This window comes from Coffea eugenioides, chromosome 8 (assembly GCF_003713205.1).
Source record: "Coffea eugenioides isolate CCC68of chromosome 8, Ceug_1.0, whole genome shotgun sequence".
Lineage (NCBI taxonomy): Eukaryota > Viridiplantae > Streptophyta > Magnoliopsida > Gentianales > Rubiaceae > Coffea > Coffea eugenioides.
The window spans coordinates 407,578-547,687 of record NC_040042.1 but is presented as its reverse complement, the minus strand read 5'-3'; the positions used below and the strand labels follow the sequence as shown (position 1 = coordinate 547,687).

The 140,110-nt window shown below is 36.4% G+C and overlaps 15 protein-coding genes across 18 annotated transcripts; 8 read left to right on the top strand and 7 right to left on the bottom strand.

The window, feature by feature from the left end:
* The first annotated feature begins 8,488 nt into the window (after positions 1-8,488).
* On the top strand, positions 8,489-13,046 carry LOC113779911 (adenine phosphoribosyltransferase 5-like). Its single transcript, XM_027325695.1, has 7 exons — positions 8,489-9,165; positions 9,295-9,405; positions 10,435-10,527; positions 10,948-11,097; positions 11,202-11,260; positions 12,572-12,647; positions 12,787-13,046. The coding sequence occupies exons 1-6, from the start codon at positions 9,075-9,077 to the stop codon at positions 12,644-12,646; spliced, it is 579 nt and encodes a 192-aa protein (XP_027181496.1). The 5' UTR covers positions 8,489-9,074; the 3' UTR covers position 12,647; positions 12,787-13,046.
* A 13,225-nt stretch (positions 13,047-26,271) lies between these two features.
* LOC113781168 (PX domain-containing protein EREL1-like) lies at positions 26,272-35,289 on the bottom strand. Of its 2 annotated transcripts, XM_027327039.1 has the most exons (10): positions 34,985-35,289; positions 33,917-34,027; positions 32,168-32,266; positions 31,113-31,199; positions 30,599-30,707; positions 29,706-30,439; positions 28,589-28,753; positions 28,262-28,498; positions 27,645-27,863; positions 26,272-26,707 (listed from the first exon to the last, which is right to left on the bottom strand). In XM_027327039.1, exons 1-10 carry the CDS (start codon positions 35,075-35,077, stop codon positions 26,453-26,455), a joined length of 2,109 nt encoding a protein of 702 aa, XP_027182840.1. In that variant the 5' UTR covers positions 35,078-35,289; the 3' UTR covers positions 26,272-26,452. The 2 variants fall into 2 exon arrangements, with proteins under 2 accessions (XP_027182840.1, XP_027182841.1); XM_027327040.1 differs by lacking the exon at positions 26,272-26,707 and having other exon boundaries at positions 27,651-27,863; positions 28,242-28,498.
* A 2,155-nt stretch (positions 35,290-37,444) lies between these two features.
* LOC113779293 (14 kDa proline-rich protein DC2.15-like) lies at positions 37,445-38,177 on the bottom strand. Its single transcript, XM_027324842.1, has one exon. It carries the CDS (start codon positions 38,069-38,071, stop codon positions 37,682-37,684), a length of 390 nt encoding a protein of 129 aa, XP_027180643.1. The 5' UTR covers positions 38,072-38,177; the 3' UTR covers positions 37,445-37,681.
* A 3,766-nt stretch (positions 38,178-41,943) lies between these two features.
* Positions 41,944-46,221, top strand: LOC113779326 (vesicle-associated membrane protein 711). Its single transcript, XM_027324879.1, has 4 exons — positions 41,944-42,450; positions 43,409-43,599; positions 44,636-44,799; positions 45,688-46,221. Exons 1-4 carry the CDS (start codon positions 42,234-42,236, stop codon positions 45,776-45,778), a joined length of 663 nt encoding a protein of 220 aa, XP_027180680.1. The 5' UTR covers positions 41,944-42,233; the 3' UTR covers positions 45,779-46,221.
* A 1,082-nt stretch (positions 46,222-47,303) lies between these two features.
* Positions 47,304-50,388, bottom strand: LOC113780972 (protein FAR1-RELATED SEQUENCE 6-like). Of its 2 annotated transcripts, XM_027326771.1 has the most exons (3): positions 50,084-50,388; positions 49,867-49,951; positions 47,304-49,537 (listed from the first exon to the last, which is right to left on the bottom strand). In XM_027326771.1, the coding sequence occupies exon 3, from the start codon at positions 49,535-49,537 to the stop codon at positions 47,519-47,521; it is 2,019 nt and encodes a 672-aa protein (XP_027182572.1). In that variant the 5' UTR covers positions 49,867-49,951; positions 50,084-50,388; the 3' UTR covers positions 47,304-47,518. The 2 variants fall into 2 exon arrangements, with proteins under 2 accessions (XP_027182572.1, XP_027182571.1); XM_027326770.1 differs by lacking the exon at positions 49,867-49,951.
* Positions 50,389-53,341: 2,953 nt separating this feature from the next.
* LOC113779408 lies at positions 53,342-63,864 on the top strand. The gene is made up of 10 exons (XM_027324979.1): positions 53,342-54,970; positions 56,524-56,997; positions 57,120-57,421; positions 58,448-59,173; positions 59,262-59,540; positions 59,648-59,809; positions 59,907-60,839; positions 60,928-61,143; positions 61,933-62,193; positions 62,949-63,864. The coding sequence occupies exons 1-10, from the start codon at positions 53,530-53,532 to the stop codon at positions 63,291-63,293; spliced, it is 5,139 nt and encodes a 1,712-aa protein (XP_027180780.1). The 5' UTR covers positions 53,342-53,529; the 3' UTR covers positions 63,294-63,864.
* A 4,940-nt stretch (positions 63,865-68,804) lies between these two features.
* On the top strand, positions 68,805-71,442 carry LOC113779363 (ACT domain-containing protein ACR2). Its single transcript, XM_027324930.1, has 7 exons — positions 68,805-68,875; positions 69,126-69,177; positions 69,301-69,415; positions 69,594-69,661; positions 69,999-70,724; positions 70,860-70,964; positions 71,077-71,442. Exons 1-7 carry the CDS (start codon positions 68,805-68,807, stop codon positions 71,440-71,442), a joined length of 1,503 nt encoding a protein of 500 aa, XP_027180731.1.
* Positions 71,443-71,809: 367 nt separating this feature from the next.
* On the bottom strand, positions 71,810-75,952 carry LOC113779362 (probable glycosyltransferase At5g25310). Its single transcript, XM_027324929.1, has 4 exons — positions 75,497-75,952; positions 75,168-75,301; positions 72,585-72,936; positions 71,810-72,484 (listed from the first exon to the last, which is right to left on the bottom strand). The coding sequence occupies exons 1-4, from the start codon at positions 75,950-75,952 to the stop codon at positions 71,810-71,812; spliced, it is 1,617 nt and encodes a 538-aa protein (XP_027180730.1).
* A 2,664-nt stretch (positions 75,953-78,616) lies between these two features.
* Positions 78,617-84,767, bottom strand: LOC113781367 (probable sucrose-phosphate synthase 1). Its single transcript, XM_027327286.1, has 13 exons — positions 84,573-84,767; positions 84,300-84,389; positions 83,691-83,932; positions 83,137-83,200; positions 81,932-82,636; positions 81,651-81,770; positions 81,374-81,505; positions 81,059-81,235; positions 80,422-80,475; positions 80,274-80,336; positions 79,228-80,148; positions 78,998-79,125; positions 78,617-78,902 (listed from the first exon to the last, which is right to left on the bottom strand). Exons 1-13 carry the CDS (start codon positions 84,765-84,767, stop codon positions 78,629-78,631), a joined length of 3,165 nt encoding a protein of 1,054 aa, XP_027183087.1. The 3' UTR covers positions 78,617-78,628.
* A 4,352-nt stretch (positions 84,768-89,119) lies between these two features.
* Positions 89,120-99,435, top strand: LOC113779086 (synaptotagmin-5-like). Of its 2 annotated transcripts, XM_027324530.1 has the most exons (14): positions 89,120-89,418; positions 89,592-89,696; positions 89,862-89,912; positions 90,067-90,187; positions 91,346-91,467; positions 92,774-92,875; positions 93,069-93,143; positions 94,888-94,967; positions 95,980-96,130; positions 96,215-96,445; positions 97,248-97,535; positions 98,167-98,280; positions 98,963-99,149; positions 99,248-99,435. In XM_027324530.1, exons 1-13 carry the CDS (start codon positions 89,314-89,316, stop codon positions 99,104-99,106), a joined length of 1,689 nt encoding a protein of 562 aa, XP_027180331.1. In that variant the 5' UTR covers positions 89,120-89,313; the 3' UTR covers positions 99,107-99,149; positions 99,248-99,435. The 2 variants fall into 2 exon arrangements, with proteins under 2 accessions (XP_027180331.1, XP_027180330.1); XM_027324529.1 differs by having other exon boundaries at positions 98,963-99,435.
* Positions 99,436-99,796: 361 nt separating this feature from the next.
* LOC113779850 (uncharacterized vacuolar membrane protein YML018C) lies at positions 99,797-105,122 on the bottom strand. Its single transcript, XM_027325596.1, has 8 exons — positions 104,557-105,122; positions 103,277-103,678; positions 102,820-103,037; positions 102,292-102,362; positions 102,098-102,199; positions 100,982-101,099; positions 100,767-100,902; positions 99,797-100,151 (listed from the first exon to the last, which is right to left on the bottom strand). The coding sequence occupies exons 1-8, from the start codon at positions 104,635-104,637 to the stop codon at positions 100,089-100,091; spliced, it is 1,191 nt and encodes a 396-aa protein (XP_027181397.1). The 5' UTR covers positions 104,638-105,122; the 3' UTR covers positions 99,797-100,088.
* Positions 105,123-107,301: 2,179 nt separating this feature from the next.
* On the top strand, positions 107,302-110,825 carry LOC113779665 (ER membrane protein complex subunit 7 homolog). Its single transcript, XM_027325341.1, has 7 exons — positions 107,302-107,537; positions 107,744-107,787; positions 108,650-108,758; positions 109,299-109,362; positions 109,456-109,572; positions 109,676-109,784; positions 110,467-110,825. The coding sequence occupies exons 1-7, from the start codon at positions 107,392-107,394 to the stop codon at positions 110,559-110,561; spliced, it is 684 nt and encodes a 227-aa protein (XP_027181142.1). The 5' UTR covers positions 107,302-107,391; the 3' UTR covers positions 110,562-110,825.
* A 1,922-nt stretch (positions 110,826-112,747) lies between these two features.
* On the top strand, positions 112,748-118,206 carry LOC113779942 (hydroxyproline O-galactosyltransferase HPGT3-like). Its single transcript, XM_027325736.1, has 12 exons — positions 112,748-113,082; positions 113,230-113,293; positions 113,813-113,862; positions 113,970-114,160; positions 114,508-114,568; positions 114,719-114,791; positions 115,321-115,444; positions 115,684-115,771; positions 116,474-116,524; positions 116,790-116,861; positions 117,415-117,527; positions 117,838-118,206. The coding sequence occupies exons 1-12, from the start codon at positions 112,952-112,954 to the stop codon at positions 117,858-117,860; spliced, it is 1,041 nt and encodes a 346-aa protein (XP_027181537.1). The 5' UTR covers positions 112,748-112,951; the 3' UTR covers positions 117,861-118,206.
* Positions 118,207-119,765: 1,559 nt separating this feature from the next.
* LOC113781597 (cysteine--tRNA ligase, chloroplastic/mitochondrial-like) lies at positions 119,766-126,409 on the top strand. The gene is given in 9 exon segments (XM_027327559.1): positions 119,766-120,252; positions 120,901-120,964; positions 121,654-121,815; positions 122,783-122,953; positions 123,422-123,703; positions 123,830-123,955; positions 124,189-124,393; positions 125,298-125,394; positions 125,701-126,409. Coding segments are annotated over 9 exon segments (1,752 nt in total). The 5' UTR covers positions 119,766-119,851; the 3' UTR covers positions 125,945-126,409.
* A 171-nt stretch (positions 126,410-126,580) lies between these two features.
* On the bottom strand, positions 126,581-130,251 carry LOC113781596 (heparanase-like protein 3). The gene is made up of 9 exons (XM_027327558.1): positions 129,693-130,251; positions 129,008-129,044; positions 128,726-128,906; positions 128,427-128,575; positions 127,974-128,204; positions 127,647-127,836; positions 127,425-127,550; positions 127,183-127,282; positions 126,581-127,021 (listed from the first exon to the last, which is right to left on the bottom strand). The coding sequence occupies exons 1-9, from the start codon at positions 129,978-129,980 to the stop codon at positions 126,653-126,655; spliced, it is 1,671 nt and encodes a 556-aa protein (XP_027183359.1). The 5' UTR covers positions 129,981-130,251; the 3' UTR covers positions 126,581-126,652.
* Positions 130,252-140,110: the final 9,859 nt, after the last annotated feature.

The window sequence follows — 140,110 nt, the reverse complement described above, 5'->3', positions numbered from 1 at the left end:
TTCAAACCATGTCTTAACTTTTGCATACCACCGTGGACCAAAATCAGTAGGTTTAGGATGCCCAAATCTTGATGCCTGCCTTATCCAGATATGAAATTATGATGTCGAAAAGACTAAAAACTCGGTGAGCCTCAAACTTGTCAAAAGATAATTTGACTTAATTCGGGATCAATGATTCATGACGTGAGATGCATTATCCATTGCGATGTGCTTCCAGAAGGTTTATAAGATTCTGTATACAGCTGTTCGTACGCTTGGACACCGTTTGGATTGAATCGAAGGAACGGGACGAAAAAGAAAGAAGAGGACTTCAGTCCCCAAAAATTTTTTTTTTAAAAATAAATAAAAGTAGAGGAAAAACAGATTAAACACAAAACGGAAAAAAAAAGAAACATTGAAAATATTATTTGGATTAAAAAAATAAAAAAAAGAAAGAAAATTGTGTTACGCTCCGTTTGGATTAGTTGTTTTTGGGGGGTGTTTTTAAAAAATTTTACTGTAACAGTGCATATGAAAAATTTTTACTATAAATTTTTTTTGAAATATTTGATATATTGTATGAATGAGATGTTTTTTGAATTATTGTGTATTATTGTAGCGTTGTATTTGAAAAACTAGTTTTAAAAAAAAGACCAATCCAAACCGACCCACGTTTTATTTATGTTTTTATCCGTAATTTAAAAGCTTAATTAATTTGTAAACTGGTCGATTAGTTTTCTTCCCTTCTGTTGCCGCCCATTTTTGAAAGAAAAGTAATTTGACAAAAAATAACTAGATCTCATCCCTCCCTCCGTATTCTTTCTTTTCTCTCTTCAAAACCTATTCCAAACATTAAAAATTCCATTCCTTCGTTTCTTTTTCCATTCCTTTCCCTCCCATTCCCACAAAACAAACAAAGGCATTAAGATGGGTCTCCGTCAGTCCATTGACTGGCTGTTTCTTGTAGTAATTTTGTCAAAATGGCCTCCAACTCCAACCGCTCAAGTCTCCTAAGGAAGATGTTGCAGACCCCAGGTCACTTCCATTTATAGAGAGTTATCTGGAAACCCGTAATTGGACATAAATTTAGGGAATCACATAGGAAAGCAACCGTAAAATTTTCCTTCACACTTAGCTATTATTGTGGACGACTTTAAAGTATAGATATTTCAATGAACTAGTCGAATGATGATTGCAGCTCACAGTAATTTGACGCTGATCGTCCCCGTCATCGTCATAGAGCGGAGATGAAGAGATCTTAAAGATTAGGTGTGACCATTTTGGATTTGCTTATGCTTTACTAGTAGTATTATTCATTCATTATTCTAAGTACTTTCAATTGCAAAGAAGAATAAGGGAACCCTAAAGAAACATGCTAGATCAGATCATAGCTCAATTAGAAATGTCCATTAGATGCCTGGCAGCAACCTCTAATCACTCTGTATAAAACCATGTATTATAGTGTTTGGACTTTGGATCGTAAATTATTTGAGATAATTTTGTAAAAAAAGTACCGTGGCACATTTTTGATATGATGTATGTGAGATAAAAAGGTAATTAAAAAATGTGTTAATGATGCAAGCAAGTCAATGTGTGTAAATAAAGTGTAATAATTTATCATCCAAATACAGGGAAAAAGTGAGAAGGGCTCATGCGCCCTTAGTATGGACTCTAGTGGATAACCATTCATTAACTTGTTTGGAACCCAAGTTTTTCTGCTATAAGTTTTTTTAAAACTTTAGTTACAGTAACCTCAAAAAATTTCTCAAAACTTTTAAACTATACACTTCAAAATATTCAAAAATCTACACATTCCAAAAAAATTTTAAAAAACTTCTACAGTAAGTTACAGTAAAGTTTTAAACAAACTCCCAAAAAACTCACCTTCCAAACAGGGCTCATATTTGAGTAAAATAATTCGACCATTGAGATTCTTCAGCCCACCCACGTATGCTTGGCATTATATGAAACGTAATGTAATTATGATAGCTTTTTTTTATACACTGCCAGTATAACGATTTTTTTTTTTTTACATAATCAGATTTAGATCATGTTACATAACATGAATTCAAATTTGAAATTAAAACCATGCACGTGTGAAATACATCCAAAACTGCTAGTATCCGTCAGTGCATAAAAAGTTAATCCATATTTGAAATTAAAATCATGCACGTGTGAAATACATCCAAGACTGCTAGTATCCGTCAGTGCATAAAAAGTTAATAATTGAGATATTTATTTAGTGGAATTATGTCTTTGCCGCGAAGAGAAAAAAGAGACCATATATGATAAAATGAATCTTCTTTCCGGACACCGTGTAAAAGGAGAGCAGGTAAAAGATAGGGTGGACGTTTATTAATATGGTAGACAAATGGTACCTTTGGTAATAAGAGACGGCTCTTTTGCCCCATGGTTAAGAAGCCAGAGACATGTAAGAGATCCTCAAAATGATCGCTTGGTCTTTACTTTTCCTCCTTTTTCTTGCTACTTTTTTTTTAAGTAAAATTTTTCTTACTTCTTTTGTAGTTCAACTCCAACATCTCCACGAGTCTTTTAGCTAGCAGTGTGCAAAAACACGTTAAAGTCCTGCATGTTTTGGCATTTGCAGACTTCAATTGAGCTTTACATTTCCTCTTCTAACTTCTTTTGGTTGTTAAAATGGATTAATCAATTAAATTCGAATCCATTGATTTGATTACTTGTTTACAAAGCTTATGGCTGTGTGTTTGAAAATCGAGTTGGACTGGCGTGTTTGACCTCACAAATCGACTGTGCTATTATATTAGTCTGATTCTATAGTAAATTTGGTTAAACATCTCGTGAACCATTTAAAAGTGATTTTAGAAAATAAAACATTGGACATTTAAATTGATTTTTGCCGATTTTTTTTTTCAAAATCTTTGTATTTCAATAATAATGTTATCCAAGCTATTTATATCAAATAAATGCAAAATTAAAATCTTGGACTCTGATTGAGCCGATGAATAAAAAATGCATTCGATTTATTTGTCGGTCCAAATTTGAAATCACACACTGGATTTGTTTAGATTGAAAATTATTTGAAATATTTATTTAAGATAATTACTGTAGCACTTTTTGTGATGTGACGTATGTGAGATAAAAGATGATTGAAAATTATGCGTATGATGCAAGCAAAACAAAATTTGAATTTTTTTTTTGAAAACCTCTTAATCCAAACAGACCCACTTATGTTATGGATGAGGTCGAAAGGAATGGTTTAAACTTTAAAGGTTTTGTTCAGTTTTCTATATCTTCAAATATGAAGAAATAGACTACAGAAAAAGATATAACATCTTTCTTTTTCCATCAACAACTGACAGGAAGAAGAAGATAAAAATACGATTTATCTTTCTATCTCGCATACGTCGTATTATCCGTATCCGGATGGATTGACGAATGCTTTGGAGATAATTTGAGTTTTCTCTATTCCACTTGCTCTGTTGACTTTGCTGTCTGGGTAAAATATAGGGGAATATCTTTGCAATGATCTTCAGAGGACACCAATTTTGACGATAGTGATTTCGTGCTTCCACGGACAAAAGGCTAATCTTCACCGTCAAATCAGACCGTACAATCCAAATCAACACAGACAGCGAAGATATAGTGAAATCTTGTGGTGGCAAAAAGAAAGGTTATTTCTCAACAAGTATTCAATGATCATGTTATCATGCTCTCTTTTAGCGCGCGTGCACGTGAATAGTAAATCACGTACGCCGGATTCATCCTACGTGGGGACTCTTTTTTATTGTCCCCTTCTACACTCCAACCCCTGCACGTATTTGACACTCTCCAAATCACCCGAGAAAGCTTTGCAGCGTGTCGAGGACGAACCTAGATGTCGAGTGTAGCGCAGTGCCTCCGATTGACTGTGATGTTGTCATGCAAATCCATTAATGGGGTCCCCCACAATAAAGAATGGGAAAATGCTATCGTATGGGAGTAGTCCTTTTTTCATCCCTGAGCTGTCTCAGAGTTATTAGTAAAATTTAACGAGTTAAATCTTATAGTAGCAGTATCTACATTGAGAGTAAAATTTTTCGACAATACATGACTGTGAAGCTGTAATCGAGTCTAGTCTCGACTCAAGTTTATCAAACTCAAGGTCGAGTTGGAGTCTACTCAAATTTTAAAAATAAATATTAGATAAATAATTTTTTTAATAAATAATAAAATATTAGATATTTAATTTTAGTATTAATATATATATATATATCAAGCGGCTTGCGAACTAATGAACTTAGTTTTTTAGTGCTCGACTTCGAATTTGAGTTCAAACTCTTTTGGTCGGCTCAAATTCCATGATGATCCAGTTCGAGTCAAATTTTGATCGAGTTGGGTCACTAGCACTTGTGAGTAGTTTGATTCGTTTTGCAATCCTACACATGATATACATGTAAATTTTAAATTTTAAATTTAAATTTAAATTAATTATCATATGACTTTTTGTCAACTATAACAATAATGATATAATAATGCATAAGTGCGAAAAAGGTTGAAATCTCGTCTTTTTTTTAAAGTGATTCAAGTTTTTGCAGAAAAAACTAATTCGGTATAATAGGATCTTTAACATGGCACCCTTAAGATTCAATATCCTAACCATACTTATTATCGCTCTCATTTAGGGATGGCGCCCCGTCCCCCGCCTCCCGCTCCCCCCGCCCCGCCTTGCCCCGCTTCCCCCGCGGGGGCACTCGCGGGGTTAATAAAATTTTATTATATAATTTTATTATAATTAAATTTTAATAAATAATCAAGTACTAAAATATCAACACATCACCAAATTATTATTCATTGTAATTTTACAATTGAAACTCATAAAAACAATCAAACAGAAGTTATTTGAATACAATCCAATATGATGAAATAAATATAACTAAAATAGTCAAATTTTCACTTTTAGTACAAATGCAATCACTAATTCATTATTGTGTTTGTGCTTTTTTTTGAGAAAAAAGTGTTATTCTATTAAGTGTAATTAGAAATTTAGTATAAATGTATTAGTAAATTTAGTATAACTAATTAATAAATTCTATTAGTAGACATGTATAATTATTCATATAATTGATAATATCAATTATATTACATAAACTAATATACATTATATAATACATTTAACTAATAATATCATTATCATAAGTTTATAACTAATTAACTTACATATAATATATAGTCATTTATATATATATATATATATATTTTTTTTTTGCGGGTGGCGGGGCGGGGGAGTATACCCCCGCCCCCCGCCCCGTGAGCCCCCCGCGGGGCGGGCACCCGCGGGCACCCGCCCCCATTGCCATCCCTACTCTCATTAGTTAGCACAACTAAGAGAGTATAGTTCCATTAACATCGATTTTTTATTGCTTTACCCTCAGATAGAAAAATAAAGAAAATAATTTATTTTTCTTTTATGAATTGTAGCTCCCAAAGCATAAGTAGTGTAGTATCAACAGCATTTTCTATCTCAAGATCCATGCATTTTGTGTAGGTGATGTAAAGCTAAAAAAAAGCATAAGTTACACTAGTAATAAGATATGAATTATTGGCAAATTAAATTAGGAGTGTAGGTTACAAATTTTGGTAACTGAAATAGGTTTAATTTCTAATTACACTAAATATTAAAGCTATTCAAGTACCAATTACTCAAAAAATCATTACCACTTTTCCTTCATCGTAACTTATGCAATTAACTCTAAATTGAAAATTCGATTATTTTGTAAAAAATTCAACAATTTGTATACATAATTCTGTCTATACTTGATTGAAGGGTTGTTGTACAGGCAATTGAGTCGCAAAACCTGTGTAAATTTAATATTCAAATTGTAAATGCTACAGAGTTGCTCAATTAAGTAATTTAGTAGTATTAGTCATACTATAAACAACATCTAAAAAAAAAGGAGAGAGCTACTATCAAACGATAAGGAAATGTTATCATATCAGAGCCTTCGTTACGATTGAATTGTAATTCCAAGAACATGGTTAAAATAGAATATCAGAATAGCAATTTAGAAACTCAGCTACAAATGAACCTCAAAATCTAAACATTTTTCTTGGAATCTCTGTCTTCCATAGACTCTTTTTTTTTTTTTTACTGATTCACAGCAAAACCTCATTGAAAAGCTTTGCATGGAATAGAAGTTGGACAATGAGTTCATGGCCTTCTAATGTACCATTGTAACCACAGACATTCTTACGAGAAAAAGCAGAAAAATAAAAGGATTAATTTTTTCTACACTGACAGTGTATACATTGTTAACGTTGGATGAATGACAACTATGTAAAATTTGAATTTGAAATTCAAATTTTGCATATGTGTCATGGATCAAACGGTGATAGTGTATGTATTGCAAAGGTAAACTAAAAAAATGTGTGTCTATATATGTGTATGTGTATATATATATACACGTACGTACATATGTATATATATACATATATATATAAAGGTAATTAAAAAAATATACAAAAATATCTTAAGAAAAAATTTTCCCAAAAGCTTACAATCCAAACAAGTTGTTAGTTTATGGTTACAACTGTAAATCATGTGGAAAATGTAATACCTACATAAATGATCTTTGCATCATCATAGCTCAATTCTTGTCACTCTTTTTTATTTTAAGATCATGCACAACTTATGGCTGGTTCTCGTGGATTATTTTAACTGATTATAGATTTTAAAAATTTTGAATAATCAATTTTTTTGTAATATTCTCGATCGCTTTTATATTCTCGACTCAAAATTGTCAAAAGGTCAAAAAAAAAAAAGAAAAAGTGCAAATTGGTGTTGAAGGAACCAATGAAGAGCTTACATGACTAAGAGCAGGTGATTGACACGTACAAGTTGAGAATGAAGTAGATATCAGCAAAGGCTAGTAGGTCTTCTACTAGTGCTGGGGAGGGGGGGGGGGGCCTAAAAAGAGTAAAAATGCGAAGAGAACCCTCGGGACCACGGTCGAATCTCCTAAAGCTGCCTCACACTCCGCACTCGACCTCGTTTCTTCCCCAAATTTACCATCCGATGCCTTTTCTTGTTACGGCCCCCCAAATCCTCCGCACAGCCTTTTTTTTTTTTTTTCTCTGAGGGGGACCCAATTTAGGGGAATTACCATAGCCATTTACCTCGTTCATCACAAAAAGCTCATTCCCATAAATCGCCATGCAGATTTCCAGACGCAAACCAGAGTTACCAAACCTCCACTCGCTTCAACGCCTCAGCCAACTAGTGTTAATTTTTTTTTAAATAAAAAAAGGGTAGTTAATTTATTCAATTTATTACTATGTCCATGTTTAATGCGTCTCTTAATTTGTGTGACAATAGAATATGAGTATCTTTATTTTTTTATAATTGAATAATTGTGTAAGAATTATTTAGATATTAAAAATAGAATAAAAAGAGAATAGGAACATGTCTAACTTCATACAATTTGTACTTCGCCTTGGCAATTATATTGCTGATGAATATAAAATTTTAAAATAAAAAATGTAACAGGACTAATCAAGTATTACAACTGAATTATTTTTGATGAAAACTTCATTTTTTTTAAAATCAGAAAATATAAAAGTTCAGTACAGATATGCAAATAGCAGAGCAGAAACAAATAAAACAAAAGAAAAATCATGCAATGTTTTTAAAAGTAAACCATGATAATTAGGTCAAATAAATTTGCACAAATTTATTCCATTCTAAAGCGTAAATGTTAATTATATCAAATATTGAAATTTTTTAGGTTACTGTAACTAAAGTTGTTAAAAAACTTGTAGAAAATAAACTTGATCAAAATTGGCCTTGTTTGGATTGCGGTTTTCCGTCGGAAAATTACGTCGTTTTCCGTGATCACATTTCCCTATTACCTTTTTTCCTTACATACATCAAATCGTTACAGTAATTTTTCCATGAAAAATGCAATCCAAACACAATATTTGCCAAATAGGTCATAAATGTGAAGCTCGAATTGCAATTCTGAGCTACAAATATTCAAGAAGAGAGATATAACTAACGTAAAAAAAATACAGTACTGGATATATACATAAAGAGTGTGATATTAAGAGGTAACACTCAAAATTTCTATTATAACTAGGCCATAAAGAATGTGATATAACTAGGCCATAAATGTGAAACTCGAATTGCAATTTTGAGCTGCAAATATTCAAGAAGAGAGATATAATCAGGGTAAAAAAAAATACAGTACTCTGGATACAGAAAGAGTAGTGTGATATTATGAGGCAACACTCAAAAATTCTATTATTATAAGAAAAAGACATATCTAGCGTGGCGTACCTACCCAAAACAAGCCACTTAAATTGGATTCACATTTGAATTTCGAAACTTGAATTTTGCAACTCGAAATGCAAAAATCATAAAGAAGAGGGTCCACGACTACCATGAATATACATACCGTGAGGAAATTATCACCTCTTTTGTTTAATTCTTAGATTATACCCAATTAACAGAAGCTATTGTCCGTCATATAATGGCTCAGGATCTAAAATGAAAGATTTTGATGTGAGAGCACAAAATACTTTCATTTTCTCCTCCCCACCTCTCAAATCTGGAAGAAAAGAAAGAAAGCAAAACATCCATCATATATGTTACACTATTGAGCCACGCACACTTGAGGGTGCGCGTGGAAGAAGGCCCGTTTTCTTGAAATTTCCCCATCACACCATGTAGGTGGTGGTGCCAACAGAAAAAAATGTCACTGAAAATCCACACAAAACATGGACATGAATGAACGAAGGAAGGAAGGAAGGAAGGAAGGAAGAAAAAGAGAGATTTGATCTTTACAACTTTATTACTAGCTCCTCTGGAAGGGTGAAATAACTGTTGGAACTTGCAAAGTGCGTATCCAAAGCACATTCAAGACTGCAAAAGTACACAGTGCAGAGGCTATAAAGACACCAGAGTCCCCAGACCTCTTCAACCAGCTCCAAAGAGAGAGAAGAAGCAGCAAAAAGCAAAAAAAAACAAAAAAGAGAGAAAAAAAAAAGGATACTCCTTTCTTTCTTTCTTGCTTGCACATACCCTCAAATCAAAGCTCAAGATTCACGCACACACACTAAAAAAAGCACAGGCAAGCAAGATGTTTGCAGCAGAAAATGGGCTCAAGGGTGACCCAAGGCTTCAGGCCATTTCTGATGCCATCAGAGTCATACCCCACTTCCCAAAACCGGGTTTTGCTCCTTTTTCTTCTTCTGCATTTCCCTTAATTCTTTAGCTAACAATGTTGTAGAATGCATGTGAGCTTTTGCTCTTTTTTGTTTGTTGGTTTGTTTGTTAAATTCCTTTTTCCTTTTGTGCAGGAATAATGTTTCAAGACATAACCACTTTGTTACTGAATCATAAGGTCTTTAAAGACACTGTGGACATATTTGTGGATAGATACAAGGACATGGACATCTCTGTGGTTGCTGGTAACTACTACAGACATTTTCTCCACTCTCTTTTTACTCTCTCTCTCTCACACGCACACATGCATGTTATTTTCTGTTGCTAGTCAGTAGTTTCACTGATAAGTGTGTAATATTAATCTCCTAGAGAAAAATCAATTGCAATTTACATTGTCTCCCTCTTTTATTTTATTTTATTTTTGCTTTTAATATCTTTTTCCTTCTTGATGGGGAAGAGGGCAGCCGAGGGGGAGGGAAGGAGAATTTTGCTTATAATTCAGCCATTGCATAAAATGGCAAAGCGCCGTAGCCTTTAACCAACAAAAGTGATTAATCTAGTTTGCATGCACAGCTTCTCTAAGGCTAAGGTGACACTATCCCCAGATTTCTGGGAACAATTTGGCTAGTGGCATCTGTTGAAGAATCCTGCCAATAATGGCATTAATTTATCCTTGTGATTTTATGACAAAAGAATGCGGGGTGTGCCAAAATAGTGCTTGGTGTCTTCTTCTCTCGAGAAAAAAGGAAAAAAGAAAAGAACTTCTTGAATATGCGTTGTGTGCTTTTGCGTCGTTGAGGTCTGCCATTAGCATGAAGTTTGGTGAGTGGTGCTGAGGACATAAGCAACTCGTCTCCCCCGCCCCGAATGTGAGAAAATTAGTTTTTTTCCCCTAAGCCGAAACATAAATGTGTGAGTACTGACTTTTTTTCCTGCACTTTTCCTTCGCTGTTATTTGAGCACTACTAAAATGCAGAAACGAGTAGGAAAGTGTGAAAAGTTTTTCTAATTCTCTTGCTGACCAAACTGACACGAAAAAAAAAGGAAATAAACAGCTTTCTTTCTTTCTTTTAAGTTTCTCAAATTTGTTACTAAAAACAGTGTGTAACTGGTGGGATGTGGGAGTATGGTTCTAATTTCCACCAATTCATAGACATAATTTTTCCTTCGTATTTGTTGGTTCATCTTTGTAATCTCAAGAAAAGCCTTTCCGCGAGCCTTTTCTGGATCGGTTTGTTTTTTTATCTAAGATTTATCATGCCAATCACTCGTAGGCATCGAAGCCAGAGGATTCATGTTTGGACCATCAATTGCACTGGCTATTGGTGCCAAGTTTGTTCCCTTGCGTAAACCAGGAAAACTGCCAGGTATGTTTTTCCCACATTTTAGTGAAACATTACCCGAAGAGAGTCTCATTTCAGTTTCTGATTCTAACTAGTCACCAGGCACCCTAGAACAACAGAAATCGTGTTCAGAGGCTTCTAGGTTTCAAGAAGTTGCCTGACTGTTGGCTAATCATGCATAGTTCATGTCTAACAAAAAGCTCCTGGCAAAAGTAGCCATGCTTGCCACTGATCTTTTACACTTTATGTAACTTTATTTGCTTCATATTATTTGTCTGTTATGTTAGCTTTTGTTCTAGGTTCCATCATTACAACACATTTTGACACATGTGCAAATGATAATTTAAACAAAAAAAGAAAAAAAATCCATGAATATATCCTTCATTGTTTATCTTTACTATTCATGTAATAAATTTCAGCTTAACTTTTGGAAACACTGTGCAGGAGACGTCATATCAGAAGCTTATGAGCTGGAATATGGAAAAGACTGTCTAGAGATGCATATTGATGCAGTGCAGAGAGGAGAAAGGGCTGTGGTAATTGATGATTTGGTAGCTACTGGTGGAACACTCTCTGCAGCAATAAAACTTTTAGGTACCTTGAGGCATTTTCTGCATCTCTTCTCTGCTTCATGATAATATCTTGATCCTTCACAAGTCTCTCAGCTCACAAATAGCATCTTGTTTGATTTGGTATAGAATCCATGGAAGCTGAAGTTGTTGAATGTGCTTGTGTTATAGGATTGCCTGAGGCCAAGGTAATAGTTGAAGTTTTTCTTGGCATGGATTTATATTCTGAGTTATGGATGATACTCCATCTCTCTACAGTTGCTGATTTCATACTTGGAAATAATTAATATGAAATTGTGGTCGCATGAGATTTCAAAGAATGCACTCAAAGAGTCACCATAATTGTCATTCACATCGGGCAGAATATTTATTTTCTGATAGAAAAGCATTTCTGTTCAGGTCAATAAAAACATAAAATTGTTGTCCAACACTAAAGCAAATCTGAAAATCATAATGCCTATGAATTTAGCTTCCTAACTGTTGTAAGTTTGCCATGTACTTGATCAACAGGTTAATACAATCTAGACACTACCTGTGTGCAAGTAGCATAATGTAGTAAATCATGTCAAGCACACAAATAAGGCTTGTTCTGGATTAGCTTTGCTTTTCCTAATCTCTTTACAAAGTCTTTCTTGAAAAGTGATAATTCTTTACAAGATTTGAAAAGCAAAAGCTGTTTCATGAAAGCGCCTCTAGGGCTGCTGCTCAGAATAAAGCCATCAACCTGTTTGTTGGCTAAACCTGTGTCAGTGAAAATCAGGAGAGCATCTGATAACTACCTTTAGAAAAGAACAGCTGTAATTATGTGAATTTCATTATAGATATTTGGGGCTCTGAAGATGGATTTGCACATGCTTACACAACTTTCAGGCAAATGCACAAAACAGATACATGAGAACTGTGATAAATACATGAAGAAAAAGATTATCTGCTAAAGCCATATATTAACAGAAACAGGTGCGCTTGGATCCCTGAAAATGGATCCATGCATGCCTCCATAGCTCCGTTATTCGAGGTAAATGCAGATAACAGAAACAGGTGCACTTGGATAGAGGTACGTGAGGAACAAGATGGTCCTATAATTGTTTCATTGGTTTAAACTGTAAATGTTCTGGCCTGATACTGCTCTATGTCAAATTTGAAAGTCCTATGCTCCTTCCCTCTGCTCCTCAATGAGAGGTAAGGTGCATCTTTCCCAAGAGTAGGGGGATATAACAGGTTGAGTTGCGCTTTAACAATGATTAGAATTCTCAACATGCATCACATATAAGGTCTTTATAATACTCATAACTTCAAATGTGAAAGGTTATTGTCCTAAGATATTGATAGACATCCTAATTCATAAATTTATTATGTTCACCTGGTAAGCTCAGCTCTATATCCTTCATCAACTGTTCAGCATGAGAATGGCCTCTTTTTACCGTGTCAGAATTATGCAGGTGCAACAGCATGTCTTGTCTTGCATTTAACTTCTTGATCATTGCTTGCTTACACTGCAGGGACGACAAAGCAGGCTAAACGGAAAGCCACTTTACATACTTGTGGAACCCCGAGAATTTGAAGGTTATTGTTGAGGTAGAATGTTTCACGTACTTGAGTTTTTACTTGGCGAAGCCCTTAACAGGGTATTGATTTATCAATTTTTGGACATGACAGATAACAAATAACAAATTGACTGTACAATGTTCTGAACTAATATTAAATTTCTGTGCAGCAAGCAGGGCCTGTGTGTATCCAAGGCTGATTTCAGATTTTCAGTCCAGAAGAGATGATACCTGGGAAACGAAGTAGAAATTTTGGCTCACAGGCCTTTTGTACCGTTCTTCCTCTTCTTCTTCTTCTTCTTTTTAACAATTATCTTAGAGACTGTTTCAGTTTTCCTCGGCTGCTGCTATTTTATTAGAACTTGTGGATAAGTTAAAGACGTATTCAGACATTCCACAGAGATTTGAATTAACTTTGCTCAACTAGTCACTCCCAAGTCCCGATCCTACTCCAAAACCATTCAGCGTACGTAAATCCTTATTATCACGGTTTTCAACAAATTTTTTTTTTTTTTTTCATTTCGGAACAATTTCTCTGTTAGATACTAGAAAACCTAAGGTTATTCTTGTAAACGATCAAGATAGATACAAGTACAAGAAGAAGAAGAAAGAAAAAGACTCAGCTCGTGTAAAGGGTTAATTACACAACCAGTTGGTATAATCTTTTCATATCATTCATAATCATCCTTACTGATCACCAGAATCTGAAACCACACAACCAATATTGCTTTGATCTTTCATATCATTTTGGGGTCTAGCTAGTAGTTTCGGATTTATGAATAAACTACAATTTTAAGCAAATACGATGACAGAACAGGAATATAGAACAAGAAGTCATTTATGGTGAGCTTGCCGAGCCATACTCCATACGAGTCTGGATGCATGCAATTGCTTCCCTTGTGGTCAAACAGAAGTCCCAGTGTTGTAGTTGTATTGTATTACCTACCAGGAGTGGAGGTATTCTATCCAAATTAAAGGACCAAAACCATGTATCTCTTTTCTTTTGGCTTCTCTCACTCTCTCTGTGTTGAGTTCAAGAACAACAAGAATCCAGGGGGCGAGGCTGATAATTTTTGTATTCTGTTTGCAATGGACGGCGAGGCGAATAGAGTTTGCCTGCCTGCCTTCTCGGATAAATATGTTGGTAGCAGAGCAGCAGCGACTTTGTACAACTTCTTAAGTTGGACTCGGGAGCAAGCACCGTCAGCATGCATGATGCACATTCCTTAATATACTTCTGGAGAATGACTGACTGCCAAGATACATGATTTTACCTCTACTTGTACTACTCCCAATATTCTGCTGCCTCTCTTATTTACCAAACTCATTCTTAAATCACAAAGTTCAACAATGCCGAGTGTAATGTTTCCTGGACTTTGATGATTCTTGATTGCATACCTGATTTCCATCTCTCTCTCTCTCTCTGCATATGTCATCTTAGTTGTAACCTAGTAATTACTACTTCAGGACTAAGAGTATCTGATCGGCATGAATCTAAAGAAGTATATCTTTAGATTCTACTAGCCTCTGATTCTTGCATGTTTGTGGCTTCATCTTTACCCTTGTCTATTTGCTCGCTCTATGATAATGGGTTGTGGATATGCATGCGCAGAAGACTATGCTTCGGATTTTTTGTAGGATGGAAATTTTGAAACGGCATATTTCCGTATAAAGCATGCCATTATATAGATATAGTCACAGTCCCAAAATCACTGTTCCAATTTAAAAAATCATGAACTGAACAGACCTTATAAGGAAAGTTGCGATTTGGGTTCTTGAACCTCCGATTTTAGTCCGGTTTCGATTTCGATTTTATTCCGATTATAATTTCGATTCTTTTAGTTATGTTTAAACACTTATTATTATAAAATTGATTTTAAGAGAATATGACAATGAATGTAAATAATAATAACAATAATAACTTTATTGTATTATCATATGTAAGGAAAAAATAATAATAAAAATTTTATGAAAAAATATCTTATTGTTGATTTCATTGGATTGGTCTTGAACTTACATTAGTTATGGAGTAAAGATTTACTAATATAATGGAACAATGGATTGTTGGGTTAAAATTGGAGTTGCTGCTATTGAGTGCTGATTATTGATATTGAACACTAAACTAGTCATTTAGGTTTATATAGCAAATATTTTTTAAACAGTTTAAATGGATCCTCTACTGTTGGTTCTAGTTTTAGTTCAAAATTTTAATAGATTCTAAACAGCTGGTTCTGGTTCCAGTTCAAAATTTTGGTGAATCTGAACTTGAACTTTTAGTCACAGTTATGATTCCAGTTTTAGTTTCTAAAATTTGGTTATGGTTTCGATTCAATGAACCCTCGATTTGATTTCGATTCAAACCTGAATCGTGGTCACCCTGTGATTATAAAATGAAAAAGAGGGGATTGGTAACCAGGGGTGGCAATGGGGCGGAGGACACCTCCCCTAACCCCCGCCCCGTCCCTCGCCCCGCCCCGCTTCCCCGCGGGGGCACCCGTGGGGCTAAAAAAATTTTATTATATAATTTCATTATAATTAAATTTGAGCAAATAATTAAGTACTAAAATATCAACACATCACCAAATTATTATTCATTGTAACTTCATAATTGAAACTCATTAAAATAATTAAACAAAGGTTATTTGAATACAATCTAATATGATAAAACAAATATAACTAAAATAATCAAGTTTTCACTTTTGATACAAATACAATCACTAAATTATTTTTGTGTTTTTTTTTAGAAAAAAGTATTATTGTATTAAGTGTTGTGAGGAATTTAACATAAATGTATTAATAAATTTAATATAAATAATTAATAATTTTTATTAATAGACATGTATAATTAGTAGTATAATTGATAATATCATTAAATATATAATTATGTACATATATATATATATTTCAAACGGGTGGCGGGGCGAGGGGTGGGGCAGGGGAGTATACCCCTGCCCTCGCCCCGTTTCTAAACGGGAGGAAAAAAATTCCCCCCGCCCCACCTTCCGCTCTAACAACCCCCCGCGGGCGCCTGCCCCCGTTGCCGTCCCTATTGGTAACGACTTTGATTAAATTTTTTTTATTGGAATCTTAATTGGTTTGAAGCCATATCGATGGTCCCAACATTATTAGAGTTCCGTTCTTAAGGAATCTGTCAGGCTTTCTGACTGAAATTCAATAGAGAAGAATTAAGAGGAAAAGAAGGTAAGAATCAGATGAGAAAGCAGAAAGAAAAGAAGAAGGAAGAAAGAAGAATAAGACAAGGGAGAAGAGAGAGAAAATTGTGGTAGTTTATTCTCATATCCCAATTTGGTTATAATTAGCCTATTTGTACACATAGGCATAACAAAATGAAAATAGCTAACTAACTATTAGAATTATTCTAACGACACCGTTTTAAGCTTTTATCCCTTATTTGGAAACAATAGTTCAAAACGCATCACCTAATGCATAAAATGACTTTCTTATACTTCAAAACTTGACATTCTCCTCCCCATAAAACCAAGCTTGTTCTCAAGCTCGAAATCTTAGGAACTGCTTGTCAATAAAGCTTTTGTCCTCTCAGAAAGATTCTGATTCAAGCAGACAATTCCATTTGACAAGGTACTGGATAATTGGCTGAGAATTCCGTAAGATAGCTCTTCTCTTAAGAACCTTCTCAGGTTTGAGTGGATAGTGGTATGATGCATCCACTTCTAGTAAAGTTGGTTCGACATTTCCATTGCCCCCAATCTTCTTTTTCGGCAACAAAACATGAAACACTAGGTGAAATTTAGCATCATGTGGTAACAGTAACTTGTAGCTAGTGCTCCTATTTCTCAATGATTTGGAAAGACCCAAAATATTTAGCAGACAACTTGAGGCTCTTCCTGATAGCTACTGTTTGCTGCCTATATAGTTGCAGCTTAAAGAAAACCTAATCTCCTACTTGGAAGTTTCTTTCCATCTTGTGTTTATCAGCATAGTGTTTCATATGGTTCTGAGCCTTAGCCAAATGCTCTCTAATGTTGGACATGACTTGAAGTCTTGCTTGTACTATATCAGCAACAACAGGTATGACACTGTCATGGAAAGGGCCTAGGGGAATATGAGCTGGCTTGTAACCATATAGTGCCTCAAAGGGGGAGAGTTGTAAGTTGGTATAGAAGTTGGTGTTGTACCAGAATTCAGCTGTAGATAACCACGTACTCCAATATGTTGGGTGTTCATTGCACATACATCTAAGGTAGGTTTCCAGACACTAATTTACCATCTCACTTTGACCATCAGATTGAGGATGATAAGAAGAAGTGTAGTAGAGGTTTGTTTCCATCAATTCAAACAACTCTTGCCAAAATCTGCTAAAAAGCACCCTGTCTATATCTGAGATTATAGATTCAGGTAACGCATGGAGTTTATACACATTACCAAGGAAAATCAGGGCCACTTGTTGAGCAAAGTAAGAGTGAGTGAGCTTTAGGAAATGACTGAATTTCGTAAACGATCCACTACTACCAATACTGTATCAAAACCAAGTAATAGAAGTAGTTGTTCAATAAAATCCATAGGTATATGGAACCATGCTTGCTGAGGAACTGGAATGGGTTGTAGTAACCCTGGGTAGAGGACATTCTCATGTTTATTCCTTTGGCACATATCATAGGATCTCACAAACTGCAGGACATCCTTCTTGATTCCAGGCCAAAAGATTAGTGATTGCACCCTTTTTAAGCATCCTCACTGACTTGAATGCCCCCCAATAATAGAGGCATGTAATGTCTTGATGAGTTTATCTCTAATGCCTGTAGCAGTTTCCACATACAGTTTCCCTTTGAATTTCAATAAACCATTCTCCAATTCGTATTCTGGGTGAGAATTTGGGTCTAATAAAAATTGAGGAATAAGATCTTGAACCAATCGATCCCCTTCATAGCTCTCAAGTAACTTCTGTACCCAATCTGATTGTACTGAAGAAATGGCACTGAGATGGTTACCTACAACATCTAGATCCCTGCTAGTACCATTTTCAGTATCCTTCTTATATTGTATCTCATTGTCCAATCCTAGTAGCTTGGTAAGCCATTTGTGCTGCAATGGGTGTGTAAGCCTCCGTTCCAAAAGATATTTGAGTGCTTGATGATATGTTCTAATGACAAAATAGTGGCCAACTAGATAGTGCTTCCATTTGGTTACTGGTAATACCAAAGCAAATAGCTCCTTTTCATATACAGATATCCCCAGATTCTAACTTGATAAAACCTTGCTAATAAAGGTTATAGGATGCCCATTTTGCATGCGGAATGCCCCAATTCCAACTCCACATGCATAAGTTTCAATAATAAAGGGAATTTCAAAATTTGGCGTGCTGAGTATTGGTGCAGTTGTTATAGCTTTCTTTAAACCTTCAAAAGCCAACTGAGCATTCTAGTTCCAGGTGAATCCACCGTTCTTTAATAGTTGTGTTAATGGCTTACTTATTACTCCATATCCCTCGATAAATCTTCTACAGTAGTTAATCAACCCCAAAAAATCTCTTAGTTCCTTAACTGTTCTAGGAGTAAGCCAAGATAATATGCACTCAACTTTGAATGCATCCATACTTACTCCAGCCACAGAAGCAAATGAACATTTAGATCTTTTGCAGTAGAGTTGGTTATCAATCAAAACCCTTAGCATAATTCTCAGGTGCTGTATGTGCAACTCCAAAGAGAGGCTGTAAATCAAGATATCATTGAAGAAAACCAATACAAAATTTCTCAAATATAGTTAAAATTAATATCCTATTCATCAGGGCTTGAAAAATAGATGGGGCATTTGTCAAACCAAATGGCATTACTAGAAATTCAAAGTGGCCATAGTTGTCTGAAAAGCTGTTTTAGGGACATCTACTGCTTTAACTCTTAGTTAGTGATAGCTAACTCTAAGATCTAATTTGGACATATAGATAGTACCATGCAATTCATTCAAGAGATCATCTATGTTTGGAATAGGAAATCTATCCTTAATAGTTAAATTATTTAACTTTTTGTAATCCATACACAACCTCCAAGAATTGTCTTTCTTCTTGACTAGCAGAACAGTGGAAGCAAAAGGACTACTACTGTATGTGATGATGCCGTCGAAAAGCATTTCAGCTACTTGCTTTTCAATTTCTATTTTGTGAGAGTGAGAGTATCTGGGTTTCAATTTGAATGATTCAGCTCCAGGTTTGAGGTTAATTTGATGATCTAATTCCCTTTCTGGAGGTAGTCCCTTAGGGGTTTCAAACACCTTAGAGAACTACTGTAGCACATGTTCTGATCTAGTACATTTTCCTTCTTCTTGTTCACCAATTTTGCATGAAGAATAGAACATCCTCTTTGTTTTTCCTGTATGAAGGCCCTGATATCTTTTCCTCTCACTAATTCAATCATTGGTTGGTTGATAAAACTTGGAGATGTAATAAATCACCTTGGTTGTTGAGGATGATGTTAAGTGCATGGAAATCAAATGTGATTGGACTAAACCAGCACATCCAATCTACCCCCAAAATAATGTCCCATCTTTCTAGCTCCATTACCTTCAAATCAAATTGGAATTGATAATCTTGAATCATCTAGGACACCTTGGGACAGATTGCTCCACCAGTGTTATTCGTAGCATCTGCTAATGTCACTGTAAAATGGTGAACATTTTGATAGGGTAGATGTAGGAATTTGGCAAGTTCAACATGAATAAAACTATGTAAACTCCCTATATCAACTAGGATTTTAATTGGTAGTCTTCCCAAGTTATATAGGAGCAAGATAGAATTCTTTTTCAAGGTACCAAATAAAGCATTTAGGGATACTTCAGCCAATTATCCCATCCTACCTGCATGTTCATTCTGTTCTCCCACAACATTCTCAAATTCTACTTTATCTTCCTCTTCAAGCTCTAAACAGTTCAAATTTCCAAGTTTACATTGATGACCAACCCTAAACTTATCTCCACATCTATAGCACAGGTTTTGTTGACACTTGTATTGCATTTCCTCAGCTGAAATCTTGTTAAACTTCTTGGATATTGTTTCTTTTCTCTTGGTATTTAGGGTTGTTGTAGGTACACTATAAGAGCTAGTATGATTTTGTCCATGGGTAGAATTCTTGTACATTCCAAATTTGGGATCCAAGATAGTTTTCCCATTATTTCTTGAATGTCTAGATTAAATTTCTAAAGCCCACTCTTGCAACTCAGCAACCTCAAAAAGCTTTAGTCAAGGTCTGTGGTTTAAACATTTTCACTATTGGCTTGATTTCTTCCTTTAGACTATTGATGAAGATTGAAACAAAGTAGAGTTCATCCAATTTAGGATTCCTGATTAGCATAAGTGTCTTCAATTCCTCAAATCTTTCTTCATACTCTTTTACTGTCCCTTTTTGCTATAGTTTGTTAAATTGCTCTACTACATCTCTTGACCCCTTTCTAGCAAACCTATCACATAGTAACTCACTAAATTCTAGCCATGACAGCTTGGGTTTCTCTAACTTCACCCTTTGGAACCAATTATCAGCTTTTACTTCTAAGAACATTTCCATCATGTCTACCTTCTGATTCTTAGGAACTTGATAATTCAAAAAGTATTTTTGACATTTGCGTAGCCGCTCCGTATGATTACCATCAGAGAACATGGGCAGTTCTAATTTGGGCAAAGTGGGAACAAAATTCATACTCTTGGACTCAGATTATGCACCTGAAACTTCATTCGAAGTCATCTGCTTCAAATGCGTAGGCAGAGTTGGCAGAAGAGGTTTGGATGCTCCAGATTCCTATTCATGAACGCTTTTCTCCTTCATCATCATCTTCAATAATGTGTTGAACTTCTGCTCCATATTGCTGAACCTCTAGTCTAAACTTCCTACCATAGACTCCTGTCTTGCGTTGTTCTGCTCCATTTCTTCATGAAACTTCTGCTGTAATTGATTCTGGCAAGAATTCTGGATGGTGGCTATGGATTCAACCACTTCTTGGAGATGATTTTGTTGCTTCTTGATTTGATTTTCTAAGGAACGGTATCTAGCATTCTCCGTCATGTCAAGTATAATTTGCAACTGAGGATCGACTGCTATGATATCAGTTGTCAAGCCCTCTGATTGAAATTCAATAGAGAAGAATTAAGAGGAAGAGAAGGTAAGAATCAGATAAGAAAGTAGAAAGGAAAGAAGAAAAAAAAAGAGAGAATAAGACAAGGGAGAAGAGAGAGAAAATTGTGATAGTTTATTCTCATATCCCAATTCTGTTACAATCAACCTATTTGTACACGTAGGCATAATAGAATGGAAATAACTAACTAACTATCAAAATTATTCTAACGACACCGTTTTAAGATTTTATCCACTTATTTGCAGGCAACACTTCAAAACGCATCACCTAATGCATAAAACAACATTCTTATACTCCAAAACTTGACAGAATCCTTTTCGAATGAATGGAACTTCTAATTGCTTCCAAGATTGCAAGCTTTGACCCAAATTTTTTTTTTCTGAATGCTTGTTATGAGATGAATATGAAAAGTTCAAATCAAACCAAAAACATTTCACCATTTGATTAAGCAACGCTTTTAAGAATAAGATGATAAATTTATTAAAATTTTATCATCTTATTGTATTCATAGGTATTAAATTATAAAACTTATGATAGATAGACAAGTGATATTTTATATATAACTAGGAAGTTGTTATTGTTATTCAAACTTTTTAAAAATTAAAAATAATTCTAAAATTATAATACGACAAAGTTTTATTACATATTTTATAAGGTTATGTGAAAAGTAAAATTATTTTTATAATATTTTTAAAGTGTATAAAAAATAGAAGATTTTTAAATTATACATACAATCATTTATTATACAGATATATTATGAGCACTTACTGACTAGAATACTAAGTTTCAATCATTAATAAAAAAATCTTATCATTAATTCATATAAACTTTCTAATGCTAGTTTGATATAAGTTTTTTTTATAAAGTAAAATAGTAAATTTGTCTATAAACTTATAAGTTTTCATCATTAATTAAATTTCCTATGTTCTCCAATGTTTTGAAACTAGAACCGGTGATTGAATCGGTAAAGTGATCAGGTCAAGATTCAACTGGTTCAACCCCAATTCATCGATTTTTATTTTTAAAAATAAAAAAATAACAAATAAGCAAAAATAATGTAAAATTAACTCAAGAATCCTAAATTTTATAATATCTTCTGGAGAAGATTTACTAATCTAGTACCTTCTAATTCATCCACCAAATAAAAGAAAAAGTATTTCATAAAAAAATAAAGAATCAACTAAATTATAAACAAATCTATGTAATTTCTTAAATTAAACAAGGAAGAGTTTAACTTTCCCAACTAAAAAATAAATTTGATGGATTTGTTAAATTAACTCCAAAAAAATAGAAAAAATTATGAATATGAAAACAAAAGATAGAAGAGCAAAGGAAAAAGAAGTGTGCTCCTTTATCTATCGAATTCAACTTCATTATCGTTTTCACCATCAATAATGCAAAAGAAAAGATAGAAGAGAAGATGAGAAAAAAAAAGAAAAACAAGGAGATGAGCGGAGCTTGTAGAGCGGCTTCTAAAGGTGAAGATTCTTAGAGAAGGAAAAGAATTGAGAGTTTCTTTAGTTTTTAGTTAGATTAGTTATTTTGCTTTTAAGTTGGGTTAACCAAGATTTTTTTTTTTAATTTGAGAACAAAATGGCCTATCAACCAACTTAATTGTAGTGGCAGACAATTAGTTTGTAGTTGTTGGGTTTTGATAGAACCCAAAAAGTTAAAAAAAAGTGAGTAGTCCATAAAAAAAAAGTCCAAGTCCGAAGTCAAAATTTATAAACCGGACTTGACTAGTTTAACTGGTTCATTTCGATTCACCGACTTTATTTAATTTTTTTTTTTATTTATGTTTTTGGGTTTCTTATAGAATTGGACTGGTATCATAGCTAATTCACGATCTGATTAGTCAAATCGATCGGTTTGATCCGATTCTTAAAACATTGATGTTTTTAGTAAGAGTTAAAATTTATCTATAAAAACTCATTACTACTTGAATTAGACTTTTTTTTTTTTTCTGAAACGATAGGAATTGTATTCATAATTCAAGAACTTTACACTTGTAGAGCAATGGCTCCAAGAAGCAATACAAAGTGTCAGACACACCGAGAATTGTTCCATTCCTCGTCACTACATATGCCAACTGCATAACTAGTCATAGCTTTACATATATCATCACTTTTTATATCTGAACAAAATGAGCATTTTTGAAACAAAGAGCTTAAATTGTTGATGTCATTGATCAAAGTTGCCAATCTGATGTCTTTGGTTCTCTTGGACATCAACGAAATCATAAGCTGCTTGTAAGGGATATGGACCTTAAGTTATACTCATTGCTTTCCTGTGGCCTTGATCAAAGCTAATCTTACTATTTTAGCTAAATCCAAGGCTGGTATGCTTGTTCCTCTGTCCCTCATAGCCCATGCTATTTGAACTTGTCCCATGTGATTCCTTGCAAGTTGCAATAATGCCCCTTCCCAACCACTTGGTACCTTTGTCCTTGTAGACAGCTAGCTTCAGGTTCATTACATTTGCCTCATCTTGTGCTTGATCAGTTTCTTCAGTGACTATGGATGTTTCAACAGCGCTCATTTGTTCCCGTCTTTCCTTTGCCAATACTTGCTTTTGCCAGTCTTTTTGTACTCTCTGGACAATCTCAGAGGATATTTGTGCTTTGAGTTGAATTGCCATTCATTCTTGACTTTCCAAATTTGCCATAGTATGTTCGTTGTTAGCTCAATACGGCTCTGACCTTCAAGTCTTTTTTCTGCTTCCATGACTGTATTTCACCAGTAAGAAAAGTTATCAGAATGTTCTAAAGCCCTATCCCAGCGAGCTGGTGACATTTTCCAAACATCTTTAGCTCACCTACAGTTTAGAAGCATATGCTCTACCGTTTCCACTTGTTCACCACATCCCTTGCAAATTGGATCACCTCTTCCTGTCCTCCTGTTGTAAACTTGACTGTTCATGGGCAGAATTCCATTGATGCACTTCCACAAAAAATTAGACTTACTTTCTAAAAATTAAGTTTGGGATATAAAGTAGTAATTTATTCTTTTAAAAAGTAAATTTCATATTTATTCCATTTAACCTTTCGAGACATAAAAGTTATCAATTTATTACGTTAATTTATTATTTTAGATGAAAAACTTACATCAAATTTTTAGGCATTATGGTATTTAGGTGAATGAGTCTCACAAATAATCAAATGTTCGCTAAAAGTCTGATAGTCAGGTAAAAACTGTTTTGCTACTACAATGATGGTTATTGGAGCATTTTCGTTTAATCTAATTACCTTGCCGTACATTAAAATAACACTGAGGATATACTTGCATGAAAATTTTCGACTTCCAATTCTACTTCTTTTCGTTATGTAAATGGCCAAATAAATGAAACAAGGTGTATACATGGAGAAGATTCGAATCCGCATATTATTTCAGGCAAACTATCCATTTTGCCTCATGGAATTCATTCATCCTCACGATACAGAGGGAAATCTGTTGCACCTTTGAGATAGAAACACTCTACAATCGTCATTGGGAAAGATAGTGGGAGCGAAAACAATGCCGCCATCCCAACCATCTTCTTCTTCAACCCTCTCGAAGTCCATCATCATAGTAAACGTGGCTACAAGGAAAGCAGCAGACAGTTAATGGCATACCTCTGCCCACACACTAGTGGGCACCAGTTCCAAACACCAGAAAATTCCTCCTGTACACCAGGTCCTCTTGCCTCTCCTCCATAAACCTGTCCCGGTCAAACCGGCCAGGCTCAGGGAACCCTTACAAACAAGAATCAAGAACCGAGGGAAACACCACTGTTCCCTTAGGAACGACGTAAATCATCAGTCAGCTGAAATCCTCCGCTGCAATGTGAGGCACCATGGCCCCCGGAGTTCTTATCGTCAGCACCTCCTTCACCACCGCCTCCATGAACTTCATCTCCTTCAAATTCTCTGCCGTGATTGATAATATTTCCGGGTTCCAATGCTTTGCCAGCTCCAGGCATGCCCTGTAAAACATGTGAGGGCGCGAAGATAATAACGTTATCGCCCATGACAGTGCTGATGTAGAAGCATCTTGAGCTGCAAATGAAAAGTCGAAGAACTGATTGCCAAGTTCCTCGTGACTAAAAATAGCAGCGAGAAAATATCAGACTGGGTGCTATTTTTTTATCTCGGTCATTTTCTTGCATCAAAAAATCAATCAAGCAACAAGGTTCCTCTCCATTCCCTATTCTCTTCTGGCTCTTTATGGCGCTGGAGTTAAAACCAGCTTCCCACGAGCTAATCTCGCTTTTCTGAAGGCTAATCCCGGTAAGTTTATGGGGAGTTTGATCAATCCTATGTTGAAATGGATGTAGTCAACGTTAAACCTGTTACTGTCCTCCTCACTTAAGTAAGGCCCAACAAATACCGTCTGAGAAGTTTCCAAGTTCATGTCTCGGCAAAGCATTCGAAGAGAGGTTGGTTTTTTATCCGTTTTTTGATCGAGGCACGATTTTTCGTGCTTGAGAATAATGCGTTGCTGGGTTAGAGTGTAGGTGGCTAGAGCCTTGGGAGAAAGACCGGGGAGGATACGGCGCGCACCGGAGGTTTTTGTGGTCTTGGCCAAACATGTACATCATACAATTCTCACCAAAGAAGCTTTTGCCGAAAGGGTAGCCCAGGAAATGGAAGGCGTCAGGGCGGACGCTGGGGAAGACATTGTGAGAGAGTTGGGGGGTGAGTAGATGTAGACGATGAATCTGCCGAAGAGGTAGTTTGTGGAGACAGCCACAGCACAGGGGAGGTCCTAGCTAAGAGAAGGCCACAGAATTTTGTAGTGTTTGTGACGAGGGGAATAGCATTTCCGATGAATGGGGAGGACTAGTGCTGGCCCCGGGAGGAAGCGTTTCTTTCTGAGGCAAGAAACTTGCGTTGTATAATATACCTATGATTAGGTGTGGGATGTATGGGGTGCATTGTGAGAGAATTGAGGGAAATATAAGATTCAGTAATGTAAATACTCATGTAGCTGTTTGGGGCAATGCAGGCGGGGTAAGAGAGATTGGCGGGGTGCTGTAACAGGAAAGATAGATAATATTAGGAGAGACCAGAAAAGATTAGAAGTATGACATAGGAACAGCTTCTCCTCTTACTGAATATCTTCATATTTGTTCATCTCCTTGTAATCAATCCCCTTGGGAAGAAAAGGGAAGAAAGAAAAATAAATCTCTTCCCTTGTACGAAGCCGATGAATTTCTTCTCTCCCCTTAATCTCCCAAGCAAAACAGAACTTGAATAGTTTTCCAACATAGGATCGATGTATTATAGCTTCTAACATTATAGAAGAATAGTTTTCCATTTCCAAGTAGCTGGAAGTATGAAGAATATAAGGATTTTATAAATAAATGAAAATTTCCAGTACAAATAATTAAAATTGGAGAAATTTGTGTACAAATACCAATTATGTCAGAGATATCCGGAAGGACTCCCCTGCTATCCTTAGAGTGTCCTTGTATGAAACCAACTTAGTTAGACCTTCTGAAGGACTCGTGCGCAATATGTATGCTGTAGAATTGCAAACTGTTACAGTGCAGAAACTCTAAACTGTGTGTACAACACCAACTTAATCCTTCTGAAGAAGACCAGTTCATCTTTTATTTCTGTAAAATTACAGGGTTAATTGTTACATCGGAGAACCACCCGAGAACAGCAAAATTCAATTACCCAAAAAAAAAAAAAGGTAATTCATGGTTGCTTAAAAGGTGTGGCATATATGACAAGATATACAATATATAACCGAATTCTCATCTATCTAAACCCTCATTTTTTACACAGTTGTTTGGACAAGCCTCAGAATCATTTCTGTCAGCTGACATTTTCATTCTCAGAGCACGAGCAACATAGTTTACCTGTTTTATTAATCTACCATTATCAACAAAAAATTTTACCAGCATCGTCCTCAAGTGTTCATTTATTCTTATCATCATGTCATCATCTGCACGTTTATTTTTATCAGCAGTCGGCACCAAGGCATCAACAGCCAGTGATAAGTGCTGCACCTGATAAAATTAAAAAAAAAAACAGTTAAGCACGTATATTGCGGAAAATGAGGCCACCAGTGAAGAATCTATAAAATAACACAGGACCAAGGTCACAAATCTTACTAATCAGGCTAATGTCACGCCCACTTACCACCGGACAAGATCCAATATACCAAGGCGAATATAACCCCAAAGGGAAGAGATTATGTCAATGGCACTAAGGCCCATCGATCAACTTAGAGGGTCTAAAGTCATAGATTAAGTGCCAGCAAATGAAAAGCATAAAATGGTGGAAACGTGGAGTCCAGGTTCAAATGAATATGGCCAAGCTCATCACGCAGTCCAGTTATAAAACAAAACTGTCACTTTTGTTCCTCTGATTTCAAATCAGCATAGCTGTAATATTTATACAGAGTCCACTGTGCGCAAAATAATTTCCTAAGCAGATTCTTATCTGATACGGCCAATGAGGGTCACATGTAAATACACTTACAAAACCAACCAGAATGTAAAGCACCTGTCAATCATGAAAGTTCAAGACAACATACTAGAAGTAGAGCAACTTCACCAGACAAAACATATGTTATATGTAACACTAGATGATCCCAAAAATATAATGTATACGAAGTGATGCACTTTGCTTCTCGCAGTTTACTAGGATAGCTAAATGGTAACAATGTCATAATGACTTAGCTATATGTTCCTCCCTATCTAAGCCTTTTATTCCGATCCTGGGTTAAAGAATATATGTTATTGTAAACAGAACAACTACAAATATATTCCATTCTAGCACATCGGAACTTTAAACAAGATATAAGTCAATTTCTGCAGTACATACCAGCAAAAAGGAAGTCAAACTGTCAACAGATGAATAGAGTCAGTTGTTACAAAAAGGAAGGAGGTTTATAAGTTAAATGTGGAAAGCAAACAGAAGAGGAAAAGGCTTCAATAGTACCTCAGCAAGAAGAACATTGATTTGATCATCAGACTTTGCAATGTCATCAAATGCAGGTGTTGGCAAAGGAAATTCCATGAGGTCATTCTTTTCATCTTCTTTCAAAATATCAACCTTGCACTCTTGGAGTTGATTGAAAAGAGTCTCACATTTCTCCAAAAAATTCTTCCATGCAGCATACATGGGCTCATTTTTATGTTTTTCTTCTTGCAAGAGCATCTGGAATGCCAAACAAACGTTTGGGTCTTCATATATTTGCATAAGTTTTCATGAGCCACGTTATATTGACGAATCAATCATATATCATAAAATAGCAGTCAAATAGTCTTAAAAGTTTTACTTAATTTTTGTTTCAGCTCATGGATCACCATGTAGGTCTAGGCAACAACTTAGATAGCATGCGTATAATATAAAAACGCATAAACAATGTGACCTGATCTATTGAGGACTTTATTAAACTGAAGCTATAAAGTCAGTTAAAGTATTTCTGCAACAAAAAATTAGACTATGACCCCCATGAACAATATCATTAGAAGGAAAAGAAACTAGAAATAACCAATTCCTTGTATAAGCAAGCAATAGCATGAAAACACATGCCTTTTCATCTTCAACAATACCTCAATCTCAGATTTTTCTTGAAGTGATTCCTTAAGCTGCTTTTTAATTTCTGCTTGGGTACTTCTGAGGGATTTAACCTCTTTAACAAGAACTTTGATGTCAGCTTTGGACTTCACTTCTACCTCTTGATGTTGCTTCGATAAATCCTCAAGTTGCTGTCTTTTCAGATCCAACTCCTGAAGTATATCTTTCTCATTACTGCTTGAGACTTTCACCTCTGTATCCATTTTTTGATTCTGGAAAGGTATGACAGACAGTGTAAGTTAAAATTATTGTTGATTGAGGTAAAATATATCTAACCAGCCAACACCTCCAAGATACAGAACCTGTTGAGAATTCAACTTTAATTCCATTTCCATTGATTTTCGTCTAAGTTCTTCCATGTCCCACTGCATTTGGGTTACTCTTTCTTTTTCAATCAAAATCGCCTGCTCAATGTTTTCTTTACTTTTTTGTTTAGTAGTCTCAAGCTCCACTTCCAAATCCTTGACCTGGCAATTACAATAATAGGTGGTCACCACATCAAATTTTGGTTGTAATACTAGACTAAAAAGCTTTTAGCCTATTGTGCCTCAAGTATGACAATATTCTTTTAACATGACCAGATGAAAATAAATAAAAGGAAAACCAAAAGCACCCTTGGAAAAGTAGTAAAGAACACTACAACTATAACTAAAAGCAGATAATATACAGTTTTACAAGACTAATTTTCATGAAACATTGTCCATTATGCAAATGCAGAAGCAACGGAGAGTAGTAAAGCATACATATTAATTTCTCAACACTTGCCTTGACATAGAGCCACTCTGATTACATCTATGGTACACTACTACATTTTCCAAATTCTAAGACATGGACCTTGTTGACCTCTTTCCAATCAGGACCAATTGATGGGATGAAAAACTTTTTAGATCCCCTAGTGCATGATTTTATTTGAAAGCACTTGGTTATTTAGCTACTGTGAACTGGCAAAGACTCCTTTTAACTAAGCAAACACAGTGTGCATATGATTCATCATGATTTACGTGTGTCCCTGGGAGCAGTTTTAAACCAACTAATATATTTCTCATACATTCCATACAGCATATCCTGAAACTCTGACAACTTTAAGATTAATAATGCATTTCAACAATAGGGATCAGACAGACAAACGGGTTAAGATACACAAAACAGATGCTCAATGGAAAGATAGCATGATCCAAAATGTCAAGAAATGAAGGGGACTACACCTCCAACCACTTCGGCGACTTAGATATAATCTGCCACTTGCATCAGGAAAGACCTTTTATATGCAGACTTAATTGTCGCAACTAAAAAGATGAAAATATGACTACACACAAGCACAGACACAGATACATAGAGCACACTTTCAAAAGCAAAGGTCCATCAATTTCAAAGTAATATGCATGGCCATAAGAACAAAGTTACAAGTCTTCAACATACCTTGGTTGTCAGATACTCCTTCACAGCTATTTCCTGATTTAACCTTGATATAAGATCCTCCATGTCAGTCTTTGCAGCAACCAATCTCCGATGCATCGTCATCAGTACCCTATTCATTTTCTGGCCTTGATCTTGAGGAAGAACTAAATGCACATCATCCGGGAGTTGCAAGTCTGAGTTTCCAAGAACTTCAGTTGTTCCTGAGACTGAAGCCCCTCCAGGAAGGTGAATAGACCCATTCCCTAATGAATCACTAAATGCTAAATTTGGAGGCTGACTGCCTTTCTTTGAATTAACTTCACTTCCAATACTGTCAGCTGAGGATTTTCGAGCGTGGAAACCATTTTCATTTCTGATATCATTAGCTACAGCATTTTGATTCACGTGCACCTTTTGTCTGGGGAAACCTTCAAGTTGCTCTAGAATAGCCTGTCCCATAAACAGGCCCTCATCAATGTTGGACATGCCATACTTCATAAACTTATCAATTGGACTTGACAAATCTTCATCTAATGACAGATCTTCTGTTCCAATTTCAGAGTTGTTATCCAGCCCGAGGCTTCCACTTCCAATTTCAGATGTCTCATATGCAGTGTCACTACCATAGTCAGACATTATTGATGAACTACCAGCTAATAGAGATAAGCTTGAATTAGGATGAACATGAGATGAAGAATTCGTGCTGCTACTTCCAGAAGGATTTACAGAAGAGTGCTGGTTTTCATCTTGGAATGCTGGAAAAAAGAAAACTCTAGTATAATTTAGAAGAAGTTCTAAACAAAAGTTAATATCTTAATCAACACATTTAGCGTCAATTGACGTAATGAAGTGCCTAGATTAAGTGGAATGCTGCTTCGAAGCAAAAATTCAGCTAAAGTAATAGCAACACATACAAGATCTAGCAGCAGCTTCCAGTTCTAGAAATGATGCCACCACAAAGCTTCTGGATATATCAATATCTGATAACAACTTTGTCATCCATTCTTCCAATGAACGCCGTCTCTACAACAAACATACATTTAATGATCTTAATTTTTCAGACAAAACACAACAGAATTTGGACTTTGAAATTAAGTTTTTGATGTCACGTGAATAAATAACTGAACTGTAATCACTCATTCCGAGTTCTATTGCTGATTATAATAACTAATGCCATCTTTAAATTCCCCCAAAAAAAAAAACTCAGGACGGTATTTAATTTGAGGACCATGGTTTCCAGAAAAAGCCAGCTGAAATTAATGCAAACTGCAACTTTGTACCAACTAAAATATCATTCCTATTGAGGTTTCATCATCTTAACTTTAACCTAACATGCAGGAAACTATTACGCTGGAAAACAACACAAAACATTAAAATGTCATAAGTCTTGTACTAGACAAGTAAAACAATTAGCAAATAGCTGGTTACCTCTTCCAAAAGAGCCCTTGTTTTCATTCGTAACAGTCCCTTTGATGGTGCTGATGGGAGAGTCTTTCTAGGAAAAGCAGTTTTAAGCTGTAAAAGAAAATCCATAACAAAATGAGCCCTCCTGGCATCAGTCTAAAACTCTAATAGGATCAACTTGTGTATCCACTGTCCCATTGAATGCTACAGCCAGGAATTTTATGCATTGTGCTCATCATATAAGTTAATGACTATTATCAAGCAGGAAGATAGAACCATAAATCATATACTCTCATATCCAAAATTGGTACTCAATGATCAATGCCTACTTTTCAATAAGCAATCAATGTGAAACCATGAGAGTACACTTTTCTCCTGCGATCGTATAAGAAATTAAGCAATGGCATCTTCCAATTTGGGTGTATGCTGGTTTTAAGACCTATTGATATCTAGACCTTAAGTTCAAACATCAAGCCAACAAAATTCACCAGAATCACCCACCAGCTGACATGTAAAACAAATTACATAAATAAGAAAAGTCATATAGATTTAGTGAACCAAACAAATTTTTTTCGAAGTTAATTACTTTCTACAAATACATAACTTTATGTCTTTCAGATATTGACATGAATCAACAGTGCCAAAATAAGTAGTTCGACGTCATCTCAAAGCTGAAATCTAAAATCATCCTGCTGTCAGTTTGGTTAACCGAAGTTCACAAATCTTTCTTCCCACTTCTCTTGACAGAACAACTTCATGATGGTAAACCTGCTTTCACATTCCTTCTTCTTGATCTTCTACTCTTTAATTTAATACTATTTTCTTTTTCTTTATTGTTAGAAATGATAAGTATCTGAAATCTGCTCCTAATATACATTTCAAGATTATAATGGAGTGAACAATAAATATTGCCTGTAATATGGGAGAGTTATTATATTATAAGATAAAAAAACTTGATGAAAGGACACCATGGTGGCTAGGATTGGTGCCATAACTTTTATTTCTAATTTCCTTTTTTCCACCTGATGCCCAGGAAAGATCTAACAAAATTGCAGAAACACGTTAAAGAGCAAACTTACAGCAGAGAGAAATTTCAAAAAATCATTAAATCTTCTTAATACATATCGTGTCGTTGTAACCCCTTCTGGAGATTGCACGCCAATCAGAACCCTGTAAAACTGCCCCTTAACAATGTTAGAACGAAAGGTAGAAAAGGAACAAAAAGTGCACGCTCACATAAAAGTCAAACCATGACCATTATAAATGAATAATCTGCTTCGAAATACTCAAGTTAAAGAGAAGATTACAGATACATTCAGACCAAGAAGAAAGATATAACACATGAGGCTGAGATTTGTTCCAGACAGATATCCCTTAAAATACAAATCAAGAAAAACTTATCAACCATAATATGCAAAAAGATCCAGAAATAATGAGACTCTTTATACAGCTACATGGAAGAATTTTTGCTTCGATAGAAGCCTAGAAATCACAGTGTAAGTAATAATATGCAAGACTTTGTTTTAAGAATCTTGGTGCAATAAGAGTGCAACAAAAGACTGTTAAAACAACAGAAGGAAAAAAAAAAAAAAGAAACATCAACAAATAATGCCATCTCCTAGTCGGTTTTCTTCACTGATCTCTGAACACCAGATATCGAGTTTATGACTACTTTAGTTGGATTGCTTATCTCATTTATCTTGCTTTTATAACAGCACACAGTAAGACAAAGTAGTCTGTTCGAAGTTAAATGAGGGCAAAGGATATGTATCATCAAACAAGCCTAAATCAGAAAGGGAATAGCAGCCCATATCTCCAAATCTTACTTAAGTGTTGAAAAAAAAAGTTGACCAGTAATATTTAGATTAACGAAAACTGAGTTAATTAAATCCATTCTTCTAGTCTAAACCAAAATATTACTCCCTCCATCCCGAGAAGTTTGTCACTTTTCAGGACTTGTGCTTTTTTTAAGAATAGTGTAGCTGAATGGATGAATTGTGCTTTGTTTACCGATTCTACCCTTGTTTGATACTGGCTTTTAGAATTTTCAGTGAAATCAGGCGATGAAAAGCAAACATGGGCGTACAGTAGTTTGTTACGTTTCCCAAATGCCTAGTGCATGCTTTTCACTCTCCAACCAAATAAACATAAGTGTCAACCACACATGCTTTTGCAACCGGTAATCATTTGAATGATAACTGCAAGGCCCACAATGATGACTTAAGGTGAAAATTGAATGCAAGGGCGGAGAGAGGAATGGTGGGAAAAATTGTTTGCCAAATTTAGTATGTGATATTAATTTTGGGACAAACCAAAAAGGAAGCATGATATTATCAATGGGATGGAGGAAGTAAGTACTTTAGCTATTAACAGATTGGAGTATAACCTAATGTTTTCCAAAAAAGATAATTACAACATATCAAAGTAAATAATACTCTACTGACCCCGTGCTAATAACCTAAAAATTCATCTAGTTTAGCATTATAAAAAAGTGTGTGACCATCCTTTTCTTGAGGTTACTGAAGTGGATTTATGCATAATAAAAATAGGGAGAGACAGACATCATCCAAAGATAAACATTTTAGAAGACTTCAAATTTAATAGCACAGACATCATCCAAAGATAAACATTTTAGAAGACTTCAAATTTAATAGCACATACAACTATTCATGTTATGCTAATGATAATACACGAACTTAGGAGAGCATTTTTAGTTATGGGACAACACAAAATGGAAGAAGAAGCTCTTTTGGAATGTTGAAAGTATCTTCAAGAAGATAACATGAAATGAAAATCAAACACTTGGCATAGATAAGCAGTTTGAATACCACTATGGGATCTGAATCTCTTGATTTTGGACGTACAACCCAGGAAGGAATGGTAACACAGTAACTCCAACCCGTGTGAGGATCATGAGGCCAAACAGTTTCACGCCCAGCCTGCAGGGAATACAATGAAGATGCAAGGAGAAGATTATAAGATGCCAACTCAAGAGTAAATAGAATAACGGAATTAGAAGATACAAATGAACTCAATCAAACAAATATGATCCTGTAAACAAAAATCATAACAAAAAGGTCCGTCATCAAGAGCAAGAATAGCAAGCAGAGCAAGAGAGTGGTACAATAGCAGTAAATGATCAGATCAAAGATAAAATTTTTGTTTCCCATTTCAAGAATATTTTACCACATCACACAACAACGGGGGAAACTTTTAATTGGAAACATTTTAAGTATTTATGGTAAGATTCCTAAAGAAGCTCAATCAAGTCATGGAAAATACTCACATATATATACAAGTTAGCTTATAAGGTTTTTATAATGTAAATTGGCACAAAATCTGCAAAACAAAACGACAAGGGCATGGTAAAAATGCAGCCCTTACAATTGAGAAGATTCAGCCCTCACAGCTACTGGACTCTTTGAAACAGCAGGATTAGATGTAGTAGAACCTCACATGAACAAATGCAAAAGCCCCGTAGCTAAACATAACAACTAGCTTAAAAAGTCCTCCTTTTTCTTTTTTTTTCCCCCCTTTATACGTCCCTAGAGTAACAGAATCTAAAAATAACAAAATTCAATCAGGATCATAGTCAGCCAATAGCAGAACATACCTTCTGCTAACTACAGAATCCCCAGAAATATTAGGGCTTTAAGCTGATCTTCAGCTCTAATATTGAATTGGATAAGCTAAATTATCTAAAAAATGATTAAGAAAGCAGATAATGAACTGTTGTAGATCAATTGACATGCAAGTTGAAAACCCAATAAATAGACGGAGAAATCGAGACGCGATCAAACGGTACAACTGAGAATTTGGGTAAAGATTGAGGATCAAAATTGAAATTGAGAATCAGAAAAGGTGGAAATTGGGAATTAAAAAGGATAAAGAGATACCCATTTTTTAGGGGGAGGGCTCCAATCCATTCCCAAAGGAAGAGGAGAAGTGCCATCGTGCCGATGCTTCGGCGGACTCTTCCGCTGCTGCATCCTCCTCCCCTCTTTTAACTTCTACCTACTACTGCTACTACTCACTCCTTCCGTCCTTCCTTTACTTCCGATTCTAATACGCTTCTACTACTACTATTTCAATTCGATTCTCTCTCTACAGAATTGTACAAATTTTGTAATTATACCGGTGGGGGATGGGAAGATCGAAGAAGAAGAAGACGAAAAGGGACAAGACTTGGGGGAAGAGTGACATGCGGTCTTCCTCTTCGGTGGTTTGATGCGGAATTTTTTTCTTTTAATAATTATGTTTTTTTTTTAATTTAATTTTTACTAACTCGATCGAAATAGGTGTCCATCACAACATTTTCGCACGGATCATATGCCAAGATACATTTTCGCGTGAAAATTGCAGTAAAGGTTTTAACAGTTTTACCATGGCACCTAATTCCACAATGGACAAGATTAAATGATTAACCACCGCCTTGCACTTTTCATTATGGACAAAAAAAAAAGTGTTGATAATATAAATAAATAAAATTTAACAAATAATACACTATTCAAGTCTTTTGACAACTAAATTTTAACAAATAATGCACCTCCCCGTTATTATTAAGTGGGAAAAGAAAGGTGGGACGGGCACGAATAAATCGTTCGTGGTACATCTCGATGCCTAATCTTTTTTTCTTTTTTTTTTTTATCGCAACAATAGAATTCTTATAATCTAATCTAGCCTAATTTAAAAAAAAAAGGAGAAATGGAACTCGATGTGAGTACAGACTCCATCGAAAAAGTCCAGCTAAAGCCACCACATATTATAACAAATTTTGACATATTATAAACCCTTGACCTTCCACACCACCAAGTTAGTGATGACCAACGGGCCAAAGGCCCAGTGGCCGATCCCTAATCGGCAGTGTCTTTTTTTTTTTTTTTTGTCAACACAGTGGGTATCTGGGTCCGTGGACTGGGTACCGTACAGCACAACTAACCTGCTTCTCTTTTCCTTTGTTACCATCTTTGGCATTTTCCTTAGCTACAGATACAAACCTGAAGCTGTGCCATGTTTGTGGAAAAGGACTCTTGTGCAGTTGAGGTTCATGCCATTCGATTCGATTGGTATACTTTTTATATTACTTGATGTACAATTATATTGCATTATTGTACTCTTTGTAAAAGTCGTATACAAGAATCATCAAATTCGTGACATATATACAATGCAACATTTTCATGTATTTGTATGCCAAAAATTTGAAAACGTATAGTACCGCAAAATTTGATGTATTTGAATGGTAAACAATTTACCATTCAAATACATCATAGCAGTGACTCGTGACTAGTGGTGAGGCGCCATAGCTTTAACCCGCAAGGCACCGTAGCAGTGACTCGTTACTAATTACTTACTCCTTGAGAAGCTAATTTGGTAGAGTCATGAGCTTATATAGACAAAAGAAAAAGCAACAAACGAGAAATTTATAACAGTTGTATTTATCTAATTTAACTGTCTTCTTTTACATGCATATTTGCGCAAGTTTATACACATTCGAGCGGAGAAGGTAAGTAGTTAGTGCCAATGGAGATAAAAAGGCCAAGTGTGGTGTGCAGGTTGTGGTATAACACATTGAGCTAAGTTTGGAATATTGGAAAGGTACTTTCATTTCATGGGAATAAAGCTATGAAAGCAAAGTTTGGGTGGGGACTAGCTGTTTCTCCAAAGTAATTAAGGAATATATGCATGCATGTGATCATGAATGTGTACATAACTTCGTTAATTATTTGGCAAAAGTATAGTACATTGCTAGAAAAAACTTGGAGCAATTCTGTCTTTTTTTTTTTTTTTTTGCTTTTCTTTTATTTTTTGGAATCCATGTGTGAGGTGAATTTTTTGTGAAAGAGCCACTAGCTACAGCATACTCATGTTATGGTTAACACCTTATGTAAACATGGCATTATAGTGAAAGTTGCATCATGTATAGACAACTTTGTCTGATGACAGAGCAATGCATTTAGCTTCCTTCTGTCCAGTTTCAAGTTCAGAACTTCTTGCTTTGTTGTAGTTCATATTACTCAGAGATTTCACCGCTCATGCTTGCATCTTTATGGATTTTTTTTCTATGTTGTGTAGTATACATTGCGCGTGGTGATCTTCTAGAAATATTGGGACTTGGCCTGCTCGAACATTCCAGCATTTCAGTTTGTCTTGTTTCTAGTTTCTTGAAGTTCTAACTTAGCAACCAACTTAAGATGGTAAATTCTAGGGTGATTCTTTTTTCACCTCCTACGCTCTTGATGCCTGTCTAACGAAGGTCATCAGATGAAGGGCCAAAGGTTTAAACAAATCGTCTTCCTTACAGGACGAGCTTAACAGGATGACTTTTGGGAAGGCTGCAGTAAGCATTTTGCTTGAGATTTAATGAAGACATTCCAACTTCAGTTCAGAATTCAGAAACTGCAGAACAATAACGGAGGGAATTACAGAATACATGCATATTTGCCCGTTTATCAGGACAAGCTTATACACCAAATCAAACAGAAATGAACCAAATTAAGGAAAAAAAAACAGCAAAAAAAAGCAAGCCAACAGTAGTTGTTGACTCATCAAACCAACACAGCAAGCAATTAGACGTGTGAACATGAACCATCCATCTATCTGCACTGAAACCCTGGAGGAATGGTTCTGCCACAGGCACTGACCAGCGCACTAAGCGCAACAGGCACGGTCAAGTTGATCCCAAGCACATTGGCCTTTATGACAGTGCAAAGGCAAACTGCAGCTTCCAAGTCAGCCAGGCCTTCAAGCACCGAACAACACTTGCTGTATGGTGGAGTTCCAACAACGACGTTGACCAATCCAAGTACGTCAGCGCAAGCACCGAGCTTCAGGGTATCTCTCGGGCAGAAGGGATTCGCTGGAGGTGCCTTGGGAGTAGGCTTTGGTTTAGGCTTAGGCTCACAAGGACCGCAAGCACTGCTAAATGTTGCTAGAAAAAGAAGGGAGAAGATTAGAACGGTTGCTGAAAGCTTCTGGGCAGCCATGCCTATTGCCTAGCTAAACAAGCTTTAGGTATGGTGCCCTATTGGAAGGAATGATACTCTTTATAAAGGGAAGCAGGAAGCTGTGAGGTAGGCAACGAGCAGTTTGATTGAGTGGAAGAGAGTGCTGCAGACAGATGATATTATTTGTAACAGTTGGAAATTTTTGTATGTTTCTGCAAAAGTTGCTTGCTTATTAATTTCTTGGGAATAATTCACATTAACCAGGAAAGGAAGGATTGGAAAACCATGGTCCCAGCCTTTTAACGTTAGGACAAACACCGTGTACATTGTGCACATGAAATGATCCCAAACTCGAGTGTTGTGGCTAAAATGCCATTACAATCTGATGTTATCCAGATTCTTGCTCAAAGCCCTCCTGCATTGGGTGTCTGAAATCCTTGGGACAGCTCCAAGGATATCACAATCCTTCGCTCCTGGAAGTTGTCATTTTCTATATGTAATAGCTGAATTAAAATCCATCAATATATTCAGGCCTTCCTGGAAATCTTGGATGCCAATTTAAGATTGTAGCCAGTAAATTACATAGTCAGTCAAATTGATGCATTTGTTCGAGGAAATGAGGAGTGGGGGAAGGGGAGGTCAGCTTGTGAGCTGTGTACCATGCAAATTGCAAAGCAATTCCAGAAGAGATGGGAGCCCTTTTTAATGTTTTCTTGTCCTGTACTTTGTCCTGGTCTTGGTCTGAGATTTTCAATAATTGAAGGAACAGCAACAGGTCCATTATTTTTAGAATTGATTTACTTCCCAGCAGTACTCAATCTATCATATCACCGCAACCGGGCACGCAGATCCTGGAAACTGCTTGATTTGTTTATCCTCTTCGAAAATAGAGAATTGTTCTGTCGATATCACTCTTAGCTCTCTGGATCATCCCTCAACTTGCACGTTGTGATTTGCAGCTGCTCGTTAAACCCCTCCGGATTATGTAACTTTTAATTCATATTCATTTACTGGGCAATTTCTATACGTATAGTTTTGAGGAACCGTTTACGAATTTTGGCAAATCATATGGTCAAACAATCATCCTTCTTATAAGAATCTTAACGCTTGACTGGCTTGTTAGGTGAAAAAAAATAAGGTACAATGGGCCACATGGCACGGAAAGGAAATCGAAATCCTAGTCGAAAACATGTGTAAAACTAGGGGGAAAAGCCCACGCGTTAGTGCCTATAATTAAAGATGGTTAATAATTATTATTTGACATTTTTTAGTATAAGAATTGAAGTATGACAATTTTATTATATGATATTAAATTTAAAAAAATCATAAGTTACATATTGAGTCAAAAAATATAATATGCAATAAAACAAAATTATAAGATACGATCAACTACTTTGCATCTAACCTAGAATAATAAAAGACCTATTTATATCTGCTCATGCATTTTAGAGATATTAAAAATTGTTATTTAGTTTGAATTTGATCTTGATATGAGGGCAATCCACCACATTATCTTGTCATATGAGTGAGATTTGAACAATTAGCATACTTGAAGAAATCATTGCTAGTGGAATTTCGGTTCTTGCAAGCCAAATTCTTGAATTTATATTGATTCCAATGACATATATCATCACGAGGCCTTCACATTGAGCAAGCAATTAATTATAATTTATTGTATGATTTAGAACATATAGCAAAGCATCTCCTTCTCGATAGGGGTTATAATCATGAAATATCAGTTTTGTATTAGTTGCAAAGATATACAACAACTAACATGCTAATTTAAAGGAATAATTACCTCAAAAAAGTACTAAAGCATCCTAATCCACTCAATTCAAGAAAACAATTAAAAGTAATGAGGTACATACTTTAGATTATTAGCCAAATAGTTTTAAGTAGATAGATAAACATATTGGCAAATCAGATGAAGTGAAAAATTGTCTAAATGAAATAGTCAATAAAGTAGCAAACGATTTGAAATTATCCTAACTAATAGTTAAAACAACAAAAGAAGTAGATGCAATCTATAAATGAGAAAATTTATGATGATAAACTTATTTTAAACCATAAATAACAATTAACAAATGTGGTCTCTTACGTATCAAGCTTGTCTAACATGGACAATTGAATTAAAACACTAAAAATTTATTGCACATACAACTTGCAATATTACAGATTTTTTACAACCAAAAAGTAGATTGGTTAAAAAAAACATACCTATTGAAAAAGGTGTTGCAAAATGGAGAAGAGGAGTAGCTAATGTAGCAACATCCGAATTCAATATACTGTATGATTGTGTTGGAACAAAACCTATAAGTAAATGAACTGAATTTGAATAGATGGGGGTTACTATGGTAACGGTCGAGAAACCAGACTTCTCTACTAATTGACATTAATTGTGTCTTAACATCTATATATCATAACTTTGCAAATAACTGATGAGAAAGGCTTTAAGAAATTAAAAGACTTAGATGTTAATACAATTAAATGATTAGAAGGGCTTTCATGTAATTTCACTAAAACACAAGCTGAATTCAGTTGTACCCAATGTTTAATCGGATATCAAACACTGTCACATATCAAACTTACCCCTGGCTTTAAATGTTTAAAAGGACATCCAAGTAATTACAACAAAACTAAATTAGTTATAATGACTCATATTCAATACTCTAATTGCACTCCAAACACTCTCACATTTCCAAAAAAACTCCACCCTTGCGGTTGAAATTCAAGTTCTAACTCATTCTTATATAGTATAAGGATAAGGATATGCGAAGAACGACGAAGCATCATTTATGCTGGAAAAAGGCAGATCAAAATCTCAATAGAGATCGTATATTTGAGTAGTCTCACCGTCAGCTTGAGAATGTGAAAGCGTTGAGCAAAAATTTTAGGAAAAATCATTTAAAACGTTTCTCACATTTATAAAATAATTTTTTGTCTCTCACTTTTAAATGTGTAATTTTACCTCATTTACAAACTCACATTAATCAAATTTGATCTCTATCTAAATTTTTTGAATAAATTTTTTTTTTATCGAAATCCACCGCACGCTTTGCATGTGATCATTTTTTAGGGACAAAATTAGCAAATTACATTTCACATAATTCGATCTATAATCCCTCACATTTTATAAAATAAATTTTTTCGTACGAATAGCATGTAATATATATCTGTTTGAATTTACCTACAACTGCGATTCACTTGTTTTTGATGAAATTAAATAGAGATATATTACGTGTTATTCCTACTATTCAGATAAAATGAAATAGACATATACATAAATTTTCAAAAAACAAGAAAAAAGATTCGTACACATGATCAACGAGGGACAAAAATTTCATTTTGTAAAATATGAGGAACTATATATCAGATTATGTGAAATGTGATTTGACAATTTTGTTCCTAAAAAAATGATCACCTATAGGCATGTGATGGATTCCGATCAAAAGTTAGTCGAAAATTTAGGTAGGGACCAAATTTGATAAATACTATAAATTTGAAAGGAAAATAAAATTACCCTTTAAAAAATGAGAGACTAAAACATTATTTTGTAAAATTTGAGACACGTTTCAAACGATTTTTCCTAAAATTTAATAAGTTACTTATAAATTGGTTATAAAGGAAGAAGTTAATTAGAATCAAATTCAACACACTTTTTTTCCACCCAAAAAAAAAAAAACTCTTAATCCATTAGCACAAGAAGTTTACCTTATGTTGGATGAACAAGGATATGATTTCTCCCAAATCGCCAAAAGTTGAAACTTGAAAAATCTTCTAAAATTGAAACTTAGAAAGTTCAACTCCGCCAAATGAATCCTTCCTTGTTGGCCGCACGCCTATGGAGCATGGACACTAAATAATTTGAATATTATAGAAGAACATGGAGAACTACTACTAGTTCTCGTATAGCATTAACTAAATAATCACATCCTGTGGCATATAGTAATCATTATCCAATTCCAATTTGAATATTATAGAAGAACAAGAGGGAGCTCAACTCAATCAATCATGCTGATTCATGGGATCCAATCACTCGACTAATTAGTCACCTTAGGCCCTTAAAGCATAAGAGAGAGAAAAGGAGGATTTTTTCCCCCCTCCATTTTTTCCCCTAGATATTAGCTTACAGTTGCACAATTGGGGTTGGGCTAGTTGAGAGGGAAAGAGAAAAGGAGTCCGTGGGTGGCCAGTAAAAGGGATGGCGATACTGTACGCGCTGGTGGCGAGGGGATCGGTGGTGTTGGCGGAATTCAGCGCCACCTCCACCAATGCCAACTCCATCGCCAGGCAGATTCTCGACAAAATCCCCGGCAATAACGACACCAATGTTTCCTATTCTCAAGATCGCTATATTTTCCACGTCAAACGCACCGATGGCCTCACCGTTCTCTGTATGGCCGACGACGTCGCCGGACGTATGCCCTTCTTTCCCCTCTCCACTTCTTCTCAATCAATCTTTGCTTCTTCTAGGAAAAGGGAAAGATTTTAGATTTTTCATCCTCAAAATTGCGACTTTTTTGCCTTGCTGATATTTTCCATATCTTCCGTTTCCTGAACATGGGTAGATTCATATCATTAACTTGATTGATATCTGATAGCCTTCAGAATACGAAATGACAAAGATGGTGTGATCTAAGGAAATAAGCTGATCTTTTGGCACATATGTTAGAGATTCGATTGATTTCGGAGTAAATATTTTGCTGTACTTAGGAATCCTTTGATTGAATTGCTAGGTAAATGGATATTTCTTGATAGCTGCCAGCTTGAATGCTAGTCTCATTTATGGGTATGGGTTTTTACTGCATACGACCTCAAATATGTAATAATGTAAAGATTCTGTGTCTTTTCCTCAATAGGGCCTTAAGCGTTTAGCTTGAGCTTCTTAAAGGTTTCTTCTTTTAATTTCCCATCATTTGACTGCTTACTAGTAGTTTTTGGACGTCAAGTTTTGGTGACGTTATTTGTGCTTCCTTGAAACTTGGATGCTTGTCTTGCTGCTGTTTCCTTAATACGTGTTCTTTAGATGTTTGTAAAGAAGCAATGTAAACTTTCTTGGCTTTGAGCTTGTTCACATGGTATAATTCGAGCTTGCACAAACAGTTCATCTTTTGCTAATTTTGCTATATTTAGCATGCATAGTTTTGCTAGTTGGGCCTGTCCACACTGAGGAGTACATGTACAATTGTTTATTATTTTTAGGAGTATTAATTTGATCCAAAATGTTCTTAATGTCCAATGTCAAAATATTATGGGAATTTGCATTATACCTGCAATGTTAAAAATTTCTTTTAATTACCAAACATATGGTTGCTCTTAGCTGATGAAAATTGTTCATTTGCAAAGTAAAACGTCCTACCCTTGATATTCCTACAGGGAGGATCCCTTTTGCTTTCCTTGAAGAAATTCATCAGAGATTTGTGAGGACCTATGGCAGAGCTGTGTTATCTGCTCAACCTTATGCCATGAATGATGAATTTTCCAGAGTTCTTAGCCAGCAGATGGAGTACTATTCACATGATCCAAATGCAGACAGGATAAACCGGCTAAAAGGTGAAATGAGTCAGGTGAGTTTCAAATGTTTGTGATTCTAATACATTTCCTCTATTCTTTAATCAGGTCTTATTCTTCTTCTTTCTCTTCTTGCTATCTTTACTTTTTTCTCATCCACTTGCAGCTTTTGAGTGTTGGTGACATAATACTACTTAACCAGCATTCTGTTGTAATGGATGTTCTTTTGCACTTCTACTTTTGTATATCATTTGAACTTTTATATATCATTTGAGATGAATTTCCTCCTGCTTTAAGGTAGTAATGGCTCTGTAGCTTCAACATGATAATACTCTGACTTTGCAGCTACTGTATGAATGAGTTGTAGAATCGCCCTCCTGATGCAGCTACAGATTTTAGTGTACTTTAACTGGTCCAAATAGAAATTCTTCAATGTAAAGATGTCACATTCCAAAGATAATATGTTCCGTGTAATAAAACGAGGCGATGGACTTCATAATGTAAATGCATATGGATGATTTCTGTTGGTACTTTCATGTTAGATTTGATAATTTAACAATAATTTTCTGGTTTTTATGTCTTGCTAGTATGAAAAAATTAAATTTATGGGAATGGACAAAAGAATTTTTGAGCTACAGTCATATTAAAAATAAAGAAATATGTTTCATTATAATTCTTCTCACACCATTATACTCTTTCGTTGTGATTGAAGATACAAATATGATGTACCCTTTGAAGATTTTTAAAGAAGCGTAGACAGAATTCCATTGAATAACTACTAGTACAACTGTTTTCCAAAAATGACGCTCCTGCCATGCAGAATTGAGTTCTTATAATTCTACTTTGGCTTGATTCGAAACAATGTCATCTAAAATTCGCTCTTGATGTTACTTGGTAGCTTGTTGATTTGGCCTTGTTAATCTGTCTTATGATACTGCTTTACTCTGAAAAGCTTCCTATTTTATGCTGCATTAAAGTGGTGTCGTTTCTAATTTCTGTACAGTTTCAAATGGAAGTCAACGTAAAAGAAATTAAGGTTTGTGTTGAAGATAGAAGTTGGATATTCTATACTGACATCATGTTGTTTAACAGGTGCGAAATGTTATGATCGAGAATATTGATAAAGTTTTGGAGAGAGGTGATCGTTTGGAATTGTTAGTTGATAAAACTGCCAATATGCAAGGAAACACTTTCCGCTTCAGGAAGCAGGCTCGCCGTTTCCGAAGCACCGTGTGGTGGAGAAATGTCAAGCTCACGTATGTTTCTCCATCTGAACTCCATTGCTTGCTGTAGCATTTGCATGAAGATACTCACTGCCATCCATCGGGAGACTGCATCCCTTTTTATTTTGGGGGTGGGGTGTCTAGATCCGAATTTTTTTCATTGGCTTGGAATTGATAGCAGTATGATTTTTTCCTTTTTATCTAATTGTTGCATTTCTTTTGGAGTTTCTAATGGTAATAAAGCCACGATTGCACTTAGCCTGGTTTCCTTCACTTAATGCAATTGAATCTGAAATGGACTTTTTGACATGATTTGAGGCTATCTTTGAGAGGTGGGAACTTAGATCCTTCCCCCTTTCCCTCCCAAGTGCTTTTCGTGTTGGTTCTAGAATTGCTTAGCAAATGTATGTGGAATCTGTTGAAGGAAGGTGCAAAGAATAAGAGTAGTATGGAGCTGAGCCTTAGGACATGGGTGGTGTGGCTTGAGACTCGGTTGTAGTGGTTATGGTTATGCAGCTGGCTGGTTTTTAGTGCTTGCACCTTTTTCACGGAGTGAAGTACATTTGGGTTTGCTAGTTTAGATATGCATAGTTATAGTTTTAGCATAGATGCTAAAAATCAATGTGTTCCTGAGACATTCAACAGCAAATGAGTTTATATGCTTCTCTTTCACTCTTCACCGTCGCATACACTGAAAATTAGCATAAAATACCTGAAAAACATAGTTTATATGCTTCTCTTTCACCCTTCACGTCGCACACCCGCACACCTAATATTTGATCGCATATGTTTTTCGAATGTTGTTTAATCTGGTTAATTAAGAACCTCCTATTTATCGCATAGGCATTATCTGGATTAAGTTGCAACTCTGTATGTTCTTTCTATATTGCTAGCCCTAATAAAATGTGGAACTCTTTGCAGGATTGCACTAATCCTTCTCCTCCTTGTGGTAATTTATGTTGTTTTGGCCTTTGTTTGCCATGGGCTTACTCTTCCTACTTGTCTGAAGTGAGTTACAGCATCAAGTGAGAGTTATTTGCCCTTCCTTTGGTTCCTCTCCATCATTGGCACATGGTGTTTTTTTGGTACCTCAGTCTCTCAGGAGTGTCGCTCAGATTTGTTTGTGAGAATATCTTTTTCTCTTGCATATAGCTACCTGTTACGTCAAAGTGTAACTTATTATGCAGCTTTGATACTTGGTTTAAGTTGTCGATATGTAAAAGGAGTAAGTTATTCTTTTGCTTTTCATTTTCACTCCACAACTATCTTTGATGTAGAAAACCAGATAGGACTGGAGGTAAGCTGAGTGGCATATGTTTATAGTGTTTATAGGGAAGCATTCTCCATCTGTTGTTGTCTTCCACTGTATGGTTAAGCCAGTCCAATGTTCAATATGCTGAATGGAGATCATTTTTAGTTTTTTAAGCTGAGTGTGATATGTGATTTTTATAAGAATTGTTGGACTTTAATTTGTCTTTATTGCTTCTTTTTCTTTTGCTCTTTTACTGTGGCTGAGACTAGAGGAAAAAGTGACAATGCAGGATGTCGAGCCACAAGCATAATATCTTTCAAAATTTTAATTATTTCTACAATCTTAATGGAGTCCCTGCAAATTTTCTTTGAGTAATTCTGGGGCCAATATAGTTTCACCCCCTTAATATCCTCTTGTAACAATTCAGACCTTAAGATATTTCCATCACTTTGGAATCAATTTGATTAGAGAGTAGTGATCGTTGAAGGTAAATGTTTTACTTGAGTCGCACATTGATCTTTGATAGTGGTTTTGTTTGAGATTAGTGGATATCATTACCATCAAATAATTGATTATCATCCAGGTTTAGATTAAATATGTTAGTAGTTAAGATACTTTTTAAGTTATAACTTGAAGTTTAGTTTGCCATTTATCACAACCAGAACTTCAAGGTTGTGAAACGGTATACTTTCAATGCAAATGACAACCGTTTCCTCCATGCGTAACAGTTGCAGAACTGAATGCCAAAGTGAGTTGCTCCTGCTCCTGTTTATCACTTGGTGCCACGCTTGATAAGTTTGCACCTACTTCTGCTTTGGGATACAGGATGTGAACGTTCCCTAACTATTGCAGTTTCATTCTTACAGTTCACCACTTGTAATCTTATCAGCCAGAAACCTGTGCATTCAAAAACGAAGTAACATACTGTAAAATTCGTGCTTCGATGAGTCTCATCAAAATTCACAATTGAACAAGCTTAGCTTCAAAATGTATGGTAAGACATGCATTTTCAATGGAAATAACAGCCACCCTTCGCTTTGATGAGCTTGAGAGCTAATGCCCATGTCAAAAAACTATTCTTAACTGGAACAGAACTGAATGAAGTAGCGCCAGCATCCAGAACCCCAAGCCATGGGATTTTTGTGGATTGGAACCCTGAACAACTTCTGCGAGTGAATGGTTCTCATCAAATCGGATTAACTAGCGTGGATGTTCCAAGTTTTTGCACCTTAGGTATTAGGAAAACCAGAAGAGATGATTGGTGAGGAAGCAGGGGAGTAAAGTTGTCAAACAGTAGGTTGTTAATGACAGAAAATTGGTAATTAGACAATTTCTAGCTTCGTATTGGCCAATCTGGATAAATTGAGAGCTCAGTCTTGTCTACACAGACACTGGAATAATGCAAATGTGGATGACAAGGATATGGAGTATATGTACACCTATACATATGTGCAAGAACAGTTGAGACCAAAAACCCCCCCAAAAAAATGAAGTTAATGGTTATAAATAAACCTCATCAACATTTTCAAGAGCGAATTTCCTACATAACTCTTCCAATCCTTGTAAGGAAGCCTTCCAGCATTCCCGAGATTGCGCCCCTTCTTCAATGACTTGAATAGCACGGCTAAGTAGATGATTATACCTAAGCACATAGTCATTCACATCAACGTCGTTGGGGAAAGGATCTAGAGGAAACCTGCGTTTGTAATCTTTGCTCCAGCGTGGTAGGATGTACTGAGATGGGATTTCTTCCACACCATTATAGTTGAAGACATTCAATGCATGTCTGCACAAGTAACCTCTGAAATTAAACAAGCTGCAAATACACCTTATTTCCATGTTAGTTGTCTCATACAGAACCTCGTACTGCCTAACCTCCTTTTCACTTTCTTCTACTTCAACTCGTTCTTTAACAGCAAATGTTATTATAGGCCCATTGATGTTGACTTGCCTTGTGTTGAAGCAAGAGTACATCCCTTCAACTTCAATCTGGAACTTTTCAAAAATTTGCTTGGTGTACACCTTGGAGAGCTGCAACTCAAAATTACATTTTGTTCTCAACTCAAAGCTGCAATTTCTGGACTCTGTATCACCTGTAGCTTCTTTCATCAGCTTTCTTTGCAGTGCAAGGTCATACTTATCCAGAAATTCCTTGAACGATGTGTGTTTGTGAACATAGCCATCAAACAAAGGTTTTGAAACCTCATTTTCTTTAACAGGGATCATTCCAACAAAAGAAGTGTCTTTTAAGTACACTGGCACCCATCTTTGTCGATCTTCATGTAATGATTGTAGCCATTTATTCTCCCCAAGCCCATGCTGACCGACCATGCTACCCCAGGCAGTTTCAAACTCAGCTATCTTCATAGAATTATATACCGCTTGATTCAGTTGCTTCCTGATAGCTTCATATCCCCTCAGTCCACCCAATTTCTCAGGAACACGCTGCATGATATATGACAGACAATAACAATGACGAGTCCCAGGAAATACCTCAGAGATGGCCATCTGCAAGGATTTTGACTGATCAGTGAGGATAACTTGTGGATGCCTGCCTAACATACATGTCAGCCATGACCTGAACATCCAAACGAAGTACTCAACTGACTCGTGCCCAAGAAAACCACATCCCAATAAGACAGACTGCCCATGGTGGTTTACTCCCACAAAAGAAACCAAAGGCAACTCATACTTATTAGTCAAGCAAGTTGTGTCAATTGCAATTGCGTCAGAAAAGTAAATATAAGCACTTCTGGACCTAGCATCAGCCCAGAAAATGTTTTTCAACCGTCCTTCATCATCAAGATCCATTAAATAAAAGAAATTTGGATTCGTCAACTTCATGCGGCAGAAGTAGTTGTAGACTGCATGTGCATCCCCTTCTTTAAGTTCCAAATGCTTTGAGTGATCTGTAGGATGCCTAACATCTCTTTCCTTAACTTTGGAGTACCCATTGGGCGCTGCATTGATAACTGAAGTCCTGTATAACTTAATAGTATGTATTTCTTTAACGGGTTCAGCTTGCTGTGATTTCTGGGCGGCAAGAATCATTTTCTTGTGTGACTTATAAAAGCGTTTGATTTCAGGGCTCACTAAATGATTGTGTTGAAGCTCAACTTCAACGATTCTCCACCTTTTAGAGTCAACAAGCTTAATGACTATCATTGCAGGACAACCAGTTCTTGTCTCTGGTCTAGGATTGTTTGCTTCACTTTTTTTCTTGAAACCTGCACTACTGCAACTGAGTTTCGCTCTGTAACGCTCTTTCCTTTTGGATCTAAACCACGAATTGCTCACTCGAATGCCAAATCCTTGATCCTTGGCATAGCCATTATAGAAATCATAAGCTTCATCAAAAGAGTCAAACTCCAAACCAACTGTGGGTGGTGGGGGCTCCCTTTTCAAGTGCGGCGCTGCACACAGTTCATCCGCATTTTCCCCCGAGGCACAATCTCCTTCATGCTCATATTCATCACCTTCATTGAAGGCTGGCTCACTGTTGAGGCAAACAACTTCCATCTGTAAAAGCAGGGAAACAGAGGAACTCATAAAGGTTTCAAATAATGAAAAGGCTAAATAAAAAAAATGAAAGGTCGAGAAAAAAGAAAGAATCAACATTCTGTTGTCTTCAACAAAGATACGGTGTAATGTAGAAGCATGTTAACTGCAAAACCAAACCTAACACAGTAAACATGAAGCAATAGGCGATTAAAGGTGGCAAAAAATAAATAAATAAATAAAGGACACCCTTAAAACCGTAAGCAAAGAGTGCAAAATGCAGCTACATCAAAAGCTCGTCTTCACATCAAAGTAGATATAACGTGCTAAGAGGGCTTTAGAATTGCTACCTGGTTTGATGAAAATAGCAATCAAGTCCAACAAGTATGAATGCTTTGCTAAACCCAATAATCATTTGACTCAGTAACTCAAACACTGCAAGAAATCCAAAAGTTTGGAATTTAATCCAAGCAAATCTTGTTTCAATCCAAACCCAGTTTCTCCGCCAAACAGAAAAAAAAAATTAAAAAGTCAATTTTCACAAGAGTAAATTTAGTTTGCACTGACCTTATAGAATGAGAAGAAAAAAAGGGGTTGCCAAAGCGGCAGCATTCAATCTACAAACAGCAGTCAATGGAACTGCCAACTGATGAGCAAATAATCCATCTGAACATTCTGACCTCATTGGATTTGCATCAGTAGCAAACGAAGTACTACTGTTCAATTAATACCCGGAAATTAATTAGGGAAAGAAAGTGAAATCCCGGGAGTCCTCTGAGAGACAGGTGAGAGACAGGTGGTGGCGGTGGTGGGACGAGAGAGGATGGTAGGGGTGGTGGGATTTGGGAATTTGCCAATTCAGGGAAGGTTAATTGTAGCAGTCAGCGCGGAGCATGATACATTAGCTTATTTGGATTTGTCTGGCAATTTTCAAACTTATGTATTTGACCTTTTTCGTACGTGAGTTTGGTCTGGCAATTTTTCGTACGGGAGTTCGTACTTATAATTCAAGTGGGACGGAAAGTACGTAATTTAGTGGAGAAAACCACGGCTTTTTACAGTTTTCTTGATTCTGCAACGTTTTGTGAGGTGAATTTCCGGTTTAATGACTTGAGTGATGATGTAGAAGTACACCATACCACACACATTTTGTCTAATCTAGTAATACATACTCCGTGACATTTGACAAGTGGTTAAAAGTTGCTGCAATAGAGTTGCAGATTCTTTTGGGTAGACCTTTTTTTTTTTTTTTTTGGACTCTTTTGTGTAGACTTGGTGCAAATTGCAAATTTCTCTTAGGTAGAAAGTACGCAAGTTAGAGGTGAGGATATTGTCTCAATTTTTAAAGGGACTTATCCTTTTTTTTTTATTAGCTGTGTGGGAGCTTATCTCAATCTCTTATGATAAAGAAGGAATTATTTTACATATATGTAGCTTATTAGACTCTTTTTTTTTTTTTTGGAAAATCGTTCAAAATGCTCCTCACAGTTTGTAAAATAACTTTTTTCATTCTTCGCTTTTAAAAGTATAATTTTATGTCCCTTACAAATTTACATTGATCAAATTTAATCTCTATCTAGGTTTTCGATTAGTTTTTGGTCGGAATCTATCACGTGCTTTGCACATGATTATTTTTAAGGGTAAAATTGTCAAACACATTTCACATAATTTGATCCATAGTCCCACACATTTTACACAATGAATTTTTCGTCCCTCACATTTTACAAAATAAATTTTTTCATCCCTCACATTCTGCAAAATGAAAGTTTGTTATCCCTCATTGATTATGTGTACGGCAGTCTTTTCTTATTTTTTAAAACTTATATATATATATATACACACTAGAGAATGAATGCCCGCGCATCACATGGTTGTTTGGCGCATGTGGTTAAAGAGGAATTTGTAATTACTGGTAATCTTAGTAATTGCAATATAACTCCATGTAATTACTTCTGATAACCTTAGGAATCTGTAATCATGTAACCTTACCTTAGTAATTGTTGATAACCTTACAAATATATATATATATATATATTACATGATATTCATACTGTTCAAATGAAATCAAATAGATACATACATCATGGGTTTAAAAAAAAAAAAGAAACTATTATACACATGATTAATGAAAGATGAAAAAATTAATTTTGTGAAAAGTGAGGGATGAAAAAATTCATTTTTTGAAATGTCAAGTACGAAAAATTTCATTTTGTAAAATGTGAGGGACGAAAAAATCGAATTATGCGAAATTTGATTTGACAATTTTGCCTTTAAAAAATGATCACGTACAAGGCACATGGTGGATTCAGATAAAAAACTAGCCGAAAACATAGGTAGGGACCAAATTTGATTAATGTGAATTTGTAAGGGACGTAAAATTACACTCTTAAAAGTAAGAGACGAAAAAAGTCATTCTGCAAAATGTGATGGACGTTTTGAATGATTTTTTCTTTTATTTTTTGAATAAATATAGCTTATTAGATTGTAAGCTAATATAAAAGAAAAAATCCTATGATTTTGGTCTACAAGTGATTGTATCAACTCACGATATAAATACTGTATTATGGAATCTCTAGGGGAAAAAATCAAGTGAAAATGTAAAAGAATCAAACGTTACGATTTTCTAACAAGTGCTTTGAGGGCTATCGTTAACACGCTTAAATCACACTTAATTTATCACGTGAATATATACACTCACATTCACTATCTTTCTATATTTAAATACTTTATCAAATTAATTTTACTTTCATACAAAATTAACACTTGCACCTATCTTAACAAGTGCATGGCTGCACTTGTTAGTCGAGCCCAATGTTTAAATAGTATAATCCAAAACTTGTGATGTCCTGTTTATAAATGGAAATATCAATTCACAATACAAATTGAGGAATTTAAAAATATCATAGCAAGCGAAAATGTGAAAGAATCAGCATTTAAATAAAATACTATAAACAAATATTCAAGTATAATCTCAAAATAACCAACTCAGCTTCGCTTGCATTTTATGCAGGTTTTCTTGAAAATTTCACCGGAGAGTACACAATGCACCCATTTGGTTCACTTCAAGTATAATCTAAAGATGAGATGCATTTTTGTTCAGGTTTGCTTGAAAATTTCGCCGAAAAATACACAAGGCATCCATCTAATCCAAGAGCGGTTCAATTCTCTCCAGGTCCATCCCTTCCCAAAATACCATCTGGTCTGGTCCAATGACGGCTAGGTTCCATTTGAATCCACCCCTTCCCAAAATAGAGTATAAACAAATGTTTAAGTATAGTCTAAAGATGAGATACATCTCATCATGATTCATGCATACAAAGGAAGGAAAAAAAGGGGAAAAGCACCAAACATAAGGCACCCCATTTCAGTACAGCCCAAAATAGAAAATAAGAAAACAAAAGGAAAGAAATCATGGAAATGCAACACTGGCTCCCCCTCCTCTTCATCAAAATCTCCTCTTCTTTCTAGAGAGAACCTGTGTAAGAAAGTGTGTGCCAAGCATGATGATGGATTGTTGTGTGTGTGATTGGTGTTTGTTACTTCTTGCCCTTTCACACACGCACCCCCTCCATCCCACCACAGCATCATGCTATGACATAAACCCAAAAAAGTAAAAAAAAAAAAAAAAAAAAACAAATGTTGTTGACGGTCCAAATTAATCAATCCTTGAGCCAAGCATCAAAAAAAAAAAAATAATGAAAAAATTGAAAACAAAAGCTACACTTCCCTATAGTACAGTGTAGTATAGTCCCAAACGCTTTCTTCATCCTGAGTCCTGAAGAGTCCTCCCTCTTCCTTCCCTCCTATAGGCTTACATCTGTCTTTTCTCCCCGCGCCCCCCCCAAAATCCCCCATCCATTCCAGCACACATTTATTTCCTATTTGGTCCGTATTTATTTCAAAACAAAAATAAGACAAAAAGTTAAAGAAATATCAACGCAAAACAAAACCTAGAAAGAACTACTCCCTCAAAATCACACAAACGTAAGACCTACACATAACAGACACCAGCAATGAAGCACCACCACCACCACCACCACCACCTCTCCACTGATGCTGCCGTCCCCTCGTCGTCCTCTTCCTCCGACCAAGCCCAGATGGCCCCAACCGCCACCTCTTCATCCGCCTCATCATCCCATTCATCGGCTGCGACGGCGACGGCGACGGCGACGCCGATGACGACTCCGGCCCAATCTTCCTTATCTTTTGACAAGCCCATGTTGGCTGCCGAGGATCCCGCCTCGTCCCGTGACGCAACGTGCGCCACCGCGGCGGCGGAGACTGTGGTGGTCGAGCGCCGAGGCGAATACGCCGCCGTTTGCAAATGGGCCATCGCTAATTTCCCCAGAGTCAAGGCTCGGGCGCTCTGGAGCAAGTACTTCGAGGTCGGCGGCTACGATTGCCGCCTGCTAATCTACCCTAAAGGTGACTCCCAGGCCCTCCCTGGATACATCAGCATCTATCTACAAATCATGGACCCGCGCAACACCACGTCGTCCAAATGGGATTGTTTCGCCAGCTACCGCCTCTCCGTCGACCACCCTTCCGACCCCACTAAGTCCATCCACCGCGACAGCTGGCACCGCTTCTCCTCCAAGAAGAAATCCCATGGCTGGTGTGATTTCTCTCCCTCTAACTCAATCTTGGAACCTAAGCTCGGCTTTTTGTTTAATAATGATTGCCTCTTAGTTACCGCTGATATATTGATCTTACACGAATCTATTTCGTTCTCGCGGGATAATAACGATATGCAGTCCAACCCTTCCTCTAATTTGGCTGCTGGTGTTGTCAATGGGGATGTCTTGAGTGGGAAGTTCACTTGGAAGGTTCATAACTTTAGCTTGTTTAAGGAAATGATTAAGACTCAGAAGATAATGAGCCCGGTTTTTCCGGCTGGAGAGTGTAATTTGAGGATTAGTGTGTACCAGAGCTCCGTGAATGGGGTGGACTATTTGTCAATGTGCTTGGAGAGTAAGGATACTGAGAAGAGTTTAGGGGTTTCTGATAGGAGTTGCTGGTGTTTGTTTAGGATGTCCGTGTTGAATCAGAAGCCGGGGTTTAATCACATGCATAGGGACTCATATGGGAGGTTTGCAGCCGATAATAAGAGTGGAGATAACACCAGTTTGGGATGGAATGATTATATGAAGATGTCAGATTTCATAGGGACCGAGTCAGGGTATTTGGTGGATGACATGGCAGTTTTCAGCACATCGTTCCATGTCATTAAAGAACAGAATAATTTCTCTAAGAATCCAGGGAAGGATGCTGGCAAAAATGGGAATATTGTTAGCAAGAAAAACGATGGCCATTATGGGAAGTTCTCTTGGAAGATTGAGAATTTCACGAGGTTGAAAGACCTTCTCAAGAAGAGGAAGATCACTGGGCTTTGCATCAAGAGCAGGAGATTTCAAATTGGCAACCGGGATTGTCGCCTTATTGTTTATCCTCGAGGTAAGCATTTTGCTATATTTTTATGAATTATTGTCATGCTTTAAATGGTACTAAGCCAGGTCCCATTTGAATTAACACTCGAACGTGGATCCAAAGTCTTAAGTGCCATAACTAAGGGGCCATTTGGTAATGTTTATGTTTGCTGCTTTTTTGTTTATGTTTGGAGAATTTTACAAACACAAACAAAGAACAGCATTTGCTAGAGGTGTTTTTGATTTTGTAAACGGATAAATGTTTTGAAACAATGTGCCTGTTTCTAAAACACCAAAATTGGTTTATTGGCTTGTTCTACAAACATGATAAAACACGCGTGAATAGTATTCTAATGAATAGTATTTTAATCCTTTTCTTCGTGTTTTCATCAAATGGAATCAGTACATAAATTTAAAAAGGAAAAGACATTTTCTATGGTGTTACTCACAGTTTGTTTGTACGAGGCTCAGATTTCCAGGGCTCAATTTTAAAGTGGATAAAGATATTGAAGAGTCAATCCCTTCACATCCTTTGTGGCAGATTTTAGTATATCAACTTAAGGGAATGTTACAGTGTTTTTGAATCAAAAGTGAAGTTTTGGTTTCCCCATACTCATAGCTCCCAAATCTCCTTATCATCAGTTTATGCGGATAGAAAGCTGGAGCCCTTGGTGCTGCCATGCAATTGGGAGGATTCAATAATTTTAGGACTAATTTTATGGGTTTGGACTTGGTGAAATTTGGTGATTGGGTTAATTTGGGAATTGATTTTGGCCAATTGCTTGGTGAATTTTTTTTATTCCGGGATTATTTTTATATTTTTGGCTAATTTTGGTGACATCTGTAAACTACTTCTTGATCATTTTGGGATTGATTTTGGTTAATTATTTGGTGAATTGTGCTAATTTCGAGCTTATTGTGGACAAATTGTTAATAATTTGGTGATTCAAGGGTATAAAGGTGGTTTTGATGATTAATATTAGTGTTTTTTTTGGTATGCATTTTGTTTATTGTGGTTGATTTGGAGATATGTTTTCCATTGATTAAGAATTTCTTGAAAGAAGGGAGAAGGGAGCAAAGAAAAGGATTGAAAAACTAAGAACAATTAAAGGGCAACCAAACATTTTTATCTTTAATTATTCGTAAAACTATATCTTGCACCAAACATATTTCTATTTGTTCATAATAATAAATAGAACAAGTGTTTCGTTCTAGTTGTCTTAAAGAACATAAACGGGAAAACATGAACGTTACCAAACGGCCCCTGATCTTTTCATTTTGAATGGTGCTGTTGAATTTTTATCTCAAAAAAATTTTGTACATATCACATCCCTGCCGCCTCTTCCTGTGTTCCCACAGAAGAGATATCTAATAGGTTCCATCCTGCAGTTTGTTAATTTTGTTCTTCCATTTAGAAGTCGGGTTCTCTTTGAACATTATTTGATGCCTGGCCTGGTTGTGATTGATTGAAGGACAATTAACCTTTCATCGTACACAAACTCACTTTGTACTTTTTGACATATTGTCTTGTCCTTCTTTTGCTGAATGGTGTAATACTGCTATTCTGTTTCGTGGCATCAGGGCAGTCTCAGCCACCGTGCCACCTCTCAGTATTTCTTGAAGTTACAGATTCCCGAAATACTAACAATGACTGGAGTTGCTTTGTGAGCCATAGATTATCAGTTCTCAACCAAAAGTCGGATGAAAAATCTGTCACAAAGGAATCTCAAAATCGGTACTCCAAGGCTGCAAAGGACTGGGGTTGGCGTGAATTTGTGACACTGACGAGTCTCTTTGATCAAGATTCTGGGTTTCTTGAGAAGGACGTTGTTAGCTTCTCTGCTGAAGTCCTTATTTTGAAAGAGACATCGGTAATTCAGGATTTAACCGATCAGGACTGTGAGCCAGGAAATACTCTTCCCTTGTCAGAAAAAGTTGGAAGAAGAAGTTCATTTACATGGAAGGTGGAAAACTTCATGTCCTTCAAAGAAATTATGGAAACTCGGAAGATATTTAGCAAATTCTTTCAAGCTGGTGGATGTGAACTTCGGATTGGTGGGTTCTACTTCCTTGTGATGTTCGTTTCCAGTTGAGATTTGTGATTCATAGTTGTTGGCGTTCCTGAAGTTGACTGATTAAAGTGTTCTCCATGTTAAACTTTTACCTTTGGTTTGCAGGTGTATACGAGTCATTTGACACCATATGTATATACTTAGAGAGTGATCAATCTATTGGCACTGACCCTGAAAAGAATTTTTGGGTCAGATACAGAATGGCAATTGTAAACCAAAAAAACCCTTCAAAAACTGTGTGGAAGGAGTCCTCTATATGCACAAAGACATGGAATAACTCTGTTCTTCAATTTATGAAAGTGTCAGATATGTTGGAAGCAGATGCAGGATTTCTTGTGCGTGAAACAGTTGTCTTTGTATGTGAAATTTTGGACTGCTGCCCTTGGTTTGAGTTTTCAGACCTAGAGGTTAGTCATTCTTATCTTCTATTTTAGGAAATTAAATTCTCTCTCCAAGACGAAAAAAAGAAATATGACAAGTATGAAGTTGTTTCCTGTCCTCCAAGTTAGATATATCTGCTAAAAATGAAAGTATCCTGAACAAAGTGAGGAAATAATATTTATAAATACTTCTCTCGGCATGTTTATGTCTTGTGGTTTTGGTGAAGTATCTTCATGTTGAGCATGTTAGTAATCACCTATGACAGAAATTGATGGTGCCTTTGGGTCATTTGCTAACTTATAGATGCATAATAGAACTTTTACTTCTATAGAGGAGGATGTTGTATGTGGTTCTCTCATGATCTATAACAGTTGCTTTAGTGGAAACTGTTAGCTGTCCAAACAAGAATCTTGATACAGAATTCACAGGCTGAAATTATAAGGAAGCTGCTGAAGATCAATCATCATAGAGACTCAAACGATGAATTAATTTAGTTATTAGCTGCTAGACAAAATTCATGAATCTGACATTTGTCAATACACGACTTTGTCCTTGTTTGGAGATCAAATTATTGTTTCTTGAATTTGGAAGCCAAGTCCTAGAGCAATCTTACTGTAACTTCATGGCTCCCCTGTTTTGTAAGCAAGGGGAAGAAATATAATCATGTTTAAGTGTTTGGTGTTGACCTAACGAATTTTCAGTTTGATGGCTTGATCACTATTTTTAAAGATATATATTGGCTTACAATAACTATTAGCTCTTGCTTTCATTAGTGCTTGTCAATGTTTCGGCTAAGAAACATGGAGGCCTTTAGTTTGACTACTTTTCAATAAGACCAATCCGGTGAGATTTGAGACGATTGGGGCTGGATGGAACAGTTAAATAAGTGGTTTTGCCTGAGTTTGTGGGTTTTCTGTGGGAACCATTAATCTTGGAGTCATTTTGCAATGTTTGATGTTTCTGCACTTTCAGTGATTGTGTGCCTAGATTACAGATTCATCTGGTTAAGTTTTTATGGGTACCTGCTTGAGTTTTTGTGTTCCTTTTATCAGGTTTTAGCTTCCGAGGATGACCAGGATGCTCTGACAACTGATCCTGATGAACTGATTGATTCTGAGGATAGTGAAGGGATAAGTGGAGATGACGAAGATATTTTCAGAAATCTTCTTTCAAGGGCAGGATTTCACCTGACTTACGGAGACAATCCTTCGCAGCCACAGGTCACATTAAGAGAGAAACTTCTCATCGATGCTGGTGCAATTGCTGGGTTTCTGACAGGACTTCGTGTTTATCTTGATGATCCTGCTAAAGTAAAGCGCTTGCTTCTGCCTACAAAGATATCTGGCTGTAATGACGGAAAGAAGTTAAATAAGAATGACGAGTCTTCCCCCAGTCTAATGAACTTGTTGATGGGAGTTAAAGTTTTGCAACAAGCAATTATTGATCTACTTCTGGATATAATGGTCGAATGTTGCCAACCTTCGGAAGAAAGTACAGCTGATGATTCCTCTGAAATAAGTTCCAAACCTTCCCTAGATGGTAGTGGTTCAACTACTCCACTTGAATCAGATAGAGGCAATGGAGCAGTGGAGTCTGCTCAACTTCCTCTACATGACAGATTCGATTCAGCACTGGATGAGAGCATGAATGCCTCTGCTGTGCAAAGCTCAGATGTAGATGGAAATTTTGTGCTTGGGAAACCAGTTCCTGGACAACCTATTTGTCCACCCGAAACTTCTGCTGGTGGTTTCTCTGAAAATCCTACCATGCGTTCCAAGGTATGATTGCCAAATTATCAAAAGATTGATTACATCATCATAGTTAACCTTCTCTGGCATAGACTGATCAAAGAAATTGTAATTTCAGACAAAGTGGCCTGAGCAGTCTGAGGAGCTTCTTGGGTTGATTGTGAACTCTCTGAGAGCACTTGATGGAGCTGTTCCTCAAGGTTGTCCCGAGCCAAGAAGAAGACCACATTCTGCACAGAAGATAGCTCTTGTATTGGATAAAGCACCAAAGCATCTACAACCAGATCTAGTTGCTTTGGTACCAAAATTAGTTGAACATTCAGAACATCCGCTTGCTGCTTGTGCTCTTTTAGATCGATTACGAAATCCAGATGCAGAAACTAGTCTGCGCTTGCCTGTATGATAATTCTTGTTCTTCCCACATAGTATTATGTGGATGTGGTTTTAGCTTGTCTGGTTTCACTTTTTCTATCAAGAAATATTTATCAAATCTTCATTGATCAGGTTTTCAGTGCACTTAGTCAGTTGGAATGTAGCAGCGAAGTGTGGGAACGTGTTCTTTTTCAGTCATTTGGGCTTTTGGCAGATTCAAATGATGAACCTCTTGCAGCAACTGTGGATTTTATTTTCAAAGCTGCATTACATTGCCAACATCTTTCTCAAGCAGTATGCAATCAAACCAAATTTGTATTCATAGTCTTAGTTTTATTCTCTCACCCCATTGTTTCTGTATTCAAAATAATCGTATTTGTGTTCTCTGCAGGTGAGAGCAGTGCGTGTTAGGCTAAAAAATTTGGGGACTGAAGTTTCCCCATGTGTCCTTGATTATTTAAGCCGAACTGTAAATAGTTGTGCAGATATTGCTGAAGCTATTATGCGAGATATTGATTGTAGTGATGATCTTGATGATATCTCTGCAATGCCTTCTGGGATGTTCTTATTTGGTGAAAGTGCGACATCTGAGAGAATGCATGCAGTAAATCAACAAGCTATTCGTGCTAATTATTATTTTTCAGACATATATATTCTTATTGAAATGTTATCAATCCCTTGCCTTGCTGTTGAAGCTTCCCAGACTTTTGAGAGAGCTGTAGCTAGAGGAGCCATTGTAGCTCAGTCTATGGCCATGGTCTTGGAAAGACGCCTTTCTAGACGGTTAAATTCGGCCTCTCAATATGTAGCTGAAAATTTTGGGCACTCCGATATAACTGTAGAAGGAGAAACTATTGAGCAGTTGAGGGCTCAACAGGATGATTTCACTTCTGTTATTGGTCTTGCTGAGACACTGGCACTCTCTAAGGATCCCTGCATAAAAGAATTTGTAAAGATGCTTTATACCATATTATTTAAATGGTACACTGATGAGCCTTACAGGTTGAGGATGCTCAAGAGACTTGTAGATCGTGCTACCAGTAGCACAGAAGGTAGTCGTGAAATAGACTTGGATTTGGAGATTTTGGTGATCTTGGTTTGTGAGGAGCAAGAAATTGTTAGACCGGTTCTGAGCATGATGCGAGAAGTTGCTGAACTTGCAAATGTTGATAGGGCGGCTCTTTGGCATCAGCTCTGTGCCACTGACGATGAAATTCTTCGACTTCGTGAAGAAAAGAAAGCAGAACTTGCTAGTGTGGCCAAGGAAAAAGCTCATATGTCTCAGAAGTTAAGCGAATCAGAGGCTGCCAATAACCGACTTAAGGTATTTTTCTAGTTTTAATTGCTGGTCTTGTAATTACTACCGTATCTGATTGATATCTTTAAGTTATTACTTTCTTATGAAATGACAGTCTGAGCTGAAGACTGAAGTTGATCGTTTTGCCCGGGAAAGAAAGGAGCTGTCTGAACAGATTCAAGAAGTTGAGAGTCAACTGGAGTGGCTTCGCTCAGAGCGGGATGATGAAATAGCGAAACTCAGTGCAGAAAAGAAAGTTCTTCAGGATCGTCTGCATGATGCAGAGTCACAGCTTTCCCAATTGAGATCACGAAAACGTGATGAGTTGAAGGTTTGTGTATATATCATCTTCTGTATCTGTGCTTTCTTAACTCAAGAGCTGATGGAGTTTGTGACAAATTTGTTGAAATTTGTCAAAAAGGATATTGTGCATACACATTCACTCACTTGGGGACCATACTGAAAACTTAGTGTTTTTCTGTCTCTGTAACTGTTATCTAATTGACTCGGTGTTATATTGGCATTAGCGGTTTAGCTTATGGGTGTGGAAGAAATTAACGAATGACAGTAAAGAAAAGGGGGGAAAAAGAGTTAAGAAACTGGGGAGGTATGTTAGAGTTTGTTCAGTGAGGACACTAAAATCGATAACTGTCGGAATGATACTCATTAGCGCCTGAACCTAGAAAGAGGATCTTTTATATGATTTTGGCTCATGGTTTAAAAGGAATTTTTCTGGTATATGTTTTTGTTCTGCTTCCAGTCCTAAATATGAAGCACAGGGCCCCTGACAGTATTTGCAGATTCGTTGTCTTGTGGCCCAGAGAGTATGTGCATGTTCACTGCATTAGTTTTGCAGAATCTTTTGTCTGTTGGAAACAGAGATACTTGTTGACATTAAAGAATTTTATGTATCTTGACATATGGTGCATACAACTTGTTTGCCTAATACTTTGTGCAACCAATCATGAGAAATGGAGAACAGAGTGACTGAAATCTCTCTACCTACGTATACATGTGGCAACAGTAGGATGTTTTCATTGGTGTTTGTAACTTCAAAATTTCTAGTTGGCATTTAGTGTTAAAGTGATGCTTTTCTGATGTAACCTTGTGGGTACTCCAGAGAGTTATGAAAGAGAAAAATGCATTGGCCGAGAGGTTAAAGAATGCTGAAGCTGCTCGGAAAAGGTTTGATGAAGAACTGAAGCGATATGCCACAGAGAATGTTACTCGTGAAGAAATAAGGCAATCACTTGAAGACGAGATTCGCCGGCTGACACAAACTGTTGGGCAAACTGAAGGGGAGAAGCGTGAGAAAGAAGAGCAAGTTGCTCGATGTGAAACTTATATTGATGGGATGGAATCCAAATTGCAGGCCTGTGAGGTATTTGCTTTTGGCATTGCTCTTCCTAGAGTTCTTTCCTAAAATGTATTTGGCTGATGGCTTCTTTCTCACTTTGGGCCATTCTTACATATATATTCCAGGAGGCAAATGATAACTAAATAACAATAAAAGGGAAGTTCTTGTTGATTTTGTTGACTTATTTTTGGATTCATGAGGAATTTCTCTCTTCTTTTTTCCCTTTGAATGAATGATGAAGTCAACTTCTTGTCCAACATAATCATTTAGAAGTCATGATTGCACCCTGTTCTAATTGAGCAATCTGATTTAAACTGCTGGAAATGACAATTTGGATAACCATGAATGACATTGTGCATACAAATGTTGGGATTTATTTGGCTATTAACCAGCCCCTCATTCAGATTGTGTAAAGTGAAGTTTTTGGAAGTCAATTTTGTTTGTCTGTGTGTTTTTTTGCCAAAGGAATCAGGATAAATATTCTGGTGGTTGTTTTGGTCTTGTTTTTGATGTATTACCATGATCCTCTCACATTTTGTAAATTGCAGCTTCATTTGATCTTCACTGTGTTTATTTGTATATATTTGGATTTTAGGAGAGATCATGCCAGAATTGAATTTGTTCTTTGCTATTGACTGTTTTAATGAATTCGGAATCGGGGAAATTCATATTGGAATTGAATGTTATCTTTGCTATCTTATATTTTGTCGACATGCAGGCGATAATATGTTATCAGTTGATTTTAAGATAATGCTTAACGGACTTCATTGTTTTTGCAGCAATACATTCATCATCTTGAGGCTTCGCTTCAGGAAGAAATGTCGCGTCATGCACCTCTATATGGTGTTGGCTTAGAAGCTTTATCCATGAAAGAGTTGGAGACATTGTCACGCATCCATGAAGATGGACTGAGACAGATTCATACAATTCAGCAGCGCAAAGGAAGTCCTGCTGGTAGTCCTCTTGTAAGCCCCCATTCCCTTCCGCACAATAATGGATTATATCCTGCTACTCCACCTCCAATGGCCGTTGGACTGCCACCTTCCCTCGTTCCAAATGGTGTTGGAATCCACAGCAACGGACACGTGAATGGTGCAGTTGGCCCCTGGTTCAACCACTCCTGAATCAAGGTCAAATGCATCATTTAGGTCAGTTGGGGGAACATTCTTGTTTGATCAGCTTTGTTTGTCTATTGCGAGCCTGGTATCGTCCCAATACGAAAGGGTTGCCCCATTTACGAGTTAATTGGCAATTGAAGGGCTTTGGAATTCATGGGAAAAATCAAGAGATCTTATATAATGGGTGGTGTCAGTGTAGTGTTGTTTTTCTGGGATGGGTCTGGCCATGTGATTCCGATGGCTATTTAACAATTCCAAATGCCGTTGCTTGTTTGAGGTGACCCGTCCGATAAAAGGCATTAAAAAGTTTTGTTTTCTTCCCCACCTTTTCTTTTTCTCCTTCCATCCTTTAATGACTCTCTCTGTGGTTTTGGTTTAACACATTCATTATTTTTCCCTATTTTTCTTGTGGCCAAAGGTGCAGTATTTGCTGCCTTTTGTTTGCCTCCTCATCTCTCATCCTTTCTGTTACTGTATTCCCTTGGATTCTTGTAAGCTCTTTTTTTGTAAATATATCAACATAAGTGGAATATAGACGTTTAACAGAATCCAAATTTGTGGGATTTGAAGTTGAAAACTGTTTAAGTTGGCCCTTAAAATTGTGGTTCTAGGAGGTGTTTAAAGACCAACTTATTCTCCTTCGCAATGGAGCCAAACTTATGGTGAAGTCAGCAGATTGGCTCGTGTTGTGTGTAGCCTAGGGATGGTCCAGTTAGGGGTGAGCATATTCGGTTCTTACCGAATTCATAACCGATTTCAAATTCAATTCGGTAATTTGAAATCGGGAATTTGGTAATTTGGTACAAATTCGGTACGTACCAAATTCACCGAATTCTAATATGGTATGAAATAGGTAATGAGATTATGAATTAGGTAATAACCGATTTCGCATTCCAATTCGGTAATTGAAATCGGGTACCGCATTACCGCATTCGAATTACCAAATTGCATATAAAATTATATAATATATAGATAAATGCTATTTAGTATTAGTATATACTACTAATACTTTATTATATTATATAGGTAAATGCTATTAATAATAATTAGTATATGGTATTATCAATTTATCATCATATCATGTACTTATAATAATAATAATATATAATAATGTACAATATATTATTTTAGTATTTGTTAATTGTTATATGACTATAATAATACAAATATATAGTAATACATAACAATATAAGATAACTATAATACTTATTATTTTATACATGAGTAACATGACTAGAATTAGATAATAATTAACACATATGTCATATATGCATATTGCATAATACTAAATATTAAACAATAAACATAATTAGTAATTAAATTTAGATATTGGTAATTTGATACATCATTCATGTTTGAATTATTGAATATTTGAATGCGTAATCTCTAACTTGCAAGTATTAGTGCACTCTACATATTTAACTTAAAAATTCATATTATCTATTCACTAATCTTAATTCTTAAGACTTTAAGTATAGATAAGACAGCTAAGTAGTTAGCACTTAGCAGTGTAAGTGAATGCATATGAATTGCAAATCAATGTACTAGTGTATTGACTTTCACAATAACATGTGTAAGTAAATAAGTTTTTATTTTGATTTGAAATAAATTATAAGTTTGTAACTAATATAAGTTATCACTAGTCATTGTAATTTGTAAGTTTGTAACTAATAGTACTTATTATTAATCAGTGTAAATTATAAATTCATTGTAACTACTAACTAATATTGCTTATTATTAGTCATTGTAAATTATAAATTCATAAATTATCACCAATCATTGTATAGTCTAAGGTTTATTCTAGTTTAAGTTAATCACTTTTTATGTGTTTCTTAAATCATAGACTAAGGATTGTAGGTATAAGTGATCAAATAAATGCCAATTAAACCACAAAATGATTAGAACATAAGTAATGTGTTCAATTATGAATAAATTTGGGGATCAAATTAGTAATAATTTATAAATCATTGAGGATTCTAAATTGAATGTGGAAGAAGAATTGGAGGATCTTGAAGCTTTAGAATCTGGTAACATATTTCTTATCTATTGTATATGCTGATTATTGTAAAATTTCATTTCTCTATTGTTTTAAAGTAACTACTATATTTCATTTTTATGTTTTGTTGCAGGCTTGACTAATGGAGGTGCTGAAACTTCAATCACTCTTTAAAGATAATAGAAGTCTGGAACTAAATTATGTTGCAGTCAGTTTTCAGATTTTGATTTCTGATTTCTGGTTTCTGCATTCAGTTCATTGTGACTTGTGAAATGTGAACTTGAAAAATGTCTGTTAGTGTTACTTTGAATAACTTGTCGTTGTATTGTCTATTGGCAGTTGGTACTTGGTACTCCAGATTTGTATTTGATGGATTTTGGCATTTGTAATGTGTGTGTAATAATTTGGATGTTGATTTCCTTTGAATTGGTGTTGTAGGCTTGTAGCCTGTAAGTTTGCAATTAGAATTAGTTTGCAATTAGCCTCATAGCCTGTAAATTGTACGGAAGCAGCGTTGCAAACTTAAGCTGATAACAGGTTTTTATTTTTTATTTTTTAAATAAATGAATTCGGTTTAACCGAATTCATTACCGTTTTCAAATTTGAAATCGGTTTCGGATGAATTCGGTTATGCCCCAATTCGGAATTGAAAACGGTTTAAAATTTTACAGGTAGAATAACCGAATTCACCGAATTCAGTGCACCGAATTACCGAATATGCACCGAATGCTCACCCCTAGGTCCAGTGGTATATTTCCACGAACCTTTGCTGTAGGATGTGCGAACTGGAGTAGGGAGTGGCTGTAAAAGTTCAGTTCCAGGATGATATCTAAAACTGCTGTTGCCGTCTCTTTTTTGTGTGCCAACTTCGTTGCATAAAATTAGACCCCTATTTGAATGGTTTACTGTCCTTACTTTGCCGGGCCAGAGCAAGAATCAGGTTATTTGTACTCTAGGTTAAGTTAGCTGCTGGGTAAATGTTCGTTCAAGATTTTAGAGCTAGGATCAAGAAGAGCTAGTTTGGTTCCAACTTCCAACAAGATAGTGCAGCTTGAATCCACGAAGTTTTAAGCTCTTTTGAGGAATGAAAAGAGTTGAAGATCGCAGTGTTGAACTGAACCACCCGTTTAGTTTAAAGTCTTTGTACGTGTGTTGCTTCCAATTTGACGAATGGCTTTGCCCTTTTGTTGCGTCGTCTTCCTTCAGCTCCTTGTTTCAGGCGATGAGCAATTTGTAGGCCGTTCTAAGTTTCCCCCCAAGTGTATGATGAATTTGTGAGCTGCTTGCTCCTACATCATGGCAAACTCTTAGTTGGTAGGTAGTAGTATTTCTCACGCACAAACAATAATTGAACAAATGGTCGCCTGTCTTCCATGAGAAACTTGCCGGTTTAACTTTCGTTACTATTTCGGATTTGGCTTTGTCATTTACACTAGACAAATCCTATTCTGGGCATCCTTTCGGATTTGCTTGTAGTATTAGTTAGTGGTGATTAATGCATTAGAGTCACATCCCATCATCAATCAGAACTATGGAGGATCAATCGTTGTGATGATCTTAGGTTGTGGCCAATGCCAAGTGCCAACAGCAGGAGGAAAACCCCTTGCTTATGTATTAGATTTAATTATCCATGCCATGAGTCTAGAAATGTTCTTGAAAGAAAAGCGAAGCCTAGGGGGGAAAGAACTTAAAAAGAACAAAATTACTAGTGAATGTTATAGGGATCTTACTTACAGAAGGGATGGTGCTGCGTATGATTTTCTTCATCTGTCACTAGGCAGAGTGACGACCAGCTGTGTCATTTTCCGAGTATAAGTACAATGTTGTTAGGCATCAACAGGATTAAATTTATATATAAAAAAAAAATTGGTTCTTGTGAATGCTCAGACATATTAATTAATAGGGGTGTCAGTTGGAAATTGTGAGTGGGTTTCGAGGACGAGTCTAAACTCGACTCACAAATTATATCAATTTTTTAATTTCACAATTTTTGGGCTCTGGATTCAAATTAAAAGGTTCAAACTCAACTCACACTATTATATACTATTATACGAGTGTCAGGCTTAATTCGGGTTTGGTTCAAACTCATACTTAAATACGTAATAGATATTTTATAATTATAAATTTATATATAAATTATTAACACTTTATGTCATAATCTATATAATTATACTCATTTATGGGTCGAGCTTTAATCGAGTTTGAATATAACATAATTCAAATTCAGTTCATATTTAATTTGGACCTCATAAAAATTTAGGTTCATCGGAGTTTTATTGGCCGAACCAGCCGAGTTCGAGCTGTTGTCACCCCTACATATGAAACCATTGAATGTGGCTATCTCTTCTCTACTTAAGGGGAATTAACAAGTAAAACACTTTTTTAATTAGTCCTTCATCGGCCGACTTTGACAAGAGAAACAACGACATCAACAACAGCAACAAAGGAGTTCCAGTTACTGTTGAACTTGTTCACCATCCTGAACTTGTGTAGGTGCGGCCACGTAAGTACCAAGAAATGTGACAAATGTACAAATTTGGACAGGAATACAAGTTTGGAGCCGCAGAAAATGAAGAGGTTCCGTTCCGTGCATGAAGGAGCCGTTTATGGACAGCGGTGGAGGATACTCATCATCACCGACATGATGACTGGTAAAAGAGAGAGGAAACAAGAAAGAAGGAAGCAGAAAAAGAAGAAGCCCAGAAGCTAATGAAATCATTAATCATACAAAGACCAAATCAATCAAATTCAATATAAATGTGGCGGATAAATCTCATTTGACTATAAGTATGGATCTGAGAAATGTGTATCGATCAACTTCTAATTAAAGAAAATTCAACCACCCTTTGTTTGGTTTTCTTTCTATTGTCATTTGCATTCTTTCTATTTAAAGCTAAGCCTCCTCTCTCAATTTCACAGCCAATTAAGTTCCAACCAATTATGAGTCATGTCAGCCACTTCTCTCTTCCTCTCTTTCCTACTCATATTTACTCTGATACTACTGTTTTCAAAATCATCCGTGTATAAAAAATAAGAGAGATAGAGAGAGAGAGAGAGAGATATTAATCTTCTTCATCAAAATTAAGAGAGAAAAACTTGAAATTTGTTCCTTTTTTTTCTCCTCTTGCTAGCACCATTGGAATTGTTTAGCTGCCCGCAGCTCCTCAACATATTCTTCTTTCGCACCTGCTCATAATGATCTTTCTCTTTCTTTAATTTGGTCCATCGCATATTTCTCCAGCTAATCATAATCTCCTTGCAACACATTGCATCTACCAAAAACCGTTTCCAGGTAATTAATTAGCTGATCTTTCTTTTTCACTTATTCACTACTCAGAATCATTCATTCATTGACTATTGCCGCAAAATGGGAATGCAGATAGATTTGATTCAGGAATAGCTGCATTATTCGATGCATTTGTTCATGAATGAATGATGTGATTCTTTTGCATTTTTCACGGTTAACTCCGATCCATTTTCACCTCTTTCGTCTGCTGCCTTAAATGTGTGTAGGTTGCGGCATGAATACAGCTAGTTGGCCTTACTTTGACCCCGATTTTGATGGCCTTTCAGAAAGAGTTTACGGCCCTGTGTAAGTCATCATGCACGTCTGATATTTTACATTGCATTTCTGTTCTGAAATATATCAGCAAAATCTGGGTCAAATTTTAACATCAAGGAGACGCATCTGATGTTATGCATGTGTCTTGGAGCAATTGAAATGATGTCTAGCAACGCTCGATAATTTGACTATTTCTTTAGATTGGAGCTAAATATCAAGTGATAGTGGAATTTCTTTATTTTCTTTTCCTTTTTTTTTTTTTTTTGTTTTTCCCTTACAGATGCAGAGTTACAATTGACAATGAAAGCTCAGACGAGTGCACCGTTTTAAAGGTAAGAGTGTTAGGGAGGCCACAAGTGGCAATCCTGACTGATTAATTAGGGAAGGAGAAAGAGAAAGTATTAGCAATGAATGGTAAATCATACAATACTGACATGCACATTATTACTTGGCAGATCGATAGCGTAAACAAGCAGGGCCTACTTCTGGAGGTGGTGCAGGCGCTTACTGATATGAACCTCACCATATTGAAGAGCTACATTTCCTCTGATGCTGGATGGTTCATGGACGGTAATACTTCAACCATCCTGATTGAATTTTCTCTTTGAAAAATGATATTACAATTGACATATTTAATAGATTTGTACAAGTACATGACAATTTGCCCCCAACCTGCAGCTGGAGAATATTCCTACTCATTAAAACTTACCTCCCTCCTTCACTTGGAACTCTTTTGGATATTTTGCAGTGTTTCATGTTAAAGATGGAAGTGGGAACAAAGTTACTGATCAGAATGTTATCAACTATATACAGAAGGTAAATCCTTCAATTCTCTCCCAGAAATTTTCACTCCCTCCAAAATTTTTTTTATGGAAGGTAATTAATTTCTCCCCAAAATGCATGTATGCATTTGGGAGAAGTGTGGTAAACTCATTAAGTTGCCCCATCAAAAAATATTCTTTAAGTTTACTATTATATGGTAAATCCGTAAACTAGGCAATTTGTAAAGTGGGCATGAAAGCCCTTTAAGGTGTTCAAAAAATAATGCGTTAAAAGTAATTGCTGTTGAACATGCAGTCTAATGCTAGCAAGCCTGCTCATTACTGGTTCAGGTACATACATGGACTAACAAATTAAGGAAATGGTACTGCAGGCCATTGGAGCAAATAAGGAGGCCATGGTAAAAGCAAGGGCCAGAAATACCAAGTTCTTAGAGTCCAAGACATCTGCTCATGAACCCACAGCAATAGAGATGAGGGGAAAAGACAGGCCTGGCCTTTTCTCTGAAATTTCTGCCGCCTTGGCCGATCTTCATATTAATGTGGTGGAAGCACATGCATGGAGCCACAATGCTCGCTTAGCATGCGTTGCCTACATCTCCGACCAATCCACATCCTCTCCGATTGATGACCACCGCCTCGCCACCATCGAAGACCACCTTACCACGGTCCTCAGAGCCACCACGTCTCAAAACACCGGAGATGACGTCTGCACCAACCAACAAGAGGTGAAACATTTTGCTGGCCTTCCCGATCATGGCCGCTGGGAAGGCACCATGACTGATGTGGAACGCCGGTTGCATCAGCTCATGCTCTCCGTTCGCGACTTTGACGGGCCTCCTTCAGCTTCAGGGCCGTCGAGCTCGTGGCCGAGGTCCACGGCGAATATTCCACTTGGTGGCCACGATGATGAGGAGGAGCGGGAGAAGAAAGAATGCCAGGTGCGGATTGAGAGCTGTGATGAGAAGGGATATTCAATAGTCACAGTGAGTTGTAAGGATCGGAGAAGGCTCATGTTTGATACTGTTTGCACTCTTACCGACCTGCAATACGTCATCTTCCATGCTTCCGTTGATTCTGATGAAGGTTATGCATTTCAGGTACGTTTTAAGTGAAACCCGCTCATGAGCAAATCTGCCTTGCCTAATACTACTACCTAGCTAGCTACTAGTTTCTTCACAGCATTCGTTCATATGTGCCCATCAATCTAAGTCTGCCCATCAATCAACCTGTAGGAGTATTTCATAAGGCACGTTGATGGCTGTGCCTTGAATACAGAGGGCGAAAAGGAAAGAGTCATAAAATGCTTGGAGGCCGCCATAGAGCGTAGGGTTTGTGAGGTACGTACCAGAAATCCTTCCTTCTTTTGCAACATCTGTCCCTTATGATTCATCATATAATAAATGGGATACCAGTATGTCTTGAATTTTGATGAAATTTCTATTGAAACAGGGTATTCGATTAGAGTTACGTGCAACTAATAGGGTAGGACTTCTTTCTGACATAACTCGGGTTCTTCGGGAGAATGGCCTAGCTGTAGTCAGGGCAGATATAGCAACACAGGGCGAGAATGCGGTAAATGCCTTCTATGTGAGGGATATGTCAGGCAACGACGTCGATATGGAGTTTATTAAAACAATGAAGAGAGAGATGGGACCAATAGATCTTGATGTCAAAAATGAAACACCAATTATCAGGCGAACCTCACCTGGAAATGGAAATGGAAATGGAAGTGGAAATGGAAGGCCTCGGTTCTCTGTTGGGGACATTCTGAGGTCTCACGTTGAGCGTTTATCCCACAACATCGCCATCGGATAAAATGTACACATAATGGGTCAGCCAGTTCATAACTTCTCATAGACCATATATGATATATAGGAGGATGATGAGGATATGTAAATACTAGTAATTAAGTAATGCCCTGGTGTACATTATCATTTGTCACATGTATATATATATATATACATCAATTAAATGACTGTAAATATGAAAGGAAGGTAATTAAAGGGACGGGTGCAAGCATGGTTCGCCATATCAGCCGATATCGATACGTATCGGTCGAATCGTAATTGGACGGAGGGAATCGGTACTCGCTCTAACTCGGCCGATATTGACTGATTCGAATCCACGGTACATAATATAAAAAAAAAAAAAACCTTTATATATGTTTGTCTCTGTACATTGTCTATAGCTTCTGAGCAAGCCTAAAATTTAAGCGCCTAAGCCATACAGAATGCAGTATCATATGAAACATATCAAACCTCTGAGCTGGGTGGTTCAATACAAAATGTCTCCTCACAGCTCTCAACCCCTCTTTAAGCCTCCTGTACTCATCGTCCGGAATAGCCATCAAAATCTCCTTCAGTCGAGGGATCTCAGATATCTCAACCTTTATGGAGAAAGCTTCCCATCTTAACACATCGCTAAATGGCAAAACATAATGCTTCGAGAGGATCACAGGGATGCATTCAGCATAAATGGCCTCAACGATTCTAGGGCTGGCGACTTCATGCCCGCTAGGGCACAGGCAAAACTTTGATTTCAGCATGAAGGTGTAGTAATCTAGACCTTTAGGCAGATATTCATAGACAGGGATGGCGGCGTCCCGGCCCTTCCAGTGCTGGACAAGAGTGGGCCGGATTGGACCATGCAATCCACCGGCAAAGAAGGCCAGATAGGGTCTTGATCTGTTGGCTGGTGGAGGGTTCCGGATTTTGCGCGACACATCACCATCATAAAGTTGAATTTCAGGCAGGCTGACATCTTTTCTTGGGTTGAATCCCTCTGAGGAGTTGGCATTGCACAAGACCCTTATTGATGTGTTGTAAAGAAATGGATTGCCCCTTGAGGCATGCGGTCCCTGCAATATATATAGAGTGGAGTTTAGAGTTTCTGCTCACAGGAAAAACCAAAGTGAGTGATAAAAAGAGCCAAAAGAATTCGAGAAACTTATTAATTACCCAATCATGGCAGGAGAGCATGAAGTGATCGGCTCCTTGGGTTCTATTCCAGAAGGGGTGTTTTGTGGAGATGACCCTCACGTAATCAGATGCAAACTGTTTCAGTGGGGAGATATTGTATGTATTGGGCTTGTAGAGGTATTTGACCATCCAAGTGACGCTGAAAGGCATGAAATACACGTGACCCGAATGAGGATCTCTGGTCCTGAATCTGTTGCCACCGTGCTCCATTTCGTGTATGAATCTTCCTTCAATCGCATATATATTTTTGCACGGCCCGTAATGTACAATTGGTAGCTCCCCTTCTTCGTATACGTACACTTTAAATCTCTTTTCCATCTCAGCATAACTCCTGTATATGGAAAGCAAGTCCATTCTAATATTTGAGTATTTTCTTCTGAAGCTAGTCACCCGCAGGTTTAGAGTTGAATGGTTCGTGAATTGTACTGATCACAATGTAATCCAGAATCAAATAATAATTTTCAAAATTCTAGGGCAGTGAAGGTGTTAATTAATAGGGCCGGGGATTCTTGTGGATAACTTATCTGTAAAGTAAGTAAGTGCAAATACAAATACAATATGACTAATTCCCCTCTCCACGAGGTATGATGCTGCAAAATGTTACTGCAATTTCAGCGTAAGGTAATGATGCAAGAAAAGCTTGTATCTTCCAAGATTGGAACTATGAAAGAGCAGACGGTGCAAAAATCTTCTCACTTTTTTCATGCACATGGGGAATTATTTGATAGTTTTCCGGTTAAAGCAAACTGCATCCTTGTGCGTAAGGTAATGATGCAACAAATTAAGGCTTGTGCATGAACTGCAATGTGCTGTTGACTCAGAAATAGAATTTAGATGCTTGGTTGAATTGCAAACAATTCGAAACATCAAACATGAAATATTGGGGAAAGAAAAGTAGATTCCTGTTAAAATCATGACCTGTCGAAAGTTCTATATGATCCGCTAGATTAAATTCCACGCCAATTGTCTTATAAGATACGTCATGACAAAAACGGAAATTAAGTTATTAGAAACCAAGAAAGATTAACGGTTCCGTTGTCAAGGGATAAAAATTCATGAACTCGGAAGAATGTCAAATTTATCGGGAAGACAGATCTAATCATATGATGTAAGAGGCTATGGTAAAAATTCTTAAAAGGGAAACTCCATTAATTGATGAAATTGCTGAGAGGATGGTCCATTCCATAAGGACGAAACAATATTCCTGAAATCCTAGGAAATTTTCTTAAGGCTTCTACCCAAGAATCCCAGTTGTACTGAAACCAGCAAACACTAGCGAATTAGAGGAAAGGAATCCCAGAAGGTTGTACGTAATAATTAGCCGTAATGAATTGGATTGGATAAGAATGGCAATTTATTGTCAGAGTAACTAAATGCATGCACAGGAAAATCTTGCCTTGCTAATCAACGAAATTCAATCACTTGACAGGCAACTCAAATGACACGAAGAAACAGTAGTTGGTTTTATCACAAGGAAAATCATTAAAAGTAAAATCATTAGTATTATCACAACCACTTTACAAAAGTAGTATTCTACTTCCCCCTCCAAAATTTCTTTCCTATAATGTCCTTCAATTATATCAAAATCACTCAAATGTGCCCTACTAGCTAATTAATTAAGCGCGTTGAATATTTCACCATCACTCACCCGCCTTACAAGTTACATTCCAAATTTCCACATCCCATTTTGGAGACCTTTTCTTTTACTTTTTCCTTTTCTTTTTTTTTGTTTTGTTTTGTTTTGGAGACGTATTTCAAACCCCAGGAAAATTAAATTTGGGGGAGAATGGGAAATTATGGTAAAGAGGAAAGGGGGGCAGCTTTTTGGAGAGAAGGGGGGGGGGGGGGGGAACAATCAAGTGGAAGGAAAGAGGGAAGGAGTAAGGAGCAAGGGAACAATGAATGTGTGGGCACAACACAACACTATACCATAGGACTAAATCAATGAACACAGAACAGAATAGAGAGAGACACACCACATTCCACCTTCTTTACGTTCTACACAACATTTGAAACGTCAACTACAAGTCTTCTCTCTTACTGCAGTTATATTCGGAAATTTAAAAAAGGCACACAACACATGCAATGTGTATTGCATTGCATCGTAGTAGCAGTAGTATTTTGCTAGGTGTGATTTTGGTGGGTGACTTTGAAGGCAAGTTGTTGGATTGATTAACAAAATCCCCTGCATGCCCCTCTTCTAACTTTTGCAAATATATTGTTCAATTTAATATGGAACTATATTTTAAAACTTTAGATTTTAAATTTCGGTTAAACTGCTTATGCTATGTGCCTGAACACTTGAACGTATTTTAAAAAAAAAATCCCCTACGTTTTAGAATAATATTGCAGTAATTGTATGATCCTGAATTGCATCATCTCCCAACTTCATTGCTGGTTACTACATTCAATTTGTATATATCCACCGGTTAGGAAAGAAATAAATAGTAATTATTTTATATATCTGGAAATTAAAGAAAAAAAGATCAGGAAGGCAATGAATAATAGCATTAATGCATTTAAGTTTTTTTAAAAAAAAAAAGAAAAGAAAAGGAAACGTACTGGAAAAAAGCAGCAGGATTGCGGTAAATATGGGCGGAGAAGGTGGTTACAGAAAAATTCCGATGAGAAGCTGCGGCTTCTCTAATCGCTGCTCGTGCTTTTGCAAGTCCTCTTTCCAGAATCTCTTGCCTTGTCTGCAATCATGTACATATATGCATGCGTAATTACGCAGAGAAGACGATATTATACCATGTTTTGTGAGGAAATTAAAGATGACCGATTGATCAGGAGGAGAATTCAAAACGAAAGAGGCATGCAGTTAAGATAACAGAAAAACTATAATATATACTAGTACTGAATATAAAACAGAAGAGAGAAAGAGGACATACGAGAATAATTGGGGAAGGAAGGTGAGAATCAGGTGGAGGAGTAAGAGTAGTAGTGGCAGCAGCAGAGATGATGTTGTTGGGAATGAAATAGTAGGCCAGTGATTTGGAGGAGGAAATATTAGGAGGCGTGGCTGTTTTCGTCGTTGTTCCGGCGGACTTGAATGCTGAGAATTTGAAAGGTGGCGACCAAGCAGCAATAGAAGAAGAAGAAGAAGAAGAAGAGACGATGGTGAAAACCGCCACGACCATCACCGACGACACTAGAAACATGACGCTGCAAACAAGCCATACGCAGTAATTAGAAGAAGAACTACTGCTAGTACTCGTACTACTTCTTCCACTACCGCCGCTTCCTGTCCCGTGAAAGTTTTCCGTACTACTACTATCATTATTGTTGTTGTTGTTGTTATGATCATCACCACCGGCGGCGTTGGTATGGTTTGTATAAGTCACCATTTGTGTTTCGGTTTGGGGGAGTGCGTGTTTTGTGCGTGTATTTTGTATAAGACGGAGCTCAGAGAAATGAGTGTGTAAATATTAATAATATATACTCCTACTCTGTGGTTTCCTAATTTGGTTGAGTGTGTGTATGTGTGTGTCTATATATATATATATATATATATATAGGTTAAAAGTGTGTGTGAGAGAGAGTGAGTGAGTGTGTGTGTATTGCAAGGGAGGGGCCAAGGCAAGGGCAGATAGAACGAAGAAGATGGAGGTGAAGCCGTGAAGGTGAAGGTGGGAAGGATTTCACCGGTCGGAGTTGAGACTTGAGAGTTGAGAGTTGAAAGTTGAAACGGCTAAAAAGGCATTCAAAAAAGAATAAAAAGTCGTTAAAATCCATGCCGTGGGCGTGTGGGGGGGAGGGAACTAAATTCTTCTGCGATTAACTAACGAACTAACTACATGTTTAGTACTTAGTCAGTCAGTCAGTCCACATGCCTTCATTATTCTAATTTTACATTATCGATCCCACTCATTCTCGTGTCATGCCCCCAAAATTTGGTTTCTCTCTTCTTCTTTTTTTTTTTTTTTTTTATCAGGGATAATTCCAGAAACCTCCCTCGAGGTTTTAACAATTTCACCTAGTATTTTTGAAATTTTTAATATTACACGTATTTTTCTTGACCCTACAAAATGACCATAATAGTCTTAACATATTAATATTTTTTTCATGCAATTAAACAATCCACTTCTATTCTTGTTCACAATTAGACATTTAATAAAAACAAAAATAAAATTCACTTTTGAAATAATCGATCATGTCCTAGACACAAAAATAACATATTAAAAATTAATTTTAACTTTCTTGGAGGATCTGAATATGAATAGAAGAGTATGTAAATTGGGTTTAAAAAAGATAGGGTTGGTATTGATACTTCAGCAGTTGAGGGATAGGATGTTATATTGATGCGATTATTAAAATTTTTTGAGCTTAACAATACAAATTTTTTATATTTCGATTGAGGTTTTAGAATTTAGGGATTGACAGTGGTAATGGCCATGGTGATAATAGTACTAATTTGAAATGTGGTAATATGAAAAGGGTTAAAATAGTAGAGATGAGAGTTGAAAATGAGTTTGAAATGTTGTGCATGTTCTATAGTTTTTGAATAATTTTGTAAGAAGGTAAAATGAACTTCACAATTTCACGAGAGCATTTTGGGTTATTCATTCAAAATTTTGACCATTAAATAGTTTTTGTAACATAAACTATTTTAACAAATGTTATATGTGTGTCCGAATAGGAAATTGATAAAAAATGATAATATTACCTCAAATCTCAAATCTATAAATTAATTAAAAAGAATCTACAATAGATTTTCTATTTAATTACGCCTTCATTTAATCATTAATCTTAAGATGTTCGGATGGGTGCAGCTATTTGAACGCTGCTGCAGCTTTCAACAGGTAAAATATATAATCCTCGAGTCAAAAAGAAAACCGAAAAAAAGAAAAAGAAAACCATCCCACCACCTCTCCTCTTACATGGCATCAGTAAGTATTGCCTGAGCCGCTGTTATGAATATGCAACCCACAGGTAATTAATGATTTGCAATTCTTATCATTGTGGATTGAGGCTCAAGTTTTGTAGAGAAAAAGGCCTCCTCCAGCGATGTCTACAAAACCAACATGACATAATATACGGACTCGTACACCATACAAATTTACTAATGCAACAAATATATTTGACAAAAAAAACAAATATATTTGATAAACACGTCTCTTTTTTTTTTTTTTTTTTTTTTACCCTCTCTACATCCTTTCCATCTCCGACTGTAGTAGTTAAATCAAGTCTTGGTTTCCTAGTCGGTAGTGGTTTCTTTAAGTCCAAGTCCAATTGTATTCCCTTTGTAATTTGGAAGCTAAGTTTTAGGAGATTAAGTGGTCTACATAAACCACTACTAGTAGCCTTGTCATGTGAGCCGTGAGTTGAGAAGAATAAGATACATTGGTGCCTCCTAGAGCTCTGCTTGTTTTCGGCTCTCGTCCTTGTTTTTGTTCCTTCGGTTTTCGTTTCGGCTGCAATACTTATTTGACTTTGAGTTTTGTCTTGAATTGTTTTATCCCGTGGGTTCTGTTCTTACAAAGTGGCATTAGAGCTTTGTTTGAGATCCTGAGAAATTAAAATATGGATCCAAATTATTTGCACAATTGTCACGCTTTTATCTTCGATGGTAAAAACAATTTTGAGGCTTGGAGGTCGATGATGAAGAATTTTTTCCAAAATATTGGAGTTTGGAATATTATCGAAACAGGATATACGGAGCCGATAGAAGGTATAGAATTATCAAGCGATGCAGTTAAAGAATTAAAGAGAAATAGACAGTTGGATTGCAAGGCAATGTACTATCTCAACACTCAAGTCCAGTTGCATGTTGTGGGCTGTAAATCATTAATACTAAACTAGACTTGATTCTATTTGGGGTTGTGGCATTTGTGTTAAAAAAAAAAAAGAGTACTTTTACAAAATAAAAGCGCTTCTAATACAAGCTCAAAATCAGTAGTGGTTTTTTGAACAAGATTTGTGTTTCCAATAAAAAAAAATTAACTTTATCCATTTGATTATCAATTTTGAATAAATAGAAATTCATTATACTAGGAAAAAAATATGGCCTAGTTTTTTCGTGATTAGCTGTTGAGAAGGCCTAGTTTTCTCAGTGATTCAAGAATTTCATCTTTACTTGGTCCTTGAGACTGAATAATATTTGGGGTGTCTACCGGCAGAACATGGTCAAGCGGATAGCTCCTGTTGCTGTATATTTTAGGGGCATCACTGCAGACTCCCTTCAGGACAACAGTTTTGTGCACTCCACCAACCAGTCCTTCATAGTCCGTGTCTCCGCATTCTCCAACAAATACGACAACATTTGACAATTTGATTCCCCATCGAACTTGCAAGTACCTTCAGAGTTGCAGGCGGGACAAAACATGATCAAATGAATTGAACTTCGAGCGTGAAAATGAAAATCAGGAGGATAATTAAACAGCAGTGATTACCTAAGAGCTTGAGCTCTGGAGGCTAGAACAGGTATCACATTCAACCCCATACCATTTTGACAATGAATAGCATGACACCGAAGAGCCTGATTCCTCATCAGTTTCCTGATTTCCTTGACTGGTGGCAGCTGTTGAAAGAATTTAGACATCCAAGAAAAGAGATCAAGAATTATGTACTTTGTGGAAGAGATCAAGAAAAGAGAACGTTAAAAAAACTAGTACTACTTTACCACTTCAGGTTCTCTGACTTTGAATGCATAGCAATGCGTGGATCCTGAGTCATGTTCTGTCATAGCTGGTCCATCCTCGTATTTCTTCTTCTGGTTTACAGAAGCCGCCCAACGAACCAAGGTTTTCCTCAGATCATTCGCCCCCCAACGGTAGTCGATATGTAGATGGTAATCTGAGTCGACTATAAAAGGATGGTCAGAAGGCTTTTCCTCAGAACATGAAGAGGGATAGTATATCTCACCACCACTATTACATATAAATGCATCAAAATCTCTCGGTCTAAACCCCCCTAACTTCAAAAGGCAGTTGGTCTCTGATATAGTCAATGCAGTTGACAGTATGAACCCGACGGAGCATGAACTTCTTTCCATACTGCCGGCCTCAACTATTGTCTTGGTGAAACTAGCAAGATCATCCAAAGAGCCACAATCAATAGAAATAACACAAATGAAATTCTTCTTCTTCAGTGTAGGAAATGCACTCTGCTCCGCTTTCTCCGCTGAACCCTTTCCTGACAATGCTAAAGCCGAATTCTCTACCTGGCTCTTCCCATCACCTGCCTCTCGTACCGAATCTAGATCTTTATCAGAACTTCCTGTCTCCTCAACTTTTTCATCATCCAATGACATTTTTAAGCCCAAAGATATGTCCTGAATATCTCTCAAAGACTCTCCGGGGGAGTCCGAGTCTGAATTTGTATGTTCATCATCTTTTCTCAGCCACTGTGGATGCCTCTGTTTGCAACTAGCAATGCGTGCAAGATATGTCTTACAGTGCTCCGGCCACGAGTATAGATGTATATTTTTTAACCCATTCTCCCTACATTTTGCCCAAAGTTTCTTTTCTGAAACAAGCTTCAGAAGTGCATCAGCTATAGATTGCTGGTTATGGGGATCAACTAGCAAACCATTATCAAGAACCTGAAACAAATTAAATGTCAGTCCAGGAAGCCAGCCTCAGACTTCCACTGGAGTTCCACTTGGGGAAAAAAAAAAAGAGTAAAACTCATGAGCAATTAAAAAAGGATCCAGCAATGATGACAAACCCGATGAATGTCAACAGGACCTCCATTTTTTGTGGCGACCATTGGCAAACCATGAGCTGCTGCCTGTTCAGAAAAAAGCAGGTTGAGTTGTACATTCACACACCTAAGATCTCAAGCACAAGTGTAAATAGGAGTTAGGGATGAGAACCTCAATTAAAGTGAGACCAAATGGTTCAATAAAAGCTGGATTTATAAAGACACCCTGCAAAAGAAGTTGACAGGAACTACAAGTGAAAACAATGTAAGCAATGGTCGACATTATCTTTGCTGCGCATATTTTGGATTATATGCCTTTTTTTCTTTTTCTTTGTTTTTAAATAGCAAGGGAATGGTGGGATTTAAGAATCTGGGAGGGGGAAGGGGTATTTGAACCCAAGACCTCTAATCCCTGGGGCCTCAACCTCAGCTGCCAACAAACACTTAAGTAAGTAATGCCTTGTGGACTATACAGGTTTACCACCCTTTCATTCAAATCTACTTTTTAACTTCGATTGGTAATGATGATAAGTCTCTGTGTCATGTGTCCTGTGATTTTATTACTACATCTCTATTATTGAAGTCAAAACAGGCAAGCTTTCCGAAGCCCACTACTAAGCAAAGAACGTTTGCATCATCTGCTCAATTGACAAGACAATGTTCCTAAAACAGAACATGAATGACTTTCAATTGTCTCAAACTGAAAAAGATAGTACGCGACACCAATATTCTAAGGTTAGCAGCTGCTTATAGCAAACTCATGGAGGCCCCTGGAAGATACCTTAGTTTAAAACGTTCCCAATAGATACCTTAGTTTTTGCTGCCAGCCGATATATGTCAGCAACTTCAGACTGCTTGTGGTGCTTAGGATATGAAACTTGACCATACAGATCATATTTGTCAATCAATTTAAATATTGAAAGAAGAACAGATGAATTTGTGCTGGACATCTCGTCAATTGCATCACGATTTCCCATTATCAAAGTCTGCAATGAAATAGAAAAATGAATCAAAATGAAAAACTGAAATTTGATCAAGAGGAATTGTTTCAAAAATAGAAATATTGCAACAGCCTGGAGAAAGTAGTTCTTGAATACATTCTTACAACAATTGATATAACATACAAGGTTTGCAAGCTCCCTCAGCTGCTGGCACCCTCCAAAAGCTTTGACTAAGTTAATTAAGTTCTTTTTGGGGTCTGGCCTGGCAAGTGCTAGTATCATAGGCTTGCGGGGATTTGAAAAGAAGCGCATTATCTGAAAAGGCATATGCCACAGTGAAGATCGTAAAGCTAATTCAAGTATTTTCTCTAACCAAGCGCTGGTGGGGAATGTGGAAGAACAATTGGTACTGCCTGTCTGTACAATCAATCATAATGGGAGAAAAAGCAATAGTTTTAACCTCAGACCAAATGGGTGGATGTTGAGTTCCAGAGTGTCCTTCACTTTCTCCTCCATCACCTTCCTGGTCCCCGCCATTTTGTGAAGAAATCTTGTGAAATTCCATTCCAGGAGGAATAACCTGTGAAAAAGTCGATGACACAACCTTTACTTAATTCACTGCCAAGAGGCAAAAGTATCTCTCAAGGGGAGTGCATATGCAGGAAGATAATTAATGAACAATTTGAAACATGCAGGACAGAAACAATATCGTTTATCTAAGACATATGAGTAGGCACTTACAACCATACGCGGCATAAACCTTCCGAAACAGCTTACACTGCGTCTGGTTCTTGCTCTAAGTTTGCGCTCTAATATAGGATCAAATCCATCATATAACTGCCACTGCTCTTCTATCTCCTGTCTTGTGCTTGTAATAATTACTTCAGCTGCATCAAGAGAAATCTCTTCAGCCTCTATCCGCCTCATTATTCTGTACATGGAATTAATCTCCTCCCTCGATTGCCGTCCTTGCTTCAATATTTGTTCAAGTTTGTCTCGGCCGAGTGAGTGGCCAGTTAGAAGCATTGGTACATTCAAAGCTCCAGACAATAGAGCAGCAGCATCACCAGCATCTGCATAGTGCCCATGAATGGCAACAGGCCAGATTGGCTGCCCACTACCAATTTGCTCACCAAGAACCTTAGACATCTGTATAACATGGCTAAGTGCACCATCAACAAATTCTGAAACATAAGGCCAGAGATGTTCTTTCGGAATGTATTTATCTTTGGGGCCAAATGGTATGCGTATAATATATGCACCAGAGCTCTCCCCACCTTCATCTGTGGAGTTATCAGATTCAGAGCTTGGTGGATTCAGCATCTCCGTTGGCTCACCATAAGTCCAGTCTACATCTGGCGCTGAAACCTGCCTAGTCAGCAAATCAACACGATAGACTCCAGGCATTGCACCTAATGCTCTAGCAAGTTCCACAACATACTTAACCTGAGCAAGCAAAAGAGTGCATGAGAAAATCAATTGAATTGATTTTCAAAAGTTGGCAAGTAATCATTATGGAAGCCTGATTTTCAGGAAAGGAAAACCAAATTTGCCAAAAAGAAGCCTGGCCATATGTTACATGGGCTCTCACATGATGTAGGAAAATACCACATTTTAGCAGACATACTCAGATAACGAACAGAATATGGTTAGATACTTGGAGTAAACTTGAAAAAGGCATCTTAAAGCTAGTTTGTATGTCACCATGCACTTAGTGCTTTTTACACATTTTACATAGCACCTACTTGACCCACAACGGGTGGAAGTGGAATACCATGAGCTAGTTGTAATAGAGTTGCTCCAATCTTATTTTTCAAGTTGTTACAATTCTAGTATGCATCCTGATCTTTGTGTTTTGAACAAAACGAGTAATGAGATATTCTTGTCCACAGTGGAACCCGATTCTCACATTGAGTTCATGTAACATAGGCCAGGCTAAAATCTACCTGGCCCCCAGTATCAGAATCCCGACCAAGCTCCATATTTTCTCCTCGTATCAAGCCATGGAGGCTGCAGAAAAACTCAATATGTTAGGATAACTACATTCTATAGAGTCAAAGCTCAATGGTCTCCTGCCAGTTCACAACGGGGATCAAAATGCTTGTTAGGAACACCAAACACTACAAACTAAAGTTAGTAACTTGTATAAATTAAGATCTTTTTTTCACTACCTTGGAACCTCTTTTTTTCTTAAAACTGAAATAAAGCATTCGTTTGAAAAACAAGGAATAATTCAGAATGAATTAAGTCTTAAGAAACTTCCGAGTTATGGGATGATAAATCTAAAACTCCTTTGAAAAAGAAAAAGAAATAATTTCTATTTTTTTCAATAAAATAAATATATATAATATAAATAGTAGACTGGAAATGAAAGTCTATTTCTCGCATCCATCACACAAAAATATCGGATGCAAAACATTTGGTACATGAAGCCACGATCTGATAAATATACATAAAAGTAAACATTTCCTGTAAAGACTCCAAAAGAAAATGGAAGTACCTGATTAGTACGATGTAAAGTTTCTTTTCCTTGTATTGATTAGCCAAATTCGCCATCATATCCACAGAGCTGACCCTTGACATTCTTCCTCTTGTGCTACCACCATGAGCTGAAAGATCACTCTTCATGTCTGCTTTTTCTCCTTCAGATAATTCTTCTGACATGTCAGCTGTAGCCTCCCATCGGGCTTTTTGACGTTCAACATGCGTTTTGTTCAGACGCTGGGCTTCTTTGCTCTCAATCTATGAAGTAGCAAGAGTATAGAGGCAGGGCCAACCACAAAATGTAAATGAAGATTGTGAAAGGCGCCACTTTGTGAACTAATAATATTGTTTTTCGTCTATTACTAACTTCTGTACTGATCAATGAATAGAGCAAATGCATTATGCAAATAGCAATGCGATTTGCAAATGAAAATGAAAAACCAATAACGTATCAGTGCAATGATGCCCCTAAACTGATTAAGTCACACCTCCAAATCAGAGAAGAATGAGAGAGAAATGGCGAAATTGCATTCACAACCAACAATGACACAAATAGTGAACATCTTAAATAAAAGATAGAAGCAAAACACAAAACCACATTGAAAAAAAAAAAAAAAAAGGGGACCTTTCTCTTCTTGCGAGCCAAATTCCAAATCCTCCAGGACATGTTCTCTAATCTAGTATTCCTTTCTTGGGAATCTTTAATCGAGGAAGCCTGCAAAAATGAATTTACAATCACTCAAAATACTACAAGCCTTAAATGCATGCAGATGAATTAGTAAACGCTACTGACCGTAACTGAACTGGGGAGCAAAAATACATATTTATAGGAGCTGCAAAATGCATGCGAGATGAGGAGATAACAAGTATTGAGAAGCAGATGCCAGGTGGCACTTACGCTAGCCCAGGAGCGATGAAGGTCGGTCTCATCGAAACCGCTGATAACTTCCTCAACGAAGTAGCGGGCGGGGCAAAAGCGGCCCCGCTCCCTCAACATCAGAGATGGCTTGGAGTCGCCGGCCGTTCCGCCAGCTGGATCCTTCACGTCCAGGATCGCATTCAGATAACTGTTTATCCAATCGTTTCCCGCCATGTTTCTTTCTTTTCCGGTTTTTCTTCAATTTGATTGGTTGATATATCTATATATATCTATATATATATATGGTAATGTGGTAACCCAACCGGATAAGGAATCAAAACCCACAAGCACGCATTAGCAGATGTTGATGGAAACAAATGATGTTAGGATAATGGGTGTATTTCTGATGATGAGAATTACCCCACCATTCTTGATGTTTTTGATGGAATGAGTAACTGCATGCGGATTTGGATAAAGAATGTAATAATGGGTCTAAAATGGTGTGAGGGAAAGATGTGAAAAATGGAAGCATAATGGAGTGATGGACATGGTTAATCAGTGGTAGAAAGAGGAAGCCACAACACAACGGCAGTGTCGCAGAGTTTCTGGTGGTGGGGGTGTCACTCTTCCGATTTACCAGTTGTAGTGTGCCACTCTCATCTGATTTTAGCGTACACGTTTTTTTTAAAATAAAAAAAAAATCTGAAACCAAACCGGATTTGCATTTGCTTCACGTTTGTTTGATTAAAAAAAATTTTTTTGCAAGAATTTAGAATGCAACAGTCCTGCATTATTTCCGACGGGATGTAACCCAAAGAAATTGTCACCGGCTCCAAAGGTATTGCGGCAATGTGCCTTTGAAGGATCCTTGCTGAAAATGAATTGTCCAAATTATCCGAAGATCACAAATAAATAATATATTATATTAAAGTTTTGATCATGAAATATAAGTCAAGGAAACAAAAGAAATTTCAGTTTCCCACGGATTTTGTCCGGTCAAATCCTATTTTTGACAAGGTTATTTTATATATAAAGTGAGAGGGAGGGATTTGGTGGAAACGAATTATATCATGTAATATATTTTCTAATCTTACCTTATTTATAAAGAGATTACAATATTTTAAATGCTCACCTTCCTACCATCATTCCATATCTATAGCAATGTTTTAAAACTCGGATCGGCCATCGACTCGATCGACGTCAGGGGTCAATGCATTCGACCAGTTAGAACCATCTAAGATCCGAATGATATCATGATGATGTTATAAATATATTTAATTTTAAAATAATATATTAAGTAAAATTTCTATAAACACATTAATACTAATAAAGGTAGATTCAATATATGTTTGATGTTTTTAAGATACTTTACAAGAAAATACAAATAAGGTAGTATAATTAAGTAGCAGTTTATGTAATTTACAATTTATTGCATATTCAACAAGTTTAGAATCTAATTGGAGGCTTATTTGAAAAGTAATACAAGAATTTATGGCTGTAGCTAAGAGTTCTAAAATGCTTCTAGGTGTAATAATAGTTTTCTAGTACTCTAGGGGTCAAACCGTAAAATTGCTAAAACTTCTTCCTATTTCGACTTCTCTACAATAGCATGAGTTTTTCTTCTTTTCCATTTTGTTTTTCATTTTTTCCTTTTTCAGTTTTGTCTTTTTTTCTTCTCAAAATCACAAATCTTAAACTTTAGTCTTTAATTTTCTTTCACACTTCTCTATTCTCCATCTCCCCATCTTTTTGTCTTTTTATCATTTTTTTAATATAAGATCTATAATTAGATCTTGTTTGAGAAATATGTTTAAAAGTAATTTTTTGATGGGTTGAAAATTGGTTGATGGAAGAAAGGTTGATTTTGTAAATGGGTTGGAAAACTATGTATTGGGAAAGGCCAAAGCGGGCTCAAGAAGAAGAAGAAGGAGGAGAAAAAAAAAAGTAAAAGGGGAAAAAAAAAAAAGAAAAATTGGGTTTTTACTGGTTTAGCCGATTTTCGATTGAACCGATTTTTGACCGAGTTTGATCAGGTTCTTGTTAGACGGTTTTATGAGCTAACTCGAACCGAATGCTTGATTGATTCTCAATTTAACCGATTGGACCGACCGAGCCGGCCCAAGTTTGAAAACACATATCTATAGTAGCACACATATTGGATGTGCCTTAACCACTAGTGTTAATTCAAACTAGACTGCTAACTAAATTCAAGTTCAACCAATTGAATTGACCAGCCCAGTTCTAGTTTCAAAATACTATTCTAAGAATATTTTAAATCTTATGTGAAGAAAAAAGCATGTTAGAGAGTCGAACCAATAAACTAGTCAAGTATATGATACGGAATTATATATATTGGAGTCAGTCAAATATGCTATATGGGATTATATAAGTTAGCTGTAGATTAAATTTTGTAAGATCTATCACTTCTACTTTTTCGTATGTATTTCCATGTCTAGTAACAAATATTAGACTTTCCAAAAGAAAAAACACAGAATGATTTTGTGTATATATATCATATATATATATATATATATATATATATATTTTGTTTGGCCCCAGGGGCCGTTGATCAACTCCAATATTCGTCCTTACTCTTTGGTGAGCAGGTCAGAGTTTCCCCTACAATTTAATCCCATAGCCTGCCAGTTCAATTTTTTTCTAGGGTGAGTCTTAATACAAATCCATGCTAGGAATTTTTTTCTTTTTTTGGGTCGAGAGGATGCTAGTATTTCATAAATTATGCTTTTACTATGGCTTGCCCCATCATAAATTATGCTTTTACAAGTACTTCATAAATTTGAAGTTTTTTTTTTTTTTTTTACTCTTCCAGGCATTTTAAATGATGAAGTAATTAATTTTGGTGTATATCTTGATAAGATTTAAGTCACCACTGCAGAGACAGGCATTGGTTAATTATAAATGGGATTTGGGGCCGATTCCTTTTAACTGTTTTCCAGCCACGAGGGAACGTTCGTGCAGGAGTCAACCCAACTGTCAAGAGGCGCACGTGATAGGCTGACCTGTTTTGGTCTGATGCAGGGCCGCGAACAAATCAAATCGAGTCGAGTTTTGACCTAATCGTCTTGACATAATTTTAGTGAGCTCGAACTTGACGAGCCGACAATTTCAAGTTCGAGTTCGAAAAAATAAAAAATAATTATTTTTATTTTTTCAAAAATAAATAAAATAATATTTTTTAAATAAATAATAAAATATTAAGGATATATATGTAATTTTACTATTAAAATAAAGAAATATATATACTTAAAATAAAAAATATTATATATTAAAAAATTAAAAAAAAATATATATATATATATATATATATATACTCGAGCTCGCGAGCCGCAAGCTTAATATCTTGAACTCGAGTTCGAACTCGATTTCGACTTGAGCCAGCTCGAGTTCGACTCGAGCTCGATATTGATCGAGCTTCAAGTCGAGCTTGATTCGAGCCACTCGTGAGCGGTTCGGTTCGTTTGCAGCTCTAGTATGGTGATAAGCACCGTGACTAAGCAAAGCACGGCTGAGAAGTGACACAAAACTGATCTCTCGTTCGTTTCTTGTTTTTTTCTTGGGTGAATAAAAAGTTATCTTGTTTGGTTCCGTCAACAAGTACCCAAAATTTCTTCTTTGCATGTTTGCCCACAAATGAATTCTAGGGATTTTCATTTGTGCCCTTGGATTAGTTTTCATTTAGATTTTAAAGTTATTTTTTATTTCATATACATTATATTACAAAAAGAAAAAGCACTCTATTTTTTCAAAAAAATTATTCCAAATAATCTCAATGACAAAAAAATATGACGTATATTATAGCTACTTTTTTAAACTCTTCACTTGCTTATGAAATGCATTATAAAACCATTTGGATGAAACAGAGGACATCACACAATATGCAAATCAAGCATTTCAGTTCAAAACTTCAAATATGCTTAAAGAGTAATAAGAAAAGTTAACAAGATAGTCTGGGATTTGTACATCTCAAAATCAAGTAGTTCGAGAATGACGAGAATGGACATTATTGAGTAACTAAAATCTTATGAATTTCAAGTGTACCTCCTCTTGAAGAATTGATTCATCCATTTCTTTTTTTTTAATTTTTTTCCCATTTATTTGGAATAGATATAAGATGTTTTAGAGGACCCAAAAGAAAAAGAGAAAATGATAACAAGAAATCTTACTAGTAATGCATACTATCCTTTAGAAATTCTTTCTTTACCAATTGGATTTTGTGAAATACAAAAAAAAACCCCAAAATTATGTACTAATTACAAACTAACCAAGAACCTATGAGAAAGAGAAATTTGAAGATAGTGATGGCCTACCACCTCAGCCTAAATATGGTAGTACTAGTACCGTCTACAAAAGGGGATACAATACTAAGAGGGAAGGATGCAGATCCCAAAAGGAAAGAATATGAAGATGTCTCTTTCTTGCTCCAGACCAGAGGGTCAATCGAACTTATCAGAAACATATTATTAAATGATATTAATTTGATTACTCAATCATTAATAAATTCTTTAAAATTAAACAAGACCTGCAAATTATCTCCGTGCATACCTGTCTTAACTGCCCAACCAGAGCTCTGTTACTCTCTCTTTCAAACAAGAAAACGTGTCCCTATCCAAACAAAAAACGTGTCCCCTTCAATGGCTTCCTGTCACTGCCATCATTATTGATCATCATTTTCGACCACGAGGAGTCAATTTCTGAGCTTGTCTACTAGCAATATTTCAGGGGTCGATTCTTCTTTCTTAATAGTGTCAAAAAGAGAGAGATGGGCTTCGTTCTGGGTTTCATTTTAGGTGCTGCGTTAGGCCTTGGTTTGATAGTTGGGTTTGCTCGATATCAACATATCAGATCCAAAAATCGCTCTGATTTGGTATGTATTCAATATCCCTTAACACCCTTTTTCTCATTCTCACTATATCTTTCTGTTTTTCATGCTTGGCCAATGCTGTATCGATTGAATCATCTTCTTAACTCGATAGATATTGATTGTCTTAACATGTTGGAGTGATTTTCATCCTTTCATGTGTGTAATGTATCTTACAGGCAGCAACCATTGCAGCTTTTGCAAGGATGACTGTTCAGGATTCCAGAAAACTTCTGCCACCCGAGTCCTATCCTTCTTGGGTAGTCTTTACACAGCGACAGAAGTTGAGTTAAATTGCCTCCCTCTGCTTTGGTGTACAAGACTGTCTTTGTGTGGTTATGTCTTGATATCCAATGCATGCTATACTTTACTTTTCAAGAAATTGGATGTTCTCGCGATTACTTTGTCATTTAGACAGTAATAAATCCGCCTATTTTTATTTATTTCAGTTAACTTGGCTCAATCATCACCTTGACAAGCTCTGGCCATATATTAACGAGGTAATTCCTTTTAAAAAAAAAAAAAAAAATTTAACCTCAGTGCTTGTCATGATAAGGAAAGTTTATTGTTCGTTAATCACCGCAGGGTATAATCGTTAGGATGTTGAAATTTGACATATTATCTCGATAAGTTTTTCTTCATATTTTGGCATAGGCAGCTTCTGAATTGATAAGAAGCTCGGTTGAGCCAACCCTTGAGGAATACAGACCCGCTATCATAGCATCTTTGAAGTTTTCAAAGTTGACCCTCGGTACTGTGGCCCCACAATTTACAGGCAAGTTCAATTTCTATTCTCTTTTCTTTTATTTGACATTTGTGAAACTTATAGTATGATGAATGAGATGCTAAGTAGACATGTGTTATCAGTTAATTTAATTGGTTATAACTGGTTTTCCAAAGAGAATAGCGACAGTAATATTGTTGAATTGTGTTTTAGTTTGTTAGAACAATGTTTAAACTAGGATTTTGGTGTTCTTGTGCTGCATCCCTGGCTAATGAACTTCTTGTGTCTAGTTTTAGGACATAAAAGTAGCAGGCTGTTAATTCTTTAACTGCTCGTATAGGGAAAAATTTAGAACTGGCTTTTAGCTGGATTCACTTGTTATGGCTTCTTTTGATGATACTACTAACACCTCAAGAATGAATCATTTAGGACATGCAATTGGCTGATATGCCTAGAGTTTGGAAACAAAATCTTTTCTGTTCACTACAAAGGTTTCTATTGGCTATTTGGAACACTTATAGTAGGAAAGTTAGAATTTCAGGTAAATCCAGTCTCAGTAGAAAATATTTGCTCATCCTATGAAAGGAATTCAGAAACCAAACTAAGATCAAAGAGATCAATGCGGATAGATTGGATTGATTGGTTAATGAGAGAGAAAGAGAGAGAGAGAGAGAGTTAAAGTCATGTAACTTTCAGCCAAAATCAGGATATTCAAATTGATGAAATATTTATCTAGCTCAACAAAATTCAAGATAATTACAAAACAGTTCACAAATGTCATCATTTGATCATCCTGGTGGCACTTTTCTTCAATCAACAATTTCACACTTCATGACTTCCGATTCTGTTTTTTGGCTTTCTTGCCCTTGCTGACTAAAACAAGAAAGACAATGATCGTATATTCCTTATCTTACTTTAGAAGACTATAGAATGAGTGTCAAATCTTTAAGCATCCTGCAAAAATGTTGTCTTAAAGGAAGAAGGTCACTAATGGATGATGGGCATGAAATTATGTAGTTCACTTTCTTTGTATTTGGGAGGTAGGTTGTGCTTGAAACCAATGAGAGTAATCATTCATGCGCATGTGACATAAAAAGGACCAAGATTAAAAAAAAAATTTGTCCCCTTCTGAACTATAAAGAGTAAAATTTATGTTTTTCATGTATTGGACACTAATAAACAGCCAGAAACTTTCTTGATGTCTTGCAGGAATTGCCGTGATTGATGGTGATGTTGGGGAAATTGTTATGGAGTTGGAGTTGCAGTGGGATGGAAATCCCAGCATTATAATCGACATCGAAACCAGAGTTGGAGTTAAACTACCAATACAGGTTTTTGTTCATTTAATTCACTAAAGGGACTTATGAAATTCATGCATATATCCATGTTGGTATAGGAATATAATGGCAACACTTTTTGAAATGATTGATAATGTGTCAACTCCATTACTCCTTAAATGTGTTGTAGATATTAATTTAAAAATCTCAGGATAGCAAACATTTTTTAGAATTTTATTATCCAATATTTTCAATTAATTATGCATTGCTTCGCTGATCTATATTCTTGTAGACAGCTCTGACTTATATTTCCTTCTTGTGTATCTTCAACCTCGAAGCATATTGGCATATATGTGAATTAGTTGTTTTTGTAGGTCTTTCTGAACTCAAGAACTACTTCAGTTTGGACCTGGTGAAGTTGGCATACGAATTAATGTTCTCAAGAACTTAACAATCTAAATTCTCTCTATACATTCTTTTTAGATGAATGTATACATACAGCCTGTTAACATATCCTGTGGAAGGATAGATATGGCAGAAACAGCCTCCCGTTTATTTTGAAGGAGATACTCTTTCTGAATTCGATCTGAACGAACTTAAGATCGTTTATTCCAATGCCACATTTCTTGGGAAAATGATATGTTGGTTCTGCTACTTTTAAATGCACTTCTTCAGACTCAATGATATGTTGGCATGCCTTGGACAGATTCTTTTCCTGATTAAAATGGCTAATTCTTATTCTTCAACTATCTTGTAATATTTTTTAATAGATCTAACACTTTACTTCTGTTAGCTGGTTTTTTTCCTGTAAAAGTGTTTGATACCTATCTTGAATCTTGACCATACAGAGTTTGTTCATTTAAACTAGTAGATTAGATTCCCAGACCGCTTTCATTCCTGCTAATCTAGCTTCGTATCCTCCCCCTGATTCATTTTCATGAATGCTGTATTTGAAAGGTTTTAACTTTAAGTTGTTTGATTTGCCAGTCTTGTCCTAGAGTAATGGAGAGTACTGTGCATGTAGTAGTTGTTTGGGATTGACAATCAGCTAATAGACAGTCTATTAAATTCTAAGAATACTACATTGTGTTACGTTTGAACACATCTGTTGGTATTTATATCATTTAGATTAGCAAGAACATATCCTAGCAATAATGTCCTTGGGCTAGTATACAACTGGACTAATTTTTAAGTACTCCTTTTGGTACCTTTCTTAGAATGTGCGTTATACGAAAACTAAGAAATTACTTTTCATGTCTCATACAAATTACTGTTAACAGTATGATATATTTTATGAGTGAGCGCCTGTGTATAAAGTTCAGCCTGCATAATTTAGTATTACTTTATTTGTTTGATGCAGGTCAAGAATATTGGATTTACCGGGGTTTTCAGATTAATGTTCAAACCCCTGGTTGATGAATTTCCTTGTTTTGGAGCTGTATGTTACTCCCTGAGACAAAAGGTGAACCACCCTTTATGCATTTCAATACAACTGAACTAACATACACGCACAATTGAAAATTCCATTTTCAGACACAGATTTACATGTAGTCATATGTGTAAGCATGTATATATGAATATGTTTGTGTTACTCATTTCCTTGAGGATAAAATTTTTATTTTGGAGCTGCACTTAATTTTGTTATATTTCTGCAGAAAAATCTGGATTTTACCCTCAAAGTTGTTGGTGGTGAAATCACAGCAATTCCTGGAATATCTGATTCTATTGAGGTTTGGGAGCTCTTCCTCTTTTAAATCTGTTGCATCGATACACTATTAGAAGTAATTGTTGGATAGGTCATGCAATATTTTGTAAGTAAATGGAGTGTATCACCAAAATCATAATGCATTGCTTGGGTTTAGAAATGTGGTCTCCTTCCTGTTTCTATTCATAACAACTAAAATCATTGGGCAAACTAAAAATGTGGGCATGGACATTTTTTGTTGTTAGGAGTTTCTTTGCTTGTTCTCTTCTGATTACTTTGATGACTTTGACACATTTCAGGTGCATACGCTGCCATTTTTGTATTGTTAAAGGTTGACAATGTTAATCTGCATTTGGTCCAACAGTAGACTATTTTATCTATTACTCATTAGCTTGCACTGGAACTAGCCAATGACATTTTGGTTATTCAATTGTGATACTGTAGAATATCTGGGTAACATCTAGTAGAGTAGTTGAAAAGGTAGGTTATTTACCCAAAACATCGATATCTGTTAGGAAAGTATAGAAATAATGTTGGTTTTGTCGGTTTTCCCAAACTAAGGACATCAATTCCTAAAAAACAGACTTCTTCTTTCTCTACTGACAGTTTTCTTCTTTCTACTGAACTTTCTCCATTTTTCCCTCTCCTCCTCCTCCAGTCTCTTCTCCAGAGTTTCCAACTGAACAACATATTCACTTTAGTTGCACAGCCTACAAGGCCCAATATTAGTAGTACTAGTCTACTTCTGTAATCATCCACTTCGCCCTGCACCCAGTTTTTATTCTTGCCCTGCACTTTCTTTTTGTTAGTATCCTTGTTTTCGAGAATTAATAGGTTTTGCTCTTACTCATCATGGACAATGAGGATGACTTCTGTTCCTGTTGCTAATGCATTTTGAAGTTGAAGGCCGTGAGGACAGCCTTATGGCCTGCCTCTTTATGCCAACATGATTCTGCCTGCAATCTACTTTAACTTCTTTATCACTGCAATTATCTAGCTGTTGGGATTTAGCTGACAGAGCAAATGAAAGAAGGCACCCGTGCTGTGGCAGTTTGATATCGGCATGGTGGTGGAGAGGGAGTTATTGGGAGTGAAAGATGCTAAGGGAGGCACCACAGATGATCTGTTTTTGTGGCTGCCCTTCTGCTCTATGATTCCCTTCTTGTATGTGCATAGAGAATTGATTAAGGAGAAGAGAAGAAGGAGAAGGAGAAGAAGAGGAGAGGGCAGAATGGAGGGAGTTTGGGAAAAAAGAATAACCATAACAGCAGAAGAAGGAACATTGGCAGAAGAAGAAAAGGAAACTATAAATTTGATTTCCTATGAATTGCTTTCCCTATCTTGGGAACAGGAATAAAACCAACACTATTTCTTTAATTTGCAATAAAGTTAGCAATATGAGGATAAAAGACCCACTGAAGTTGCCTAACTAATTTATGATTGGATGACTGCCGCTATAGTGAATTACTGCTTTGCTCAACTATTCTGAAAACAAAGGATTACATTTATTAATTATGTGTGTTACTCTTTGTATTGGTGAAATAATTTCAAAAGTTTCATGCAGAGCATTTTAAGATCTTACAAGTTTTCGCAAAACTCATAAGTATGTGATAATATCGGATACAAGCTGCTTGTGAGTCAAAAGTTAGAATATTATCCTTCTCAGGTTTTAGTAGCAGCAAATGACTCTCATTGCCTTTTTAATGGAAATATTTTTAGATTATGAACATGGAAGGATTTGTTATGTGGTTGCCTTTCTTTTTGTACAGGAAATGATACGAGATGCCATTGAAGATTCTATCACCTGGCCAGTTCGTAAGATTGTTCCCATATTACCAGGAGACTATAGGTAAAAATCAGCCTCCCACTCAGTTTAGAAAAAGCCTCAAGTTCTTAGCTGTTTTTAGTCTTTCAACAAATTGTTATTTATTATTGCTGGGACAACTCAATTTGGCATCACACTGTAGTTGTAGAAGTAAATCGATCCTGTCAAGTAGTGGGAAGGTACTAGGGATAAATTAATGGAGAATACATTGTTAAACAGTTTTAACATTATTTGCATACTTAATTTAATTCTTGATCCAGGTAGTCATATTTTTCCAGATGTAATTGGTCTTTGTATTGCTAAGGTAGTCGTAGTTCAAAAGCACCTTTGCTAGTTGCAACAATGCTTATGTGCTTCATAAATGCTCTGGTTTTCTTTGTTTCCCTCATGCAAATTTAAGTCTAGCAAAACATACATGTCCATCATGGGATTTTAAATGTAGCAATGTTGATGGTCATTCTGCGTAAGCTATACATTTTTTCTTATTAGAATTTCTCTCTCATTAAAAATATGCATCTTTGCCATTTAAATATAATTACTGTGATACACTTAATTTTTGCTGGTCTTACATGCTGAGCGATTTTACTCTGTCAATGGAAAAGACTTCGTCTCAAGATAAGTTGAATATTTATTTGACTATAATGCAGAATGCTGGCTTAACTGGTAGAAATAGAGTTATCTTTGTAGCATCAGCACTCCAGAGCCTATCTTCAGTAGAAACAAACGACAGATTGCTTGACAGCAGAAATAAGCTGAAGTAGATTATTTGTCAGGAAAAACAGACTTGGTGTCAATTAAATCTTTTTTTTTTTTTTGGGTCTACTGCAACTTATGGTAGTTACTCTTTTCTCCCCTAAGTTCTTCTAACCATGTCACATAATTATCTTCCTAGAGGAGAAAGTTATTAATTCAAAACTTCTCTACTGTTGTAGTCATGAGCACCCTTGATCCACTTTTTAGTTGAAAATGTAGCCTTGTCCACGTAATAAATTTTGAATTTGATGGTAGTATTTGTTCTATAATGCTTTGATTACAGTGACTTAGAGCTAAAGCCTGTTGGAATACTAGATGTGAAGCTTGTAGAAGCTAAGGAGTTGACAAACAAGGACTTCATTGGGAAATCTGATCCATATGCAGAATTGTTCATACGCCCGCTGCGCAACAGGACAAAAACTAGCAAAACAATTGTGAGAAATCAAATCTGTCTAATCCTGTTTGTTCTAACATTCCATTCATTCTTGTACTGAATGCATTTCCACATTACTTTCTAGAACAACCAAATAAACCCAATTTGGAATGAACATTTTGAGTTCATAGTTGAAGATGCCTCCACTCAAAACTTGACAATAAGGATTTATGACGACGAAGGGATTCAAGCTTCTGAATTCATTGGTTGTGCTCGAATTTTGTTGAAGGACCTTCAACCTGGGAAGGTTAAAGATGTCTGGTTGAAACTTGTGAAAGATTTGGAGATTCAAAGGGATACAAAGAACAGGGGTCAGGTGAGAAGGGAAGAGTCAAATTTTTTGCAATGTTAAGGTTTTATGGCTATGATTAATTGCTGTTGTTAATGACTGCAGTAAATGGACAAGTGAATTAATCCATGTCTGTAAGTAAATTGAATTTTCATATGCCTATTTAATCGTTGAAATTGAACGTCACAGTCATATTATAAAAATGAAGAAAAGTAACAGATTGAGCACATGTGCAGAGATCCAAAAAGAGAAGAAAAGGTATGTCATACAACAATAGATGGAGGAATTAGTTGGTATAGGAACATAGCTGTAGTCCTGTTCTCTTACTAGCCATGTGTGGTGATTAGGCCTGTAATAAGGTACAGGCCATAATTTTGAGAAAATTGGTCATGACAATTTGTTTTCCATTCATTTACTGGCATTTTGAGGGGTACATGATAGCTTTGAAGGAGTACTGCAATAAGGGGTATTAACTTGTGCTTTTATAATCTGTGGCTGAGAAGTCAATGTCTTCTTGGGTTAATTCCCCAAGTATTAGCTACTCTGCATGGTATCATAACAAGTTACAACTACCGAGCATGATAACTAAGTATTTTATGACATGATGTGGAATTTTACTTCTTTGCATCTCCAAAAGATAGCTCATGATGTTTATGTGGATGACAAAACCTCACTGACTCTTTGCTAATCCACACCCAAAATTCTGATTTAAAATTGTAGATCAACATATTTGGATGCTGAATGTTTCTCTTCTCTTATATTAGTTTGTTTTCTACACTTCCTTCAATACCTTTGTGCTTCCTGTCTCCGGATTTGTTATGTATTACAGGTTCATTTGGAGCTTTTATACTGTCCTTTTGGGAGTGAGAGTGCATTGCTGACTCGCTTCAACCCCGACTTTAGATTGACTGACTTGGAGAAGGCCCTTAAGCAGGATATTGACTCTGATGATACAGAAAAACCTGCTTTACACAGGAAAAGGGACGTTATCGTCAGAGGAGTTCTCTCTGTCACAGTAATATCTGCAGAAGATTTACCAGCTACTGATTTTATGGGAAAATCTGATCCATTTGTGGTACTTGAAATGAAGAAGTCCAAACAGAAGAACAAGACGAGGGTAAGGTTTTGATTACCTATGGTCGCTAAATTTGATTTGCCCTTGTAAAGAATGAGAACTTTAAGGAAAATGTAAAAAGGAAACTTTCCTGGAAATGCTACAATCTTATTTGTCATATTCTATTTTGTTGATGACTGAAGAATTACTTGATCTCCCTGGTTTTCTCTTATAACTGTCTTCTGCTTGGTACAATCCATTTTATTTTGCATACCTTCGTAAAGGTTATAGGGTCTGTTCTCATTTGGTTTTAATTTTTTTACAATAGTAGTTCCTAGGCTTAATGTTTAAAGGATTGAATCTGTACATTTGTGTAATATATTTTTGAAAGAAAAAGCTGTCTTTGTGGTGCAGAATACGAAAAGGAAATTTAGCTAACAATTTCCTTTATTTTTTTTGCACCACTTTAAGAAACACCTAGGGGTTGCTTTCTGGATTAAACTACCTCTTCCAGCTTGAATTAAATTTAAAACCATAGTCATAGGCAAATGAAATCACCTAAAAACATCTGTCAAGCAATACAATTCAGAATCAACTTATTTGAAGCAAATGAGATGTCCACCTTGCCAGCACTTATTTTAACTTAATGGCTTGACAATTGCATAATGTTTGCTATTACTTTTCATCATCTCAGGTTTTGAATGACACCTTAAATCCAGTTTGGAATCAAACCTTTGACTTTGTTGTGGAGGACGGATTGCATGACTTGTTAATGTTGGAAGTCTACGACCATGACACATTTGGGAAGGTAACCCTTTTAGCTGCTTCCATTTCTTCTGTCTCACCAAGTTACATTAGCACTTTGCTTGTTTCAGTTTCTTGAAAGCGTGAATCAATATAAATTTTCCACCAAACTAAGTAAGCTATAATGTGTTGAAGTGCCAATTTGAAGATACTGAATTTATTTATTTATTTTTGAAGAAAACTTGTTCAGGACTTGATCTTAAGTTTACAACTCCCCCTCCCTTCCACCACCCTTTGAAGACTACACAAGACATATAATCTCCAAACTTGTGGTTGTATAGAAGTATGCAATCGCAACTCTGCTAAGGAAATAAATTGCCATTGCTCAATGATTGTAGAACACTGGGCAACTCTCATGAGCTATATAATACTTTGATGGTGTTGGCCATCGTTTTTGAATTCCTTCTTCTTATTGACTATTGTGTAAAATGTATTGCTACTAAATTGGCAGAGGGCTCTTGACTGTTTTTGGTAATGATGAAATGACCACAACTTTCTTTGAGTTTTAGCTTCCCTTTTCGGGTACTGGGAGAAGCACTATGTCTGGTGATTAAGGCTCGAATTTTTTGTTTTTTCCTTGTCATTTTTGTATCCTGCCTTTCTCTTAAAAGAGTTTGGAAGTATTTAACCATATGGAGTGAGATTTAGTTGTTCCACAGCTGAACTTATGCCAACTGATGTTTCAGGATAAAATGGGAAGATGCGTCATGACACTGACAAGGGTTATACTGGAGGAAGAATTTACAGATGTTTTCCCAGTAGATGGTACTCCTTCCGGGAAGCTGAATCTGCATCTCAAGTGGACACCGCAGCTAATAGTGAAAGAGTGAAGGCTGTAATGAAATGTGAAATAGATGTCCAATATGTTCTGCTGTGTTTCTTAGAAAATCTGCTTGAGCACTCACGAGTATCGATGAGAACTAAGGAGAAATTGGGGGGGGGGGACGGTGAAAAACCTCCATTTGACAGGGGTGTTGGAGTTTTGTATGTTCAAGGGAGGAGTAGATGTGGAGGATGGAGGAAATTATGGGGGATCAGGTTTTGCTCAATCATGTAAAGTTTCACATTGTTGTAATTGCAATCATGTTTTGTTTCGAAAAGATCACAGAAAAACTCATTGTTCCTATAATCATTCTATTCAAAGTGTGATTTTATGCTCGGCCTCCAGGTCTTCAATCTTCCAAAATTCTCTCGACTAACTTCATCAGCTTTTGTGGTTAGGCAAATTTCATTTTCTAGGCATATCCCCCCTTGCATGCAGGGGTACAATATACATAACTGAAATATGGCTGGTGAAACTTGATACCATCTGGATTACCTTGTGCCGAGAAAGCAATGCTGTCTCCTTTCTTATTTTTTGTTCTTTTGCATTACCATCACCAATTACCATTACCAACCATAAGCTGGTAAAGAAATGCTTCGTGTCAACTACTTTAACTGCTCAGAAGACGGCTTGGCACCTACTAAGTGTTGTTCTATGCAAATATTTCACTAAGAAAGAGAGACTTTTTATATTCAACTTGACAAGAATGATCTCAACATTTAGACATTAACTTGTAGTATATCTGTACAAACATCATTTTGTGTTCCCTCCAAGCTTCTTGGAGGGAACAAGAGGAAACAGTAAGCAGTCCTAAGAAACCACAAAAATTTGACTAAAAGGTACAACTTGCTAAAGTTGTGACACTCACCGGCAAGTACAGGGAAAAAATGAAGGGAATAATAGCTACAATCTTGTGACAAAATTGCACAGTTTTCCTGTGGCCTTGCAGATGCCCACTTGTGCCACAACAAGCGCAGTTTAAGCATATGCTATAACCCCAAAGTTCTGGTAAACCAATCCGAAAGATTGGCTATAATAAATCCTGCAAATACCTGCATGTGAAGAATACCTTCAGCTCAATTGGGGTATGCCAGTCTACGATATTTCGTTAGTTCTACCATAGCAGTGGAAAATTTTCATTCATAGCACTATGAAGATTATAACCAGAATCATACGCATATAAATAAAATTAAAGGAGCAACTGCAACTACAGGTGTCCCACTCCCCATTTTTCTTTTTTAACTTTTTGAAGAAACTTGTGGGCATGTCTTCTCAAATGTGCAAGAAAGCAGCCTTTGAACTTTACCCGCTGTCCTAGATAATAAAGTCTGACAGAAAGGTATCAAGTCCTTTCATTAGATTCCTGACTGATAGAATTACATGCCTCAGAATAATGTGATTTAGGCATGATGCTTCTAATCTAATTAAAAATGGTGTCTCTTTCTCTGTTATTACTTTCTGGAGAAAGGTCTTGTGCTTATGCAAATGATTATGATTAAGTTTCCCTGGTCATTCTTTGGCCTGAAGTACAGCCTACAGAGGGCACAAATTTTTTTATCCTTCTGCTGATTCTAGTTGTTCTCACGTGCAATGTTTTTTTTTAAAAAAAAATTCTATAAAAGGACTAAAAGCATCTAATCATTTTCATCTTCAAACAAACTCCATACCTGAACCGAACCCAGAATGTAGATGGCTGAATAATGGCGTCCATGTATCACCATATCAGCCGACATGGCAAGTGGGATTGTAAGAGACATGCCCAAGGTGGCTACCAGCGGAGTTGTCCAGACAACACATAGTGCCCTGAGCAAAACAGAGTTATTGTCCAAGGAAAAAAAAATGTCTGGAACAACTTAACTAAAAGCTATGGTTTTGCACATACCAGAAGTAGTCCGAAAGAACACTTCCTACGAGTCCATTTGCAATAACAACTTCATCCATCTTAGCAGAGTGAGGAATTGTAAATTTAGGCTCTATGCCTAAGGCAGTCAATGGCCACACTGAAGCAACAATAAAACCGAAACTGTTACTTGATGACAAAGCAACATGAACATTACATAAGATGAACACAAGCAACCACTATCTAGCTATTATACAACTTTGCATCACAATAATACAGTAAAACAGTAGGGACATGAAAGTCTTCCTCTGATAACATAAAAAATAACCATTACATGAGAACACATCAAAATGATAAAGGATCGCCACTTGGTTCACTAGATGAAAAGAACAATTTACCAATACTGACACCTCACCATCCCCTAAAAAATTCCTGGTCTTAATATAACTATGATGGTCCTGGTCACTCATGGTTAAGGGTCCAAGTTTTGCCGCCCATTCCAGGTAATCCCAATTTTGAGCCTCCTTTCCCCTTTCTGTTTCTTCATTTTTTTATTTTTTTTTAATTCTTATCATTTTCAGAATTAACTGTCAATTATTCAACACTAGTTTTGCTGACTTAATTCTAAAAGCATAACTTTTTCTAAAGGGAGCAAAGAATGAGTGTTGCATGAGTAGACTAAAAGAAAAAGAAGGCAGATATCTGTATTATTGGTAGTTAAGAAGTTTGAGATACCACATTTTGTGGTTTTGTTTCCATCACATATAGCATTTAACCAACAAGTACATTTTTGGGTTTTGTTGCCTTGATAGCCCCAATTTTCCCCTTTCATGCTGCTCAAGTTACACCAATTCTCTCTTATATTCCACCAGTCCTATCTTCCCAGAAAATCAGTACATATCAGTGAAAACATAAGGAGAAAAAGCCTCAAAAAGGTATAGCTTCCTTTTTTCTTTTTTGACAAATCTCACCCGTAATATTATGTGATTCAACCAGAAAGGAAAACATTTTTCTTAAAATTCCAAAGAAATATTCCGCACAAATGAAAACCAATCTTTGTTTGACTTTAGAATCAAGTTCGAAGATACATATAAACTATCCATTGACTGGAAAGAAAACATTGATGATTCAAATGCAATGACGCAGAAGAATACTTACCGAGCCACCATAGGGCTACAAGTGTGAACAAGCCAACATATCCAAACAGCTTCTGAACATCAATCCTTTCTCCTTCCTCACCAGCAAACTTCTTGAGAAGTACTGCAAAACATATAGAAATAACTGTTATTTTTTGCCATTATACATTATGTAGTTTAGTTAAATATTGAGCATGAAGTCAGAAATTGCCTAACCAGTAAATAGTCCATATGTAACAGCAGATAGAAGGCCAAAAAGATCCCCAACAAGAGTACGTTTGCCATTTCTTTGCAAAGAAAACGTTAATTGTCAGTCAGTGCCGGACATACTGTAGAATTCAAAGCTCACATATACCATAGAAAACTCAAAACACATAAAATAAACATCAGCACTGAATATTTATATAAAAAAAATTCTTATAACAAAAGCAAAATGTATTATTTTCCTGTATTCCTCCATGCCATCTTAAAGCACAGAAAAAATGCTGCTAGTATGTAGGCTTACTGGAAAATGCACATAATTATAACAGAACAGCTATTTAAGGGATCATCTATAACAAATTGTATAGCCTCACCATGTAAAACACAGTGACTGGGAAGCTATCAATCTGCCATTGTTTCCACAGAGATTTCAATTTAGAAAATATATTGGTTGTTTGTCACCAAAGAAGTATGCACTACCCACAGAACTAAGATTGCAGGATCAAACTATGTTAAAGTGAATAGAGCTCAGGAAAGACATACAAAGAAGGATTAAGTTGGGCATCATCAGCTGCCCAAGTTTTTCCTAGAGTTGTCATTGCAACACCAGCCATGCTAATAAAAACAGCAACTACTTTCGATACACTTAAGGAATCTTGGCCCAGGTATGCACCAATGAAGAGGGTAAACAGTCCTGAAGTAGATGATAATACTGTTGTACTTGCAACGCTTGTACGTGCAAGGGCAGCATTTGATAAGTACTGCAAACGAGACAAAAAGAAGTAGTGCAAACTTAAGCATGTGCTTAACAATTTTAACTTTATCAAGATATTTTGGAGGATGCTGTCAAGGGAAGAAGCTTTTTTTTTTTTTTTGTCACCCACTGCAAACTAGGAAAATGCAGTTAAAATGAATTAAGAAAAATAACAGTCAGATCTCTGTGGTACCAATGGTTTGTTAAAGGCAGAAAATGATTGATGTAGATTAGTTTGAGAATCACCTCCGTAATAAACCAAATAGGGGCGATATAGAATCCATACATGGCAATTTCCCTCGTGGAAACCTCTTTTTCTTGTTTAGCATTCTCAGCACCATCTGTACATATAGAAACTAATGGCTTTCCCTCTTCTTGAGCAGAAAGATCTACTTCACTGTGTTTTCTATTCAAAGATCCCTTAATATCCATCTCAAAGACTTTCTGGTCTCCAATATACTTCAAAGGAGAATCCGCACCAGCACATGAATCACCAATTGACCCTACAGTTTTACCAGTTTTCCCAGAGCGTTTTCTTATCAGACTGCAAATCCAATCCTTTAGAAATGCTAGTGGGAGATAAATCACCATTAGAGAAGCCCCAAGATATGTCACGGCAAATGGTTGCTTGTAGTTTTCAAAAATACCCTGCAGAAGAACAAGTGATAAGAATCCAACAGTTCCCTATCAGTAGATTTTAGAGTCAATGGAGATTTGTGCAAAGTAACGATAACGGTCTGATTAAGAAAAGTACACCTAATAAACGGATGCACAAGTTCATCCACAGGGTTACAGATATGCAATGATTTTAAAAACATCATAAATGGTCATTCCTGATGGAAAAAGGATGATCTTCTGAGAGAAGCTGAATGCAGGTTAGAGGGAATCATACTAGCTAACAGAGGCAGGCATATCAACTTAAGAAGGCATGGCTGAATAGCAGAAGAATTCAGGCTCAACACATTAACTGGAAGTCAAACCCCATTTCTTTAATACGGTAAGTTTGGGAACTTTCAACTGGAAATAACAGAAGGTATAGCTTCTGCTCAATTAGCAAGGACCTAAAGGTAGAGGCAATCAATTTCCTAAAGGAAGCAAGGTCAATCAAATTATACTGAGATCCCAGGCTGCAAAATTGAAACATTAATCCGTGCTTATGTAACTAGCGGCATTCCAGTCATCAGGAAACCTCTTACGAGAATCAATCCAATATGTGAACAAATCCTAATTAAGCATATCAACACATAAAGATTTGTTCAAGTTGGTTGCTTTACATCACTTTTACACAATTCCCAAGGAATGAACCTCACACTGAGGTAGAAAATAAGCTAATATCCAACCCAAAAGAGATAATTCAACAAAATACTAGCTGAAGCAGTTCCATTGCTGCATTCATTCCACAAAATGCCTTGTAACCGTTTTACCAATTACAACAGAGTTAAACACGCATACAGATGAAATAAATCCTTCAGGACAAATAATAGACACCAAAATCCAAAAGAGAAATTAGGGATGGAAATCTGGACCTGAGTGACTTCTGCAGAGGTGACCCAAATGACAACAACGGTAGCAATGAGACACAAACCAGCCTTATATCTCCAACCCATATCACAAATCCAATGAAAGCCCAGGTGCCAAAATCTAATTTTAAATTCAAGAACCCACCACCCAGCGGGCGATCTGAACTTTTACGTCCAAGCTAAACTCAGATCACCTCCATCCAATTCTTGAGCTTTTGCTTTTTCAGTTGCAACCGACGCAGAAAAATAAAATACCGGTACTACTTAAACCTGAAAAGGGCCCATAGATGACTCAATGGCAAGGGTAGGTAGAAAGCCAATATCTGATGATGCCAAGAAAACACATTTTAAAAAAAAAAATTAATCTTTTGGCCAGAGAACGAGAGAAAGAGAGAGAAGGGAATGAAATGGCAAAAGGGTTGGAGTAGGAGAGAGGGAAAGAGAGGGAAAATTTGTTAAAACCAAAAGTTATGGTTGGTCAATTTTGGTTAAAAAAAAAAACCAATATGGAGTAGCATAAATCCCTTTGTACTCGTATTAATTGTAGCGGTAATTGACAAGCGATCTCTGGTTTCTGAGCTGTCCGACAGCTCCCCTTTCTCTGTTTATCTGTCTGTGTTTGTGTTTAAAAAAGCTGCCAGTGTTTGTCTCTGATGTCTTGAGAACTCGTCCTGGATTCATATTACTAGTCATTTTGATTCCGTTTTCCAACTTTGATGGGATTTTGTTTGATTCCAGGATCATCATTCTATTCGTGGAAACTTCTTCAAATGGTGAAAAAGTAAAAGTTAGCCAGAATTGCACTTTGTTGTCATTGGAATTGGAGGATGTATTATTTCAACGTGTGGGTTTCTAACTTTTCCTTTTTTATTCTTCTTTGACGAGGGGCATAAAGAAGAGTCTGATTGCGGTTCAAGCACACACATGCATCCAAATTAGAATTCCTTTTGGTCATGGATCAAAGGAAAGTAATGCAAACTCTTTTAAGTATTCCTTTTGTAAATTTCTCACTCCAATTGTAGTTTTTAGATGGTTTTAAAACTACACTTCTTTGTTTTTGTTTTTTTTTGAAATTTAGATTGTCACGTGTTTTATGTAATACATTACTTAAAATTTCAACATCATGATGGTTGCTCGTTTAATAACCTTTATACTTATTTCTAATTAAACAATTAAAAGATCTCAAAAGAAGTTTTTGATTTCCCGATTTCTTATCTTTAATTTAAACAAGCAGCTTGTAGGCCATCGAACCCCACCTTTAAAGATAATTATCATTTTTAGACGAACTTAAGAGTAGAGGAATTCGAATTTGATAATTGGAAAAAAAAAAAAAAAGAGTACAAAAAAATAGAAAAGAACTGGGGAGGAATGAAAGTAATCAGGTTTGGCCTTACTTAAAATGGCAATTAAAGTAAGAGGAAAGTATTAATAGAATATTCAGCAACACAATAATAGCAATTACAATAATTATTTGGGAGTTGGCCCTTCGTTGTACTTCCAGAATGTAATTATTATTAAGTTTTATAAGTAAAATATTATTGTACCACTGCTCCTACTGGTTTTGGACTATGAAAGGACGACTTTACTTTCGGGTTGAGGAATCCTAACAATTCTCGTACTAATGACAAAGGATTATGCACGCAACTCACTGATTGCTATAGAAAATAGATACTCCTATCTTTTCTTTTCTTTTTTTTTTTCGTGACACAGTTGGTATCCGGGATTCAACGGAGTAATAATTCGGACTCGACTAATCCCACTGCGCTTGTGCCCCCGCCCCTCAAGAGACACAAGACGTTAACAAGGAACGAACCGCGACCACTCGGTGCCAGTACCTAAAGAGACTTCCCCAGCACCAGCCAAGCCAACCCTGGGGCACTCCTATCTCACTTGACTTCAAACTATGGATATGCCAAAATTTTCAATGCTGGAGTACTTTTAATTTATGATTATGATGACTAGGAAGTACGAGAAATGAAAAAACACGATAAGAAATAGTACAAAAGGTGGGACAAAAGATTTTCTATAATGAATATATATATACATGCCCTCGTGGATAGTTTTACTGATTTCATAGCCTGGTAAATTACTAGCAGGTCCTGTGATTGACCTCGTGTGCTGTTTCACTGTGTATTTTTGGGACAAGATTTTACACAATCTTAAGATATTAGTCTAATCGAAAGATTGGAATACCCTTAAATGAAATATATATATATCATCACGATTCCTTACAAATTCAACTCGTTCTTGTTCGTCAAATATTTGCATGGTTTTGAGCCCATTTGGATCGGGGCTTTTGTCACTAATAACTATAACGTTAAAAGCATTTCTTCACACTGCATTCTTAAAAGAATTTTCATTTCTCAACTCTTGCAATTGCGTAGCTTTCCAAGCACTTGACTTGCAACTTAGTAAATAATGGCCGAATTTAAGCTAACCAAATTAGTTCGTTTAACAAACAGTCTAGCTAGAATCCTGGTCAGATAATCTATGAATTTGGGCGTCTGAATCTCAAACATTGGGCTCATTAAAAGCTGTTATCCTGCCCAAACCCCGCTCGTCCAAGGACCCAAATGGCTGAACCAAAGAAAGAAAAGAAAAGGAAGTAAAGAGCACAGCGATTCCGAATTGGGTCAGATGTGTCTAAGCCCATTAGGTGCTCTCATTAATGCCTTCGGCCCAATCGGGGGCGTCCAGTGAGACCGGACTGCTGCCGGGCTTTGGAAAAGAATATTGGATCTTTGTATTGAACCGGAGAAAGTGTTTGCATCGTTGTGAACGATTCTTCGAATCCCCGACCGATCTCATCTCTCCATCTCTCGGCAAAGCAGTAATCAATCAATGGAAGGAAGAGGCAGCTCTGAAATCATGGTAGTATTATTAAGAAGAAGAAGAAGAGGTCTTGGTCTTGGTCGAGGTCTTCTTCCATTTGTTTCTTTAATTTGTTTATGCTTTCTCCTTCCTCCGGCCCTCGCCGTCGCATCCGGGTTTGTGCCCTTTTTCCTCATTCAACTAGCTACCATGCATATCATTTATAATTTCCAATTTTGAACTAACCCAGTTTCTGGACTTGTAATCAATTTTCTAATTATGTGAATTATTTTGATCCCAAAATTGCAGTCGGTTTTTAATTCTATCATGTGGGCTTGTCTGCTTATTTTATTCGTTTTCTTTTTTTTTTTTTTGGTGGCAGGAATGGAGATGGTTATACGATAAATGGCAGAGTCAAAATTCCAGGTATGGGATTTCCTTGTGACTTCATCTTCTTCTTTACTTGTTCATTTTGATACTTTGTGACTTTTTCCCCTTGCATGGTTTCTTTTATGTGGTATAGTTATATTGCCTAAAATGATTTGAAGCCGTTTATAAGTTGCTCAAGCTAGAAGCTTTTGGATGATAGTTCTGGTTGTATTACTTGATTGTATCTATTGAGTTGTCTCGTCGGTGTTTACACGAACCTATGCCTGTGACGTTCTGGAGAGTGTTTAGTCGAATTTTATGCAATACAAGATTTTGGGACTCCCTGTTGATTTAACCTGGTTAGAAAAGTGTGAGGTGGACTGACTACTCAAATTGGTTAAGCTACTCAAATTGGTTAAGCTAGTACTCAAATTGGACTGACTACTCAAATTGGTTAAGCTAGTTTCTAGCAAAGACGACAGATATTTGGGGAGATCCACGAGTTTCAAGCTTGCATCAAAAATAGAGACTCAAGTATTAATAAGACGCTGATATTTACGGAAGGAACGATAATTTAGCCTACTGATTGAAACTAGGACTAGGGGATTTATGCCTTTTTTTTTTAAATAGAAACCATTCTGAATGAAACTATTAATGGAAAGGAGATCTAAGTTGTTGGGGATAATTAACTATAGCTACATGTTTTAGTCTTCAAGGATGCCAATTAGTAGGGCTGCTTTGTGTGCTAAAATTGGGATTACATTGATATGATTCGTAGCACTGTCTTTGTGTTCTCCCTTTCTATGTTGATTTCTTCACATTGGTTGCTTGATTTTTCCTACATTCACCGTTACAAAAATTCTCATTTATATTCTGGATGTCAATTCCTTAACATATCTTTGTTTGGTGATTCTTGTAGGTGCCAGCTCTCTGGGATTTGCACTACCTGCAAAAACCTCAAATGTCAAAGTCATACTGAATGGTGGTCAAGAAGTCACTTTTCTGCGGCCTGATGGATATTTTTCTTTGTATCCTGTCATCATTTCCTTGCTGGATTTTATCTATCTTTCTACCAGTTTTTTTTTTATTTTTTTTTATTTTTAACTCTTGGTATGTCTTGACCACAGTAGTGCCCTATGCTAAAGCCCATTTTCTTCTCCTGATTGTTGATGACTAGTTCTTTACTTTCCTTTATTTCAGTCATCTCAGGAGAAAAGTCACTTTTGCATATTATAGATTTAAAACCTCAGGACAGCTTGTAACATTTATTTGATACTTGGTAACCTCTTTGTTTATGGTCCACAGTGACAATTCCTAAATGAGTTTATGACTCAACTGTATGATCTGCAAAACTTTAATCCCTTGATAGCTGCATACTTTATCCCTGTTTGAGCTATCACTTCTGGTTTAGATTGGAAAATCTGATTGTGCTTAATTATGGGATTGCAATCTTAACATGCTTACATGCTTGTGCGGATCTATACTTGGTTTAGTAATTACGGGATTGAAATCTTAACATGCTTGTGCGGATCTATAATCTGTATAGTTCCTTAACAATTGGCCTAAAGCCACAATGTTCCTGCTGGGACTCATCTAATTGAGGTGGCCGCAATTGGATATTTCTTTTCTCCGGTGAGTTGATCGTTATCAGACTTATTTCCTCTTCTATTATTAGTTTTTTGAGCTGACAATCATGTTTTTCCAAAATTATCTTGTGGTGATCAGGTTCGAGTTGATGTGAGTGCTAGAAACCCAGGTAAGGTTCAGGCAGCACTAACAGAGACTAGGAAAGGTTTGAGTGAGCTTGTGCTGGAGCCTCTAAGAGAGGAACAGTACTATGAGGTCAGTGCAAGTTATCTATAAGTCAAATTGCAATTGAAAAGTTATAATGATACTCTGAAATTATATATTCTCAATTTTGGTTCATTCATCTTGTTATCTGCAGATAAAGGAACCCTTCTCCATAATGTCTATAGTGAAAAGCCCAATGGGTCTGATGCTCGGGTTTATGGTTCTCGTGATGTTTGTAATGCCCAAACTAGTAGAGAATATGGGTAAGAATGATATTCTCTAATTGTTGTTTCCTGTTGCACGTTTAGCTCTGAAGTTTCTATTTTGATTGGTTGAAAGCAGATTATCCTATTTGAGATTGTCCTATTTGTTGATCAATCTTGATAATGGGTTTATTAGATAGGTTAACAGTTGCTGAACTTAGGGGCTTGTTACTTGAATAAATTGTTGCATGTAAATTCAGTCTCTTGGAATTGATTGGTCTATCACTCCTCTTGGATCATGTTTTTATGATATCTGTGCCTGTATAAAAACTTTTCTGGGGCATTTTGTTTTCCCACTGCTGGTTTATGATCATTAGAAGAACTGGAATAGTTCTCAATGGCATACTACCTTATAGATTTAATTAGGACACGATCACCAAGATGACTACATATAGTTGGTTCAAGTACCTGAGTTTAATAATTGGTTTCTCATGTGCTTTCAGAATTACAGATAACATCTTTTTGGAAATGATATAAAACCTGTTCTGCAGTCAAATTGCTCATTTACTGGAAGTATTCATGGAAGACGTGCTAAATACTTGTATTGCAAGAATGCTTGATCTGCATATGATAATAGTTGTGTAGTGTGATTTTTGTTTCTTTTCAAATCACAGTCCACCATGCAGAGAAGTTGTTCATGCAATAATCTGACTTCTTGGTGCAATTATTGTGCTCTGTACAGATACCGAAGAAATGAAACGAGCCCAAGAAGAAATGAGAAATCAGGGGGTTCCTTCTTTTTCAAGTTTGTTATCCGGAGGCCAGCGAAGTAACTAAACACTTTAATTTGAGAAGAACCAAAAACTTCTTGTTGTAACCGGATTCAAAATTGGAAAGGCGGGTTCTTGTGTTTTCGTTTCACGGTTATTTATCGCTGAAAAAGACTCCACTAAAGAAGTAATCCTTAGTTTTTGTTCCGTTTTGCCCAATAGTTTCTTGGTTATTGCATCGTGTTTTTTTGGATTCGGAGTTTATAAGCAAAATTGTGAACAGCAATTGTTGCCAATTCTACTGGAAAACTCCAGATGCCATTAGCGTTTAGTATCTGTTGTCAATGCAGGAGTTGCAATCCTGCGTTTGTCCTTTGGTTGGATATCCAATCTATGCTAGGATTTCTATTAGCTTATAAACAGGGTCTGCTGCCTCTCAGAAATATGTTTCAGGTCTCCATGCGAGAGAGAATGCGTTCTTTCTGTGTCATTGGATCCCATATGTTTTCTGTATTTGGATCTCAACCTCTACTTTGTACACCACAGCAAGTTAAAGTCAATTCCTTCAAGCATGAGCAACGTCTCAGGAGCGATAGAAATTAAATACGACCTGTTAAAAAAAGGTAAGGCTGGTTTGTTTTCTTGGGTCAATTGTCTGCTCTTACAGTGTTCTTATTTCTACTCTAATCTATTTGAAGGAGGTCTTGGGTCAAGGGGGCTAAAGGAAGTGGTTTCTACCTCTAAACTAGGGGTGCAAATGAATCGAGTCGAATTGAGTTTTGATCTAATCAAATCTAGTCTCAATATAAATTTATGAAACTCGAACTTGAGCTCAAGTTCAACGAGTTCAAAACGTTCCGAGCTTAAAAAAAATGTATTTTTATTTTTTTTTTAAAAATAAAATAATAATTTTTTAATAAATAATAAAATATTAGGGATATATATGTAATTTTATTATTAAAATAAAAAATTAAAAAATATATAAAATCGAGTTCGAATTAGTTCACGAGTTAATGAGTTTAGTATTTTTGAATTTGAATTCGAGTTCAAGTTCGATTTGGTTAGTTCGAAATCATCTCGAGGCCGATATTGACCGAGTTCAACTTGAACTCGGACTTGAGTCGCTCGCGAGAGCGATTCGATTCGTTTGTAACCCTATTCTAAACTAAAGGAATGTATTAGTGTATACTTTTTGGACTTTACTACAGATGCAAATGCAGATGATGCAGAGATTTCAACCATTTACCTATAACTAAGCTTGCACTTGAGGTGAGTTGATTGGTAAGACTGGTTGAGGAACCTGATTGTAATTGTTGTTTTCATCTTGTATGCCTAGTGACGAAGCCTAATTCTCGTGTTTTTCACCTCAAATACTTTCCCTAGTTGGACTTAATTTGTTAATTGGGGAAAATGATTGAACCACCTTCCTTGGATATTGTTCTTCTTACCAAGAAGACTGTAACCGATACGGCAAAAATCCATCATATTGTTTCTAAGGAAATAAGAAGTACATTCATAAAACATTTTACCAAGTGTCATTTTATTTTTACACCCTTATCACTAATGGCAAACCTACCGTAGGTGCAATCTAGGAACAAACGATTTTCTTTTGTACAAATTAAATTCATAAAAAGTTTTCATTAACAACGCAAATTTATGGTCTTTCAATGCTCCTTGTGTTTCTATGAAAATGTTAGTCATGTTTTCAGCAACCATTCAACTATAGTGGGAATGGCACACAGAAATGTGTATAAATTAAAAGAAAATTTTTATTTGGAAAAAAAGAAAAAGAGTAGAAGTTATTGGAAGCTATATTTAATTTTGGTAAGTTTTGTGAAAGAAAAGTATTCAATAAGGGCCATAATGAAAATTTAAAAAGTAAAACAAAACGTTTAACACATTTTTTTTCAAAGGAACGTTCAACACGTTATAAAAACTACATTTTCAGGTACTCGGTAAAAATAAATTTCATCCCTTCTTCCTTTTCAACTTGTTAAATCTTATTCCTCTCCATGTACAAAATAGTATACAATTTTCGATAAGATGATTTGAAGATGCGGGTTTTGTAATAATAATAATAATAAAAAGTATTTTTTCAAATAATAACATATATTTACAAATATTTTTAAATTACTGGATAGACAAATAGTATATAGTTTTGTAAAAATTGAATGACACGTTTACCCTTCGTGCAGCAAATCTAACTGGAAGTTTCAGTAACCGCTGCTGCGCTCCTCAGTCCGAACTGCCATTAATCGAATTTTAAGAGCAGCATACCCGAAAATTAATTTTTTTTTTTCCATTTTCCGGAAATTGAGCTAATCTTTCGTCTCACTCCAATTTAATCAATCTAATCTTATCATTATAGTCCATTTGGTTCACCCCTGAATTCCGAATAACTGGTCGGAGAAAGTCTTTGTTAAAGAGGAAAAAGAACCAAGGAAAAGAAGTGAAATAATGGACCAGACGTTGCCGACGACGTCGTCCAAGTCCGATCGCCGATCGAAATCAAAGACTCCGCAGGCCTCCAAACCTTCCCTGATGATGGCCTTCTTCTCTTGTCTCGCTTGGCTTTACGTTGCCGGACGGTAATGCCCCGTCAAACTACTCTCTCCTAATGTAGATCGATAAAATGTGCTTTATGATTGATTTCTGTTGTATTGCTCATCTTTTCCCCCTTTCTTGGATAAAATTTTAGTTTTTGTAATGTTATGCTTTACTTTTCCTATTTACAGACTCTGGCAAGATGCAGAGACTAGAACTCTATTGGCCTCTCTTTTGAAGCAAAATTCAGCTCAGGTTTTCTATTTCTTCTTCTTCTTCGCATTTCTTAGTTCTTAATGTACTTTTCTTTTTGTCTTTCTTTAGCTGCTGAGGATGATGTGTGAAAATGCAGGATTTAGTTTTACTTATCAGAAAAAAAAGAAAAGATTAAATTTTTCTTCACTGACGAACGTGTAAAGAGTTTAGATGCATGTCATTTGTACAAGAAAAAAAAAAAATTCAGTTTCTTTGAGTCTGGGATAGCTATCAATTTAGCTAATGTTGAATTTTTAATAATGGCATGTTGATTGCTCATTCATTGCGTTCCAGATTTTAAAAAGACAATTCTTTTGATTCTTGATTTTGCCTTGTAGAATTTTGTCCATTCTTTGGAACTTGAGTAAACTTTAATATGTGTACGGGAATTCTGAATCTTATATTTCTGTTAAACAAAAAGGAAGGAGTAAACGTTTGTTTATTCATTCTGTTCTGGATGTTCACGTTTCTCCATCTTAGTTGGGTCTTCGTTTAATCCAACTTTGCATCTATTGGCAGAGACCGAAAACGCTGACAGTTGAGGACAAGCTAACGGTATTAGGATGCAAGTATGATATTCTATCACCTCTTCTCTTGTTACAATAACTGTCTAGGTGGAGGAATGTGTAGCAGGCGGTTTGATGTGGGATTGGATTATAAGTGGCTAACTTGTCAGGGATTTGGAGAGGAGGATTGTTGAAGCTGAGATGGAGTTGACTTTGGCAAAGAGTCAAGGGTACCTGAAGAGCCAGTTTAAGCAAAGTGGTTCTGCTCCAGGGAAAAAGCTTCTGGCTGTTATTGGAGTTTATACCAGTTTTGGGAGTCGGTTGAGAAGGAACGTTTTCAGAGTGTCTTGGATGCCAAAAGGTTGGAGCCGATTTTCCCTTTTTATTATTTTTATATGGTTAGCTGGGATTTGAAGGCTGTTAAATTCTTGGATAATGTGTTACACATACTAGTCCTGGAGGTCCTGAATCATGCTTCCTGTCTTTTAGCAAGATCTTTTTCTTTTTATTAAATAGGTGCTTTCAATTGATGTCCAACATTCCGGAACCGTACAGGCCATTAAATTTCCAGTGTTACAATCTGCAATTTCTTTGTTTGCTTGAAGTCTTGCAATTTGCTGGACTCATTGCACTATTGGTGAGACAAACAGTCTAATCTCGGGTTAGACGACTGTGATTGACCCATGTTCTCTCTCTTGACTGATGCAGGTGATGCATTGTCCAAGCTTGAAGAAAGGGGAATCATCATACGATTTGTAATTGGTCGGAGGTTTTCTTCGACACCCTTGAAACTTTTATCTTTCTATTTTGATAAATATATTATTTTTCTGGTGCCTGTTCCTTCTAATGTTATAGGCCTTATGCTGCAAATTTGAATAAAAAAATTCTGTTGTCACTCAACTACTTCAAAATATTGCAGTGCTAATCGAGGTGACAGCTTGGATCGCAACATTGATGAGGAAAATCGTGTCACGAAAGATTTCTTGATTCTTGTATGTTTATTGATGGTTACCTTCTTCATGATATTTCTTATTCCATTCGTGTTAGAAAGAACCATTCTTCCATTTGATTAAGTCTATTTTGAAAAATTTTAACCATGTAACATCTGTACTTATAATCCTAATAAATCCTGGTGAATTCAAAGGAAATTTCAACTGTTCCATGTCTTTTGATCAGTTTTACCACAAATGAATCAATGAATCAGTCTGCGCAATAACATTCTTGACAACTTTTACCCTGAAATTTTCCTTCATGGCTATTCTACATTTTCTCCAAAAGATGTTTGGAATCTGGAAATGTGAAATCTTCTAAAATACTTCATCAGTTAGACTTTTTACTTCTGGTTGCTGATCATGATTTCTCATCCATTATGCTAATGTGCCTGATGGATATTTCTTTTACAGATTCTGTAGACCTCTTACTTCTTATATCTATAGCCCTATGCACATGGACTGCTTCAAATTTTTTTCCCGTCCTTTCATTTTTTTTTTTTTAATTTTTTTAACATACTTTTTGTACTAGGATGGCCATGAGGAGGCTCAGGAGGAGTTGCCCAAGAAGGCCAAATTTTTCTTTAGTACTGCTGTCCAGATGTGGGATGCAGAATTTTATGTAAAAGTGGATGACAATATTGATCTTGATCTTGGTAAATCTTTTATCATCTTGTTTGCTGGAATTGCATGCTTTAAACGATGCAATTATCTTGTCAGATGGGTACCATTTGCAATGAAGTTGCTTTTATCTGATTATAACCACCTTGAAACAAGATACTAAATCGTGTCATGCGAAATTCAAAATCCTTCTCATCAATCTTTTCTTTCCAATGTTTACTGCTTCTAGTTGCCATTTTTTAGGCCTTTAAGAACCAGTAATTGTGATTTACAGAAGGACTGATTGAACTTCTTCAGAGCCGACGTGGTCAAGAAAGTGCTTATATGGGATGCATGAAATCAGGAGAAGTGGTTGCTGAAGAGTAATGCTTCTATCTCTTGTTGCATTAATTACTAAACATTTTCCATGTTATAGTATTTTTAGAAGATAGAATATCTTTATGTCCAAGGGTGTATGATTCTTATGACAAAAGAACTAATTTTTTGCACTTTCCTTGAATAGCTTTTGAAGTTGTTTTTGACCATGAATTAGCCCAAAGGCTTCAACCACTGCTGTTAGTCAATACCTCAATGGCATGAAATCTTTTAGCTTGTATGAATTATGTGCATAAAAGGCTTCAATTAAGCGCTTTGGTGACACATGTGGTAGACGTATTCTGAAGTGCAGACAGTTGCATGTAGTTATTTAGATTGTTGAGGCAGACCTCATGGATTGATAGTCACTGTGATGTTTGTGCGTGAAGGTGTATGATTTTCACTACTTTGCGCCCTCCCTCTGCTCGTTCAATTTTTACATATACTTTACTTCCACAATATGTATGATCTGTGAGCATTGGTAGTGCTTTCTTTGCGGTAGGTTTAGGCCTCACTTTCTACTTATGATACTCTACTTGCACAAAATGTTTATGGCTTTGTCAGGAAAAGATGTAGAATTCCATGTTTTATCTGTTACAACCTTTCTGCTTGGCAATGACTCGATTACATTAACTATTAAATTGTCTTTGCCCAACAAGGTCATGGTGAAGTGCTTAACACTATGCCTGATTGATCTGAACATTTTACAGGGGAAGGCCATGGTATGAACCGGAATGGTGGAAATTTGGGGATCAGAAATCGTAAGTGGTTTTGTAAACAGAATAGTATTTTGATTCTAACTTGCACAATAAATTGTTGCCTTCTGTTTTTCATTGTAATTCTGAACAGCATTTTTTTGGGGGTCTTGTAAGAAATTTTAATCATTGACCACTCTCTCTCCGTCTCTCTCATATCTAATGTATTCTTTTTTCTGAGCATTAAATTTCTCGACAACTTTTGGTCTTGTAAGGTATTAGAATTGTTGACCTCTCTCTCTGTCATATTTAATACTTTATTTTTCTTCAGGTACTTCCGGCATGCTGCTGGTTCACTTTTCATACTCACCAAAAATTTGTCCGAGTATATTTACATCAACAGGTCAGTTATTAATTCTTCCCTTTCAATTAGGGTCTGGGTTCTGAATCTTCTGATGATTTTTCAAATTGAAGGGTAGACCTCAACAAGCTTTTCTAATCTTTGTGCATGCTATGCTATTCTATATCTCAAAAGGCTGCTGCTAATTAGAGGTCGTTCCTTCTCTTTTGTAGTGACAAAACTTTGCTAATCCCACAATAGAAATGGTATCCTGCTATGAGATTTGCGTTCCTGAAAAATATTCATACCTAAATTACTGATCTCGAGAGCTGCTTGAATAATAGCATTGCAAAACTACCTATGGACTCGTAACATTCTTATTGAGAAGTCTTTGGTGCTAACCAGTTTTATGCTTCAGAACAGATGACTACCTTGAAAATAACACAAGAAAACAAAAGCTAGCTGATACTAGAGTGGCTCAACCACAACTCTGTCCTTGTTTCTACTATTCTTCTTCCCTGCCTGTGCTACCTTATTTAACTTAGTCAGATGGGCTAGAATGTTAATGATAATTTTTTATTCTATTAGCTCTCATTTTTCGGTTGCTGTTGTGCAGTGCATCTTTGAAGACTTATGCTCACGATGACACATCTGTGGGGTCGTGGATGATGGGTGTTCAAGCAACTTACATAGATGACAGTCGCTTATGCTGTGTTAACTCCAGACAAGGTAAACAAGCTTCTATCCTACTAGCCACTAATTATGTCATAATCCAGCTGATTGCTTGCATGCATCTCATCTCATCATAAAAGACAGAAAACTTAACTAAGCAATACTTATATTACTGAAGGATTCTTTTCATGATCCGTCCTCTCTAGCTGATAAATCATGCCAAAGAGAGAAATACATACATATATATATATATATATATAGTAACTTGCTGTTGCGTTCGTGTGACTTTGATCATTTGAAAAATTCTAAAATTTTGATTACTGTTTTATCTGACTGGACCAACTCTGGAACAATCGTGGGTTTGCAGATAAGGTATGTTCGTTAGCATGATAGGTGATGCTGATTTGCAATGACAAAAGATGCTACATTTTCCTTGAGGGGGGCTGTAAACTGGCATCTGATACCTCTGGGAAATCTTCTTGAGCCGAGTATGTGGCAGCTGACGAGTGCCTGATACTTTAGGCCCTATCGTCGAAGATTTGTTAAACATTTTGCATCATTCTTTGCTTCACGAGTTTGGCGGCAATTCTTTGTAGCATATGATTTATTCAAACATGAAGGGTTAGATAGAAATGGTGACAATGTATACTTCAGAAATTGATTGTTGATAGGTAAAAAAGCAAACAACAGAGCAGAATTAGGAACATTTCTCCTGCATAGAGAACCGCATTTTTTATATTAATCTCTCGTAGTTCTTGTCAAAGATTGTATGGTACCCTTCTTCCACCCCCCCCCCCCCCCTCTCATCTCTCCGACCACTGAAGGAACTGTCGTCCGAAGGTAGGTCCATCCAAAATAGGTAAAGAGCTTAATTTGGTCATCGAAATTCAGAAATTTTTTATCTCCAAATTGAAAAAAAATAAAAAATATAATTGAGTGGTCACATTGAAAACATATTATTGTTTCAATTAGAAGGGACAATTTGAAAATTGAGTGGTCAAATTGTTTCAGTTTGAAGGGACAATTTGAAAATAATTTCAGTTCAGAGGGCCACATTGCCTTTTGCCCGATACATGCTCCATTTCTTTTTTCCGGTGTTCAATAACCACATTGGGATTCCAATTAATGTGAAGTCGAGCAAATTCAAGAGATGACTTCCCCGATAAAACTCGGAACGTTGCTTCTAATCCAAAACCTTACCTGAGGTACTTTGGGATATGGGATTTGATAGGAAAGGGAAAGAAAGTGGGAGGAAGGAATATGTTTTTTCGTTTGCGAGTTTACTTGCAACAGGAATAAAGGATTTTGCCTGATGAGGAGAGATTTTAGTGTGTTGTTACAGTCCGAAAACTTTTTCGCCCACTTATGATCTGATATGGATGCGATGTCGAAAAAAGCTTACAAAATTTTTCAAAATACCAATTCTATCCTTAGATGAGCACGAAACCAAATTTTAGTTAACACATATATCTAAAATCTTTCTATTTTTTTCTTAAACTCCCAAATAACATCAAAATCATTGCCATTCTTTTCTCTTCTTTCGTAACTTATAGTGCGTTTGGAAGGAGAGATTTGACCAGAAAAGAAAAGAAAGTAACAGAGGGAATTAATATTCCGCCGTTTGGGAGATTTTTGATGTCAAAAAAGAAATAAAATGGACTGATTTGATCAGATTCATTTTGAGGCTACAGTAGAGAAAAGCTCTCCGCCCATTTTGGCCTGATTTAGATGGAAAGGGGAAAAGTGGCTACAAATTTTTTTCAAAATGTCAATTATGTCTTTAAATGGTTATTGAACAAATTTTTAATGACATATAAATATATCTAAAATCTTTCTATTTCTTTCTTTAAACTCCCAAACATCATCAAAATCTCTTCTTTTCTTTTTTCATCATTTCTTTTCTTTCATAACCTAAGGTTTCTTTTCTTTTCTTTTCTTTTCTATCCTAAACTCCCAAACTAGCTATTAGAGTTTGTTTGGGAGGTTATTTGAAATAACAAACTCCTCTCATCTTTTATTTTCTATCCTATGCTTCCAAACTAGGCAAAGAGTATAATTATTATTCAAGGGATATCAAGCACATTGGTGTCACTTGATCCCACGACATTGGTGTCACCAATGCATCCACAACGTTTTTAATGGTCTCACACTTGAATCAAAAAAAACATACACAGCGTTTTAGGCGTTGACCCACCCTCTATATTCACGTTTTCAACCAAAGAGAACAAAAGTCGGCACGATTTAGGGCCTCTATCTTCTTTTGCAATGTTGGTAGTACTACTGGTTTTAGCTGATACTACTACTGTCTCACTCAGGCGGGCGGAGGATAATCTAATGGTAATGCAGAAAATTTTGTGGTGAATCCTCAGGGAAACTCAAGAATGGCCACCACTCTCCTCCTCAAGTGCTATCGCCCCTTTCTCTCTCCGCCCCATTCCCCAGTCCCCGCCCTTCTTCAGAAAAGGGTCTTCGTCCCAACGGGCGCTTGTCCCAACACTAGGACAGTTCAGTCCAAAATCATTCGGCTTCGTTATTTCAGCTCAATCAGTACTAGTAATAGTGCTAATCCACAGACACGGCCAGGCATCAATAGTGAGAATGGGAATATACAGCCAGAGAATAATAAGCAGCTGTGGCTGTACAATACGATGAGTAAGCAGAAGGAGTTGTTCAAGCCCAAATTGGCTGGAAAAGTGGGCATGTACGTTTGTGGTGTCACCGCTTATGATCTTAGCCACATTGGCCATGCTCGCGTTTACGTCTTCTTCGATGTTCTCTATAGGTTAAGTGCCCCTTGCCCTTCAAAATCTTTGTTTTTTCCCCATTTTAATATCTTCATGTATTTGATTTTATGAAGTTTTTGGCTTTTGCTCCGCTTTCGGTCCATTCATAGGGGTTGTGAGGAATATGATAAGCTGGAAAAAAGGTAAAATGAGCAACATTTTGGAGTATTCAAGTGGTGAGTCCGATTAACGGTGAAAAGTTGTAATCTTTGTAGAGGAAAACGTAAAAAGGATAGACTTTTTGGGGGGTTTTTTTTGGAATAAATTTGGGATGGTGATTTGAAGCTCTACTCTGATGTGATTAACTTGCAAAAAGAGAGTCTTCAAAATCTTCACTGGAGAATGATGCCACTTTTATGTACGTAGTATGTATATGCTCTTATAGTTGGTGACTGTCAGATAGCTAGAACTGAACTGCAGATATTAATGTTTATGATTTTAGTCTTTTCCAATAATTCCTGGTCGCTAAAACAGTTAAGCTGATGGTAAGTCGGGGATACAAATGGGTTTTTGTATACTTTTTCCTTCCCTCAAGAATTTGTTTTGGGCTGATATATGTCGTGCTTACTTCAAGTTAGATTGTATGAGATTACATAAACGATGAAACTAATTGGATCTTTGTGGTTCATTTTTTGAAAATTAGGCAGATATCTCAGGTACATGGGATATGAAGTCAAGTATGTGCGCAATTTTACTGATGTTGATGACAAGGTGCATGAGTTTCTTCCTCTTTTTTTAAATAGATTTCTGCATTAGTATTTGCTCTGGTATTTGGATAAGCTACCTGGAGCTTTTTCATTTGCAATTTGGTGAAGTAAATTCATTCTCACGCACTATGCCATGCATTTTCGAAATATAAATTTGCTCCCAAGCTTTACATATGAGACTGCTGTCATTTTGTTTTAAGAATTAATTTTATGTTCTTATCTTTTGATGTGGGAAAATGAAGTGACTAACTAGATTTTTATTTATTTATTTATTTAAAGTAACCAACTAGAATTGTTCGAGAAGGGGTACATTGTTGTTGTTGTCGTTTTTTTTTTTTTTCAATTGATGTAATGTAAGGTGAAATTGGAATAGATTTTCTACTATTTTTGAACAGTAGTAATAGATCTAAGTATAAAAGTTGTAGTTATAGTAAAAAGTAGAACCACATGTTGGAAGGTATAAAGATGGACTGCTTTCCTTAGTGAAGAATGATAGAGATCTTTTGGTGTTCAATTGGAAAGTCTCATTATAACTAGGAATGTGGCCTAATATGACCCTTTTCATAATGGCACGTGTGCAGTTTCTATAATGTTAGCATCTGAAATGATTCTTAACTCTTAAAAACTTCATACCATCATCTTCCTTTTACACGTGTTACAGGCTACCTAAGTCTGACATTTTCGATTCTGTAGATTATTGCCCGTGCAAATCAGTTGGGGGAGGACCCAATAAATTTAAGCAGGCGATATTGTGAAGAGTTTCATTATGACATGACTCACCTTCAATGTCTTGCTCCTTCTACAGAGCCTCGTGTCTCTGATCATCTACCTCAAATTATAGATATGATCAAGCAGGTATTACTAATCATGGATGATTGATCATGGTTCTTTTCTTCTCGCTTTTTACTTATGTTTATGGTTTGTGGAAATGTTGTTCTTTCTTCATTTAGGTCAGTACCAGCTGTTGTTTAGAACCTAGGCTAAGGGGTTGGCACTCATTTGAATTGCTTTTTCTTCATGTTACTGAAACTCTTGAATCAGTGCCATAAGTTTCTTAGGACTCTACCCATTCTGTTAGTTCAAGTCAATATCAGATATTTACTTTGTCTTTTTAGGTTGTAACCTACAACGGCTTATGTTTGTTTATCAAATTTATGTTTGTGGTGAACAGCGGAATTGATACTCTTATCTCTGTTTGTATGCGGGAGAGGTGGTTCAAAATTCAAGATCATAACATCATTCTCATGCATTAAATGATGGCCTTGTGATCCCTTATGGATGAATAACCAAAAGTGTTACACAAGAAGATATGCATGCATCTTTGTAAGACATATATCTATTATATCCATAGAAGAACATACATACATGATCTTCACGAAAGTACTAACGCACAGAGACAGAGAGTCTGGACGCTAGAATGTTTGTTTATGTGGAAATCTGAACACTTTTATTGGATGACTGATGCTCTTGCACGTGCAGTATCAGACATTTGTGGCTTACCTACACATTGTAAGGGAAAGTTATTATCTGTTCTTGGCCTGTGAAGCCTTAATCTGAGACTAAGAAGAAATATTGTAATAGAGACTATTCCATGAGTTTTGTGGGCCTATAAATATCTTACTTGCAGCTTTTGCTACCTGATGAGATATTTCTGATTTCTTAGTGATACATGTTGATGAATTCTTTCTCTTTCTTTCAATTCTGAAGAGCAGTGTAATTGTTGTATCCCAAGTGCATTGTCTCCTTTCTCTTGGTTCTGACACTGATACTGCTTGCTCTATGTTTAAACTGAGTACGGCTTAACTCCACTGATTTGTGACAGATCCTTGATAAGGATTTTGCTTATATGATCGACGGTGACGTGTACTTCTCTGTAGACAAATTCCCGGAATATGGACGGTTATCTGGAAGAAAATTGGAAGATAATAGAGCAGGTGAGCGTGTAGCAGTGGACTCAAGGAAGAAACACCCAGCTGATTTTGCTCTGTGGAAAGTAAGTCAGAATACCTATTTTTTCTTTGGAACAATGTTTGCAACTTACGTTCTGCATGCATACTCCATATGTTTGTGAACTAACTGATGTAATATATCCAAGCAAAAAAAGGGCTGTAGTTAGTAGATCTCCTTTTGAATTTTTGTTTTTCTTTTTGGGTTGCTTTTACTTATTTGATCAACTAACCTGTAGTTAAAGGAGGAGTAAAGGTTAGAGTACCCATTTGGGTATGATTGAGTTGGAGGGTTGACCCCGCATAGCATTTTTTGCTTGACAGGTTGACTAAGTTCAAGCAATATGTATATTTGTTATCATTTTCTGAAGATGAAAGTGCTATGATTAACTCTCGATGCTGATTGCAGGAACTTCTGTATTTAGTTGGATAATCTGAATTAATAGATCCGATCTACATATGGTTATTGTTCTTCTACTTCTGCTGTGATGTGAGTCTTAAAATGACTTTTACAGTCTGCAAAGGAGGGAGAGCCTTTTTGGGAGAGTCCCTGGGGTCCTGGAAGGCCTGGATGGCACATTGAATGCAGTGCCATGAGTGCTGCTTATCTTGGTTATTCATTTGACATACATGGTGGAGGGATGGATCTTGTGTTTCCGCACCATGAGAATGAAATTGCTCAAAGTTGTGCTGCATGTGACAGGAGCAACGTGAGCTATTGGATGCACAATGGATTTGTCACTGTTGATTCAGAAAAAATGTCAAAATCACTTGGAAATTTTTTCACAATTCGGCAGGTACCAAATTACTGAATTGTCCACGCAAATACCTTTATGAGTATTCTTTTAAATTTCTTGTTCAAACTTCTATAACTTTGTCCCATTTCTAAAAGCGTTGACGCCTTTATCTTTGTCTTCTATAAGGTTTTAGAAGTTTATCATCCTCTGGCTTTGCGTCTTTTCTTGATTGGAACACACTACCGATCTCCGATCAACTACTCAGATGTTCAGCTTGAGACTGCATCTGACCGTATCTTTTACATATATCAGGTATTATGAAACTAAACCTCTTGTTTGATATGATATCCAAGTTTGTTTTCTGTGACCTGTATTGGGTTGTTTCACAGAGATTTCCATTTGTGATCCCTAGTGTTTGAGAGACATACTGGATTCTCCTGCCTGCTGATTTCTTTTCTTTTTGTTTTATTTTTGTGTCTGAATTGTTTTGTTTGTTACATCAAATTGTCTGTCTAGTTTTAGACATTGTTTTTCACTGTTTGCAGTCATTATATGATTGTGAAAATGTTCTGGGTGAAGATGATGAGGCAACTTGGAAAAATGTTAATCCACCAGAAACTGCAAGTTGCATCAATGAATTTCATGATGACTTCTTGACTTCGATGTCGGATGATCTTCACACTCCTGTTGTTCTGGCTGCAATGTCGGACCCTCTGAAAACAATCAATGATCTCATTCATACTCGCAAGGTACTTTTTGCTCCAATGGAGTAATTTGACTTTAGCCCAAGAGTTACCATAAGAATACTCAGCTTTATTTTTTCTAAACATTTTCTTGATGTTTCTTGAAGAGTATTTCTATTGGAATATTTTATACATGACATCATTCCTGAGTAATGTTTGGCAGCAGTTTTTTATGTTTGGTTGATAGCGTTATAGAAAATGATTGTTCCAAAAAAATTCTCTACAGTACTATAACTCAACTATAAACTCAGGATGCTTACTAAGAATTAATACAATAAACATTATTTTTCACTTTTGATGTTGTATATTCGTATATTAAGGCATTGCTTACCATCCACAAGTAAAGCAATCTGATTTGTTTGTTTCCAAGCACTATGCAGTGATGGATGATTTGTAAGATGACTGTGCTTTGGAAACAATGTTTCAAGTATCTGAAGGCTTGGTCATTTTATGTCACTGAACTACTTTTTTTTTTTATTAAACTTGAATATTCACTAATAAAATGCGGTAAACTTATCAAGGTTTTTGTAACTTATCAGGAGGGCTTTTTGGGTCTGGCATTCTGCCCCAATTTCAAAATGTAAATCAACTTTGTGGAAAATTATAACCTTGCCTACCCTCCTTTTAATTTGCTTGGTCTTTGTTCACTCAGCAAAAACTGCCACAAAAGCTAGTTAAGTTTCCCGTTAAGTAAACATGCCACAAATATTTCAAAATACCTCTGTCATGCCAAATCTACACGTTCATTCTCTTCTTACTAGATTGTCCCATCCCAAATCTTGGAATTTTATGCTTTACTCATTAACTTGTCATTAATTTATATTTGACGCATACTCACTTTTCCTGACTACACTGTTTTCTCTTCGTTGTCTCATCTATGAGATGCCTTTGTTTTCTTATGTTCAGGGAAAGAAAACAGAGAACACTAAAGACTAGCGAGTCCCTTGCAGCTCTGGCAGAAGCCATTGAGGGCATGTTTTGACTGTTTTAGGAACTTGATGCCAACTAGTACTCTGCAGGAGTACATACCATCTAATCTTCTGTTAGTTTTCTGTCTTTTTATGGTTACTTTTTCCAGATATTGAATGTACGTGTGCTTACTTTCTATGTCAATTTAGCATTGACAATTGTGCATATCTCTACGCTACTGAACATCTATTTACTAACTACTTTCAGTAAACATGGTTTCTTCTGGACTGCCTGTCTTTTCAAACTGCTTAGATGCTTACCTCATTTTTAACCTTTCCTGTTCCCAATAATTTTTTGACCTATGGAATCAAATAAAAAATTTCTTCTGTAAGCATGCTTGCTCATTGGCCAGGCTTTGCAGCAACTGAGGGAAAAGGCACTGAAGCGGGCAAAGTTGACTGAAGATGAAGTTTTGCAGAGAATTGAAGAAAGAACTACAGCCAGAAAAAACAAAGAATATGAAAAATCAGATGCAATTAGGAAGGACTTGGCTGCTGTAGGTATTGCTTTGATGGACAGCCCAGAGGGCACTACTTGGAGACCAGCTATACCACTAGCATTACAAGAAAAGCTGGTTGCAGCGACTTGAATCTTTTTTAGCCTGGGAAAGTCTACTTTAAGGCCAGAAAAGTACAGCTGGTAATTTTGTTTAATAAGATTTTGTTCAATTTTTAGGTTGTAGATTTTTTGAAAATTGAGCTAAAAATTGTCTTAAGAGTAAAACTCAGGATATGAGAGAGAATAGGGCAGACGAGGAAGTAGCATGATTACATTTAGGTGGAACACTGGCATGATGAATTTGCCTACGTGGCATGTCTCACATATTTTGTGCTAGGTTATGATGTCTTGCACACTCAATTAAAGGTAATTCTAATAAACAAAAAGAAAAAAAAGGGAAATTGATCAAGACCAAGAGTCTTGGAGGATTAAGGACAAGAGGAGGACAAGGAGGAGCTTATAGTCAGTGGATATCAAGAAGCTTTACAAGCTTTTACATGAATTTTTGCGTCTGTTGAATTCCACTACAAAGAGGTTTATCAAGTTTTTGTGAATACTTACAGAAGATAGATGATTTATTTATGACTCGGGCTTCTTCATATGTCATTTATATTTAAAGAACAAGTTATTCGAAAATACTGTGACAATTTGCTTATTACTTAATGACGTTAATTATAGGAATTGGTCCACTAACAATTTTGGCTGCTGATCCTTGTTTTTCTTCCAGTCGAGCTAATGACAGAGTGCTTATTTAGTATAATGGCCGGTCTTAACCAGACGAGAATATATACGTGTAAACCTACTTACAAGCAGGAACAAGAATGTTGGGGATGTCAGCAAATACAATCGAGAAAGGAGCAACGGTAATGGGGTCTGAGGGGTATCCTGTTCTGGGTTCTAGGGGAGGGATAGTCCCAGAACTGTCCACAGAAAGTATTTTTCCATTAAGGAGTACTATTTGGCTGTGTATATTGCCGTGTTTTGCTGTTAGGTGGTATTCTTTTCTCATGCTGCTATCAAGGTTATACCTTGTGAACTTTCCGTGCCTGGAATGTTGATGCAGCAGCCATATCGAGGTTCTGTTTGTGGGGATGGTATTTTGTACTGAGAGACCAACCTGAACTGTCGCGTAAGCATCTAGGTTGATCAAGAGGACTGTTATTCCATGCTGCACCATTTAATCTTTAACAGATTAGTCGTCGTAGAAATCTAATTGAATAGCAAGAACTCATGCACAATAGAACTGTACAAGTATCATATCTACTCCAAACTTCTCTAGTCAACGTTGCTATATGGTTTATTCATTGAAGCAATACATATTGTACGTACAGAAAGTTTTGAGCAGTGAGCATAAGCACGTAGGTTCTTTATGGCTGTCAAGTTTGTTGCTAGGACATTCCTTCCCATTAAACGGTGCCAAAGAAGAGCACTGCACGAAGAATGTAGACGTAAAAACTTAAGACATTGGTCAGGAACCAACTTAGGAAGGTTTCCAAATAGTTTGGCGCACTCTTTTGAAATTTATTCTGTAAGTATGCCGCTTGAGTGTATCTGTGTTGATTCAAAATTACCTGTAATAATCAGGATTAGGGACAAATGTGGTAGTGTTGAGTAGACCATAGTTTCCGCCAACCAGTGTTTGTCTGCAGTAGGTTTTTGTGTCGTAGGAGGATGCCATGCCAAGCTGATCCAAGTACCTAATGATCACCGAGAAAAGATTATTTCTTTGAGGACTAACTGAATCATTCATTTGTTAGAAGGAAAAAAGAACTTTGAAAACGGATTCAATTTACCAGAAGCTGAAGGCAAATGTATTAGTTACAAGATTACGCCCACTGTTATATGCCCCTCCTGCTTCACCAACCCATGCTTTTGTTGAGGCTCCTGAAGTTTTGAGGACGCGCTGAAGGTCACGGAATGGCTGCGAGCCACCATCAAGGTATGATGGATCGAGTATCTTGTCAACCAGGTGATCATCACTTCCTACACGAAAGAAGAGCTTCAGTTCAGTTGGAGAGTAGTCATGGCGTTGAAGCAGCAGACTTAGCAGAGAGAATATAGCACAGCAAAGCTAAACTTGAATTGCCGATTGGCTGAGTGAGAAAAAGAGATGCATGTACCTGGACCGAGGTTGTAAATGTGGTGAGTAACAGCTTGAAGAGAGTTGGAAGCTTCGTTAATGAACTGGGAAAACCATCCAGCATCAAAAAATCCTCCAGGCCCCAGGACTAGTGGCTTACTCTGGAAGTCCTTGTAGGCATCTTGCACGATATTCTGAAGATGAATCACATCTGATGCATATTGATCTGCCGCAACACTTGCTCCGATTCCATTTCCACTTAATTCATTTCCTGAAGCATCAATTAGCAAATAGTTATGCCTAGTTATATACCTGAAATGGCTGAAAATACTTGCCTAGTGCATCTTTGATCTTAATCCAGCTAAGGTGTTGTAAAAATACAGAGAGATAATTTCTTGCCATTCTTCTTTTCTAGTGCACTTTCTCTTATCATTGCTATAGGTAATTGCAGTTGATTCAATACAGGAGTCAGATGTTGGATAAGAGGTTTTACCAAGTTCCCAGCCATAGATGGTATAGTTGTTGCTGACAGTATATCTTATCAGAGATTCAGCATTGCTGGAGTTCCAGGGACCTATAACATTATTACCAGGACCTATTGTTCTTCCATGTAATGCATTCAAACCAAAAATGACCTCAGCCCTGTTACAAAGCCCCAGTAGGAAAAAAGGCAACCGATTCAGTAGGCTTATTTGGATTAACAAGATTGACATTTCTGTAAAGTTTTCTTTACTTGAGGATTCAATTGGTGAGTGGATTCCTTAAGAAAGAAAATGTTGAGTGGAATCTTACCCTGCTAATGTGAAGAATTTATTAAGTTCATCCCATCTTGACATGGGTAAGCAGCCTTCAGTGAAACCAAACATCTCGATGCTCCTAACAAATTCGTTGCATGATCGTGGTCCATCTGCGTTTTGGTAGACGACTTTATCTTGCAGAGTTCCTCCGAGTCTAATTTTCAGGGGAGAAAAGGCTGCAAGGAGGTATGAGCTCAGTTATATCTTCTTGTTTTCTGATGGATATGATTGTTTAAAAACAGTCAGTGACTTGTGAAGATAGTGATAGACCCCATACCTTTGACTGCATTTAACAGAACCTTGTTGCTGAGATCCTAAGGAAACACGACTTTGAGAATTAGTAAAAGAAGGTTGGATAGAGTTTACTCAAGCTAAGCATTTGTTCCTGAGAGGCCATCACTAATCAATCGCATTGTCTTAACACATAATTACAGGTGAGTAGAGAAAATATACTAAAGAAAACATGACCATGTATTAGTAAACGAGTTGCATAATAAAATGGCTCAAGAAAATAGGAACAAAGTTGAATCAACATGTTTCTCATCTAGACAGATAACAGTAGTGTTGAGTTCACACTCTTAGGTGCTAAAATATACTACTTAATTTATGAAATGAGCCAAATAAAGAAAGTGCCTTTTTTTCTTTCAGTCATACTCCATAGCCGGCGAAGACAAACAAACAACCTAAAAGAAGTTCCCCTCCCCCCGCCCGGGGGCCCGGCGGCGGGGTCCGTCCTTTTATATTGAGTGGTGAACTCTACACCAAAAACAAAGATGACTTTCGGACAAATGTCAAGGGAGATTCAGGTCTCTAAATTAACATATTGTTGACTAAGCATCCTCTGGGAAGGCGGCTAGAAAAGGACCTAACTACAAATACAAGACCAGCAAGAAACAGGATAGAAATAAGCAACTAGAACTAGAAGAAGAAAAGTCAGAAGACCGTAGAAGTGGCAAACCCACCAGATTGAGAAGAGAAGCATTCCCCCAGCTACAACCGCCATAGTCACATTTTTCAGGGGGCCACCAATCCAATGTAGCACAAATGAAGTTTGCGTCCGTCGACCCAACTGAGGCCGAGCCATCAATAAACAAACTGCCCTGAGTGATGTTCTGGGAAACTACTTTCTTAGAGTCTTGGCAGGTTAGGAAAAGCCATAGACACAACCCCAGAATATTCAACAACGAGGCCATCTCGTAGAGTAGCGTATTTGGAGCAAACTTATCAGCAGCCTTTGCACAAGAAGCCATCTAAAAGGACTAGAGGTATGTATGTATATATACTGAAGAAAGTAATATTCAACAACGATTGATGATTCAGGAAAAGCAGGTAGTGTATGAAGGAGACTCTTATGATGTCATTGGCAAATGGGATGGTGCTAAATCTTGATTCTCACCAAAGTTGAATAGAAAAGCACATACTCAAGGATTTTTAGCTGCTCCGGCAGATACGTTGAGACAGTACTGCAAGTTGGGAGTTTTATCTGGTGCTGGACGTTTCTTGATTTTGAGAAATTTTATGGGGTGGGAAATTATCCATGCTTTGTTTGGTGGTGGGGGGCAACTGGTGGAGGCTGCATGTTTGCCTCTTCTAAGACATGGAACCATACAGTGAGCTCAAGTTGAGTCAGCTTTAATCTTGCAGTTTAATATGCTTTCATTAATCATTTAATACTTGATCTCAAGAAAAAGGAAGATGCTAGTCTATGATTAGTTTAGGAAAGATGCTGTGTAACTAGGGGTGCAAACGAGCCGAGCTCGAGTCGAGCTTTGGCTAATCGAGCCGAGCTCGAGTTAATTTTGTGAAGCTCGAACTCGAGCTCGAGCTCGACGAGCTCAAAATATCAAGCTCGAGCTCGAGCTCGAGTCAAATTCGAGTCGAGCTCGAGCTCGAACTCGAGCTTAAAAAATAAAAAAAAATAATTATTATTATTTTATTTTTTAAAAAAAAATAATTTTAAAAAAAAATGAATAAAACAATAATTTTTTTAACAAATAATAAAATATTAGGGATATATATGTAATTTTACTATTAAAATAAAAAAAAATATATAATTGAGCTCGCGAGCCGCTCGCGAGCCAACGAGCTTAATGTTTTTGAGCTCGAGCTCGAGCTCGAGATCGGCTTAATTAGCTCGAGCTCGAGTCGAGCTCGATATTGACGAGCTCGAGTCGAGCTCGTATTCGAGCCGCTCGCGATCGGCTCGCGAGCGGCTCGATTCGCGAAACAGCCCTATGTGTAACCTTAGAGCTTAAGGGCATGTAGTTTGGAAATGCAATGTTTTATATGTTACCGCTGTAATTAATTTGACAAAATTGGCATTACATTACATTTTCAAACATATTAATTGAGTCCTCATATACGAAATAAATAAATTCTGTTCCTACCATGTTTAATTCTTTCAAAGCAAAAAAAAAAAAAATTGAAGGAAAAGTTGGTGTTTGATTCCATTATTGGACATCATATTGGCTTAAAAATGAGATTATGAACGCAACCATTTTAAGGCACAAAAACAACCAAAATAAGAATGGATGATTAATTTAAAACAGCCCAACACTCAAGTGATCAACTACAATTGTGGCTACGAAATTGACGAGTGATATTTTCTAAAAAAGAGAGAATATTTTGTCAGCAGCAGCAATAGGCATAGGACCCCTTTTTCCTTGTATGAAGGTCGAAGTAGTTCGTACCCATGTTTTAGGTTTGGTACCTACAAACTATGTTTTCAGAACCGGACCGGATATCGACTCGATCGAGCTCAGGGGTCAGGGGTCAATGGGTTCAACCGGGTTCGATAGGGGTTGAACCGGATGACGTCATAAATAAAATTTATTTAAAAATTAAAATATTATATGTAAAATACTTAATAACATGTTAATATTAATAAAGGTATATTCATATATATTTGATGTTTCAAATATATTTAATAAGAAAATACAAATAAATTAGAGCAATCAAGTAGCAATTTATACTATTGAATAAGCATTAACAAGTTTAGAATTAAAATTATGGACTTAATTGAAAAATAACACGAAACTTTAAGATAACATTTATAAAGTATGAAATATTTGAGATATGTTAACAATTTTTAACAACTTAAGGATCAAAACATCATATTAAAAATATTCTGCCCTTTCAAAAAAAAAAAAAAAAAAAAGAGACCGGGTTCATTTTTCCGGTCAAACCGGGTCAAAACCCCGGTCAAACCCGGGTTTTGACCTGGTTTGACCGAGTTGTTGCTTTCCCGTTTTTAAGATTAACTCGGACCGGTCAACTGGCCGGTTCCCGGTTCGACCGGTCGAACCGGCCGGTCCGGTCCGAGTTTGAAAACAGAGCCTACAAGGACAACGATGTTTACATTAGATGTGGAAGATCATGAGTGCATACTGTGGGGCCAAAACCTGATCCTGATTTTGAGGAGCTCCAAACTGATTGTTCGGATTAATTCTCAATATTGTGTCCTTGCCGAGATCATTTAAACTTTTTGTTCTAGGAAAAGGCTCGGAACCATGGTTCAAAGTCGCGGTTGCGGCTTAGACCGTTCCACATCGATTTCGGCATATCGGTTGCGGTTTCGGCGAGACGCGAATTTGTGAAATATTTAATATTCTAAAAATTGTAAAAAATATGATAAACAAAAATAATTAAAAAATTAGCAAAAATAATAAAAATTCAAGTTGACTCGGGATGATTCGAAATGACTCGGTGTGATTCGGCCGTTTCAACCTTTCACTGTGACGTCTCGGCCTGTCACGTATCTCGGAAACGTTTCGTCGCGGTCTCGTCTCGGACTAGGTCGAGTCCGGCCGAGTCTTCGAACCATGCTCAGAACCCCAAATTGATTGTTCGAATCGATTCCCAATATATTCTTCCGAAGTCATTTAGACCTTTTATTCCAGGAAAAAAGGCTTACAATATAACTAATTTGACTCGTAATAACACCTAAATAGTTAAAAAGGTATCGTAAAGTCGCAAATAGCTGCCAAATAATCCACTTTCTCAGATGCAAGTGGACTCTCAAAACCATAAATCTCTTCTGTTTGAGGCAACAACAAACAATCTCCTGCTACGCAAGCATTGGAGGTAAAACAGGGGATAAGTCCCGCCTGCCTCTGTTGCTTCTTGCTCGCAGGCTAGATCCTTGCCCCGCCGAATTTGGACTGCCCACACAACAGTTTTCGGTTATCCCGGAGAGGGGATTGGTTGTGGGATTGGTCGTGGGATTAGATTATCTAATACTCTCCAAGTCCTACATGGAGAAGGTGAACGCGGTGCGGTTTGGATCCGGGTTGCACTTGTTTAATATAACAGGTTATTATACTTTTAGCGACCATTTAATTACCTGTTGGACCTATCCACCTAAATAGAATAATGCCTAAAAATAAGGAAGATTAATTACCTGTTTAATTACCATGTTATGCAATTCAAAGATTGGGAAACTGTTAGAAACATATACATGTCATCTTCAAGATCCCTTCTTCAAGGACCATCATTTCTTATCTTTTATTATAACAACCATTACTACCGATCGGTTTCACTGACTGTAAATCTTGTACATTAATGCACATGATTCAATCACTACTGTAATTTTCTTTTCTTCCTGGGAAAAACATTTGCTGCTTCAGAGTATTGCAATGTGTTCACTGGTCACTTTCATACGACTGTGATATTACAAACAGCTGTATTACGTGGGAATTGGGATGATGCTAAAGAACCCCTAAATGTCAAGCACAAATCTTACTTCTCATTGGGCCTAATCCTTCTTCTTGTCATTCTCTGAAAATATGCATATTCTCGTATTCTTGAAAAGGAGATGCCTGGATATGATGTACCTTAGCACTTGACTCCTCCTCCTCAAAAAACACCTCAAATGCCTGAAAAATATTCTTAAATATATATGTCAATAGGCAGTTTTGTGAGGTGTTTTCAAGAAATAGCAAGTGATCACGGTTGATTTTCACACTTTTTCAGTTGCGTCCCTGATTCTGCATACTAGAAAAATGTAATTGCCAACAAGTTAACAACATTGCTATTGAGTTATACTTGCTACAGATTAAAAAAAGAAAAAGTTGGTTCTTGCTAGCATTCACCAATCGGAAACTGACTGTAAACATTATATATACACCCAAATGCACATGATTCCATCACCGTGGGTGTCTCTGCTATTTATTTCTTACTTCCCTTTGTTTTTTTTTTTTTTTTTTTTTGAAAGTTTGCCATTTCTAATTATTGATGCAGCTAGTCGCTAATTTTCTTTTTCTTAATTTTTGCCAGAAATATTGGGTTGTCACTTTCATAATATGATCCAAGCAGCAACATTAGATGTGTAGGACGATGCTAAAGATCGAATCCCCAGAAGGTTAGCAATATCAAAAACAAATCTTACTTCTCTTTTGGGGCTAAACCTTCTGCTTGTCACACATTCTAAAAGGCTGAAGGACTTCTTTGTCTGGTTCCAAAGGAGATGCCTGGAATACGATGTTAACCCAACTCCTCAATGCCAGAAGAATGTGTTGAATTTATGTCAATATGCAAACCAGTGTTCTGTTTGCAAGAAAAAGAAACATAGACAAATCACGGGTAGCTAGCTAGATCGTCTTACAAATTCCTAATTGCAGCTTGGTAGAACGTTTAATTGCTGGCAAGCTACAACTGCTAGACAGATAAAAATGATGGTTATTATGGGCAATTCAGATAGTTAGATTGCTGTTCGACTATGTATGCAAGAACTTGTATACTGTATTGAAAAAGACATAATCCGGATAAAAGGGGCAAAAAAAAACAAAAGGAGAAGTAACTAATGCATGACAACATAATAATCTACTCGCTAAATATGTTGTGATATTGGCCATGCCAGTTGCAGACTGGCTAGTAGATCGAGGTCAATATAAGAACCAATTTTTCCTTTTCTTTTCTTTTATGATATTTTAATCTTTACTTAATGTTTCAAGAAGTCATCGAAGATAGATCACAGATGTCGATGTCGAATGATGGATTATCAAACACATCCAAGTTGGGTTGGTGATGAAACAAATGATGTGCCACTGAACTTGTTCCCCCTTATTAATTGTAGTGTATCTTTTTGAGTTGGAGTTCCAAGTCAACAAGCTGCAGGTAGGGTATGGTATGGTAAATGATTAGAGAAAGTGTAGTTATTGATTCGGGTTCAATCAATCAATCAATGAAATCAGGTACCTGCTACGCATTTGAGTTCCTAACCAAATTTCTTACCAAGGAAGGCACTGTGTGGGCATTACCATTATCCACTTGTCCAGGCTGCAGGTTCCTTCCCCATGGTGGATGGTTCCATTATTATACTACTACTCATTCCCAACAACTTTTTTCTATGGATTCGTATCCATATGATAAGAATGCTTAATTTGACTAACATCAACATTCAACATCCTTAATTTCAATGGCCCTAATGGGCAACAAAATAAGATGACATAAAGATAAATTTCATAACTATAGTAGAATCCTAGGATTGACTAAACAAATGGGTTTTGGATGGATTTTGGGCTTGTTAAAATGGAGTTGGATGTTATAAAAGCCGTTTAAAAAAAAGGGGGTGAGCCAAAAACACCCCGTATTGTGATGGCAAGAAATGTCCGGTCCGAAATATGGCCAGGCTTGCTGTTTGGGAGTAGGGATGGCAACGGGGCGGGGTTGCCTACCCCACCCCCATCCTCACCCGGCTGCCTACAAACTCCCCCGCCCCCGCCCGGCCCCGCTTCCCCTGCGGGGTACTGTGGGGTTAATAAAATTTTATTATAGTTAAATTTTAATAAATAATCAAGTACTAAAATATCAACACATCATCAAGTTATTATTCATTTTAATTTTACAATTGAAACTCATAAAAACAATAAGTTATTTGAATACAATCCAACATGATGAAATAAATACAACTAAAATAGTTAAGTTTTCACTTTTGGTACAAATACAATCACTAATTCATTATTGTGTTTGTGTTTTTTTTTTTTAGAAAAAAGTGTTATTCTATTAAGTGTAATTAGAAATTTAGTATAAATGTATTAGTAAATTTAGTATAACTAATTAATAAATTCTATTAGTAGACATGTCTAATTATTCGTATAATTGATAATATCAATTATATTACATACACTAATATACATTATATAATATAGCTAACTAATAATATCATTATCATAAGTTTTTAACTAATTAAATTACATATTATATATAATTATATATATAATTTTTTTTTTTTGCTGGTGGCGGGGCGGGGGATGGGACGGGAGTATACTCCCCCGCCCCCCGCCCTGTTTCTAAACAGGGGGAAAAATTTTCCCCCGCCCCAACCCCGGCCCCGAGAGCCCCCCGCGGGCACTCGCTCCCATTGCCATGCATATATTTACCTGAATTTCGTGGGAAGAAATAAATGGAAATAAAATTTTTTTTGTTTATTTCACATATATTTTATGAGGTTCATTGCCAAAAAAAAAAAAGGAAAAAGAGGTGTTAATTTGGATGTAATAATAATTGGAATCTTTTTGTTTTTTGTCCTATGAGATGGATTTTGTAAATTTCTTTTATGGATTTTCACACAAGCCAAGGTGAAATTTGAAAGTTGAGTTTGTCGTTCCTAGTATAATTGACTAAAAAAGAAAAGAAAAGAAAAGAAAAGTTGCTAAGTTTTAGAACTTGCTCAACCATCAATAAGGAACCAGTTATAATTAAGATGAGATAACATAATACTCTTTGTGTAGTTGGGATTTCTTTCTTCATTTTAGTAACTTGTATGTCGCATTTGCGTCCTTTTTTTCCCCTTGCACGATGGCAAGTGAGAATATGAAACTAAATGGGTTCAAATATTAATTAAATGGGTCATGTTTGATAATCTAGTTCAACACTTGAACTTAATATGTTCAGATCTTAACATATTCAAACGCATTTGATAACCAAAACTAGAATATCTGAATTCATTAAGTAACACTGAAATTTCTAAATAAATTTTGCTCCAAAAATAAATTATAGGCTATTCATTGGTCATTTAATGTAATATGCACTCAAATATATCAAATTTAGTATTTAACAATTCACTAATTTAATGGATTTAGATTTCAATTTTCATATTTCAATTTTATCAAACGCACCCCTAAAACTTGAAAGAATGATAAAAGAGATACCACAAATTGAACTAAAAGAGGAAGAAATTTAAACAATTGAACAAGTGCCTTCATTGATTATATTTGGGTTAAATACTAAAAAAACCCCTTGTAATTTGTTAAATGTTCAACTTAACCCCTTATAGTTCAAAAATCTACATTTTAGTATCCCGTGATTTTAACTAAATTGAAAATTGAACAACAACTGTCTAAACTAACGATTGTATGTGAAATATGAGTTTGGATACAGATTATTTGAAATAAATAATGTAGCACTTTTTTGTGATATGATGTATATGAAATAAAAAGATAATTAAAAATATAAAAAGATGGGTTGAAAAATGTGTTTATGGTGTAAACGAAAAATTATGTGAAATAATTCACCTATCCAAACACTGCTATAAATAATATGATTAAATATTAAAAAGTCCTTTGTAACTTGCCGATGTTCTAACTTATAGTTTCCCTTCGTTTGAAAACCTTCTTTCCTATTAACCACTGAGCCAAAGCTCAGTGACCCTCAAAAAGGGATTTAAGTTCCTCTTTAAATTATAGGTCAGAGGTTCAAATCTTACATGCAGTGAAAAAAAATTCAAAAGTAGCGTCAGAGCACCCTTTTGATTTAATTGGATTAATATACTTGTTAGCTCCTTATACAGTCTCTTCAGACTCTCTTTCCCGGTAGAATATGATAATGCTGGTAAAAAAGTATACTTATGTCTACTCACATATGTGCCTAGGGATGGCAACGGGGCGGGGTTGGGGCGGGGGACCCCTCCCCCATCCCCCACCCTGCTGCCTACAAACTCTCCCTGCCCCCGCCCCGCCCCATCCCCCGTCCCCCGCTCCCCCCGCCCCCCCCGCTTCCCCTGCGAGTGCCCCCGCGGGACTAATAAAAAATTGTTATATAAATTTATTATGGTTAAATTTTAGCAAATAATCAAGTACTAAAATATCAACACTTCATCAAATTATTATTCATTGTAATTTTACAATTGAAACTTATAAAAATTATTTGAATACAATCCAACATGATGAAATAAATATAACTAAAGTAGTCAAGTTTTCACTTTTGGCACAAATACAATCACTAATTCATTATTGTGCTTGTGCTTTTTTTAAGAAAAAAATGTTATTGTATTAAGTGTAATTAGGGATTTAGTATAAATATATTAGTAAATTTAGTATAACCAATTAATAATTTGTATTAGTACACATATATAATTATTAGTATAATTAATAATATCAATTATATTATATATACTAATAGACATTATAGAATACATATAACTAATAATATCATTATCATAAGTTTGTAACTAATTCAATTATATATTATATATATAATTATATATTATATATTTATTTTTTTAAAGCGGGTGGCGGGGCGGGGTACACTCCCCCACCCCCGCCCCATTTTTAAGCGCGGGGGGGGGGGGGGGAATTCCCCCCATCCCCGTCCCACCCACCCCCCCATACATTAGCTCCTGCGGGGCGGGTGACCCCCCGTTGCCATCCCAATTTGGGAGAACTTGGGTCAGAAATCAGAATGTAAGGAAAAGTTGGGAAATGAAAAGAGATCTGTAAATGAGGATACAGATCATTGCGGGAAATAAATTAAAGAGAATCAAATATAAATCGAAAGTGATTGCCTTTTGAATACAGAAATCAAGGGAATTAATGTGTTAATGAGAATCTTCTTTTAACATTTAAAACAACTCAATCTGGGACATTTCAAATAGAAATGATATGAAATCACAATAAGTGGAATTTTTGGATGTCAATCAAAGGTACATTAATAACTCTCCATCTTTTAAATGATTTTTTTGACAATTGTATCTGATTTGCTATACAAATGCACGCAATCACATTAATTCCACTATCTGTATTTAGTCACTTTACCATACAAAGAAAAAAAGGACAACACCAAATCGATCACCTAGTGCATCTCTTAACGAGTGCTTCTGTTAAGAAAAAATAATATCGGGTTTATTTTTCTTTAAAAAGAAAAATAATTGGGATATGCAGCTGGATGCAATGTATCAAATGCACCGCTGATAGAATAAAATCTCTAATTTAAGGAAATATAATCGGGTTTATATGCATGGAGAGATTCTTTGTTTGTTCTTTAGCAAAAATCTTTGGCGTCTTAATTGTTTCGTTGATAACCAGACAGACACCTTTAAACCTGGTCGATTGTGAATAGACCATCTCATATATATGGATTCCCCTTCGCACGCATATTAATTCTTACCCTCCAATGCTTGTTTTTCCATATATATCTAAAAGTCTTGCATATATAAATTCCCAAGTTCTCTTATGCATATGCAGATAAAAGTAGCACACATTAAGATTCAGAATCACTGAAACAAGAGAAGAAAAAAGAAGATGGCAGCCATTTTCAAGATCCTTTGCTTGGCTCTCTTTCTTGGTCTATTGAGCGCAGGTATAGTTTCTAAATGCATCACTATATCAACTGTAGCAGATTTCGAAAAGAATCGTAGAAACTGTGCATATACATATACGCGTGTGCACGTTGTGTCTTGGCAGGTGCACGTTTAATTTTGGGGAAAAAAAGAAAGAAATTAGAGATGTGTATTGATAAATTTTCTTTAAAATCTATACTTGAAAACATTTTCTTTTTTTTTTCAAGTGGGAGATAAAATAGTAGTGTTATCAACTTCAAAACTTTTGGCTGGTCCGTTTTTGACATACAATGCATGTATTTGGCTTACTACATATATACTACATGTTTTTTGATGCATGCATTTCATCATTAGTTTAATAAATAACATATGTTATGTTGTTAATTGGTAGTAGTAATTTATTTTAACTTGCAGGCACTGCAAATGCTCAGGGATGCTCTCTATCAAGTCTGATCATATTGCAGGCTCCAACAGGGGCAAAGGTACAATCCAAGCCGGAGTTCAAACTCACCATCTTTAACAGTTGCGCTTGCACTCAGACCCAAGTCAAGCTGTCCTGCTCCGGCTTTCAAAGCGTTGAAAAGATTAATCCCGCCGTCCTCTCTCAAAGCGGTGGCGGCTCTTGCCTCGTTAACGGTGGCCAGCCGATCTATTACGGCGTTACACACGGCAATTTCAGTTTCAATTATGCAGCCGATAATCAATACCCCTTTAAACCCATTAGCAGTCAATTATCCTGCTCCTAGATTGTTCTTGAAGTGGAATCCATGACTGAATCGTGCCTGGTTAATTCTAGTTTTCATTTTAATGTTACCTGGTGAGACA

Coding starts and splice junctions, on each gene's coding strand:
- LOC113780972 (XM_027326770.1), bottom strand. CDS start 50,128: ATGCTGCCGCTTTGGCAACCCCTTTTTTTCTTCTCATTCTATAAG. Junction 49,538..50,083: donor TTTTCTTCTCATTCTATAAG/GTCAGTGCAAAC, acceptor CTGCTTTTACAG/ATGGAAGTTGTTTGCCTCAA.
- LOC113779363 (XM_027324930.1), top strand. CDS start 68,805: ATGAATACAGCTAGTTGGCCTTACTTTGACCCCGATTTTGATGGCCTT. Junction 69,662..69,998: donor TTATCAACTATATACAGAAG/GTAAATCCTTCA, acceptor ATGGTACTGCAG/GCCATTGGAGCAAATAAGGA. Junction 70,725..70,859: donor ATGAAGGTTATGCATTTCAG/GTACGTTTTAAG, acceptor ATCAACCTGTAG/GAGTATTTCATAAGGCACGT.
- LOC113779086 (XM_027324530.1), top strand. CDS start 89,314: ATGGGCTTCGTTCTGGGTTTCATTTTAGGTGCTGCGTTAGGCCTTGGT. Junction 93,144..94,887: donor GAATATCTGATTCTATTGAG/GTTTGGGAGCTC, acceptor CTTTTTGTACAG/GAAATGATACGAGATGCCAT. Junction 96,131..96,214: donor CAAAAACTAGCAAAACAATT/GTGAGAAATCAA, acceptor ATTACTTTCTAG/AACAACCAAATAAACCCAAT.
- LOC113779850 (XM_027325596.1), bottom strand. CDS start 104,637: ATGGGTTGGAGATATAAGGCTGGTTTGTGTCTCATTGCTACCGTTGTT. Junction 103,038..103,276: donor CTATTTGGTTTATTACGGAG/GTGATTCTCAAA, acceptor TCTCGTTTGCAG/TACTTATCAAATGCTGCCCT. Junction 101,100..102,097: donor TGTAGCCCTATGGTGGCTCG/GTAAGTATTCTT, acceptor TTGTTGCTTCAG/TGTGGCCATTGACTGCCTTA.
- LOC113779665 (XM_027325341.1), top strand. CDS start 107,392: ATGGAAGGAAGAGGCAGCTCTGAAATCATGGTAGTATTATTAAGAAGA. Junction 109,363..109,455: donor TTGGATATTTCTTTTCTCCG/GTGAGTTGATCG, acceptor TGTGGTGATCAG/GTTCGAGTTGATGTGAGTGC. Junction 109,785..110,466: donor CAAACTAGTAGAGAATATGG/GTAAGAATGATA, acceptor TGCTCTGTACAG/ATACCGAAGAAATGAAACGA.
- LOC113781596 (XM_027327558.1), bottom strand. CDS start 129,980: ATGGCTTCTTGTGCAAAGGCTGCTGATAAGTTTGCTCCAAATACGCTA. Junction 129,045..129,692: donor ATGCTTCTCTTCTCAATCTG/GTGGGTTTGCCA, acceptor GTGTTTCCTTAG/GATCTCAGCAACAAGGTTCT. Junction 128,205..128,426: donor CATCTATGGCTGGGAACTTG/GTAAAACCTCTT, acceptor TTGATGCTTCAG/GAAATGAATTAAGTGGAAAT.
- LOC113779942 (XM_027325736.1), top strand. CDS start 112,952: ATGGACCAGACGTTGCCGACGACGTCGTCCAAGTCCGATCGCCGATCG. Junction 115,445..115,683: donor CAATATTGATCTTGATCTTG/GTAAATCTTTTA, acceptor TGTGATTTACAG/AAGGACTGATTGAACTTCTT. Junction 115,772..116,473: donor GGAGAAGTGGTTGCTGAAGA/GTAATGCTTCTA, acceptor AACATTTTACAG/GGGAAGGCCATGGTATGAAC.
- LOC113779362 (XM_027324929.1), bottom strand. CDS start 75,952: ATGGTGACTTATACAAACCATACCAACGCCGCCGGTGGTGATGATCAT. Junction 72,937..75,167: donor AATCCTGCTGCTTTTTTCCA/GTACGTTTCCTT, acceptor TTCCATATACAG/GAGTTATGCTGAGATGGAAA. Junction 72,485..72,584: donor TGCTCTCCTGCCATGATTGG/GTAATTAATAAG, acceptor TATATATTGCAG/GGACCGCATGCCTCAAGGGG.
- LOC113781168 (XM_027327039.1), bottom strand. CDS start 35,077: ATGCAGCAGCGGAAGAGTCCGCCGAAGCATCGGCACGATGGCACTTCT. Junction 30,708..31,112: donor CAAGGGCTCTTTTGGAAGAG/GTAACCAGCTAT, acceptor TGTTTGTTGTAG/AGACGGCGTTCATTGGAAGA. Junction 27,864..28,261: donor AAGAAAAATCTGAGATTGAG/GTATTGTTGAAG, acceptor TTGGCATTCCAG/ATGCTCTTGCAAGAAGAAAA.
- LOC113779326 (XM_027324879.1), top strand. CDS start 42,234: ATGGCGATACTGTACGCGCTGGTGGCGAGGGGATCGGTGGTGTTGGCG. Junction 43,600..44,635: donor TAAAAGGTGAAATGAGTCAG/GTGAGTTTCAAA, acceptor GTTGTTTAACAG/GTGCGAAATGTTATGATCGA. Junction 44,800..45,687: donor TGGAGAAATGTCAAGCTCAC/GTATGTTTCTCC, acceptor AACTCTTTGCAG/GATTGCACTAATCCTTCTCC.
- LOC113779911 (XM_027325695.1), top strand. CDS start 9,075: ATGTTTGCAGCAGAAAATGGGCTCAAGGGTGACCCAAGGCTTCAGGCC. Junction 9,166..9,294: donor ACCCCACTTCCCAAAACCGG/GTTTTGCTCCTT, acceptor CCTTTTGTGCAG/GAATAATGTTTCAAGACATA. Junction 11,261..12,571: donor TAGGATTGCCTGAGGCCAAG/GTAATAGTTGAA, acceptor CTTACACTGCAG/GGACGACAAAGCAGGCTAAA.
- LOC113779408 (XM_027324979.1), top strand. CDS start 53,530: ATGAAGCACCACCACCACCACCACCACCACCTCTCCACTGATGCTGCC. Junction 59,541..59,647: donor AAACTAGTCTGCGCTTGCCT/GTATGATAATTC, acceptor TTCATTGATCAG/GTTTTCAGTGCACTTAGTCA. Junction 61,144..61,932: donor GAAAACGTGATGAGTTGAAG/GTTTGTGTATAT, acceptor TGGGTACTCCAG/AGAGTTATGAAAGAGAAAAA.
- LOC113781367 (XM_027327286.1), bottom strand. CDS start 84,767: ATGGCGGGAAACGATTGGATAAACAGTTATCTGAATGCGATCCTGGAC. Junction 83,201..83,690: donor CTTTACATCGTACTAATCAG/GTACTTCCATTT, acceptor GTTTTTCTGCAG/CCTCCATGGCTTGATACGAG. Junction 81,506..81,650: donor ATCCACCCATTTGGTCTGAG/GTTAAAACTATT, acceptor ATGCCTTTTCAG/ATAATGCGCTTCTTTTCAAA.
- LOC113779293 (XM_027324842.1), bottom strand. CDS start 38,071: ATGGCTGCCCAGAAGCTTTCAGCAACCGTTCTAATCTTCTCCCTTCTT.